This window comes from Fistularia commersonii, chromosome 2 (assembly GCF_037954325.1).
Source record: "Fistularia commersonii isolate RoL2024-O1a breed Wild chromosome 2, RoL_Fcom_v1.0, whole genome shotgun sequence".
In the NCBI taxonomy this organism is placed as follows: Eukaryota; Metazoa; Chordata; class Actinopteri; order Syngnathiformes; family Fistulariidae; genus Fistularia; species Fistularia commersonii.
Window position 1 is genome coordinate 23,794,618 of NC_141285.1, and position 103,690 is coordinate 23,898,307.

Genomic DNA, 103,690 nt, shown 5'->3' on the forward strand with positions numbered 1-103,690 from the left:
ACCATGGCAACATAAACAAGAGGGTTCAAACACAGATTAAGATTATGTAAGGTGTGTGTGTGTGTGTGTGTGTGTGTGTGGACGCAAAGGGTTTCTCATGTTTCTTCTTTAAAGTCTGCGTGAGTGTCTGCAGCTCATTGAAGAACCATTGCGACGCCCACTACTCACTTCTGGCAATCAGCGCTCCAGCAGGCGTGTGTTTTATTAGCGTCGGAGTGTGTTATACAGCGTCTCAGCGGTGTAAAATTAGGACCGTGTTTGTGTGCATCCGTGTGTGTTTGAGCGTGGGTGTGTGATTACCGCGGTGGAGGTTAAATTGTAACTCATCTGTTCTTGGCCTCACCTGATTTTTTCCACTCGTTCTCACACTGAAGGAGTTGTCCCCCACTCAGCCCAAGTATATATAAACATTATATAAACACACACACACACACACACACACAAAGTTCACAAGTGTTCCTGTTCCATCAAGGGCCGTTTTTGTGCGCGCAGCTGGTGCCACATTGAAGTGATGCCGTTCGTTGCACATGTGGGAACGATTAGCTCTCTGGAGGAGAAGGTCCTTTCATGAGTTTTGAAGGTCTTCTGTCTCCCGGCGGCCGTGAAACTCGCTTCGTGTTGTTTTTACAGTTGTCGTTTTTTTTTTTTTTTTTTGAAACTTTTTCTCTTCCGGCCTGCGATTGGCCGCGTCATCGGCGCCCGGCGTCGGAGCCAGAGGTTGATTGATGGCCTTAAAATGTTGTCGGTGAAGCCGTTTCAAAACGCAGGTACCAAATCCCTCCTGTCACATTAGGGCTACTTTATGTGTATTTATTTACCACACTGAAGAACAACAGGGGTGCTTTTCAAATCAGCACGGATTAATGTGTCAGAACCTTGAAACATGGTTCAAAAATGGAAAGAAAATAGCCACTTTTATTCTTTTTTAAATATATGAATTGTATCGCGGAACAGGATTTTTTTTTCTTTTTTTTCCTGGTTCTTTTATATTTCTGATAGCAGTTTTAACTTGCTGTACGGGGAATTAAATAAGATAAGATAAGATAAGATAAGATAAGATAAGATAAGATAAGATAAGATAAGATAAGATAAGATAAGATAAGATAAGAACAACTTTATTTATCCCGAAGGAAATTGTTGTGCCAGTTACAGGAAAAATATAACAATAATAAATAATAGGAGAAAAATGTATAAACAGTCAAAAATAAGAGAAAAGGCAGAATGAGAGATAAAAATAAACTATAAAGTGTCTTAAGTGACAAGTGAAAGATAAGGAGTGCACAAGAGTATGAAAAAATATTGCACGTGTAGCTGTTATGAAATATGAAAATATTAATATGATATGAAATATTGCACAGTTGTGAACATATATACAAATAAATTGTTACAATTTAAATTATTGCAATTTACAATAAGTGGGTGAGATTTTTTTTTCTTTTTTTTTTTCCATATATCCCTGAGTCTGAATTTGGGTAAATATCACACAAATTAGCTGAGAAATCAACCAACGTGGGAAGAGAAAAATCCGCTGCTGACATAAATCAAGTTGATTGTTTGAAATTCTCTTTGAAATAGTTGAGGAGACGGGACCCGAGCAGCAGAGAAAGTTCATGGACCTCCTCCTCGCGGAGAGGACGACCCCGAGGCTGGAATCAGCATGTGCATGTGTCAAAGGAAGACGCCAAGTTTTTGAGAAATTTGTCTGCTCGCCATGATCTCCGCGGTAAGACGAGAAGACGGATGCCCTTCTCCGTGTGCGCCGCGACGTGCTGCACTAGTTAGCTTAGCACAGTGAATGCGGTCTGTGGATTAAGCTAGCTACCGCTCTCAAAGGTCAACAACACATACCTAGTCTGACCTTCTTCTTCTTTTCCTTTTCCTTTGGGCTTTTCCCTTCAGAGGTCGCCGCAGTGAATCAACCTTCTCCATTTAACCCTGTTCTCTGTTTCCTTCTCTCTCACACCAACTACCTTCATATCCTCTCTCACGACGTCCATAAATCTTCTCTTTGGTCTTCCTCTAGACCTCCCGCCTGGCAGCTCCATTTCCAGCATCCATCTACCAATGTATTCACTATCCCTTCTCTGTACATGACCCAACCATCTCTGGCTTCTCTGACCTTCTCTCCAAAACATCTGACATGTGCTGTTCCTCTGATAGACTTATTCCTGATCCTCTCCATCCTGGTCACTCCCAAAGAGAACCTCAACATCTTCATCTCTGCAACCTCTAGTTCTGCCTGCTGTCTTTTGGTCATTGTAACAGTTTCTAGTCCAAACATCATCGCTGGTCTCACCACTGTCTTGTACACCTTTCCTTTTTATTCTGTCCGATAGTCTTCTATCTCTTCGTACCCCTGACGCTTTTCTCCAGCCATTCCAACCTGCTTGGACCCGTCTCTTCACCTCTTTTCCACACTCTCCGTTGCTCTGGACTGTTGACCCCAAGTACCTGAAATCCTCCAGCTTCTTGATCTCCACTCCCTGTAGCCTCACCGTTCCATCCGAGTTCCTCTCATTCACACACACATATTCTGTCTTGCTGTGACTAACTTTCATTCTTCTCCTTTCCAGAGCATACCTCCACCTCTAAAGATTTTCCTCAACCTGTTCCCTGCTTTCACAACAGATCACAATGTCATCCGCAAACATCACGGTCCATGGAGATTCCTGTCTAACCTCATCTGTCAGCCTGTCCATCACCACTGCGAACAAGAAGGGGGTCAGAACTGATCCCTGATGAAGCCCCACCGCCGCCTTGAATTGCTCTATTGCACCTACGGCACACCTCACCACTGTCTCACAACTAGCATACATGTCTTGCACCGGACTAACATACAATACCAGAGTTCCTCTCGGCACCCTGACGTACAATTTTTACATACTTATTCCGACCACTCGCACCAAAAAACTTTATCCTGTGCGTGTGTGTTTATAATAGGACCAAAAACAATCGCCTCGTTTTATTTTGCGTTCAGATGCGTCAAACCGGGCCTTCATAGACGGAAAGTTTGCTGTCATGATGTGACTTTGGCATTGCTGTGAGTTATTGCGACTAAATGTTTCCTCAGAGGCCTGCATGCAGTCCACCAGCAGCCTCTCCATGTATCGCTTGGAGAAAACGAAATTAAAAAAAATGATCATATAAATGTACAACAAGCACAAGAGCAATTTGGTGTTTTTAGGTGTATTCGGCAACTTTCGCTGCAGGTCAGCGAACGGTATCCAGCCCCCGGTGTGCCGTGCTTCGAGTCTGGCCCGGAGAAGAGGCGGGGAAACCGTCGTCTGGATCGCAACTCGGAAGATGGCGATGAGGCGAAATTCCCTAAACCTCGGTACGTCCCCTCCACATCTGAGCACTAAAATACTGGACTGCTCTCTTGTTTTTCTGCACCGTGCACGGGCAACCAAACAGTTTCCCCTCCGGGATTTAATTAGGTTATGTAATCTAATCCAGCTAGATTTGGGCTTCAAAAAAGCAGCCCTGAAACATTAGATAGCAAACCCGGGCTAATGCTTGGCAATGTCACATGTGATTTCAGTCACTTTAGTGGAGGATTGATCTCTTTAAAACAACAACATGAAAAAATTGTTTTCTAACAGGCGATACTGCTGTTTGGCCTTTATGCACGGAGACACGGCGGAATCTGAGCTGGAATCGAACGCGGGGATGTGGCGCTTTCGCGGGAACGGCCTTTTGTTCCATATTTTTAAAATGTTTTGCATGCCAGTTTGTGAGTTCCTGTTCTGTTTAAGATCCGACTGTGTGATTATACAGTAATGATAGCGTTTCAAGGAAGCTCAAGGTTTTTTTTTTGCTCTTGAGAAAATGTCCCGCACGTCCATAACTCCCTAATACTATATTTAATCTTGATTACGATTGCATTCCTGTAACACCCATGCATTATTCTTTAATCAAAACCAAACACAGTGGGAATGACAAAACACACAAAAAAATCCCTGCATACTTTCACACACACTATATCCTCAACCTGTTCCCTGCTTTCACAACAGATCACAATGTCATCTGCAAACATCATGGTCCATGGAGATTCCTGTCTAACCTCATCTGTCAGCCTGTTTATCACCACTGGGAACAAGAAGGGGCTCAGAGCTGATCCCCACCGCCGCCTTGAACTGCTCTGTTGCACCTATGACACACCTCACCACTGACTCACAACAAGCATACATGTCTTGCACCGGTCTAACATACAATACTGGAGTTCCTCTCTCGGCACCCTGTCGTATAATTTTTAGATACTTATACCGGGACAGACGGGACGGCCGAGCGGCGACGCTTCGAAGGCCGGCTCCGTTTCATTCCTCGCTCAAAATTTCAATTGCGGTACGCGAGGTGTTTGGAATAAAAGGTAGCCGGGAAAGGTCATGAGAAAAGGCGGCGTGTAGGGCATGTGTTGTGTGTGTGAAGCCAGACACACACGGATTCTCACCAGTTGGAGCGTGATGCATAACGTGGCGAGCCCCCGAGGATTTAACGATTGCTCAAGGTGTCAAGATGAGGCCAAGTACGCCGGATCCAGCGCAACAAAATACGATAAAACGTCACATAATCGCTTTAGCATACAGTTTTTAAGCGTCTTAAGTGAAACTTTATACTGCAAATGAACTCTTTTTCTCAATGTCATGGGAGGAGATTTTATTTCCCTGTCATCGAAACGCAGATGACTTCAGCACACTTCACGTTGGGCTTATGTAACAGGTGTGTCGTGCGCGCAAAAGCTGCGGCGGAAAAGGGTCCCGCTCGATATGGCACATCTGCTCGGTCACTTTCAGATTCGTGAGGTCAGGACATCACGTGTAAAACTCATAAGGACCAGACATTTATGACACACGCTGGTCATTCATTTACTTTTAAAAAAAAAAAAATGTTTTAAACATCATTTTCCTTGTGTTATGTTCGTTTGCTTAACTGTTCAAACACCCATCTTCAATGAACCCGTCTCTCAATTGCACCTCTTCGATTAGTTTTCAAGTTAATTCATTTTTTCCTTATAAAATTATTTTCTAAATCGAATCAAAATTCATAATGATTATGATTATCAGTATTGTAGCAAGTCACGAATGTTGGGGTTTATGTTGATGCTTGTTTTATGTGTGATTCTCGGGGTTACTGGGAATTTTGTGGGTGTGGTTTGAGGTGCAATGAATTATGTTTTTGTTTTTACCTGGAATTGTGCGGAAACAGTTTATTGTATTGCAGGATTGTGTGGCGTGGTTGTAGCCAACAACAGCTATTGCTCATTAAACAGACGCTTTACCGTCCTGCGGGTGTTGACCAAAACACTACAGTATTATTATTATGCATAGATGTTGCGCCTAAATGAAATTCTAGCCTCCCGCAATTTCATCTGTAATTTCAAATACAAATTTAATTGCATCTTATGCAAAAAAACAAAAAAAAAAAACAACAACAATACATTAAATTGATTTCCTTTATTCTATTATACCAGAATTACACATTTTTCACAAACAGCCCGTATTGCTTTTTTATCCGGCGCGCCAAACTATTTTCTTTTAACATTTTCAATCAATATTGAATTAGAAACTCCTTATTTATTCCTTTTGTTTAATTTTGTATGGATGCTTACATACAAAGTAATGTCAATGTCGGTTTTTAAAGTTGAAATAAAATGGCAAAAAATGTAAATATTCAAATTGCAATTTTCATTTTGTTCAATTTACATGATACCTCGTTGGCCAGTGCACAAAAATTAAATGTGGCCCGCTAGCCAAAATAATTGCCCACCCCTGTATTGTACATTTATAATATGAGTGTCAATGGGCTGAAAATGAAAATCAATTTTAAACTCTTTGTAGCGTGTATCAGCAGTTACCGTGCTTGCAGAATAATCGATCATCAGTCACGAGTAAAAAAAAATTATTTCATTCGAGATTTTTTTGTTGTTGTAGTTTTGTAGTTCAAAAGCGGCTTTAAAACTACAAGCCCCAGAGTTCCTTACTTCTACGTCACAGTCTTTTTCCCCGCCCCTGCTCCTGGCCCCGCCCACATCGTGCTCTCCACAGCCTCCGTGTTTACGTTGAGTCGCTCACAACAAAGGACGGCCGGGCGCCGCGGAGAGCCCGTCACTTCAAATAAAGCACAGTGGATACCTGCCTGTTTACATTTACTACACGTAGCTGCACAGAGGAGGAAAACAATCCCTCTCATCATTATCATCCGTGCATTATTATTCGCGTGACAAGGTTTTGATTTGGTTTTTTTTTGTTGTTTTTTTTTTATATACATTTTTTTATTTGTGTATGTGTATGTACCGGTTAAGCGTTAAGCTAGCCCGCTAGCCTCAGCAAGTTGGCGAGGGGGCTGTTAACAGCCGCAGCTGGAGGGGAGAGAAGCTAGCAGCCCCGGTCAGCTTCACCGGAGCCGTGGGAGGATAACCATCTCTCTCCATTGTGAGTACCGTCTTTCTATACACACACACACACCTTCTTATTCAGCAACAATAACAAATCACACTGAAGCGCAAACATTTTAAGCTAGTTGGTCCGCTAGCTTGTGCCCCCCTCCCCGCGCGCTAAAGCTTCTTTACAACCATCTCTGTCGCCAAGAACACTTGTTTTCCTCAAGCTTTATTTCCCTTCTTTTATTTTAATGAACATCACGACACCGTTGCCGCCGGTCACCCCACCCACGGCCGTGCGGTTGTAAAGTGTTGGTGTATAAGGGAGAGCGGGCGTTGCGGTGCACCTGTTTGGGAGGCTCTTTATCTCCCCTGGAAATCGGAGGCTCCGAGAGCGAGATAGGGTTTCCAGTCGGGCAAGGCGGGCGATGTGCGCCTGCGCGGGGGAGGAGGGGGGGGGGGATTCGCACCAGTGCGCATGCGTGCGTCGTCCACCGAGATGCGGGTATTAGTTTACATCACCTCAGGGTTGACCTGTCACTCCAGCTGGAGGAGGTGCAGGTGGAGGCAAAATTGCCTGAAAAGGAGTCAAGCAAATGCACAAATTAAGAGCTCCATTCCCCGTTAATTTGTATCAGTATCTTCTCGTCGTGGCAACGGGACTTTCTTCACTTGGAGATGTTTTGCCCCTCATCCAGAGAGGTTTCTTCAGTTCTGAATTGACAAAGTTGAAGACGTTTGGCCCCCTCTTTTGAACTGAGGAAGCGTCTTCAAGTCCACTTGCCACGACAAGAATTCACCATGGATGACTGAGAACCTCCGTAGACATTCCCCGTTAATGACTCCCTCCCATCTTGTTTTTTCCTCTCACGATCTCATCGTGGCCCTTCGTCCCCCCCCGTCTTTCTCGCCCCCTCCTTCTTCACCCTGTCACGTACGGTAAGCGATGATGTGATAAGTTGCTGCTGCTGTTGATAAAGATCCCCCACATCCCCCGTGTGCGGGAAAATTCCTATCTGCTGCATCCCTCTGGGGTTTTGACCAGGAAGTTGTTGTTGTTGTTGTTGTCGGTGGCGTATCTTACCCAGCGTGTTTGCTATGAAAGACGGCCAAAGCCTGCAGGCTGAAAGTAAGGTGGAATTATTTTCTGAGACGTAATGGCCAGGTGAAAGCAGCGATCTTTGGAGGAGAGGCGGACGAGTCAGGAGGCACTTTGACAGGAAACTCGCCGTGCATTTCACGGAAAAGACGCTTCAGTAAGCGAAGAGCTCGCCTTTTCATGGTTTCCTTTTATAAACAGCCTCCCCAAAACAACCCCGTAACTTTTGTGATTCTTTTTATTCTTACTTTTCACACTTTTCCCGTCATCAGATCCTGGGTAAAAGGAGGTTGAAAACTCTGTCTGGGTCTTATTCAGTGAAAACATAGCACAACGCTTGCAAAGTATATGGGCACTCACAGAAAAGTCCAGGTCATTTCTTGCAGATTTTGAAATGGCTTTCCTGCACATTAACGCAGGATTCCTGCTATTTCTAAAGCGTGCAATTGTTGATTTTGAGTTAATTATCCACAGATGTTTGCAGATTTCTTGCTGGTAATTACATAATTTGACAGTAATTATTTTTCGGGAATGTGTTATGGATTGATGTGTCATTTGAAAGAGGTTTTTAACCCAATGTTTCCCTTATTTTATAGTTTATCTCTAGTTTTTTTTTGATTTTCTTTTTTTCTCACATCACATTGCTGTCATTTCTCACTGATTTTAGCTTTCTTTTCCTCTCCTTCTTACTTTAGGGTAGAGATATGCTGATTTATTTATTTCACATTTCCAAGTTGAAGATAGCTGCAGTGTATTGTCCTTGAATAATCAGATGAAAGAACTGATCCGTCAAATACTGACATTTACCATTTACTGACTTAAAATCCATGTCCGGTTAAATTATGTTTCATCATTTTCTCCATGAACAAACCCACAGTGCAGAGTCTGTAGTGTGTGAAATGTACCAAAGTCACCCAGCCCTGTGGAAGTACAACAGATGCATAGTTGGTGAACAGTAGAGATGTATGGAAAGTACTTTGCTCTCAGTAAACACACCCAGTGTAACATAATACAGTGAAATGTTATGAAACACACGCTAGTCCTGCAGGCCGTTGATATCAACAACGTGGATTTTCATTTATATTTGCGTGTCAGGTTCCGCCGCCGCAGCACCAGTGTATATCACACATCGTGGCAGCCACATGGTGTTTTGATTTCACTCTATACAATGACTGCATTGTTTTATTTACTTTGGCCTTTTCGGCTGCCGGCCTGTTTTTATTCAACATCAAAAAAAAAAAAAAAAAAAAAAAAGGAGAAGAAGAAGAAGAAGAAATCGGACTGTTCTCTCCACGGCTGTTTACGTTGTCGGGCTCACTGGGCCATCAGACGCTTTGCAGTGGAGACGGGAAAAAGTTTCTTTTGTTTTCTCTCAGCTTAGATCACGTGTCTCTTGAGTAGCTGGAACAGGTTGGAGGAAGGAAACCTGCAAGAAGTGACCGGGAAAAAAAGACTAATATTCCACAAGTAAATAAAAATGAACAAGTGTATAGGTTCTTGGTGTGTAGCAGCTAAAGGGATGCATTTTTTTTTTTTTTTTTTGCTTCGCTGAAAACCGGGCTCTGGATTCTCCAGCTCTTTCCATGTTACCCCACTCTGCTTCAAGTACACTGTCAGCCTTTTATGAGGAAGTAAAACGGTGAAATACAGCAGAGCCGACTGTCAGCTTTCGGCTCTCCAACCCTGCAAAGGAGCCAGTGTGGGAATTTTTTTTTTTTTTTTCATATCATTATCGCATTGCTCATCTGCAGCCCGCACCGTCACCGCTCCCAAGATTCACGATAACCCCCCGGCCGGAAATCTCCTGTTTTCTCCAGCCTTTTTGTGTTGCTTTTCAGCAAGGGAAGAGGCTAAATAGAGAGCGAGAGCGAGACAGCGCTCTGATGTCTTAATGAAAGCTCAGCGCCGGCAGTATCCGTAGAAACCGTCTCCGTGGGGACAAAGACAGCCGGAGCGATCTCCCGGGTGGATCGCCGTCCAAGAACGACCAATAAAAACCCAGATTTCATCCGTGGCTCGTGAAAGGGGCTGCTTCTCTAACCCCCCGGTGGCCTAGAGGGCGCGAGGAACCCTTGAGGAACGTCTCAGAAGACGGATTTCAATGTTTGGCTTTTTCAGAGCAGGAACATTTCGAAAGACATTGATTAGCAGCTTCACGTTTGACTTGGTCGTCTGCCGGGATGCCGAAAAGGAAAACTCGTCTCTGGAGTGTTTTTTTTTTTTTTTTTTTCTTGTGATTCTCGGTGAACTCCCTCGCATCTTTTAAAGCCCCCCGATATTTATTAAAGGAAATCGCCGCTCTGAACCCTAAAACCCACAGCCATTTTCTTTCTTTTTTTTTTTTTTTTTTTTTTTTTTCTTTTCTAAAAGCTTGTTTTCTTTAAATAATTTCCACACAAATAGATCAATCAATCGGAGCCAGAAGCTGTAAAAACACAGTTCGGATGTTCGACTTTCAGACGTTCCTTAAACAAACCACACGTGACGTCTGCTCCGGTTCAGGACGGATCATCAGAATCCCATACCTCGGGCTGCTCCAGTTCAATTTCTGCCAAAAACAAAGATTCTGTGCACCTCAGCACAACGACAACGCCACCATTAACTCACATGGCAAGAATTCTGGGAAATATTCACTGTACTGCAGGAAGCGAGAACCTTCGAATCGTTGGAAATTCCTGCTTTACAGAGAAAATGTAAATCGACCAAGTGTGTGTCAGTATGAATTCTTCTGACGACGGCTGGACTTGCGGGCAGTTGGGGAAAAAAAATACCCCCCCAAAAAAAACCTATATTCACATTTCATGTTTTGATAAATGGATCACAATGGAAACGCCATTCTCAGAATGCCGGCGAAAAAACAAAATGTTCCCAGAGGGAAAAGTGTGAGTCTTAAAGAAAAACAGGAAATAGAATTCCCATCACTTTTAACTTCCCTTCTCAGTGCAACGAAAAGCAAACACGTTATAGATAAAGAATCGGTGCTTAAAGAACACGATGGAACAAATCACACCTTGTGCTCCACTTAAAACCACGTCCGCGGAAGAGCAGGGATGAAGATGTTGGAAAAGATCGGGAATGAGTCCATCAGAGGGACAGCTCGTGCTAGATGTTTTGGCCAGAGAGGCCACTTTTCGGACACTTTTTGGACCTTTTAGAGAAGAGGGATGGTGAATACGTTGGTAGAAGGAGGCTGGACTGAAAGAGAGAAGGGTCAGAAGGAGGAGGCGGATCCGCTGTGGTCCCTGACGGGCGCAGAGGTCGGTTGCTTGGGTGCGCTAAGCGTAAGGGTTGAGATATGTGTAGAGCTGACGTCAGCCGGTTCAAAGCAGTCAACATCTGCGGTTGTTGTGTACCTCCGCTAGCTTCTCCCCCGCTTCCCTCCAATTTGTCGCACATCTGTCGACAATCGGCGGACTCTCCGCATCTCCACGAAACAAGCCCCGTGGCGTCCGGGCGAGTTCGGACGGAGAAGCGCTCGCGTTCGTCTCGGAGCGGCGTGCCCAGCGGGGGGCCGAGGGGGCGTCCGCGGGCGTAATCGTCGGAACGGCTAAGCAACAGCTTTCCCCGAGCAGCGCGTGAGGAGCTTGGCAGCCTCCTCCCGGCCCGGCTTATGCTCTGCTGGGCCGGTAAACAGGCTGAAGTTTGCAGGGAGATTACGCCTGTCATGGAAAATGGGTCAGACAGTGGGCACATTTTTATGGGCTTGTTCCTACGAGGCAGGGGAGTAAAAACCGGAGGGGGGCTGGCATTAATCCACCGGTTCTTTCCATCGTGCCTCGGTTGTGATTGATGCAGTTTTTTTCTCAACTCTTTTCCCGTTGTCAGTATCATGATCGGACAATTTTCCGACGCCGCTCGCTCGTGGTGCGCTCACACTGTGGCTGACCTCTTTGAAACAGCTCCGCCGTGGGGACCTTCCCTTCTCGCCGGCGTGTTGCTTACTTTGACTCAGAAGGCCCGACTGATCAAGCACGGGCGTCGCGGTCTAAACGGGCCGGGGTTTTTTCCTAACGGCACTGTCACCGCCGCCGTGTGGCTCTATATCACGACTCAAAGCTCAAATTCTATCGTGAAAAATAATTTTGACTGCTCTTTTTGGGGCTCTCGCCGTCAGGGAGAGGACGACAAAGATGCTTCTGGAGCAAGCGGACCCTCAACAGTGCCGGATGTCCAAAAAAAAAACGTCCTTAAGGGACGACTGGAACCCGGCGGGGGTGAAACAAGGACTCAGTTGAGGCCCCTCAGCATTCTATGGGGGGTCACGGGACCCACGAGAGCACAAAGTCAAGGCCCCAAAGAATGAATTATCTCTGGCCCCTGGGATGAAATTGATTATTATCAGAAACGACCCGCAAGCCGCAGCCGCCCGCTGGTGTTTCGAACGCAAATATACTACATTCCCGCCAATGCAACGGTAGCATGCGGCATCGCCGCAGCACAGCTAGCGGGTTTTAGCTTCATTCTTCATCAGCAGATGTCGAATTTCAGCTCCCCCCTCCCCGAAAACGGCACCTTCACTCGATCCTGAGGATTTGGTCAGCTCAGAGCCTGACCCCGAAAGTTGGTGAACTCGGACAAAAGGTGCGACGCCACCAAGTATCAGGCTCAGCCTCAAACAAGTGAGCATCACGGAGCGGGAACTTATTTTTAGTTTTTAATTCAGTTCAATTTTTTTACATTTGTTTCTACGAGACCTGTGATTTTTCTTTGAAGAAAGTATTGTTTTGTCTGTGTGCCATAGATTTTTTTTTATTTTATTTTATTGAATTATATTTATTTTTCAGTTAATGGAATTACAGATCGGAACCATGAGAAAGAATACAACTGATTTTCTATTTTCTCATTTTACTATTTGAAAGCGGTAATTGATATGATCGTAGAGCAGCACGATATTGCATTTTCAGTTTATAATGCATGCAATTTCATTTATGCATTAGGTCTTGGTTCAATAGGCTATGCTCAGTCAGTTCAATGTGTTTTAATAAACACTGAACAAGTCCGGCCCTCGGCTTGTAACAAATTTGCTTTTTCGACCCTCCGCGTATTTGATTTTGACATCCCCGCCCTAGAGTCTTCAACTGGACGTGCGCGTACGGATCCAAGCGAGAAACGTGCAAATTCCTATCGCTACAACCATCTGCTAGTGCGGTGGTGTCTCCGCGGCATAAACAACTTCTTCCGACAGACTCTGTGGTTTGTCAGACAGCATGGAAAAGATTGAAACCGTCCTCCTAACTGAAATGTTCTGGCAGAGGTTTTACTCGGAGCGAAGGCGGGAAAACCGGGGTTTGACCATTTTACTCCTACAGGAGTTACACCTGAAGATACTTACCTAAAATACTACCAGTGGACAAAGGTCCGGATCGAGATTCATGTTTTGGCACGACGGATGCCGTAGTTACGTAACCCGGCGGGAGGAGTGCTTCACAGAAACACATATCCGTGTCCCTTGTCTGCGCCGCTCGACGAGTAGTCACTTGTTACTCGCCAAAAAGGAAATAACGTACTTTGCCGGATCTTACCGCGACCGGCCTCCCCGGTAATCCGTCAGCAGACGCTGACGTAACGCCGGCGGGCCCCCGGTCTGAGCCGGTACCTGAGACAGAACCGGCCAAAGGGGCGGGGTGGGCAGCATAGAGGAGCCCTTCAGCTCTTTTTGGCAAAAGCCGCCAGGACGTTCGCAGATCCGTTTGGCCAGGTTCGGAATTTTAACGGAAATCTGAAATCGTGAATGGAAAGCCCTTTATGCGTACGCGGTCGAGCGTCGACGTAGCTCGGTGCCGGTCGGGCTACAACCGGCGCGACCCGGTCGAACGGTTCCATCTCGTAAAAGTAATGGCTGATTTTAAAAGGCGGAGAGGAAATGAAGTAATTCAACAAGGGGTTTATTCTTTAACATCAAGGATAAACTGACGGTGAATCACTTTTTAGAAAAATCTAAAATTGTTCAAGAAATTTGGTCAAAATCAGCAAGAAATTGCCGTTTATTTACTCGTGACGACTAATGCGTCGGGCAATCAGGAGCGGCGTCTTTATATTGGAGGTCAGATGGATGAGGTTGTGTCCTGGACAGTGGCGGAAAGTGGAAAAGTGTTTTCCATCCAAAATGGTGAACGGAGCCAAAAACCTACTGGATGAAAACTCTCACATGATAGCTTCATTTCCTGCGTTCTAAATGGAAAACTGCCTCCGTCCCTACCTTTCTGTTTTGGGTGTGTCCTGCACTGCGTCCAGTACCTCTTTTTTTTTTTTTTTTTTTTTTTTTTATTTGGTTATGAGCTCATTATTTTCCCCTTGGTTGTCAACAAAGCCTTAGACTTTTACAAGAAACCCTGTAAATCTTAATAAGTACAAAAAGGATCGTATGTTTTCAAGATATCATCTGGTTCCATTGCTGAGGACTTTGTTCGCGCAGCTGAATTTCTTTTGGTATGATTAAACACACGCTTCCTACGCACAGAAATGACCAGATGTAAATCCATATGCACTTAAAACCTCTGATGATACATGATTGGCATTTCCTACTGCACCCTTGGAGGTTCCTGTGTGTGCATCCTCACTTACGGAAATTGTCTTCTGCCCTTGGTTGTCTCTGAATGCTGGACACCGCGAGACAGCATTTGCGATCCAGTCGAAATAATAACATCGCAAACGAAACCGTAATTCTTGTTACCGAGCGAAAGACGCCTTCACAGGAGTATCTTTTTAGCTAAGAAATACGAACAAAACCCGCCGCGCGTTTCAAAAAAACATCGCGGCAAGACAACCCGAACAGAACCGGGTAATCAGCGCCTAGCGTTCGCGGCATTAAAGCGCTAACTCATCTCGTCTGGCTCAACGAGAAGCTAATGATCGCAAACTACGACCAGGTGCGGAACAATTAGGCAGACATCGAACGCTCGTATTCCCCCCGGAGAGAAAGAAAGAAAGAAAAGGAAAGAGAGGCCGAGCTTGATCAGCGCTCCCGCAGCCCAGACGGTTAATAGAGGGTGAACAGAAAGTGGAATCAGCCTGGAGGGTGTAACTGCAGAACGCTGAAACTTGGCTTATTGCGACCCAGTTTACCGGGTTTGTTTTGCCAGTATTCCATAGGAGCCGCCATGTTTACTGTACATTCACAGGTTTGCTTTTGTTCTCCGCTCCCTACCGTTTATTTGTCCGTCGACGCAAGGTATCATTATCGGGAAAAGCAGAAGCATCGATTTAAAAAAAAAAAAAAAAAGCATGTTATCTGCATTAATCTTTAAATATTCACTTTTGTTACCTGCAGAAGATTTCGAGAAACTGCATTGTTTTATCTTGTACGTCCAAATCGCTGTCTTTTTCTCTCTGGGTAAAATAGCGTCAAGTGTTTTTTTGTCTCATCCAGCAATCAGAGCGTCGTCCAATCAGATTAGGTCGCTCAAAACCGCCGATCTGTGTGGCATGCGATAGGGTGAGATAAGTTCACCGGTGCACCGCATGGGATTCTTACGGCGCCTCAGCTCCGAGGTTGAACTTTAGCATTCCCAAAAAACGCAAACGGATTTGAACGGCAAAACTCCTGTATCTGCAAACCCTGTCATTTGTCGTGCTTTTACTAGGAAAGGCACGGCTGCACAGGAGCTGAAGACGCACCAACTTCCATTTCACGCTACCTTTTTCTCGGCGGTAAACAGGCCGGCCTGTGTTTTCCGATGTATCGCGAGGAAATAATATGTCAAACAGTACGATAACTAAATGCGTCACAGAAGAGGAAAACAATCATCCGTGAAGGCGAAATTATTCATGGAAACGCTGGAGTCGGGCTCTGTTTATTCCCCGAATCGTAAAGGGCTTTCAGTTCGGCGAGAACCGCACCGACAAGTTAGATGAAACAGCGCGTACGAGGTTTTCATAACACGGCAACGCGTGTCATCGTTCATTTGTCGAACACGCGTAAACTGGAAAACGGCTTACGTGACAGACTGCAGACCAGGGATGACCTGGAGAGGAACCGGCCCCCACCTCTGAAATTACGGCAAATAAAAGCAATTTCAATTAAAATGCATTCAGTGCACATAAAATGATCACAGTAAACTGGTTCAAACTCCACCCACCTACCATGGACTGACCTATATCTTGACAAATGGGCACCCATTAAAAAATATTTGGAGAGTTGAAGATATTATCTCTATTTGACTGAGCTAGATTTTTTTTTTTTGTTTGTTTTGTTTTTTGCTTGCTAGTGAGGAAATAAATGACCTGTAAAGAATATTGTATAATGTGTATCTTGTCATGAGGTTTTGTAAGAATGTGTGTGACTCTGTCAAGGAACCTGTTCTAATAAATGTTCAAAAAAAAAAAAAAAAAAAACACATTCGGTAATTTTGCCCTCCGGCGATTAAAACAGTTTGCACACATAATCGTCATTGCGCGGAAAGGTCGCGTTGTCTGCCGTTTGCGTCCACGCGGTGGTTAAAGAGGCCCTTGCTGGGTGTGCGCAGCCTCTTACATGTCTGCTGCTCATTGTTCGCACATGTATGTGCATGTGTTGGTGTGCACACACTTTTTGTGCGCTTGGTTTGGATCTTGTTGCGCGGGGGCGGCCCGCTAGCGTTCGCTGCCACGGTGTCCTTCCCACTGAATCATTGATGAGACTGTAATTCGAACAGCGGCCCTCCTATCTCTTACCCCTGAACTCCTGTCACCAGTTAGCCTCCTCCTAGCGGAGCCCTGCTAAGAGCAACCCCGCCCGGGGTTGAGAAAAAAAAAAAACAAAAAAAAAACGTGAAGAGTGAGCTGTCGGTAAGTCTGGAGTGACAAATGCATACGATAAAAGCTGGAGTGGAAAAAGTTAGACGGCTGTGGTGAATTGGTAAAAATGCATCGCCACGTCAGTCGACCTCGATGTATGAGATGATAACGCTGTCGGCAGCTCCGCTTCCTCCGCACGCAGCAGCATTTTGGGGAGATCTTAGATCGAGTCGAGCATAAAAGGCTTTACGCAAAGCGCGCCGTGATGAAATGTCGTCCCGTCGCGAAGCACGACGCTCAAGTCGGGAACCGTAGCATTCGAACCGTTGGTCGATTTCTTCCAGAGGTGTTAGACTCCCGAGCGGGGCTGCAGTCAAACAAAGTTCGACTTACTTCCCTTTCCTCTTTATCTCGATGTCAGGCCGATTGCCAGCGGCTCAACTTTCTGACATGCGGTTTTTAAGATTTGAGAGTCCTGCCGTCGCGGCACACGGTGACAGTTCAGCCGCAAAGCAGGTCGGAAGGAAATTGATGGGTATCTTTGCAGATGTGGGTCAGGAGTGGATGGCTTTTCTTCTGGGGCAACAGGCAGCGGGACTCGATGTGGCTGATGTGATTGACGGCGGGGGAGCGAGCGGCCCGGGGGCGGACGCTCAGCTCGGCTACGCTCAAAATTCACCGTTTGAAACGCAGCTGCCGACGAATGTGGTGAAAGGTGGCTTTTTTTCAGGAGAGCTTAAACTTCACAAATTTACAGTCGTGGCAGACGGATATCCAGGAGGTCCCTTGACAGTTCAGCTTTTAGAAGCTACGCAGGTTAAAAGTACTGGAAACAGTTTACTTGAAAACTAATGTTTTGTTCACTAGCGTGGTTGCGGACACTTCAAACTTAAATAGAAGCACGGGAGGGCAAATTCTCGATAAATTATTCTACGGTCTTCTCCGGCTCACGCAGCACCTCGGCAAGCAGTCGAAAGGTGCGCATTATGGGAATGCGAGGGGTGGGAAAACCACTTTCCACCTGGTTTGCGTGGATGTACGCCCCTGGGTCCCCAAAGTTCAGAAAGCTTTTGAAAGGGGGCCCTTTCTCCCTCCGACGTAAATCCGAGACAACGGCGAAGACGAGAGTAAAAGCTTAACCTCATTGCTTGTATTTAAAGACGGCAAAAGCGAGCGGATCCCGGTCCGGGACTCCCAGGTCAGGGCAGGATTATGTAACCAGCTGTGAGGGAACGTCACATTTGGCAAGCGAGTTTGCCAAGTTAGTCCATTCAGATATAGTTTATTGAAACTCGTGAAGCATCCCGTCAGTTCTGTGGACTCGCATCTTATGTGCGACTCCCTGCACATGTTGTATCGGCTGCTCGAGGCGGCTTAGGATCACCGGTATCCTTGAATTTGTCGCTTTTTGAGAACGCAAGCTTAGTTCCTTTCTAATGTCAACATGCATTTCAAATACTTATTCTAACTAAAGACGCGGACCGTCTTTCGTAATTATTTTCAAACGATATATTCAAAGTTAAAAGCTGGTAGCTGTACGGTGGAAGAGAGGGTCGTGGAGCCGAGCCCACGGCGAGCGATCCTGACCCCGGGCTGAAACTGACGCTCGTCCGCCTGAGCTGCAGGTAGCTTGTTTTGACAACTTAATTTAATTCTCTGTAGGAATTTGGTGCCGAGGGGTCTGAACGGGGGCGGTGTTGTCGCGCACTGAAAGGTCAAATGTGTTTTGGTGTACATTTGAAGCATATGCACCTGTGGAAAACTGATGAGATGGTTTAAATCAGTGCACTTTTTAAGACGCCTTTCAAACCCCCAGGATACATTCGCTGACAGGCGGATGTTGTTTCGGGAGCGGCGCCTCCACTGAGCGTCAGCGGCGGTACATCAGATCTTGACGATCCGTTCCTCTCCTGGACTGCATACCTTGTCGTGGTGGAGAGGCTTGCGTTCTCCGACGACCCCGAGAGCTAAGCCGGAGGGGGGGTCCGTTCCCCTGGCAGGTGCAACCAAACCGGACAGGTCAAGGGGTAGGAGGCAGACCAAGCAGTCCAACGGGGTTAACTTCCCCGTCTCCGAACAAAGCACAAGCTAAACTAAAACTACCGACCGAGACGCGGACCAAACGGAGGAGCTGAAGGTTTTAGTTGAAGTCACCGTAAAGATCCCACGCTTTTGTTTTCGCGTACGGTTCGGGAACGTTACTGTAACGATCCCCGTAATTTTCCTTTTCCTCCGTTGGAAACGTTTGTCGCAGGTTAGCATGAAGAGGGTAAGCTCTTACTGTAGTGATCCCCGAAATTTTGTGGCGGCACTGATTTTGACTGCTGGTGTAGTTTATAGTTTTATTTTGCAACCATTGAAAAACAAAACGTAAAAACGACAACCACCGTAAGAGCTTGCGTCCTATTACGGGTTTGTATCAAAAGTAGAAAAATAAAACTTCACATAGAGGATGACGTGACTTTCTCGAGTAAGCGCTCTCGCAATACAACCGTTTTTCCGGCGGAAGTAAGAAAATAAAATCCTCTTACCAAAATAAAATATCAAATTCGGAAAACACAATCAAACAACTTACAGGTGGTTATTTACAGTTACGCTTTCTCCTCTTTGTCGTCAGTGAAAGGTAAGCCGTGCGCGGTCCTTGCTATCACTTTTGTAGTTTGCAGAAAAGCACAAGCTGAAATCCAAGCTGCGGGAGGAGAAGGAGGAGGAGGACGGCTCCTGTAATCTAATCAATGTCGTTACCAACAAATCCTTTTTTTTTTCTGTTATAATCACAGCTTTGGAAGATCCTCTTAAATCTTACTCAACAGGGAATATTATTGGCTAGTTTACTGTAAACCTTGGTGGAGGTAATAGTATCGGGGAAGTGGTGGACTACTCTACACAATTTTATAATCTGTTTGAGGCTAATGGTTAATCCAGAACCAGGGTGTGGACATCTCATAAAACATGAAGGGATCTAATTTACTACATAGAGCTTGGCTGGAGCTAATGTATTTTTTTTTTAATGCGCGTGTTATAGAGCACGGCTGGATTGTGCCGAGCGAGAGGTGTATTCATCACAATCAACACAAGACCGCTGTTTGTCCCTAATTGTATTCTTGGCACTGACAGATCCTCTTACCCAGAACAAGCTACAGAGTAGCCGAACCTCAGAGTAAGCCAGTGAAAACAAAATTAGATGTGAAGACAGATCGCATATATTACCTAGGCTCCCGACGCGTATTAAACGAAATGTGAGATTTCAATCTCCCAAATCAGTAGGACCGCGCAATAAATGATGTCCCGAAACAAAGTCGGTTCAGGAGAACTCCCAGCAGCTCCCTCGCTGCACGACGCCGTAATTGGGAGGATTTGAAACTGGAAAACGCAACGAGATCGGACACTTTAAGGCGTGATTTGGTCTGACGGGTTTTCCAAAGTTTTCCCCAACTCGGGGTCACTGAGCCCCAACCCGGAAACCCCGACTTTGGCCAGATGTGCCAAAAGAACATGTGATCTTGCTAATAGAAGGCTCTCGGTTTAGTACACCTTTATCAATGTCAAAGTATATATCTGCGATATATATCAACAGATTATTAGTGCTGGCCGTGGGTAACGTCCTGTCGGGAATAGGAGCGAATGACTTGTTTTGGAGCACCAGTAAGTACGATCTGATACGTCCATCTTCTGGGATGTCTCTTGTTTTTGCTACACGTAAATTGCATTGAAAATGATTGGTTATTTTATCACGCATCATCTCCGTCATCTCAGGTTCGTGCCTCATCTCTCTTTTTTCATATCAAATTATCGTTTTTTTTTTTCCACATCCACTATCTTGTCGATGACTGACCTGACCATCAGGACCAGGAGTGTTTGGTCCAAATCTTCCTTCCACCTTATCGTAGCACGTTAGATCCCGAATCCTCACTGAACTACCGCCGTTCCCTGACCTGGATGCAGATGTCTGCGCACTCGTGGGACGCACACACATGTTTCCGTCCATCGTGATGTAAATATTGGACCGAACTCCCGTGTAAACCTCTACGCCCAGAGACCAGCACACACACCGAGGTCGGCCTCCAGGGGCTGTTGAACATGAGAAGTGTGTGTCCGACCGTGAGTGGGCAGGGAATTGGGACTTCCTGTGCGCACTGACATGCCGACTCCATATATCACTGCCGGGATAAAGGCACGTCCATGTTTGTACAGATGTGTCCCTCGAAGAACCGGTATTTATTTTGATTTTTTTACTTAAATAATAACGCGTAGCTGAATGATTGTTTCCAAAAGAAGGAAACTACAGTGGGACAGATCGGGATTTTAAAACCAGGTAATTGTAGCTGAATTTTACTACTGGCTGATGGGATCAGTAACTATCAGTGCATCTGGTTATATTTCTATAAGACGGAGGCATAAATGAACATCTGTGGACTCTAAGAACTTCTATATATGTTTTCCTGACACCCCCCCCCCCCCCGGTGCGTACAGCGGTAGTTTTCCAAATTAGCGCTGAGCCCAAAACAAAACGCGGAATAATGAATGGTTCACAGCGCGCGAATGTTGAAATGTGATGATTAAAATATTAGCGGTGTAAACCCCCCCCCCCCCCCTCCCCTCCCGGAAAGCTCCGGTGACGACTGACATGTTTGTAGGCTAGATTATTGTTCCGCCTCGACTGTAGCCTACATATTTGCTCACTGACAAACACACTCCGACACATTTGCGTTTTTTTTTTTTTTTTTTTTTTTTTTTCCCCCTCCGTCGCCCCACTTTTTTTTTTTTTTTTTAAAGTATTTTTCATTACCGTGCAGTCAAGGGAGTTCAACTGAAGGGGTGAAGTTCTACTTAACCATCTATAAAATATTGAAATGAAGGAAAATGAAGAAGAATGGGGTCCATTCACATACCCCGGCATAAATCACATCATAATTATTTTACATTTCTTTGTCTGAGCCTTAGCTCGGTAACACTTTCCCGGATTTCACACCCTGCTTTCAATTGATAATGCAGCCTTATCTGTCAGGAGAAAACCAGCCGGGGCTTCTGGGGGATGTAATTCTCGCTACATTAATTTTCTGTAATGTTGCATCAGCAGTGAATTTTCCCTGTCATAAGGCTCTCTGTTGCTCTTCTAGTTCCTGTGGATGGAAATGGCTGATGTGCCAGTACCAGTGTGGGTTTTTTTTTTTTTGTTTTGTGTGTGTGTGTGTGTGTGTGTGTGATCTGGATGAAAATTTGTCTGGAGGAAACAAGTACCGAGTGAGTTGCAATCATTTCATTTTTCTGTTTTTTTTTTTTTTTTTTTTATTCCTATTTTGAAAACCACAAATCAAATCATAAAGTTTCACGTTTGGGGAAATTTGAATTTTTTTTCAAAGCGGAAAACGTGTCGGAGACGTCGCCGAAGTCCAAGTCACGCCGCCGGGACGGAGTGTGTGAGCGGGCACACGGAGCGCGAGCATTAGCTCTCGCTGAGACCAAACACTGGCAGATTTGCCTCAATGTGTTTGCAGACATTCATCGGGTTTGGCGTGTCAACAAAAATGCGCTGGAAAGTCTCCCCGTTATCTTTTGGCTCCGGCCGTGATGAATCCAAATGCGCAGTTCCTGCACATCTTGACGGGAAAACGCGACACACATTAATCCTCCCTCTTTGGATCGTGCGATTTCCTGCCGCGCCTTCGGTCAGCGGAGGCTCCCAGAGGTGTAAAGGTAACGCTCGCGCTTCAAGCCCGGCCGTGGACGTTTCCTCTTCATAACTAATGTAGATAATGAAAGATTTAGGGCATCTGGAGAAGTGCATCGAGGGTCCAGCGTAGATAACCAGATGATTCCTCGCTCTGAAGGGTTGGGGGTTCCTAGATGTCAAACGGCTTGACTCACAATGGACGTGGTCAAGCGGCGTAAACAGATATTTTCGCGAGACGGTAAATTCGGTTATTTACGACACCCGTCATGATCCGCGTGTTTCAGCGGTGTTTTGCAAGCAGTGCTATGTAAATATAGTTACCGGGAATTATGTTGGGTTTGAGTTCGGGGCCAGAAAAATGTTGACATGTCTGGCAGCGTAGTCTACAATTAAGGGGGTGAACAAACTGCAAACCTGGATGAAAAGACGTTTAAAATAAAAGGCAAATAAAAGCTTGTTTAAAAAATGAGTACCAATGAGTAAAACTGATCCGTAGCATTCACAGTCTACTCACAGTGAGCTTTTTTTTTCTCCCGGATTGAATACTTTACCGGCGAGTTATTGCGACGAATTGCATAGATATGACAGTTGCCCTTTGGAGACTATAAATCTGATGTTATTATTTTTTAATTTACACTTGAAAAATGATATTAACCTCAAAGAACTGAAGCACAGCGCGAGTAAGACAACGGCTCATACGTCACTCGGCGGATCCATCAAGGGCCGTCGTGAGTCATTTCTTGGAAACACGATGAGATAAGAAGTGTGTGGAATGACGGGGGGGGTTTGTAAGGTAGCAATGGGAGGGGCTACGTTTTAAAAATTAAAGAAATGTCGCAGAAGTCCCGATCAGGACCGTAATCACGGCCCAAAGCCAAATGGAGAACCCCTCTCTTGCGGATAAACACATATGTGCTTACCCACTTCAGTGCGTTATGCAAAAATACATTGGTAAACACACATGCAATTAGGGAGGAAAAATCCCGCCGTGCCCCAGATGACTCCGGTTCCTCCCGTCCGTCCTCCTGTTTTTTTTTTTTTTTTTGTTTGTTTCATGTTCTGCAATGCTGATGCCATCTGTTCTCGCTCATCGATTGGGCAAATCTAACGGGGATGGGGGGGGGGGGGGGCGGGGGACAGAATGGAAATTAGAGCAGAAAGGAGAATCTGGCATCGGGTTTGCCAAATTGCCCCTACGGTCCGCGGATCGGTTTCCAAGTCGTCGGGCGTCTTATCTTCGCTGTATGCAAACCAATCCTTGCAGCGCTGACCCCGAACGTGCAACTCAATGCACCGGAGACCAGACCCACGGCGTCGGGGAAGCGAAGCCGACGCCGCATAAATCCACTTCACCGCACACAAGTTAAATTAGCATTTGCACTCGCATCTCCCGTACGCCGTGAACGCTGGAAAGTCTCTTCGCTGTGATTTGTCGAGTTAACTCGACCTGTTATTGAGTGCTCTTGAGATTAAACTGTTTTTAAGATTAGCACCACTTCCAAGGATGAGGTTTATGGTTAGACTCAGCAGTCATCCCTTTTCCTTTAACCATAAAACCTCCAGCTAGAAGGGCTGGATAATACTCCACACAAGTCGCCGTTAGGGAAAAGTAGTCCAAGAAACTGTAGGAAGCCATTCATCTCATCTCGTGCTTTTTTTTTTTTTCCTGATTTCCAGCCCATGAGGGGAAATCTGACGTTCAGATCAGCAAGACTTCCTGATTACTTTTTCCCCCTGCCATCAGCACCAGAGTGGTTCGAACACAGAGGTCTCAGCTTTTTATTTATTCGTTTATTTTCCCCGATTAACGTCGCTCGGAAGTGGTATCGCCGTTAAAATGCTTGACCTACTTAATAGGCGGATAATCCGGCCGTTCGGCCACCTGCTGCCTCGGCTGGCATTGTTCAAGTCTGTAAATCTGAAGCGTGAAAATTTGCGAAGCACAGTTCATTTAAGCTTTGCGCTCCATTTCAGATACCGTTATTGAAAGCGCCACAGATACTGCAGGATACGAGTCTGCGTGTGCTCGATACCGCGGCGTATATTAGCTGCAAAGTGCTACTTCCCAATAACTGGGCGTATCTGGGACAAAAGTTTCATGTAGGATCTCAACTGTTCTTGGGCCTCCCAACTTACCAGCGGGGCTACGGAGGACGTGTTCCCGAGCTGCCGATAGCGCGCCCTTCAACAAGGCATACCGAGATACTCGACTATTTTCCTCTACTGCCGTTTTACGTCATTGCTTTCTTTATTTGTTTCACGAGTTATCATTCCACACATTTTTGATCACTAGACAATTTGTTTTATCTCCAAACTTAGTCACAAGTCATAAGGATTGGTGCTGGGAAAAGAATCTGGTTCGCCTACTTCTTGTGAGAAGTCGGTGTACTGCGGAAAGTTCGCTAATCTCTGGGTTCACCAGTGGGGATTCTCTGAGCCAGTATCCCAAAAGGTTTGGCACGGGCGCTTCGGCCTCCGCCTGAACTTGCGCAAACGCCTCCGAATTTCAAGAATTTCACGTTCAAATTCACCGAATGGTACTTGGGAGTTTTTAAATTGTATGCCAATGTGACGAGTAGGGTTACCTCAAGATAAAGGTGCAAAAAAAACAATTAAATCCCGTATCAATGAATGTTTAACACTTAAAAAGGGAGCGGTCCGACCTCCCAAGAAGCCCTTTCACGAAGGGCTCGCTCCCCGGAGGCAGTAATCTCAAGCACAAGGATACGCGTTTTCTTCTCCTCAGCGGAGTGACGGGCCTGCCCCGACTCTTTTCCAAACAGGACATGGCCTAAGTGGTTCGGACTTCCTCCCCGGAGTGGGAATTTGGACAAAGAGAGCTTTTGTTATGAGAGTTCAGGTCACCTTTGATTCCTAGCTGCGAAAAGCGAAACGGGCTAACCGCGCGGACCGCCCGCCCACCCCGCCAGCTCCGTTTTTTTTACGCCGTCGCCATGGTGACTCCGGTTGAGGTGCAGGATCCCTGTTTTAAATTAAACAGCGCTTTCACTACAAGTAGCATTATATACGATGTGACTCATTGTTTTCCCCCCGTCTTTATTCAGAAGCTTAATTTCAGATGATGAATTTCTGGAGTTTTATGCTCAGATTTAGTCATGTTTTCCCTGAAAGCCTTCCTAAAACAGGCCCCCGGGCTGCGCCGAGAGCCGCTCCGCCTGGTGACCGTCAAAGTCGAGAGCTTTATTGAATCTCTGCGGTAACACAAGACACGGACAGGGTTTAGCTTTTTGCCATTCGTATCGAAGAGTCGGGTTCACGATGCTTGAGTGTGAGCCGGATCGTAATTTGATTCATTCCCCTTGATTAGAATTCACGTTTTCACATTATCTGCGCGCCCTGACCAGGCCTGACATAAAACAGAAAATTCCTTTAGCGTGTGTGGTCCGTGTACCTCTGAGGGACAGTTGAGGCTAACCTAGATAGCGACCCAAGTCCAAGAAGCACCGCACATCTGCAGATAAAGGACAGAAAAAAACAAACAAAAAAAAACAAAAAAACTTGAAATGCATCTGCGATGGAAACATATCGCGTAACAGTTCTGGTTCATCTCAGTTTCATTTTAATCTCCAGATCCACCGCCCCCAGCAGTCTCAGATTAAATTTGTCGGTAAAAAAAAAATCTAATAAAAATAGGCCAATCGCAGCCGGTTATCTCGGGTTCGGGGGGCTAATGACTAATGCGGGGAGTGGCTCGTTGCCATAGAGGAGCCTAATCGCGTCGGGCGACACCCCAAAAGTTGACCGGGGCTAAATTTGCAGAAGAGGGCGTCTCTCCAGTCGGGAGGTCGGCGGTTCAATCCCCAGCTCCTCCATATTGTATGATTCGGTGAATGTGATCCGATGTCGGGCGCTTTTCTTCGCTCTTACTCGCGGTAGGATTCCACAGTCGGCACCGTCTGCCCAGGCGGGTTTATCCTGGTGATGCTGGAGAACATCAGTGATGATCCATCTCACAGGACTCGGGCTCCGACTCACAAAATGGACCCGTCAATAAGAGATCATTACTTTCAGGGAGACGGGCTTGATTTGTGGTCATGAAGAAGGATATTAATAGTCCAAGTCGGAGGGGCCTGTCCTGTGAGGTATTTATAAGCGCCGAGGCGTGGATGGAGAAACCAGTCTTTCATCAGACGTTCAGGAGGAGACTGATGGAAATAGTCTCTCCAAAAGGAACAAGGGAGTTTTTGGAAAAGCGCAAACCTTCGCTCAGTCGTCCTCTCTTCTTGTGCGAGCGCAGATATCGTCCCATCACGGCCGTCGTGAAGGCGTTATTTCGCCATGCAGGGGCTGTGCCGGACATGTATGCTCGCGCAGGGGCGAGACTGGAGATCGGCCTCTGCGGGTCCAAAAAAAAAAATTGATTTTGCTGCAGATTCCTGCAACCCGAAGCCACGGCGCAATCCGAGGCCGGACGGAAAGAAATATCGAACAAATATTCCAATATGAAGTTCTTGAGCGCAGGTTCGCGCCGCGCGTCGGAGCACCTGCGAGGAATGTGAAGATGCGAAGGGGAAGGAAGGGACCGGGCGGACGAAGGCTTTTTATGCGTTGGAAAATCGTCCGTCTGTGCAGAAGCGGTGTGTGTGCAGCGGCGAGGCGTGCAGAGACACTCGCTTGCAGGACATGAAAGCAGCTCCGAGCTTCTGAGGATGTGGTGAGAGGCGGTGACACCAGGAGGATCTGCTATCTGATGACCTTCTCCGAGACAAGCAGCTGCAGAGATCACACACACACACACACACTTTGGCACCTACCCTGAACTGATGGCTTGTTGTAACAAAGCACGCCATCCCTGCTGGTGTCTTAGCAAAACACACACACACACACACACACTCAAGTTTCCAGCCAGAAACGACGCGTGATGTTGTTCCTTCAGAAGACGAGCAGAAACGAGTGAAAGCTTGAGATTTTTAAAAGTAACCGTCCCGACGAACCTCCAGCGGTGTGTGTCAGCTGATGCCCCTGCTCAGGTCCACGTCACGTCCATGTCTGAGAATTATTTATTGATCCAATGACCCACTTTGGTGTGTGTGAGTGTGTGTGTGCATGTGTGTTATTCTACAGTGAACACAATCTCCCTACTGTTTTTCTAGTCTTATCAAGCTTGCTCTGACCTCTGACCTGCAGTCTGATGTGGACATTCTTCTGTTGTGCATTGATTTTGGTTTGTGTGTGTGTGTGTGTGTGTGTGTGTGTGTGTGTTTCCTGTCACAAATACAGTGCTGTTTTGGCAACCATTGTTTAATCACACTTTTTTTTTTTTTCTGGACCACTCCAGCTGAACTGATGACTTTGGTTAAGTGCAAAGAGTCCTTTTTAAAGAGAAATCTCAAATATTCCTTCTAAAAATTGACATTTTCTGATTTTCATGCGCACATGATTGTTATTTTGTGATTCATCGCAGGGAGACCTTTGAAATTTTGTGTCTAATAGAGTTCCAGGATGGCTTTGTAAAACAGAAGTCTTGTCTGTTTTTGTGATGTACCTCACCGCGTCCATGTCCCGCAGGAGAACCGTCTCCGGGGGCAACCGGTGGTTACCGGTGACTTCCGCCTCAGGAGCGGCGCCGCAGACGGCGGCTTTTTTTTTAAATTTCCTCTTTTACCAGTGTCCTGTTTTTCTGACCCATTTTAGGCTGCTGACCCCGCAGCCAAAAAACCCCCGCCTCCGGTCGGGATGCGTGTTTCCACAGCGCCGGGCCTTGTGACCCCGTTCGTGCGTCACCCCCTGATTTACCTAAAAAAAAAAAAAACAACAAAAACTTTTGAACGGCTGGAAGCGACATTTACGGCTCGGGGTCGTCTCACTTTTTTTTTTTTTTTTTTTATTCCTGCGCGCTAAACGGGACAGGTTGACAATGCTTTTCCTGTGGGTTCGAAACCAAAAGCTGCAGCTGTCACCCTGCTTCCGTGCTAACATCAAGATGTGTGTGTGTGTGTCGCCTCATTTATATGTCACGGCGAGGACGGCAGGTGTTGCTTGATTTAACTTTCGTAAGGGGCGTCTGGGAGTGTGAAGTCGCCGTTCCTGCCGTCACGGGCGTCTCGGTCTGGACGCGGCCCTATTGTTGTAGGTCTGTGTGTGTCTGTAGCTTAGCAGCCGCTGGCGGCGCGCCATGCCGAGCTCTGTCATTTGGAGCCGCCGTAGCCAGGAGCTTAGTCAGGAGCGCACACTCACTCTGACACATGACACGCATTAAGCGCACCAACGTATTTTTGTCGCCATAGTTGGGGGACTGTGTTTTTTTTTTTTTTTTTTTTTTTTTTTTTTTTTTTTAGCAAAATGGTCGTAACTTATATAAGCGATGGCGTGTTACAGTTACAGTCGAATCCCACCGGAGAGGAGTAGCAGGAAGCTAATGCTAAATAACAACAAAGCGTCCATCTCCGGCTTTAGATTCATTCATCGAGGCTTCCGCTTCATTTTCAGAAGTTTGTTTCTTCGGTGAAAAATCTATTCATCCATTAGGAAAATCTCCAGAATGTTCAATTTACCAAAGGTGATTTTGGTAACACAATCAATACAATTGCTTTACCACAGTGACGTCCATATATGAACCAAGTACTGGAGTACTTTGTCTGCTCCCATTATATGCTTTTATTTCATTTACCTTGTTCAAATTAACTGTTTTTATAGGTTCGTGCGAAAGTCTGGAGAGGCGGCCTCTGTTTCGAGCTGTCGACGGAAACATTTTGGGCGCTTTCGGACGCAAAACTCCCGATCGTTTGGTTTGTGCTCGCGAACGTCAGGACGCATCAAACATCTGACTCACATCACGACATGGAAGCTGCTTGGAGACTTAAATCTTTAAAGATTTCCTGAAGCCAAACCAGAGCCGGGAATTCGAAGGCGACATGACGAAGGGTTTTCGACCTGTTCACAACTGCTGGACGTACAAGGAAAACGTCAAACCGGCGATGGCGTGTCTGAATTCCCTCGCTTCAGATTCTCGTGAGAGCAATTACGCGAAATCGGTTTTTAAGGTTTTCACATGTGAGTGTGAGGATATTGTGAAATGCGTGCATCTGAGTGCGGTCGTACATCGCGGAGTCCCGGGTGTCAAAATCGATTCCTTTCCAGTCAGCTGCCCTGAAATACCAGACCGAGCGCGTGTGCGAACGTGAAGGGGTTATTTCGCCATGCAGGGGCTGTGCCGGACTTGTATGCTCGCGCAGGGGCGAGACTGGAGATCAGCCTTATATTCACTTTGAACAGTTCGAACGTCTTCCTGAAGCATTTCTGGACAGATTTACGTACAGAGTCGCTTCAGACTCCCATCCAGATCACCCAAATATCCAAAGAGGTCCAAGATGGACCTGCCGGCATCGAGGTTTCCTCCTCACCCCTGTCGGCAGCATGAAGGTCACGCCATCAGCAGGGACGTAAGCACGGAGTAAAATAGCAGGGGGAAAAGTTATTGACTCAGAGAAAGCGGTACAAGGAGGTTGTGAAGGTACCGCTCGTTGCTGCGACGGGGTTGTGTTTCAATGATAAATGGGCTCAGTTGAAAACCTGCCGTAATTCCACTCGAAGCACTCGGCGTCGATGCCGGCGTGCCGAGCCGAAGCCGAGGCCGGTTTCCACCCCTGTTCATTAGAAGCACTCCGGCGGTCTCCGGAGACGGGGATCCGGCCACCTCGCTCCAACTATTAGACCGGTCCTCCGCTGCCCCATGCAGGAAGCCTCACCTTCTTTGGGTATATTTTTTGGGAGGAGAGTCAAAGACCCATGTTATTAGACCAGATTCAACTTTATTCTCATTACCCATGCACAAGTACAGGACAAGAAATGCAGTTAAATGCAGTTGCTGTAGAGGGTTGCTAAACTAGCATAGCAATGTGTGCTAGCAGCATTTTATTGTCGACTCAAGACTCTGTATTCCTGCCCTCACATTTTTACTGAAAACCTCTATTATCCGATCACCGTTACAGTTACAGTTCTAAAAAAAGAAAATGCAATCACGTCGACAACAAGCGCCGAGTCTAGGAAAAGTCGGAGGCGTAAATTGGACCTGCGGGAGCAGAAATAACCCGCTACCGTAGCCGCTATTTCTGACAGCGCAGGTGCGATTTTCTGCCTCCGCCATTATTATTTGGCACAGTTTCACCTCCTCGCGCTCCCCTCCTCCTCCTCCTCCTCCTCCTCACTCTGTGACGACTCTATTTATAGTTCACAACCGTCCTGCTGTTGCGGGGCGATGCTCCAAATATAGATCTCTTGTTTAACACGATGCTAACACGTCGTACGCGAGACGCCGGGAGGCGAATTACAACGACGGAGCTAGCGTTCTTGGTGCCTTCCGGGTGTGTGATCGTCGCTCGTTCGTCATTCCGGGAAACGCCTCGTAACTTCGAAAACCCCGAAATGTTTGTCTTAAAGTGCGCAGGGGTGCCACCTTCGCACGGAACAATGGAGTTTGGTGGCGAATCGCCCGTGGAGTTGCTCTAGGAACGCATGCCATCATTGCGCGTTCGGGCCCCTCGAACGTCGGCTCCCCGTCCGGGGATCGGATGGCACGGGCAATATTTTGTTAGATTTCCATCCCGGGCGGCGGGCAAATGGTAACCAGATTTTCAGGGGGGTTTCCGACCGCTCGCCGTTCGGCAAACGTTTGGAGTGAAGACAAACAGCCGCTCGTGCTAATTTTCCAGTCGGGGGCCTTTAATTCTCCGCAGACGAGGCCGCCGCGGCCAGATGAAGCCGGCGGAGCTTCGAACGACAACAGAAATAAAATAAGAAAAGAAGATGGCGAGCGTGTTTGGACCAGCAGCAGCAGCAGCAGCAGCTCAGGTCAAACCCAAACACCATCTTGAAGGCAAATGTGCATCGGATTAAATATCAAATATCAAAACGTATGGGACTGTTAAGGGTGGGTACATGCGCACTGTCATCACTGTCATGACTTTTTAATTCCTCTTCCTTCAGCCGAAGGGAATATTCAAATCTTTGTACTTTTTAAGACCTTAAAACACTTTATAGCCTTGACTTTGACACTTTATATTTTATTGTATTTCTTATCCTCCCTCCTTCCTACTATTATCTATTATTGTTATGTTTTGCTTGAAACTCTGGCACAACAATTTCCTTCGGGGTAAATAAAGTTCTTATCTTATCTTATCTTATCTTATCTTATCTTATCTTATCTTATCTTATCTCCATGGCAACAGTCAAGATCCCGGATGCTGATGCCTCCTTTACACAATAGAAGGCCTCATTTCTTAATCCTCTGCTTTACATCGCTGTTATTTTGTGTTTCAAGTCGTTGCGTGAACACACACACACACACACAAATTCACACACAATTTGTGTTCATTATTTTACTTGCAGTCGTGATAAGGACAAGAGCAATTGATTATTTAGTAATTTCCTTTCATTGTTAATGCTTCTCATTACAGGTGTGTGTGTGTGTGTTTGTGTGTGTTAGAGTACATCTGACCCCATTAGCTTGGGGAAAAGAAAAAAAGACTCATCTGGTTCCCGTCACTCCACTTGCATTCTGCTTTTTTTTTTTATCAACCAAGCAAATGTGGAGGTTAAGGACTTCTCCCTGGACGTTCTGCAAGGATACCTGGCCTTTTCACACGTGCGTGAAAATGTACTTTCATAAAACGCTGCTCGTTTTCACAAGCGACGAGGTTGCAGTATGATTTCCCACTCGTTCTGAAGAGAGCGGCGTTCAAAGCCCGCCGAGCGCCGAGGAACCGAACGTCCCATCTTCTCATCAAAAAAAACCTCTCCACGGCTGCATGAAAGGGGCACCCTGGGAATTATAGGAGAAATAATCTTCATCATAGGAGGGTTTGCGGCGTGGAAGCAACAATGTTTTCGCTTCTGTTACCCTTGTTTTGAAAGATGTCTCGGTGTGTTTATACTCAGCGCGGCGAGCGGGGAGGAAGGTCACGAGTCAAACCCGTGCCGAGCGGACGAGAGCGTCCTCGGGCCGACAGTCGCGTCTTTCTTTTCTCACACGCGTTTGCTTTGGCCGGGAGTTCCTGTGTACTTAGACCAGAAAAAAAGCCAGGCTTGTTTGTGATTAAGGTTCTGAAGTCAATATTTAGAAATACCCCCGCTGACTCCACCAGCAGAAATGACCACAAATCCCCCCCTCCAGACCGTCCACCAGGAGTTTCCTTTTCAGAGAACACAGAAATATACGCGATATCTCGGCCGAACAGCAATTCCTCCCGTCGGCGGGAAATGCGCCACGAGATCGGTTTTGATTGTGCAAGTCCGGAAAGTTCATGCTAGCGTCGGTGTTGTCTTTGTTGGTGACAGTTACCGGGTAAACACTGTTACACAGTCACGGGCAGGGAATGTGTTCCTGCAAGCGCGGCGACGGGGAAGTTCGAAGCGGGCGTGCAAACGTGCATTTTCATTGCCGCGTTTGCAATTCTTCTTATTCGGCGCCGTGTGTTTTATAGGATTTGAAAAAAAAAAAAAAAAGACGAGCACTGGGCTCAACCAGGCTTGTAAACAGAAGAGAGCCGGAGAGTTCACACTGCACTTCCTCCTCTGTGTGTGTGTGTGTGTGTGTGTGTGTGTGCGCAGGGTTATGCATTGTCAGAGCACATCCTCCCACAGCCGTCCGGCCTGCGCATCGATGGGAGCTCTCTGGAATATGCCCCCCTGAGGTCGAAGCGTAAGCGTGATGGCGCGCTTTTGCAGGTCCAGAACCCGGCGGCGTCTGACTTCGGCTGTTTTCCAATCACAATCCAGTCGTCCCGCTGAAGACCGGAACCGCCGCTGTTCAAATTGAATGTATTCTAGAACTTCATATGTTTCCCCCGGCGGGCCGGGAGCGTTGTCATCCTGGCCGCGTGCCTTTAGATTGTGCCAACTTAAAGCCGATAGAGTTTATTGGATCAAACTGAGAATGCGTGACCTCTCCGCTGTCCACTTGAGCAAAGTCACTAATCTGGGTGTTAATCCTGGCTTTGTCACTCCGCAGGGCAGGATCGGCGCTGCTGCAAGAGGCCGACGCATGAAGCATGAGAGGGTGGAGCTGAGGATCAGCTGACCCTTCCCCTTCCTCCTTCTCCTCTCCCCCCGTCGGACCAGCGCCCCCCCACCCCGGACCCCCTTCCCTCCCCCATCCTGCCTCCCACCTCCAGATCGCTCGCCCGTCTCGCCTCCTCCTCCTCCCGCAAACCTCGCTCCGCCGAGCCCGATGTACTCCCCCGAGCAGGAAAACATCTCCACCACCGCCTCCACCAAAGTGCCAGTGAAGTACGGGGAGCTCATTGTGCTGGGGTGAGCAGCGGCTTCCTTCCCTCCGCGAAGACCGGCTCGTGTCTCACGCGGTAGACGTCATATAGGTGGAAATCATAAAAACCCTCTTTGCGATTTAAATGAGCGCACAAAAGGCCGGGAATGGGAATTTCTCGGCAATTTAACTGGACTTTGGAAATAATGAAAGCATTCGTTTTGCAGGGATATTTTGCAGCTAAACAAATTTCTTACCGTTTTGAATAAGAGGCTGACTCAGGAAGACATGGGTGTTTATATTATACACACATATATATATATATATATATATATATACTGCTCAAAAAAATAAAGGGAACACTTGAACAACACAATGTAACTCCAAGTCAATCGCACTTGTGTGAAATCATAGTGTCCACTCAGGAAGCAACACAGATTCATTTTGACTTGTTTTAAGGACATTACATCAAAGTTGGATCAGCCTGGAGTTTGTTTTTACACTTTAATTTTGAGTGTGATTCCTAATCCAGACCTCCATGGTTGGTTGATACAATTGATTTCCATTGATCATTTTTGTGTGATTTTGTTGTCAGCACATTCAACTGTGTAAAGAGCAAAGTATTTCATAAGAATATTTCATTCATTTAGATCTAGGGTGTGTTTTTTAAGTGTTCCCTTTATTTTTTTGAGCAGTGTATATATATATACATATATATATATATATCTAACTAAGTTCAAAGCATGTGTTCCCACTTAGCTTTACCTCTGCTAAGTGCATTAGCATCTGACTGGAAGACTACCTGTGGAAACTGGTTGTTTGTTTTGGCGTTATCGCGTGAGTTCACACCTGACTTGTTGATGCGCCCTGGGTTGATGAACCCTGGGATCATTCCCTCGGAAACAATGGCGAGCGGGCGGGTCGGCCCGGGCGTGTGCGAACACGGCCGGCGCCATCGGATTCGGGACGTGGCGAGCGGGCCTTTACCCAAACCCTGCAGACCATTATTCTGGATGAAGTAATGTTCACTGTGAGGAAATAATTACCTTTTTTTTTTTTTTTTAGTTTTATTTTTATATATATATATATATATATATATATAAAATACCACCAATGCAACTAGTGTTTATTATTATTATTATTATTATTATAGTTGTTGTTGTTATCGTATACATTTTATCTATTTTTTTTTTCTTCAAACCATCCAGACATCCACCGGCCAGTGTGGTTATTATGGGTATAAAAGTTCAGAAAGTGACCCAGTCATGATTTTTAATTTAGACTAAAAATCCCTGCTCTACACGGTGAGTGTGAAGCTGGAAAGGAGGTGTTACCCCTGCTAGGTGCTGCGTGGACAAGCAACCAGATTACACTCGGGAACAACCTTTATACCGACATGTTTGGGGTCAAGCTGCTCCTACACTAAGTGTGTGTGTGTGTGTGTGTGTGTGTGTGACTTGGCTACATGCTATCAGTGTTTCCAGTGGTTCCCAGGCAGGGTCTCAGGCTGTGACCCGACATGTGGATCCTCCGGTTTGGTTTCACACTTTTAGTCTTATTTTGTTGGTCATGGTTTAATTGTTGAATTTCAAAAGTAACCAAAAACACACACACACACACATAATGTTTCATCCCATGCAGTTGTTGCTGTGCATCCAGAATCACTTCCATTGGTTTGTTGTCCTGATCGATAACATGTTCGAATCCCTGCAAACTATTCAGCCGTGTTCTTTTGACCCTTCGCATTCTAAAATGACTCAAAATAATTCGAAATAATGAGACGTAGCAGCCGCTCAGAGCGGTTTCAGAAAGTGTGTTGGAGGGAGCGGCTGATACCCCAGCAGACCTCAGCGGAGGTGTTTCACTTCAGATTTTGATTTGGATGATGTGAGTAAGTGTGGAAATGAAAGAGTGAGTCACCTTTCTGTTCTGGGCGGACAGAAACACACCCAGCATAGGATCTTGTTTTGTTTATGTTAGGAAAAGATTCACTGGAATTTTAACACATCTGGTTGAGACGCCATAAAATGTAGAATTGCTCAGGACAAGACGGGACAGTCATTTTTTGTTTCAGATCTATTATAGATTTAGAGCTTTTTGAATGCATCTCTGTCTGATCTTTTCTCATGTGATCTGAATTTTAGGAATATTTAACAATTCTTTTATTTTTCATCCCCAATTTTTTTTTTTTTCTTGTTTTTGCTGATTGTAGAAGGTAGATTTTAGGATTGACTCTGGGACTAAATGGAAAATTACTATGGCCTTTGGTGGAAATTCTCCATTTAAGTGCCAAAATCAGTGACGATTTCTTATTTCAACATCCAAAATAATCACAGATACCACAGATTGGATACATCCGAATCAGAAATTCTTTATTCGCCAGGAATATTCGCTTTATTCACGCACTGGTAATTCCGACGGCGCCTAATGGACGAACACGGAATATAATAAAAATAAAGTTGAAGTTAAAAACACTAGAATTCAAAATATAGAGAAATAGCCGGTGTTCGAACAAGGATGTTCTGATCTCAACATCCAGGCTGATTCTCAGGAACACACACACACACACACACACCCTTTCTCCAATAACAACTCCATTATCTGCAGGCTTTTCGCGGCCGATACGTTCACGCGCATACTTCCAGGCCTCGGATGCACCCAGATGGCTGAGCAGCTGACTCACAGTTTGTTGGTCTGGAGCAGCATCGTCAGGGAGATGACCGTGGAAAATTTCCCTAGTGGAAAAAAAGCTTGAGCACCGAACGCAACCCTTTGCTTTTTTTTTTTTTTTTTTTTTCTTACAAAGGAGAACCGTGGTTTTCCGCTTTGCTCTGCTTTTTCCGCTCCCGCTTTTTTCTGATTCTGGGTCATGCCAGCATTTTTTTTTTTTTTTTTTTTAAAAAAAAAAGGTCAGTAGGAACAGGGAGGAAAGAGATGTTTTTTTTTTTGTTTTTTTTTACCCGTCAAATTTACTTCACTCAGGTGAGGCACATTTTCACCGCTAGTCAAGTCATGCTAAAAATCCGTCCCTACATGGACGGCTGGACTGCGCGAACATATATTACACGAGTTCTTCACCATGGCGAGCGGACTTTTGGCGTGGAGGCAGTGACACGGGCGTGCCAAACACGTGGAATGCCTGGAATTCAAGCCGGCTCTTCAGCCGTCGCCCGCTTTGAAAGAGGATGCTAATGTCCTCCGACGCTCTTATTCTCGCGTTCGATAAATCATTTCTTTTTTTTTTTTTATTTTGAATCGTAGCATTTCAGAACAGCCCAGGTGTTTGCAGCGCAGATGCGGTTTGACAACGCTTTTTTTTTTTTTTTGCAAACGTGCCGGAGGTCCCTGGCTTTCAAGGTGACCGGTCTCTTCCTCCTTCGTACGAGAGATTCCTCAAGCCGTCTTATCATGGTTGAGTCACTGCGTGCAGCGGCCGTCCGGAGGGGGGGGGTTTCTGTGCAGTAAAACACACACAATAGGTGTTTCTATTGTTGGGACGTCTGGGGTGAATTACTTGGAAACATTTTACACGGCTCAGCTGCGGTGAACTCCCGCTTTCCGGTATTCCTAGCAGTCAGAAACAATGGTTCGGGAGTGTTTCTGTTTCCCGCGTTACCAGGAAGAGACCCATGCTAATGTTAATTAGCATCTTAGATCATGTTTATCATGTTGTTGTTTTTTTTTTCCCCCCAGGCCTGGGTTCTCAGACTCGCGGAACAGTATTTTGTGGGCCCCTGTCTGAAATCAAATGCTTGTGTTAGTGCGGCCTGTGCGTTTTTTCTCACATGGGATTTATACAGTGGGTTTAAAAAAAAAAAAAAAAAAAACATGCAAGGAAAAAAAAAAAAAAACTAATTTTTGATGGTGACATTGTTAAAATTATCTTGTCTTTTCTTATTACTACAAAAACCACAAAAATAATCGCGAAAAAAAAAAAAAAAGATTGATTTAATATCCAGAATAGCCACCATTAGCCTTGTAAACATTATACTTTCTCTTATACATGCTACCAAAAATTCTGGTGGCAAATTTTTCCCAGACAAGATTTTCTCTTTTAACTCAACAATATTTTTAAGGTGTAAGTCATCGATTCTTTTTTTAAATACTCATTTTTAATATTAATTCATCATGCATTTTTTTTTAGAGGAACAGTTCATTACATGTAGAGATTTTTATTATTTACCTGTTTTCCTCCTCTACAAAAATTTGGATTTAGTGTTGGACTTAGCCTTTAGTGCTAAAGGCTAAAGGCCGGGGGTTTACATGCAAAGTGGACGTCCTTTGGGTTTTTAGAAACAAAAAAACACGCCCGTGCAAATTCCGTGGCGGCAAACCGGTTTGTTTCTCCGCCTTCAAGTGCACGCTTGCGACGCGTTTATATTATCGTTTAGATAATATATATACACACACGAGTGATCGACACACAAACTTAAGAAACGACTGAAGGAGTCCCATGTTGTTTCATCAGCAAAAAAACCCAAATAAATAAAACTTGATTTGAAAAAAAGAAGCATCCGCCGTCCACAGGGAACATGTGTGTTTAGTTTACAATTCATCCACCAAATGCAAAGATACCAAAATTCCTTATTTTTGTTATTTAACATGATGCACAGTGTGTTTTTAAAGTACCTCTAATAGTAACGTATCCTGAGATGTGCTCCGTGCCTTGGTTTAGGGCTGTTATTACACACACACACACACACACACACAAACACACACACACACGCAGCAAGTATTCTTTATGTTTTTAGAGATGTATAGATTTAAGTAGCGACTCATTCCTCGACTTTACAAGTGTTTGGAGGGAGCGCTCGCACACATACGAGCTCATTGCTAATTATGGGAGCTGAAGTGTGAAGTATGCGTAAACACACACACACACACACACACACACACACACACATACACGCACACACAGACACACACAAGTACTGTAAACTTTCCCAGAAGTCCTGGTCCTGCTTTGTGAATGACCTTCATATTCACACACACACACTGACTTTTTGAACCCCGCTCATGTTATTTTGATAATATTTGGATGCCGGCACATACGAACACACACACACACACACACACATTCACACACACCAGCCACCCATGGGAACCCTGAGCTTTCACTGCCAGCAACACACTTTCTGCCGCCGCCGGCTCCGCCCTCTCGCTGGATACGGGCTAAACTTCACCATGGTTACGCACTTGCCATGGTTACCCTCCCCAAACGTTGCGGCGACTGTGTTCCCTCACCATGGTTACTCATAAACCCTCCCAGCGGTGTGTGTGATCCCGCTATCTGTTCCCTCGGCGGGTCGAAAAAAGAAACAGCCGGCCTCCTTGTGGCGAAATGTTTGTCGCTACCAAACGTTCGACGTTTTTAAGTTTTCATTCGGTGATATCGCGAAGCGTTAGCCGCGGCGCAGCAGCTGACATGTCATTCGCAGCTGGGTGTAGTTAGGGAGCGTCGGGAAGGTCACGGCGGTCTACGGCTCTCCTGGCCGCTGGATGTCATAATAACGCTGTTCCGGGATGTTTATGATCCCGAAGCAGAAACGACACCTCGCTAAGGCAACAGATTTCTAAAAAAAAAACAGTGTGCGCTCAAAAGACAGAAAGCCTTTGTCGGGCTCAAGCCGTGTAATGTGGACTGATTTTATTGGCCTTTAATACAGACACATGGCACCGGTGTGTGTCTGTGTGTGTGTGTGTGTGAGATCATTTTGTTGCAGGCGGGCAGGTCGTCTGGAGACCTGAGCTCTTCTGATCCATGCGCTGCTTATGTTGTTTCTGTTCTACGGCGTGTTTTTTTTTTTTTTTTTTTTTTTTTTTTAAATCTTAAAAAGGTGAACATCAACATAGTGAGTCTTTAATATCATTTCAAACCACCGCTTCTCCTTCTTCCAACTCAAAAGTGAGCCGGAGGTCAGAAGAATCATTTCGCGTCCGTTGTCGTACTGCGACGTCTAGTAAAAATAATTGTTATGGACTTTTCCATTTCCCACAGCATCATCAGCTGAAGTCAGTTTTGGGTTTGAGAAGCTTTAAATGCTGCTTCAGTGTCCTTCAACTTCAATTAAACACTTATTTCCTTAACTTTTACTGGAGTTTTGCTCATCTCAACTCCAAAAGTCTGTCCATGTAAAATACGTTTGAGGCGAGATCTCTGAGAAAACGCTCGGACTCGCTTCTTCTGGATCCGTCGGAGTCCCGTCCGGGAAAACAACGCGCACCTTTCACACGGGCTCGATAGAGACGACGAGTGTATTCCGGGTGTTTTCTTATATTTAAACCGGACACACACACTCATTCAGCGGGACACAAAAGCGCAGTCACGGCGTTGTCGGGAGTCACAGAGACTCCAGTCTGTCAGCGGGAACGCCTCTGTTTATTCTCCTCTCCCCGGCCTCGGATCGGCCCTAAATGAGTTTCTCTGTCTGCTTATTTTCTCAGCCTTTCTGGGGTTGTGCACGAAAAAAAAGTGCACGAGGCGACTCCTCTGCGTTTACTTTCTTTGTTCGGACCCGTTTGAGCGGAGCGAAAGTGGCCAGATGCGAGCTTCCGGGCCTCTTATCGAGAAACCGCTTCCGCCGTTTAAAGTTTATTTTTTCACTCCGGTTCGATGTTAAAGGTTACGAATCGTTCCCGCTTTTTGACCAATAGAGGGGCGGCGCATCGCCTAAAAATTAACAAACTGTCCTTTTCCATCACAAAGAGAAGGAAAATGCGAATCGTCGAGTGCTCTTTACATTTTCACGCGTTTCAAACTGAATTTAATCGTGTTTGACGGTTCATTGTATTGCCATTAAGTGAGTGTGAAGGCTTCTAATTGGTATATTTCTGAATCAACATTAACAACATGACGACGCTTAAAATGCACATAAGCTTTTGTTCTGGCCGTTGTTAAATATGTACAACTTGATTTTTTCACACATTGTGCTCAGGTGGCTTCCTATTTTGAAAGTACTGGACTGTGCATCTATGAGTGTGTCGCTCCGAGACAGAGCCGATTTATATCCACGTATTGAACACAATTAACCATAAATAATCCCGCGAAGGGTCTTTTTGTCACAGTCCTCGCGCACGTCAGCGCACGTGTGCCTCTGTGATAGCGTTAAAAATCCGAGCGACGACGGGGGCGGAAATAAAGGGACGCTAATGCTAACGCTTGTAGCGCTGCTGCAGGTTTCTCTTTAGCTTCAGCGCTGAATTAGCGCTGGTTGTTCGGGATCCGTGCACATCGTGCACATCGTGCTTTTAAAGGTTGAATGGAGGTGAGGGGAGATGGAAAGTGGTAATTATGTACAATCATGTGCGAGAGCGTGGACGTGGCCTCGGGGCACGGAAGGAGAGCTCCCGAACGCCGGGAGCACTTTTCCACCATCGCTGTTTTCCAGCATATTATACAGCTGCTTAGACGATAATGGCCTATTGTTTTGTCTTTGCGTGTGTGTGTGTGTGTGTGTGTGTGTGTGCAGGTACAATGGCTCTCTGCCCAACGGAGACCGCGGCCGACGCAAAAGTCGCTTTGCACTTTGTAAGAGACCGAAGGCGAACGGGGTGAAACCCAGCACAGTTCATGTCGCCTGCTCCCCGCAGGCAGCCAAGGTAAGGCGTCCACACACACACACACACACACACACACACACACACATACACACACATGCATAAAAATCCGCAGACAGCGATGCAATTATTCGCGAAAACAACGAAACACAACCCCAACTTCGAACCTGAGAGCGCTTTGATTTGCCTCCGTCCGATGATATCAGGTAAAACGCACCCACTTGTGTGTCCACACGTTCATCCTCTCCTTTTGTTGTCGTAAAAGTCTCGCATGCACGTACCAGACACGCGCACGCGCGCGCGCCATCGTCATGGTGGTCAAATAACACAGGAAATAAACGCAGGCCTCAGAAAGACCTCAAAGGAGCGCCCGGGTCGGGTTGGAAGGGGCGTCTGGAACAATGGATTTCACGCGGCGTTTCACCGGAACACGGCGAACGTTCACAAGAGCGACAAATGTGAGCGGTTCAGTGAAAGGGGAACGCAGCCGCTTCCAGCGGGGAAGCGCACGTGTGATTCCACCGTCGGCCGTAAAGGACGCCCAGAAAAAAAAAACTCTGAATTCTCTTAAATGAACAAGAGGATTGTAAGGTGCGCGTGTGCCTGTGTGTGTGTGTGTGTGTGTGATTTAACATCTGTATTTAATATATTTCCACTTTTGTTCTCCCTTACACACCCGCGCACACACACACACACACTCACACACACACGGCGGGCCAGGTTTTAGGTAGTTTAAGCGTCTGGAAGAGCGATTGTCCTCCCCTGTCCGGTGGGTGGTCCCGACCCAGGAGACGTTGAGGTTTTTTCGGGTCCCGAAAGTCACCCGGTAACCGAACTTCGTGAGAACGGGAGAAGTTCCGGTCCAGGTCCCGTCCTCCCTCCTCCTCCGCTCTGACCCGTCCCGGTCTTCTCTGTCCCCCCACCAGGCCATAAGCAACAAAGACCAGCACAGCATCTCGTACACCCTGTCCCGAGCCCAGACGGTGGTGGTGGAGTACACCCACGACAGCAATACCGACATGTTCCAGGTAACGCCCTCGGAAGGAAAACCCAGAATTGAATCGTTGGATATTCCGAGGCCCGGTATCTCCGCAAAGCGCCCTTTTTATTTTATTTTCCGTCGGATTCATTCGCGGCCCCTCAAGAGCCACTCGGAGATCCGCGTCGGAGCTTCGCTATCACCTCTTGACCGTTTCTTTTCGCGCAACCCGCTCTCCGACGGCGTTTGGCGCTCTATTCATAAACGCTGCGTATTAGCAAAATGCAAAATCTTTGCCGGCGACAAAGAAACACGCTTGGTCACCTTGGTCTCGGCTGTGATTACAGCGTCGGCGCTCCGGGCGCCGTTCCCGCGCGTGAATTACCCTACATTTGCCGTGAAGGCCAGCGGCGTGCCCGTCAAGCGCCGGACGGAATATTTCTTTACGTTCTCCGTGCATTAGTTGTTATTTTTAAAGCACATTTTTCACATTTCAAGACACGTAACAAAACCAGCGGCCGGAACGGATTCACAGCGTTTCAATTCATTTTAATGTGATTTGAGAACCAACCTTTGTTTATATTCCCGTCCAGGAAGCCGCGAGTTTCCCGATCCGGAGCCGTGATTTTAAAAAACCGTCGCGGTCGGTTATCGGTAATCGTCCGAATCACGCGTTCTCTTTCGCCCCTCCAGATCGGCCGATCGACGGAGAGCCCCATCGACTTCGTGGTGACGGACACGGTGGCGGGAAGCCAGAGCAACGCCGACACCCAGTCGGTCCAGAGCACCATCTCGCGCTTCGCCTGCCGCATCATGTGCCAGCGCACGCCGCCCTACACCGCACGCATCTACGCCGCGGGCTTCGACTCCTCCAAGAACATCTTCCTCGGGGTGAGCGAGGAGGCGGGAGCAGAAGGCCGAATAATAAAAAGAAATAACGTAGGCAAAGGGATACATCTTTTTTTTTTTCGGTTCGATGCAACAGATGTGAGTTCGGATGTGGTTTTTTGGAGCTTAAAAATGCGTAGCAGCTGTTTATTTTTTTTCTCGGGTTGTTGTCGTGGATACCCCTTCCCCCCCCCCCCCCAACCCACTGGACATTTTATGAGTAATTTCCTTCGGCGCAGATGGCGTCTCTTCCTTCTTTTGTACTCGCCGCGCCGGCTGCTTTGTCGTCAGACGAGAGTTATTAGCAATTAAGCGTCGGCGTTTCCAGAAAGCTCTCTAGAAAGCGTCCGCGGCTGCTCGGCGAATCAGCAACAAGCCGCGTTTCCAGTTCGGGTCGCGACGACCGCGGTTTCCTCGATGAATCTTCATTACGGGCGAGAGTGTTTTGACAGGCGCCGACCGCCGGGTTCGATCTTCGTCCGAGATTCGTCGCCGTCGTCCGGCGCTGATGGTGCTCTTCCGTTTCCAGGAGAAGGCGGCCAAGTGGAAGACGTCGGACGGCCAGATGGACGGGCTGACCACCAACGGCGTGCTGGTCATGCACCCGCGCAACGGCTTCACCCAGGACTCCAAGCCGGGCGTGTGGAGGGAGATCTCGGTGTGCGGGAACGTCTTCACCCTGCGGGAAACCCGCTCGGCTCAGCAGCGAGGCAAGATGGTGAGGGGAGACGCCGGAACGACCGACGGGTCGAGCGCGGTTCCGGCGCCGCTCGGTAACCGTGGCTACGAGGTCACCCGCGCCGTCGTCCTCGGGGGCCAATCGGCGTAGATGGGCCGTGCGGAGGTTCTCTGTCGACATCTTCCTCGCCGCTCGTCCCGAGAGGCGTCTTCGGTTTATCGGCCGCAGACGAGACGGGAAGCGAGAGGATGAAGTTTGACGGCGAGGACGGAGAATCTGATCCGGATTGGTTCCCGACACCTGTCAATCATCAGCTGAGGTCAGGCTGTCGGGAACCTCTGATGCTCCTCCTCTTCCTCCGGCACAGCGGCGCCCGCTTTCACACGGCTCCCCTTCCCCGCCCGGGGAGGTTATTGGGATGCCGTCTCCATGGCAACAGGTCGGGCTCTCAACACAGTGTGAAACAGGAGCCGGTAAGGGGATCCTCCGGCCGACGTCAGAGCGTCGCGGCCAATCACGGCCGGCGTGGCCCCCACCGGCCGATTGGATTCAGGGGATTTGTTTGCTTATATTTCACTTTTGTGTCTCAACCGACACACACGCACTCACACACACGCACACACACATGCACACACACACACACACACACAGCGAGCAGATCCGCAACTCCGTCCGCTCCTTTTCTGGATCCCGGCGAAGCACAACAGCAGCACTTTCATTTCGGCCCTTTCACTAGTCTGAGGTGTGTTTCTGTGTGTGTGTGTGTGTGTGTGTGTGTGTGTGTGTGTGTGTGTGTGTGCGCGTTACGCCGAGCCAAAGAAACCCGTCATTATCTCACACATGATTGACAGCTTAAATGAGCGCCTGCAGGAAAGCGCCTCCGGTCGCCGCGCTGAACGCCAGAGCCTGATTGGCTGATGAGACGGCGTTCTTCGGGGTCAGTTTCATTGTGCTGCCCCTGTTTGACATCTCACACACACACACACACACATGCACACACACACGTCTGGGTTTAAAAATAATACATTTCATTTAAGGTAACCTCATTCAACCCTTAAAATCCTAGTGCAGACATGTACACATACAAAGTATAGCTCCAAAAGAAACGGTGAAAATAAATGAAACAATTAATATGAAACGCGTCTTGAAACGAGAATTCTGGAGCGTCTCCTCCGTCCACCCGGCCTTCTGGTGTCCAGCTGTTTTCTCCTCCACATCTGTCGGACGCATGAATCCCGTGCTGACACTGACGCCTGCTGCTCAGACGGGGGAAGTACAAGTATAACCTCCTGACCCCCGACCATCCTCCAGATTTCACTTTTCTTTACTGTCATAACATTTAAGATAAGATAAGATGAGAGCAACTTTATTTATCCCGAAGGAAATTGTTGTGCCAGAGTTTCAAGTAAAACATAGCAATAATAGTAGGAAGGAGGGAGAATAAGAATTACAATGAAATATAAAGTGTCAAAGTTAAGGCTATCAAGTGTTTCAAGGTCTTATTTAGGACCAAAGTATCTCCTTTCTGTTTTAATTCAGGTGAATTTCGGGTCTTGCGAGTTCTCTCACCTTTATGTTTTTTTTTGTTTTTTTTTTTTTTAATTTTGCACAAATTTGCTGAGAATTTTTATTCTTATTTGCCAAAAAATAAAAAAATAAAATAAAAATAAAAATCAACGTAGCGTATTTTCTGGATTATAGAGCACACCTGTAAATAAGCCGCATCCACTCTATTTAAAAAGAAATATATATACAAGCCACACCAGGCTATAAGCCGCGGATATTTATGTTGACAAAAAATGATATTACTGCATGTACAGAACGATTTTGTACTGTAAATGTACATTTATGTACCTGAACAGATTCTTTCCGAACTTCGCTGATTAAAACATAACAGATAACCAGTATTTATTTACCCTCATTTCTCCTGTGTTTGAAACCACAAGTCACTTAAATCATCTTGGCTGAAACCCATGAAGTATCTTCTTGTGAACAGACTCAGAAGCGTTTTGTCACATCTGTCTCGCTCTCCGTGTCACTATTAATCTCCGATGAAGTTGGTTTCTGCTATTCTTCTTCGCATCGATTTAAACGTCTTATCTTATTTTGGATTCTACTTCCGCCCCCGAGCGGTGGAAGAAAAATCTTTTGTATACGCCGCACGGTTCAAAACCGAGGGAAAAAGGAGCAGCTTATAGTCCAGAAAATACGGTACTTTTCTTGAATCGCGTTTGCAAAACGGCTGGACTTGAATTTCCTCACTTTCTTTCTTTTAATGTGAGCTTTTTTTTTTTTTTATTACATTACATTACATTGCATTTGGCAGACGCTTTTATCCAAAGCGACTTACAATAGAGGACACAAATACACTTGCAAATACAAGATGCAGAGGAAATATACAGAACAGTAAGCTTGGGTTAGTGAGGGTTTTTTTTTGTTTTTTTTTTTTTTGAGAGAGACACACACACACACACACACACACTGCATAGCCTAACTTGCTGCCAACCTGATCTGGGGCATCAGCGCAGTAAAAAGTCCTGAAAGAGAAACGTTTTTACCGTTTTTTTACTCTTAAAAATAGAAGTCCGGTCGCCGATTTCGGTCCGGTCGTCTGGCGACCCGGTTCCCGTTTGACGTCTCCTCCCGTCCGCTGTGCGCAGGTGGAGATGGAGAGCCAGGAGCTGGTCGACGGCTCCCTGGTGGACCTGTGCGGCGCCACCCTGCTGTGGCGAACCGCCGAGGGCCTGTCGCGCACGCCGACCATCAAGCACCTGGAGGCGCTGCGGCTGGAGATCAACGCGGCGCGGCCGCAGTGCCCGGTGGGCTTCAACACGCTGGCCTTCCCCTCCATGCGCCGCAAGGACACGCCGGACGAGAAGCAGCCCTGGGTCTACCTCCAGTGCGGCCACGTGCACGGCTACCACAACTGGGGGAACCACCGCGAGGAGCGGGAGGGCCGCGAGGGCCGCCACCGCGAGTGCCCCATGTGCCGGGCCAAAGGCCCCTACGTGCCGCTGTGGCTGGGCTGCGAGGCGGGTTTCTACGTGGACGCGGCGCCGCCCACCCACGCCTTCAACCCCTGCGGCCACGTGTGCTCGGAGAAGACGGCGGCCTTCTGGAGCCAGATCCCGCTGCCTCACGGCACGCACACCTTCCACGCCGCCTGCCCCTTCTGCGCGCAGCAGCTGAGCGGCGAGCAGGGATTCGTCAGACTCATCTTCCAGGGGCCGCTCGACTAACCGGCGGGGGGAAGGCGCCGCTTCCCCGACCCGATTCCCCCCCCGACCCCCCGACCCCCGCGCGGATTTGTTTTTCGTTCCTCTCGAGGTTTTAAAAGAAAAACTCCCGGACTTCTTTTGTCTCTCTGATTTTTAAGTGACCTTTGTATTGCTTTTTCATGAATGACAAAGATTTCTATATTTTCACGTGAAACCAGAGACACCGACCGAACACAGAACTGCTGGCTAAACTCTAGTGATTGTTCCTCAGAAAAAGATCCGTCAGTATTTATCTAAACGACTAACATACGGTTTTTATCCCCTGTTTGTTCTTGCGATACCCGCCCTTGTACGTCCACCCCCCTCGCGGCTTATTTAAACAAAGACGTTATTTATGTCCCACAAAGCATCGCTTCATCCCCCTCAGCGTCGGATATCCCGTCCTATTTAGCATTTTAATTTGAGAATCCAGTATACGGTTAACCAGATATAAGGTTCTAGGTGTGTCCTCCCCTCATCTTCCACCTGTTTGTCCTATTTATAGCCCCCGTCGCCCCCCTTCCCGCCCCGTCGCCCCGCGTCTTCACCCTCGCCAGGCGTCGCCACGGCCTTTTATCCACGTTCAGAGCAATAGATTTGGAACAGAAACCTCCTGCAGCATTATGGGATACCCAGGCTTTTGAGGCGTCTGGGAGACCAGACAACCTCAACTGCTGTCTGCTCCCTCCCTTTAAACGTGTGACTGCGGCTGCGAGTGTGTGTGTGTGCGCGCATGTGTGTGTGTGTGTGTGAATCAGCGGGTGGATCTGGTCGATAACACAACGATGTAGCATCACATTTTACACACACACACAAACACGGTGCAGGTCAAGTAACAGCGGCAGCACAGAAAGCCGCAGTGGAGAAACAAGTGACAGAAGTAATGCGATTACTTTCAGTTTCTGGTCAGAAATGATACTTGAATCCATCAGACATCCCATAATGCCCCCCTTTGCAAATCCCGCAGGTTCAGTCCGATAAAAACGTCCGCACATTTTTTTTTTACTTTCTGTTGCTTTAAAGTGAGATGACGTTTTTTGAGTTTTAACCAAGAAAATCCACCAAAAAAAAGGCAACAGTCGTAATAATATTAAAAAACTTTATGGTTTATGGGTCGAGGCGGTTGAAGAGACATTTAAAGCAGATAATCTGAAACTAATTCATGATGCAAAGATAATTAGACACTATCAAATATAACATGAGATTTATTTAAAAGCGGGCGCATCTGTTTTCTTATTTATGCATATATAGATACATCTATAATGAAGAAACATTTTAAAGATGAATTATTTGATTTTTTTTTTTTCATTTACATTTTTGGAAATGAATCTGCTGATAATTCCAGGTAATTCACTCATATGTTCAGAAGAAAAGATGAATAAGCGTCCAAATTTCAGCAGAAAATCTGAATTTTATTGAAGACAAATATCTTTAAATGTTGTCATAATAATAATAATAATAATAATATTTAACCGTCGAATGAGGACTTTCTGGGTTTCTGGCGCAAACAGGTGTGTTTCTCGTGAAATGCACGACTATAAAATACTCCTTTAAAGTCCTTCACAAGATGAGAAATTTAAAGTGGATTAAAGAAAAAATACTGCAAGATTCCCTAAAATATTAAATATAAATATTAATTGTTAAATATTTACAAATAAACTGGATAATGTACTTTTACCAGTTAAATTGTGATGTTTTTAGAAAGTTGATAGTTGGAAAGAAAAGAAAATGAACAACAAACAACCAGGAGTAAAAACATTCACCGAGAATAAATTAATAAATACCTAAAATTACAATCTTCAAATCAGTGTGTATGCATGTGCGTGCGTGTGTGTGTGTGTGTGTGTGTGTGTGCGTGTTTGTGTGTGTGTGTGTCTCTATCCTATGCATTCATGACGATTGTTTGTGCACAGTATATTTATGTGTGTGTGTGTATGTGTTCACCTGTATTAGAAATTGTTGACATCGGACTGCAACACACCGACTCACCTCAGGGAGAACAAATCACCTGTGTCACACACACACACACACACACACACACAAACACACACACACACACGCAAACAAACTGCTAAGGTCTTTCTGAAGATACCTCATCAAATGTGTCCATCGTGGATTCGACTCAGCCTCGTTGGGTTTTCGTTGCGTCTCTGTGGACAAAAGTGTGTCAGAAAGGGCTTCCCCTCCATCTTCACACAGAAACATCCGTCTGTACGCCCTCCTCCTCCTCCTCCTCCTCCTCCTCCTGCTTGTAAAGATGAAAAGCAAAGAATGTTTCCAGCAAACACTTTTTTGTAACGACTTTAAACAATAAAGTGTAAAAAGTTCTGTTTTTGATGCTGTGACTTTTTCTGTGGGCTCCGACAAACTCCCAGCCTCCTGCTGGTAGGATGGTTGAATAGGAGCATCTTAATGGTTTTCCATGGTTTCACATGAATAGATAAAATAATTTTATTCAAAGTTGAGGAAATTTGAAAAAATCTTTTTATTCACTGTTGAGAGATGAGATGAGATGAGAACAACTTTATTTATCCCGAAGGAAATTGTTGTGCCAGAGTTTCAAGCAAAAACAACAGTAATAGATAATAGTAGGAAGGAGGGAGAATAAGAAATACAATGAAATATAAATTAATATATAAAATATAAAGTGGCAGTTGAATTCAATCTTTTCCTTGAATTCAACCTAATCATGTGGTTGTTAATTCATTTATCAGTCGTTAAGTACGATCATATAGCCATATTAATTTGCTTTTATAAAATAGCCATTTTAAGTTGCTTCTTAAAAGTAGCCATTTTAATTTGCTTTTTTGAAAAAGGCATTTAAATTAAAATGCTTTTTAAATCTATCTCATTCTTTTCGATCAATCTTATACTTTTCAAACATCATTAAATCAGTTTATTAAAGATGGATGTATAGATAGATAGATAGATAGATAGTATACATATTATATTGGGTCACACACACACACACACACACACACACACATATATATAATTTAAAAAAGCATTTCAATGAATTTCTGTTAAATGAGAAAATAGTGTTAATTCACATTTCAACATATTCTATTATTTATTCGATTTCTTTCGTGAAAGGATTAAAATGCAGGCTTGCAGCTGAACTGATTTCCATTATCTATCTGTTTTGATAACCTTCTGCCACTTCTTCCAATGCTCCAGCCCGGAGCACCCAATTTATGTCAAACCAAGTCGTAAAGTTGTAAAGTTATAAAAAATTATATAAATATATTTTTCTTTTAATTTAGAAAATAAATCAAGCATGGTTGAGTGAACAGTGAACGTCTCTATTTGTGGCCTGGTAAATGATTGGCAACAAGTCGCCCAATAACAACTAGAAAAGCAAAAAGAAAAAAAAAGAATATATATTGAAATAAATTATGGATTTGAAGTTTTTTTGATTATATACGCCGATTATTTTATTGCATTAAACGATGTATCCGAATACTCTTTCTTTATTTCATACCTTCTCTTTGGCTGCACTGCTTCCGGCAATGTGTTAATAGCAGAGCTTTTATCCAATCAGAATTCAGCGGTCATCTGTTACCAGGGTAAAAAGCCTTCACCATCAACAGTGCGGGCGTCTTTGATTGAAAATAAATTGGAAAGGAGCTTCTATTTTAACCAATCAGATTTCGACTTCGCTCACACGCGCACGTATACGGCAGAACTTTCGCTTTTTTTGATTGGTTAGTCAGAGAGCGGGCTAAGTCGGAGCCAGCAAAGTGCATCGCTATCAACCTACCAAATGTTTTTGTCTCGGTTTGGTTGCTTTTGATAACAAAGAATAGTGTCTTCGTTGAACTTGGTCGCTCAAATTCTCTCAAAGACATTTTCAATAAGGACATTAGAAGAAAAGCCGGACATTGCGAGGAAATCCCGGACAATCACGAAGCTAGCTAGTCCGGGAAAATGTTTGGCCGCCATTTTCCCAATTTCACTTAGCGGTAGCCTTAGCCTCCAGCGGCAGGGGGATTCCTGTGGTTTTCAGCCGATCCTCTTGGTGAGTAAAACTGATTTTATTTAAATTTCTTTATACATTTATGCCATTCAACTGGGTTTGTGATGCTTCTGCCGATGCGACGCACGTCGCATAGCTGTGGCTGCAGTGAAGGAGACTTGATACTGTGGTCATTGGGTTTCCTAAGCTGTGCCGTTCATTTTCCATACATTTATGTATATATGTTCACTTTGAATACATATACGATTAGGAAAAGACAGAAAGGATGAAATTTTGAATTTTACTTGACATTTCTTTAGTTGTTGTGTAGAAACTGTAAATCCATGATTTAATCCCCTCACCACCAACAAAAACGCTGAAGTGTTTATGTACATCCCCTGAGCTTCTTTAAATTTTTCATGAGTTGAGCTTAAAGCCCAAACCATAGCCATTCAATGGGATTTCTTTAAGTTGTCAAAGTTACAAAAACACAATTTTTTAAAATTCCTAATGCAGACATAAGGTCAGCATCACAGTATTTGTTCAGTCCGTGAATGAGAACATGGATTTAAGTCCTCCATGTTTTAAGGCAGCAACAATAAACACGCAGCAGGACATGCAGAATCTGTATCATATTGCACTTTATTCAGCTCTGAGGCAGAACTGGAGGGTCTGAGCCTCGTCACTCCATCAACACTTATTGCTTTCACGCCGGCGGTCCGAAGGCCTCGGACCCCCCCTCGAGTATTCTCACACCGGGACTTTGTGTCTGTCAGTCTGAGTGTAAAACTGACACGGCTGCAGGAAAATATTGCACCGCCTGCTTTTTTGGCGAGAGAGGGGGAGGGGGAGGAGGAGGAGGAGGAGGAGGAGGAGGAGGTCTGACAGGGTGATGGAGGCGAGAGGTTTCATAGGAGGTGGAGAACAACATGTGAGCGAACGCACAAAAGATAATGCACGACGATGATCGTCACACCGGGAACACACAAACAGAAGGCCTTCACTCGGAGCGCCGATCGCTTCTGGCATTTTCTGTTTTAGGGCTGGGCAATCTATCAATAATCAATAATCTGATTTCACTATTTATCTGTTCATAAAATCTCCGTTTTAAGTGAGTGTTTGTTTGGAGTTTTTATTTATTTATTTATTTATTTATTTTTTTTTTCCTATCTGAAATTTCTTCAATAAATTCTTAGATTTCAAAATCTTGACAATAACGTTACTTTTTAATTTGGAACAAACTGATTTTTTTTTTTTTTTTAAGCCAGAAAGAAGTGATCAGGAAACCATCAATAAACAACTAGCAAAATTTGAATCTTATCAGCAAAGAACTCAACAAAGGAAAATACAACCAAAAAATGATCACCTGAAATGGCGCTCTATGAGACTTTGCAAGAAACTACCTTAAACTAACTCGAAACTCAAGAAACTACCTGAGCACTTGAAATAAAAATGAGGAATAACATGTGAATCAAAATGCATTGAAATGACTATAATCTATAATCTTTTGAAATGAAATAATCAATGATTCACTGTCAGATATCTTCCACTGAAGCTGTTCTAACTATTTTAAAAGGCAATGGTTTTGATATTTCCATTATCGCCCAGCCCTAAATCATTTCAAAAGACCATTGTCGTCACACAGCCCGAGACTGTCAGAAAAAAAGTAGGAAATAAAACAAAAATCAAGTTATGGCACAACCTCCAGAGAGCTCCTCATTCAAAGTCAGAGAAGGTGTTAATAAATATCAAGTAGAACAGAAAATAATCTAGATAATAATCACAGCTGTCACTGGGGCTCGTCTGCTGGCCGACTTTACTCCGAATCCAGACGGCTCCCACCCTGTTATTGAAATGCTGCTGGTTTGTACTGAAATCAGCTCCAATGAAGAGAGGCTAAATTTTGCCGTCTCTCTGAGCCGTGCAGGATTTCCTCTCCCAGAAAAACCTCCCTGGCACCATCACTTAATCAGCCAAGAAAATTCACAGCAGCGTGATGTTCCAGATGTCGGCGGCACAAAAAACCATTCATGAATATTGATTCACTTAAAGACCCCTTCAAGGACGCTCCTCCAGTCCCAGTCAGCTTCAACTCACGTTAGAGGTTTTTTTTTTCAGCTACAAACTAAATAATTCTGGAATAAAAACATCCATCACAATCTTATGATAAGTAAGGTTTTCTTTCAAATGCAATAAAATCTGTATTTCTGGATTTGAAAACCTGAAATTCAACCTTGAGATGCCCAAAGCCGAGCCAATACTTCAGCCCTGTCACCGATGGATTAACATCGGTGTGTGTTCCCAGATGAATGTGTGAATATACGTAAACTACCCCAACAGTATTTTAGTTCCCGGCTGAACGTCTCTCTAACATGACGTTCCTGTCTGCACTGCTGGTTGTGAAAGATATTGGACCCCCAAATATTCTTTGTTGGACTGTGTTTTGCTGCCGGTACCGGCTGAGCTCTGGCCCTCCGCTGCGACGGAACCCCGTAGACTCGTTTGAAATGGGCGCTCGCGGTTGTCACCCGGGTGTAAGAACACCGTGAGTGTCGACGTCTATGCCGTCAGGCTTTAAAATCTGTCAAAGAAAGCGCCATGGCCGTTAAAATCTAAAAATAAAATCTGCAGTTTAGCTTATATTACAGGTGCATCAGAGGATCCCGCCCCACCATGAGTGATATTGTTATGTCATGACCGGCCTGTAGAGAGCGGTGTTTCCCGCCTCCCGTAGCGTTTGGGAACAGCAGAGCAGCACCGCGCATGCAATCACACACCCTCGGACGATCTGTCGGTGTCGGGAAGCTATGACAAACGGGTCACATGACTGGGGCGAAGCCAACGGGGTCGTATGATGATGAGGGCGGCGGCGGGCGGATGGAGAAGAAGGCCTCAGTGGTCCAGGATCCGGAGGTTCCCGGAGACGATCTTGTTCTCCAGCATGGAGCCGGCGGGGATGTCGATCCGGTCTCCGTGGTTGGCGATGATGATGACGGTGCCCTGTGAGGTGGAAGAGCAGCGGGTTTTAGCGGGCGATCAGATGCTGATGTCGAGGAACCGCAGCTTAATTAATGCGATATATTGGTGGTGGCGGGTCACGTCTCAGCGGCTTCCGGGATCTGAAACGGACCAGAACGTCCCACGACCCGTCAGACCTCATCTGAATTATTTCACCGATGAATCTTATTCCCTCCCCGAATTTAGAATAAAAAAAGTAACAGAGCCGAAATAATTAACCATCTGACAACCCTCCAACTGTACGACTACTGCTGATCTCTTCGATATAGTTCACTTTCAGGGAAAAACAGGCCTGTCTGATAACACAAGGACGGAGTTTTAGCAGCTCCAAACATCCTGGCAATAAAATGTAAATACATGAAGAATAAATGTGCAGCTGGAGATTAGTAGGAAATACCAAGGACTGAAAAGCTCCCAGGGAAGAGCAACTCCTGCCTCCTTCACCATCCTGGAAGTCCTGAGAGGAGTCCAGCATGGATTTGTTAGAAAACTCCTCGTGATTTGAGGTTAGTGGCTTATAAAATCTCTTATGAATAAATTGGAATCATCCATCTTTTTCTTCTTCTTTTTTTTTTTTTTTACATTTGCTTATTGAGTTTGATTTGTTTCCTGGATCCAGACCTGTTTAATCTTTTCCTCTAAATTGTAAAATTATCCCTTTTAAAAAAGTGTGTTTCTAATCTCATAAATCAGTGACAGTCTAGTCCTGAATTTTGAACTTTAATTCTATAAATGTCAGTCTTGTGTCTCCCGGTCTACGTACGTAATCTTGGAAAATTAGTTTTCCCTTCATAGACCGGGAGGCTGGGATTCTTTTCAAAATAATTGGTTCCTGCAGTGTCCGTAATGCGCTGTCCCAGGTTCAAGGTCAGTGATTACATGCTAATTTTCCTCTTTGTTCTTTCTCTGGTCTGATTTCAGGAGACAGGATTACAAACGGGATTTGAGGACTGGCGAATCTTTTTCTTCAGAACCTGTGAACTTGAAGCTTCCGGGTCACAAACGCGGAGGACGTGCCAGATATGAAAGCGGGAGTGTATTGAAGGAGAAGCAGGAGGCTTAAAGGACTCGCTGATGAGTAAACGTGCAGCCTGGTGAACGTCGGCATTCCTATGACTGCGGAACTTTGCCGTTCTGGAACGTTTACCTTGAGAGAAACGTTTTTCCCGAAGGTGACGTCCCCGGACACAGTCAGGTGGTCCAGCTCCAGCATGTCAGGGATGCTCTCAAAGCGGGTCAGATACTCCTGAACCTGAACCCGGACAGACAACAGAAGTTAGACCACACAACACTAAACCCGCTGCTTGTTTCTGAAGCGCCTGTTTGACCCTTCGACATCTTGGAGGTAGAAACACTCATGTCCTGCTTCACATCATGAATAGAGACCAAATGTCACATGTTTCTCACTTGAGTGTTCCTCAAGTGAGAAACTAGAACATATGCAGGAGAGACAACTGAGGCATCACGGTAAAAACAAGAATTTAAATGAAGGTCTTGCTTCTTTTAATGGTTTTAGCCTCTGAGATTTTAAATGTTTTTACCAGAACCATTTAGTACAGGAAAATGTCCCTTCTGATAAAACAGTGGTTGGATAAAAACCTACTCCTGAAAGATCCTATAAGTTTCCTCCTCGCCAAAGTAAGAGTAGCATCTATGACCATGTTACCTTCCACAGCTGTTCCTTTACATCCTCACTGTGATTACTCTGGGCTGATTTGCCTTTTCAACGCAGGCGTTCAACATTAGTTGCACCTCACTTTTCTAAAGTGCTAAACAGACCAGCTTGTCGTTTTGCTCATTTCCCATGTTTTCAGATGAAATCAAAGTTTTCCATGCAACCCCCCCGTCGTCTTCCTCGTCGCTGTCGTCATGTTTCTAACATCACCCTGAGGAGCAGCACCTTGGTGAAGGAGCTGCCCAGCTTGACGTGCGGCGTGGTGGGGAACTCTCTCTTGGGGCTCATGGTGAGTGATCCGGCGTCCAGGCTGTACAGGTTGGACATGACCAGCAGCAGGTCCGAGGTGGTCTTGACGGGCAGGAAGCGGCTGCGAGGCACGTTGATGCCCATGGCGTTGTCGAAGCACTTGATGGCTGCGCCGACTGCCGTCTCCAGCTGTATGACGTTCTGTCCGCCGTCAAGCGTCTGGGGGGAAATGAGGAGGTACCAGTGGTGAGTGTTATTGCAAGTGAGTCGCAGCGTAAAGAGGAAACTCAGCTTTCCTCCTGCTGCTCACAGACTCATGAACCCGCTTGCCAAGATCTGAATGCAATTATGAACTGCGAGGAACCAGAAACACGTCAAAGAAACCACCGGTGTCCAAGACAAAGTCTCTGAGTCTTTGTGACCAGTATAACATTCTCACAGATTTATGCAGACTGAGGTTAACGCTGCCTGCAAGCACAACCTTGCCGATGAAAAGAAGTACCTCCATCGGGGATATTACCATTGTCTCCTGGCACGATGGTGTGAACACTCACACGCAGAAGGTCCTTCACCAAATGATAAAGGCTATTTTCAAGAGTTCGGACTGAGCAGAGGTGTATTGGAGGAAAAGCCTGACAGACTTAAAGCCACAAGTTTCAAAACACAAACAATTTGCTTGGGGGGGGGAAACGTGGGCTAAAGTGAATAGTTTTCGTTGTACGTGATTGACAGGCTGTGGTTTTTGAAGACTGAATCTCCGAGTCTGAGTCTCAGCCACAAAAACACAGTAAACAGCCAACTGGAGCCGTTGGCCTCCTCCTCTCCTCACCAGTGCCCACAACCCATCTGTGTGACACCAGCTCAAAGCCCTGAACCACCTCCAAAGTTTTAAGGGAGGGATTCAGTGCTCCAGTCCCCAGAAGACTGACAGAAGAAAAAAATTTAAATTAAAAATAAACCATTCAGAAATAGACAAATGGAGACATGAAAAAAAAACATCCAAAAACTATGTGAGGGATATATATATGTCCGCTCAGGAAGCAACACAGATTCATTTTGACTTGCTTTAAGGACATTACATCAAAGTTGGATCAGCCTGGAGTTTGTTTTTACACTTTAATTTTGAGTGTGATTCCTAATCCAGACCTCCATGGTTGATACAATTGATTTCCATTGATCATTTTTGTGTGATTTTGTTGTCAGCACATTCAACTGTGTAAAGAGCAAAGTATTTCATAAGAATATTTCATTCATTTAGATCTAGGGTGTATTTTTTAAGTGTTCCCTTTATTTTTTTGAGCAGTGTGTGTGTATATATATATATATATATATATGAATGAGATTTTAAATGTCTCATTTTTTGTTTTTCAAAATTGTTTTTCTGAGCATTTCGAGTTTTTTTTTTTCTTAAATCATAGACCATTTCAACACCATTTCATCATCATGTATACATGTTTACATGTTACAGAGAGTTAGCTGAAAAAAGTACATTACCAGTTTCATAGAAAATGATCAGACTTTTGTTAACATCTGGGTGTAGAGAGTCAAATTTGTATTAAAATGTGTGGATGTGAGCAGTGCTCCACACCAGCCTGCCCGTCAGCTTTCAGCTCGGCTGCAGACGTCCGGTCACGTCTGTCAGACCCCCTCAAAACACTCCCATCTAAAATTAGACCCTGAAATGTTTCATGTGATGATGGTGACATAACGACATGTAATCACACGGTGACCAGTAACAATCAGTTACCGGACACAACTATCAACTACATTTATCCCCAGTGCCTCTCAGCCGCTGAAAGTGCACATATTTGAAGTAATAACTGTCGAAGTGGAACTCATTTTTTCTTTGGCCGGGCTGAGGTTATCAGCTGTTTCGTAATGGTCTGTACATATCGGCGAGATGTGCCGTGCCTTAGAAGGACAGACTTTACTTCTTTGAACTGAGGTATCACCAGAGATCCTGACACGGGATCACACTGGCCTTGCCTTTCAAATGTATACCTCATTTTCCTGCTGATCCTTATGACCATCAAAAATGTGCAAATTTATTTCTTGGCAAGTTCATGTTGTTGTTGTAGATTAGACTTTGGACTGATTCCCAGTCAGTTATTTTGTGAACCTTTGGTTTACTTTATGCTCATTTGTTTCCTTTGCAATTTCTAGACATTTAGCACTGTCAGAGCTAGTATATAGCAAGAGAATATATGGTAACTGTTTAATATTGGTTATAATATGAATAGACTACAATATTGTGGTCACTGATTTTCAGGTTGATTCAGCACTAAACATTGTAAGAGAACTTTTAGAATTTCAAGAAATGTCTTTCTTATCTGTTGAAATTCCTGCATTATTCTTCTGGTTGTAGAGTTGTGCTCCAGAGGCTATGGGAATGTGCCAACTTAATCAGGAGTCGGCAGACAGGCCTGATCTGTCACCTGGTTTGTTTGGGGCGACGGGATCGACAGTGGCGGAGACGATCTTGAGCAATTACACTGCTTTTAAATGAGTCAGGGAAAACCTCATCAGGATAAATATTTAAAAACACACCTATTATTCATTGGACCATGACAGAGAAAGCTGGTGCAGCACGAATTTGAACTTGTCTCACAGCTAAATGAGAAAAGCAGTATGCAAACACAGCAGGGCTGGGAGAAAATACTCACTGTAACGTCTGGATTCAAAAAACATACCAGGGTCAGATCAGGCATAGAGAATCTGCACCATCATCACTTATCACTTGCTTGTCTCATGTCAATTACATTTAAAGAATAGTTGGCACGGCGTCACCTCAAGATTCTAAGACAAGAATTGCATTTGAAATGTTCTCATTGTGGGACGATTACAGGCACATACTATTCAAGTCTTCACGGTATCGTATGAAGTTTCCAGGAGGAAAGAGAACCTTCAGCTCAAGCGATGCCCTCTCAAACATTCCACTGTCAGCCATCTTTGACATCCCGCACCCCCAAAGGCTTGGGGCTCTGCATGGACTGACCACACAGCTACTGTTCCAAAGACATAAATGAGGCTGAAGCCTGGAGAGAAACCAGAGCCTCCAGACTGGGGAGAGCTTGTGATGAAGCGTGAACAAGAAAGAATTCCAGTGGAGCAATTGAAGGTTTCTGGTATTCGTGTTGGACAAGGGCTGGCTCATGGAAAACATGAGGAGAAGGCAGCTAGAACTGCGGGCGTATGTATCTACGTTCATCAGCGACTCCCTGACCGAAGGAAGAAGCACCTACCTTGGGGTTGACGATGATCTCCAGGTCCATGGCCTTCTGCTCCTGAAGCCTCTTGATGGCGGCCAGGGAGATCCACAGGTTGTTGGTGTTAAAGATCTTGAACTTGGAAACCGATTTGAACTCGTCCACATGGGCCTTGGGCACCTGGGCAATCTCGAGCAGGCGCAGCTTCCCTTCGTACTGGATCAGCGTGCCTCCCTGAAAACCACAGCCGCCGAGTTAGGTTTCCAAACTGCTCGTGTTTGCCAGACATAATATACCCGATCACGAGAAGGCGAAGGCGACCAGGTGCGTCCAGCAGGTAGTATTCACTCCAAGCACACAAGAAAGACTGCAGTTATACCTTGTTAACCTCAGTCAGAATAAAAATGGTGTGATTTTATGATTATAAGAAGGGCTGATATTTATCACGTGAACCGACTTTACCGGCATGACTTTATTTGATGATAAAGTTTATAAGGGCTAAAATGACCACAGTTTCACTGTCGTTTTAGAGAGGGGATTTACTGAGCTATCACATGGTGGCTTTGGACATGGACTGTAGAAACACAGGCCACTCCTTGCAAAAGTATACCTTTTGTCTGTTTGTTTTCGACAAACCGTTTCTTCACTAATTTAATTCCCGAGATCAAATAGTGCAGTATTAATTTGGAGTGTGTTCAAAGTCAGTCATCTGAAATGCAATAAAAAAACAGCCAAAAACTAATCCCAGAGGAGGACAATTACCTGTTGAAGAGGCCATTTTTCAATTGATCTGACTTTATTGTAGATATATTATAAAGAGTTATTCCGATCTGCGGGACTATTTTTCACGTCTTTTTTGTTGTTACAGAATTGCAAAAGAACTATGGAACAAGAGAACACGGTTGTCAGTGGACAGCGACCCATCTCAGCATTTAGAGACCACAGTCAGGGTTCCCTCTTTTTCTTCTTCAGCTGCTGTGGTTTGGCAAACAAGTTCTCACCTCACAAGTGTTCTTATGTCCAGTTGTACTGTGAGTTTTTTACATTTACACCCATTATATCCATGGTCATTGCTGTTCCGCCCAGGGAAGTCTGATTCAAAGATACGCAATCAATTCCTATAATTTATCTTTGAAACCATCTCTTGCGTTCCCAGAAATGATGAGGAAATGATCACTTGTTGAGTGTTTCACAATGCTGACGGTCTTCATCTGAAAGTTACTGATTTTGTCCCGAGATACTTCCTTGCAAAAGAAGAGGTCCTCACTCGGGTGTGAAAAGTAGCTAATGTAGCAACACAGTCTCACTGTGTAGGAGGACTTCTCCGAGGTGACGCGCAAACGTGGTTGCTTGCTAGCCGCATGTTGCCCGCTGACGACTGCAGGACAACAGACATGCACAGGCAGAACTTTGAACCTGTTTGTGTTCACTCACAAGGCAGAGGGGGGAGAAATCGTTTGAGGAAAATGTGAGGTTTTCAAGGCAATTTAGTTTCTTTTTCTCTCACTCTCCAGGTTTTATATGAAAATCATTTTCCTGGGTGTGTGGGAGCTCTTTAAAAATGTATTACCTTGACGTCAGCGCGCGTCTTGTCCGTCACCTCCATGATGAACTCACTCCGCTTCCCATTGGGCTGGCTGACCAGCTGGTGCAGGATGTGCAAGTCCACCGTGGCGCCCAGGTTGTCGATGTTGGAGACGAAGATGTACTCCTTGCCTTGAGCAATCAGCTGGTCCAGCAGGCCCGAGTTGTAGAAGCTGGCATAGATGTCGCCGTGGCCCGGCGGATACCAGCCCTCCGAGTTCTGCCCCGCCATGCTCAGATTGGTGGACACGGGAAGGAGGGACTCCTTGTTGATGCGAGGATACCTGAGGAAAAGTAGCAGGGACTTAACCGAGTTCTTTATTTTCATCACCTGCAGCTGGAAGACCTGAAATATCAGAGACGCTGCTCGGAAGACTGACCGTCTGATTTGACATTGGAAAAAAATAAGCAGATTGATCAGATAAATGAAGGGAGTACTGCCAGAATATTCTGTAATAGCTGGAATTCAATGTTTTTATGATATCTAATTGCTTTTGCATTTCTCTCAATTTCTGATATTTTGGAGGGGGGTTATGTTTGTATTATGTAGGACATGTCTAGATTTTTACACTATTGATTTTAAACCAACCCGAAGGACAAAATGTTTTTTGTTTTTTTTTTAGTTTAAAGTCTGAGAGGTTTGTTTAATAGAAATTTTGCAGATGTAAAAAGTCTGGCACACTAAGAAAAAGTAATGTGTTAGATATGGAATCTACAGAGAAGCTATGCTGCTCAGAATTCACATGGAAAAACAAAACAAAGTCTTGAATCTCTTCTTCCAGGTAGGAAACCCACAGCGTGACACCACACGACTTCACCCCACCACACTTCAAACAAGGCCGTCTGAAGTCCAACCTTTCCATGACGGCGTCGCCTCAACGTGCATTATGGTGATCAAAGGGGCTCCTAAGCAGGATCTGTGTCGGGGTGAGTTAAGGGCCGGGGGGGAGAGCCGCGCTGCCCGGGAGGTGAAGGATGTTTGACGGCAGATGAGCCGATCAGGTGAGCGGCTGCGAGAGCTTTTTAATGGAGGATTACTTCCAGCGGAGATGGTCCGATGGGCTATTTTGATTCGAGCTCAGAAACTTGAAAGGGTTCGGTGTCACCGCCGACCAACAGTTTTAGATCACGACCTCATGAGAAAATGATGCAGTTCGGCGGGGAGGGTCATCTCAGGGGGAAGCCGGGATGAAAACAAAGAGCATCTTAGAAGATGTGACCTGGAGATTTTGATATCAGTTTCATCATCATTACAAAAGAAGAGCACGTACTTTGGAAAAAAGGCTGAAATAGTAAAGTTAAGGAGCTAAGAGAACAAAAGGACTCTTTGAAGGTGCAGTTCTTTTTGTTCCGAGCGGTGATATTTTGTGCTGCCATATGTTCAATGATAGGCATCAGGGTATTTTGGATTCAAAAGAAAGCGAGGGCTCCGATTACATTTGATGGATCATTACCAAAGTGAGAGAGAAGTGAAATTAAACTGAATCAAACTCAAGTCCAATCTCCGTCATTCCCACTATGAATCAACACAGTTGCATCACCCATTTGGAGCCTCCCTTCCTGGTGGAGTCAGAACTACTCAGAACCCAGCTGATGGGAAACATCCATGACATTACCGCCGCTTCCTCCAAAACCATGAACTCCTTCCAGGACAGACATGACGGCAGGTTGACGGCAGGAAAAGTTCCCGTGATGAGTCAATATTTCTTTTGTCATTGGCATGGCACTGGAATGAGTTGACTATGTCAACCTAAATATGAAGCTCTATGTCAGTTTGGTTCTTCAGAGAAGAACCGAAACAACAAACAAAGGCCCATCCAGTCAGGTCAGTCTCCTTTCTGCAGCCAAATATTTGGGTTCCGCATCAAGAAACAGCCTGAACGGGTCATTGTTTGACATGTTAGCTATTTAAACACCCGCTGGTTCGGTTCAGCATTCCTGTTGAGCCACAGACCACTGTCTACGCTGAACAAATAATTCCAGGGAAATAGTAAAAGCATGATCTATTTGCCTAGAAACCAAGAAGAACAGGCTATTTAATACTTAAATACGATTGATAATGGATGATATAATGTCACCAAACATGACACACTTCCTGTCTGACCTCAGCTTCTCTTGGCATTGGAGGCTCTGCTGGCTCTTCCCACACTGCACACAGAAACACTTTCCTTGTAACGGATGAAAGCCTATTTACCATCTTTGCTCTAAAACTAACCAAACAACTCAACCATCTTAATATCATCCATCCTAATAACTTTAAAGATTTTTTTTTTCTATTAAAAAAAACAGTGTCTCAGGTTGCTGCAACTTACCTCAAACTCCCTGAAATCAATCTTTGTTGGCAAGTCAACAGTCTTTTCCATTGCCTTGGTTATTGAATGAAAAGTCCTGAATTCATAACTGCAACAGTTAAGATTACAGAAGGGACTGTAACAACCTTATATGTTGTTGCCTAAATCAGCGTTTTGACCTTTACCTTGCATTGACGAGTAGTAGTTGTTGTGGAAAAACATTTAGCTGTTAGATCTATCTTGTTTCAGTTGTCTGATATGTCAAAATATATATGAACTCAAAATAATTTAAGGCGCATGTAAAACAGCTCACCTGCTCTGGTTGAAGGTATGTATCTTGACACGATGGTGTGTGTACTTCTGCAGTATCTTCTTTGTGTCTTCATCTGTGTTGAAGGAGTTCATGAGTACCAGGGGCACATTTGTGTTGTAGGTCTTGTTCAGGTGCTGAGAGGGACAAAGGAAAGATAAAGTGCAGGAAATGTCAGATACCTGTCGTTTGGTTATGAGATGGCGATCCACGGCATTGAGAGACAATAGTCATACATGTCTGCTGTTCTTTTTAAGAACTTTGACCCCCTTAACATTTGGAAATGGAGAAAAGCCCCTTCCTGTTAAGAAAAAGCTGACCATTATTGGATGAAAAATGTATGAAATGTGCATCTGCAAAAGAAATAGAAAAGGGGGCTCAGAGCGTCTATTCCTTAAGACATTAAAAGAAAATTTGACGTTTGTTGTGACACTTCTGCTTTGTTTCCTGTTTTACAGACAGATACAATCTGAACACTGGTCATGTTCACAGCACGAATCATGTGAAGCTCATCTAGGACACGACACAAAGTCTAAGTAGCCGAGGAGCAAAAATTCCAGAAACAAGCAGTGAAACATTAGACATACATATACAGATACCATGGATAAGGTGGATGGACTCTTTTAAAACCTCAACTGTTTTAAAATATCAATATTTGGCTGTGTTGCAGGACCAACCGTCACCAATAAATCAATATTTTCTCCTCACGTCTACCTGAAATAAGCTGACGGTGGAATAACTGAAAGTGAGGAGAGTAATGAAACACATCTGAGCTGCTGGATCCACAGAATATAGAACTAATCACAGCCAGGGACGCAATGTCCCCACCATCCCCCTGTACCCTGATGGTGCCATTATAGCGAATCTGAAAAGGGGAAATGAAGACTAAAGTAGACGCAGAAGGATTTTTTTTAACTCAGATGTGACCATGTGAATAATAAGGTGAGTCATCTAGGCAAAGTTTGTCAGGAGAAAGTTAACTTCTGACTTGGTGTTGCAAACTGTGACATACTGTAAGGGAATGGTTTTCGTGGCCCGTGCTATTCATTAACCAAGAGGGGCTTTTGCCAACCCATCCAGTTTCCTGTTATGCCACATAATAGCACTGATCTCTTATTTGTAAAGGTGGTTGACCTGCGTAACACCACCGCACCTTCTCTGGAAGTGTCCCAACCCCTTAATGTTAAACAACAGTGGGCCATCCGGCGTCACATTCTCTAATTTATGGCAAACATCCTAGAGGACTCACCAGTGTGTTGACACTGGCATGAAAACAGGCCGTTAAACATCTCAAGGTGACTTTGCCTTTGTGATCACTGACAGCCAAGCCTTTCCACAGGCTTTCTCTGTCTATTTTGTCTATTCTATATTTCTCTTGTGTAGCTTGTATATGCACTCTAGCAATTATACGCTGCATGTAGTCTTTCAATATCTATGTGAACATTCTTTATACTTACATGTAAATAACTGAAGTAGTTTAGTTGGAGTTATTGTAGTTTCTATATCTGTTTTAAAAATGTTTTCCATAATAGCTTTCTATATCTGAAAGTAGTCTTTCCATATCTATGAGGCTTTTCTATATTTGTAGAAAGGTTTTCTCGATGTAGTGTATACCCATACCTATGTAGGTTTCATCCTTGTGGTTTGACCAGAAGTGTGTTTTCGACATTTCTATTCAACAACATCTTTTTGAAAATGTTGGCTATTGCTTTCTTTTTGCAGGTGTTCTCTAAGTAGAGTCCAGATGCTTGGACATCACATTTCGGGTTGACTTTGTGTTCCCTGTACGTGGACACTTTTCATAAACTTTCTGTTTTTTCTTTTTTCTTATTATTTACTACACAGCAGGAATGAGGTAGGACTGTAAGTGGTCCAATGTGATGTGCTTTCGATCTGACTTGGGGTTTAATCATTGCTATGACACACTACATGAAACCAAAAACTGAGTAAAATTAAACTTCCATCCCCCTGTTCTCCTGAGGACAAAGGTTTTATGCAAACAAAAACTCGAGTCCTTAGAGTGAACTGAGAAAAAACGTGTTGTAAGACGTTCTTGTTTAGACTACCCGTTTCTTAGTTCATTATCTTGCCAAACATCACCTACAGTATATGGTCATTAGTTTGTGCGCACGCAGGAAAGCAGCAGATTTTCTGCAGCCAGGTGGCGCCGTTCCAGCTCCTCAGTAAAGGCGTCCAAAACAAACGTCTCTACCTGAGAGCGAGCGGCGGCTTAAGGAGCGCTCGCTCTGCGGAGCTGGTTTTCAGGGCACAAGTGTGCCTGAATGGAAGCCATTTTCTCTGGTTCTTGACAGGCCGTTTGAGCCGGCAGGTAACCTGACCAGACCGTGGGGGGAAAAAATGGAGAGCAGAGGCACGGACAGAGAGAGCAGTGTGCTGATGAGGAGCTGGGTGTCCTTCGGGACTGTTATGAAACTCAATTACACAACTCAACTCACTCCACTCCGGCTCTGACTTCATCGCCTCTTTCTCGTAACACTATTGAAAGTTTTACTCAACCTTGATGTCAGCCGGGGTTTGTACTTTTTCATGTAAATGACATGAAACACAAGACCCACTATTCTTCCGTTGTTTTTAGGTCATGAGATTGTTGAGGATAAAATAAAAAAAAAAGTGTAATTTGAGCCACAAGGAGAAAAGATGTAATTAATGGAACAGCTAAATGGGACATTTTGTCCATGTTGACGTAAGAAGGGCCTCAAGTGCTTATTCTTATACTGGAGCTTTGCTGGGATGTGTGTGTCTGCAGACTTACATTAACGATGAAAGAAATCATGATAAAGAAGGTGCCTTGTGACCCGGTTCATTTGAAGTGAACTTTCTACTTAAAAATAAAACAAAGGCAGATGGTTCAGATGCTGGTAAACAGAGTTAAATTCAGATTGTGTCATTTTTAGACATTAATGAATGCACAGCCCTTCCAGCCCCTCCCAACACACACACACACACACACACACACACTGTGCCTGTAGCACATAGCCTCCTCTGTTTGGCAGCCAGTCCCCTACAGACCTGCCTGCCTGCACACCAACAGATCCCCTTTCATGGCTGCTCCCCCAGATGTCACAGAGAGCCCCTTTCAAACTCCCCCCAGCTCATGGAAGCCTGGCTCTCTTCAGCCTCTCACATACTTGACTGTAAAAGAGTCTGGTCTCCAGGAAAAGCACCTAATGTCTGAGGCATCATGGTCACGGTCGAGATATTGGAATACGGTAGAGGAAAGCAATCAAATGACTGGTCAGGGCTCATTAAGTGTAATTAGATTTATTTAAAAAAGCCTGTGAAGAGTTATCACCCCTCTTTCCATTAAATGCATTTTTTTTTTTTTTTTTACGTAATGTCCCCTGCACTGCTTGCTGAACCTGAGACGATGTCGAATTGTACCTCTGTATTTTCAGGTATCTCCCTGCTGGTTGTTTTGAAAAATTACCCACCTTTCCCTCTTCTTTTTGGTAATTTCTTGCAAATGTTACGGAAATAAATATTCAGTAATAATTTCTAATGGGCTCCTCCCAAAACCAATTTAACACGAACATACTGTTGATTGTCTCCCGTTAGATTAAATAAGAATAAGAATAAGAATAAGAACAACTTTATTAATCCCGAAGGAAATTGCAGTGCCAGAGTTACAGAAAATATAACAGTAATAAATAATAAAAGAAAGGCAGAATTAGAAATAAAAATAAACTATAAACTATAAAGTGTTTCAGTGAAACTATAAAGTGTCTTAGTAAGCAGTGATAAAACTATAAGTGTCTTAGTAACAAGTGAGGTAAGGAGTGCACAATAGTATGATAAAATGATAAGATGATAAGATGATAAACATCCCATTCTGTCTGCTTCTCTGCTATGAAACATACCCAACCGGCAAACCTCTGGATTAGGAAATACCTAACTGTCCTGCCTGTTTCTCAATCTGGGCAAAACACAGAATGTGATCTGCAAAGGAATGCTGCTGATGGTTCTTGGGAGAGAAGCGGGGAGGAGGGGGGGCAGGAAAAATTAAAGTTGTTCTCCACTGATGGGTTTGTGGTCTGAGGTTAGGGGTTGAATGACAACCTACTAAAAAAAACAACAATCAACAACCTTATAAAAGTGCCACAGGGCAGTAGGGTAAAACCTGCATTGTTGTTCAACAGCTCATGTTTGGTGACAGGACAGGGAACACAGAAATGCAGAAAATGCTGAATATTTATTTCTTTTTGTAAACATTTTTCTGCATCACCCATGATTGTCTTTCCATGTAATTTTTATTTGTATGTACATTCAGTACACAGAATCTATAACCCTGTTTTTCGCATGGGCAAATACTTGTTATTCAACTACCGATAAATACAACTGGAAAAAAAATCAAGGTGACCTGTTTGAGTTTTAATTTAATATTTTACTTTTTATCATACATACTTTTTGACCACAGCAATTTTCAAACATTACACTTGTTTTTTTTTTTCCTCTAGCGTAACAAAACTGTGTACATATTTGTTTTAAATGCAGCAAAATGAGCAACGATCCCATGGTTTAGTGTGTGTGTCAAGAATGACTTGCCTGTTCTGTAAACCTGTCAACTGAAAGTTAAATTATCAGATAGTAAAACCGACGTGGGAAGAAGCCATATGTCTCTTAAAAGTTATATACAGACCAACCCTTCCCTGTTGAAACCAGCTTTCATACAGATGAACCAAGTTGCCGGTGGCGACATGTGTGTTTACCTCTATCTGCTGCACCGTCAGGTCCAGGAAGGTGTTTTCATTGCGGACACTGATCAGGCTCTTGGGGCCTTTGCATCCCATGCTGGTCCCCAGGCCGCCATTCAGCTTCACCACCACCAGCTTGTTGAGGCTGTCGGCGACGCTGTCGGGCAATCCTCGAGCGGCGATCCTGTCGTACGGCTGGATCTGGACTCACAGAGAGGTGGGATCGTCAGATATGACCGCGCCTGTATACGGCTCTTTGTTCAACATTTTACTACAACAGTTTTTACAATAGCTGTCTGTTCCTTATCCTCTTTCAATATGTATGCAAGAAAACGGCTGTATATTCCAAAAAAGTCTACACATTTATATATTGTTGCTCTTACGGAGTCAAGTTTTTATATATATATATATATATATATACTGCTCAAAAAAATAAAGGGAACACTTGAACAACACAATGTAACTCCAAGTCAATCACACTTCTGTAAAATCATAGTGTCCACTCAGGAAGCAACACAGATTCATTTTGACTTGTTTTAAGGACATTACATCAAAGTTGGATCAGCCTGGAGTTTGTTTTTACACTTTAATTTTGAGTGTGATTCTTATCCAGACCTCCATGGGTTGATACAATTGATTTCCATTGATCATTTTTGTGTGATTTTGTTGTCAGCACATTCAACTGTGTAAAAGCAAAGTATTTCATAAGAATATTTCATTCATGTAGATCTATGATGTGTTTTTTAAATGTTTCCTTTATTTTTTTGAGCAGTGTATATATATACATATATATATATATATATATATATGTGTGTGTGTGTGTGTGTGTGAGTGCGTGCTTAGAAACTGGATTTCTCTAAAATATAATTATTATCTCTACTACTTAATCTGTACAAGGGGGTGTGAAGGGTGCTCTGGGGTTTCACTTGGATCTATCAATCACAAAGAAATCCAACCATTCAGTCTCACATTCATATCTTTTCAATTTAGAGACAATTAACCTACTGGCTTTTTTTGGTGCAAAGTAGAAAGCACACACCCATACGGAGAAAGAACCCCCTGCAACCACCAAAATCTCAGAAAAATAAGATTGTCAAGTGATGTAAGCAGAATTGGAGTGACTGCTCCTCTGCAGGCCTGAGGGAGTCTGGCCAGATTAAAAGCGAGCTTCTAAAAACAGCCTAAGATTGGATAATAATGTGAAATCAAGCTGAAACTTGTAAATGACTGTTTACCACCGGCAATAGGGTGGAAACAACCCCAAAGAGCTTTCGGTACCATCGCAATAACAACGGGCCCTTTTCCTTTTGGAATGACCAACCTATCAGGCATTTTGAAGCTGATTGAACTGCTCTTTGGCCGCCTGACAAGAGGAGTTACAGGATTATTTCCCAGGTTGGCAGGACTAAAGTGGTACTATTTTTTGGAAGTTGTTTTGTTTGGTCATGATAAATCTTTTGTGTGAACTTGTCCTTGGCGGATGGCCTTAGAAGTAGATGTACCGAGGAGTTGCAGAAAATGCCAACGCAACTAAGCTTCCCTTTTTTTTTCCCCTCCTGAACTGTGAACCAGACAAATGTTCTCTTTTGTTGTACTGGAATGATAATTAAAATTGGAGCTGGAAAGGTGACTCATAAGCCCTGGTCAATTAGAAACACTTTTTTAAATGATGAAAAGAGACTTGTTTTTTTTACTGATAAAAAAGAACCTTCGCTGCAAGGCTTCTGCACTTCTGTTGGCTGGGGAATAATAATCAGCGGAGTATATTGAGTGTGAGTGTGTGTGTTGACGGCACTGGATTAGTCCTCCGCCTCTCACATCGATGAATTTACACGTCACGATGTATCAGCTGTCTTCATTACTCCCACGGAGCAGGAAGGGGAGAGAACAGCCGATAAGAGCATTACTTAGCTTCTCCCTGTTTCGATGTATTTCCAGCATATGAATTCATCTTTTTTTTTTTTTCTTTTTTTTTTTAGAGCCACATGCAGGAATTGTGAGTAATGTGGATAAGGACAAAGTATTTTCAGATGTTACTGCAGCTTTTCGTCATCGGGGCGGGAGACCAGTCGGTGTACATAGTTAATCAGCGCGTCATAACTGACAGTATTTGTAGGACGGCGTTTGTTTGAAAGAGGTTGCGTGATCGGGTGTGTGTGAAACGTTAAAAAGGAAACGGAGAGGTTTCTGGTCATGGGGTAAGACCTGGTGATTCACAGATGAAAAACCAGGAGGATATCCAAACCCCCTCTGCTTCCCTCCTACCGGGAGGATGAGGTTACAAACACAACAGGCTACATCTGCTGCTCCTTCGCTTCCCCCACTGCCAGAGGAAATGTTTGTCAATGGGGAGAGAAAAGAAATCAAAGTTTCACAGTTCAAAACTTGTGAGGTGTGATAAGTGAATTGCATTCAAAGAAGGTTATTTTAAAGAACACTTCTTGTTTGATGTATGAGATCAGCCACCCTCCCAATCCAAGCCAGGATCCCTTTCCCCTGAGATGTTAGCTTCAGCCCGCTCGGACACGCAGCTGCCACTTTTATTGATCTGGTATGTCTTCTAGCTAACTCATGACCTGGGTGGCCGGGGGAGGAGGGGAACGGGCAGAAGGTGAAAAGAAGCCCAGCTGGTGTCCGACGTTCACCGACAATGTTGATAAAACACATTGATGGGACACATGTTTTGATACAAACACCTCGACAACTAGTCAACAAGACATGTTTATCGACTTCTAAACAGACAGCAGGATGTCAGTCTGATGATAGTGCAGGGACACGGGCTGCACGGGGAAACTCGGAACTGACTTTGCTAGCCACGTCGAACAGGACGTTTATCTTTGCGCCATACTGCTTCCTGCCTCTGACACAGCAGGCTGGTAAAACCATGACAGAGGACTTGCACTTTCAAAAAGTGCGCATGTACTTCCCTATCTGGGAACTCAGACGGACTTGCACTTCCTCAACCAGATATTTGCACCATCTACACTTTTGACGACTCATGCCTTTTCTCGTTTTACTTTCGGGGAGCCATAACAATGCATCACCTGCTGGGCTTATCAGAAGGAAGTACTGTTTAACAAGGGGTGTCATGGGAACCAGGAAAGGTCATGTGTGAATAGATATGTTGGTTGAATAAGGTAAAGTGTTGAGAAAAAAAAAGAATCCAGCTGGGTTAGGACCAGAGCTCTTTGGGATAGGCTGCTGGGTCTCTGCATCCGTTAAAGCAAAAATTGTCGAATGGATTTGGATCCAAATTTAAGATGAATCCAGCTGAGCAGTAGAAGAATTCAATAGTCTTGATATTCATATCAGAAAACATGGCAAAATCCTAAAACGCACAAGCACATTTAAGCCCTGGCAATCTGGTTTAGGGGGAAACTATGGCGATTAAAAACCTTGACAAAGAATTTCTAATGCCACCACACTGTTGTCACTGCATTGTTGAATTTAAAGTGATTCCCAATATTTACAATTTGGGGGTCATTATGCTGCAGTGGTTAGCGCTTCAGCCCCACTATTAAAAGGTTCCTGGTTTGATTTTGACAAGGGCCCTTTCTGTGTGGAGATTGCATGTTTGTGTGGGATTCCTCTGGGCTCATTGGAGACCCTAAGTTGTCCAGATGTGTGAATGAGAGGCTGAATCGTCGTATCTGTCTGTTATATGTACCTCAAGTAATCTGTTAAGACCGTTACGTAATCACTCACTGCTGCATCTTACATTCATCTTACATAGTCATTTTCTCTCATCCCCACCCCAAACCTCAGGGCACCAACATTTCCCATTGTACTAATTCTTATTTGCCTTTTATAAAACTCTCCTGAATTGGCCTGAACTTTACAAACAAAATTCATATTTTACACTCGGTCCTCAGATGGTCCCCTGTAGGACATGAACTTTGTTTTTTGTAGACGCTGATGTTAAATGCAGGTTGTTGCCTCCCATACTTCTCACAGCAGTGTCTAATGTTGATGCAGTGTCATTTGCAAGTGATGCTATTAATTATCAATAATTTCAAAAGTCCAAATCTTGGGATTCTCATGCCTGTTGACATTGATAAATCTTACGCTGGGAATTAAATGTCTTTCCAGTTTTCCACACGAAGATGAAATCTGCTTAAACTGACAAAGCTTGATTCAAATCCTGGTTATCACAGGCTCTTTCGTCCACATCGTTTGAAAGGCTCCAACTTTTAAACGCTGCCATTCGACTGATTCTCGTTTATTTATGAGGTTCACAATGCTGATTGTCCGATGACTGGAATGAAATGTTGGAAATGGGGATCCTTGCCTAGCTAGAACCTGAAAGTCTCCAACTTGTCACTTGTTGACACTTTTGGTACAATTTGCCTGATGCACAGCGCTGTTATCGTTTGAGCATGCGTTAAACCTACAAAGCACCCTATATGACTTTACCATCTACCTTTAACCTGTTATTGTTGGAAAAGGTTTCTTCAAGATTGCACTCCTCACCTCTGGTGGACACCCCCGCCCAACTCAGCTATATTCTCAACATGCTTTAGGTTTCATCATTGGGGTTTTCAAGCTGATTCAAATTGTTTCTAAACTTCACCAGGGGGCTTTTTTTCCCATCCGACACCAGTATTCAGGTGATGATCTATATTCCATGTGGAACAAAATGGGACACGAGAGACAATGAACACGCTGTTCCGTCTAACGTACGACTGACCCATTCAAAACCCCAGAGAGTGTGTGTGTGTGTGTGTGTGTGTGTGTGTGTGTGTGTGTGTGTGTGTGTGTGTGTGTGTGTGTGTGTGTGTGTGTGTGTGTGTGTGTGTGTGTGTGTGTGTGTGTGTGTGTGTGTGTGTGTGTGTGTGTGTGTGTGTGTGTGTGTGTGTGTGTGTGTGTGTGTGTGTGTGAGAGACAGAGAGAAAGAGAGAGGACTGGAACAGTCCAGGTGTGTGTGTGTTTGTGTACATCTGTGTGTTTATTTGTGGTGCGTATAAAAGCTAGGCTTCCCAAAGTGGTGCAGGGAGTGAGTTATTATTCTCAGATGAGGAATTGAATTCATTTGTAAATTGACAGGGAACAGACTATCATTCAGGTCATCATTTGAAGTTGTCCGAGGGGCTTGTTAACATTTGACAACTAAATTCCGATTCATTGAGATCTAGTTGAATTGTAAACCATCATATTATTTGATTTATTATGATTATATTAACTTATTTGTACCTTCAGGCATAGTGGGGTGATTTAGGAAATCAGTAGCTGACACAAGACTGAGGAACTGGGAGAACAGGTGAATGATCTTTCCCATAATATAGGGAAGATGTTCCAAACCTGAATAAATGATGTCATTGGTAAGGAAATGTTGAGTAAAGCTAAAGGTAACATGGCGGAAGATTAAATGTACTGCTACTAAGTGTGCTTTTTGTCTTTTAAATACCAGCTTTCTAGAATTGATGGGAACAGCGCCTCTTGCAAAAATACGGGACGGAGAGCTGCAGTACTTGGATAAAGATGATCTTCCTTTGAATCTAGCACGCCACGATGGCCACAGACCTCCCTACACCTGTTTGGAGCCAAAGACCCAAATGACTCAACAGGATCCAAAGTGTAATTCAAGTTTTATTGCTAAAACCGCTGAATGATTGACAGAGATTACCAGGTCCAAGCCAAACGCTACACCTTGTGATCAACACAATGAGATTCAGGTTTACTGGGGAATGAAAAAAAAAAAACTTGACTCTGCATTTGGAGAAAAACAAGTTTGTGTTTCATCGGTGGCCCCATCAATGACATGATTATGAACCCGATGACACAAAACAGGCTTTTTTAGATGCCATAAAATTGTGGCCAAAGACCAGCTCCATTATGGGGACAAACTTCCTTATGTAGATTTAAAGGCCTTGTCTTTGAGAAAAAGTGGGCCTGGCCTCCAGGTATGACCCGCTTCAGTCATTACAGTTACACAATACAATACAAGCCGATGACATATTGAGTCCAGTGTGTCTGCATAACACGTAACCAAGCTATTTTAGCAACAGTGATATAATTTCACTCCGCACCTACTACACGTCTCTGCTGTCAGTCATCCGCTATCAGCTTTAAAAAAAACTTAACAGAGCTGTTTTCTTAGAGGGGAAAGGTTAACTACATTCCCTGACACAAATTGTCATTTAGTTAATATTAATTGGTCCTTTGGTTACGTTTTGTTCGTACGAGCCAAAATGAATTTTGATCTCAACACAGGATATTTTATCCATTCATGTCTCCTAAGCTTTAAGTGTGATGTTGGATTTTCCCTTCTGAGCAAAATGGAATGTTGATTATTCTTAGAACCTGTTCAACAGTTTCATATTATGAAATGACCCAACCCAGTTTGACAACATTTCACTCAAGTTCAACATCCTGTTTTGAGATCCCAGAATTCTAGACCAAAGTACATGTATCAGCCCCCAAACTTAACAGTAATAAAACATTATTCTGCTCTCAGGTCGTAATGCATTTGCTACCTTTCCTTATTTGCATTTGCCTCTTTGCTTTTAGCCTCTGCAAAGCTCTGTCAATATTTAAAGAACATCAAATGGTATCTACAACGCTGTGAGAGTGAAACTGAACAGATTGGGCTTGGCCTGATGTTCTCTGATGCCCGTGGCATCTTTGACTGGGATGCCGTTCAATGGCAGACACACACTGCTGTGATTGACAGGAATTCACTGATCTGAAGCTCAGACCCATGACTGACTTTTACCCCCAGATGGGAGCTTACATTTGTAATTTGACCTGTGTGGGCCATCAAGAGCCAAAAATTGTGTGAATGTGAATTTACTGATTTAAAAAAAAAAAAAAACAAGGGGAAAAAATCTTGGAAAGAAGGAATTTGGGTACCCCATCTGAAAATTAGCAATAAATTACCAAAAAAATCTCAGACTTTTGTGAAATTTCTAAATAACAGTCTTCTTAAACTGCTCATTAAGCTCTTCGTGCCCGGGATGAGATTTGTTTGGTCCTCTGTGCAGCATGGTTTCCCACGGGGCCATCCCGAGTTTCTTTCCCACAGACTATTTTCCCTTGATTCTGGCTTTCTGTCTTGGAAAAGACCGTAAATTGCTTTTGCCTGTTCAAATTCGTGACACTGAAGTAGTTTCCAAAATGGTTTTGCAGCAGACAAAACGACTTTGTTCTGGTTTCGGGTCTGCAGTTATCACATCTGTGCAGTGTTTGTCGGGTGTTTCATTTTGAGAAGCCACCACAGACTGAGCTGTCATTGGCCAAAGCTTCCACTGGGGTTGTGAAATTCAGGTGTGGTCCTGGTGGAAGCATATTAATCGCCTTGCACAGCTCATTGGTACTTTCACTTGTCTTTCGCAGCTTTATTGAAATGTTTCCACTGTGGGGCGATTAACGAAATATTGTATTCTATTCTAATTTGTGCGCCGCAAACAGAACCGCGTGAAACAGACTTACCGAGTCCTCCGGAGGTCTTTGTATCTTGGCCCATTCCACTGAGGGACCCTTCACTTGCAGAAAACGGTGGAAAAGGTTCTTGAAGCCCTCGAAGTCTTTTCTGCAAGCCTGAAAAATGCAAAAACTTAAGTCACACACACATATACATATATACATACATATATGTGTATACATATGTATATATAAACGGTATGAACTACAGGACCTCAATCAATCTATCCATATCCTACAGATATTTCATTCTATGCATCTGCGGTTCTGGTTAATTTTCACCGCATCCCTCATGAGACTGTCGAATCAATCGTGGCTTCCTATTAATGGAGAGGAAAGAAGAATTTGACATTTTTCAAAAGTAACCAGTTCCTATTAAGGCTTTAATTGTGGTGGAATTTTCAATTTGACATTTTAAGTTTAGATTTCCTTGTAGTTGTACGAATTCTGACTGAAATCTATTGTGTCATTTTGCCAAAGAAAACATCCTTCAAATCCCTTGTGTGGTTTTGTGATCCCAAGGGTTTAGTCAGTAACACAGCCCTGAGCAAACAAAATCCTCATTCACCTTTTATGTTTGTTCGGCTTCGTGTCGGGATTAAATGCTGTAATTCCCCCCTCCCTCCCCAAAAAAGAAAACGTGCCTTTAAAATCCCCAAATGTCGTTTGTGTTCTCCAGAAACACAATCCTCATTCACCTGTCAAGATTAATAATGGAATTGGTTTTTGAAGAGTGGCATCATGTTATGAGGATCTCAGGCAGAGAGCGCAGAGAGAGTGGACAACCTGTTGTGGCTTTTGCTAATAAAACTTGTCCTGCTTGGATTTTATTTCCACTCTTATTACTCCTCACCTTTGTTTGCTTACACTGCAGTTTGATCTGGCACTCTTAATGTTTTTTTTTTTTACAGGCCAAAAGGTTTCATATATCAGGGTCAGACCAGAAATTTTCTGATGGGTTGACACTGTGATCTGGCAAAGGTCCTCTGTGTTTTATTGCAGGCAATTGATGTTACCTGTTCAAACAAGTGTATGTGTGGATGACAGTCTGTAGCTACCAGAGCAAAAAGCTAGATTTTCACTGGTTGCCATCAGGGACACATCTTTTTGTAAAATTTACTGCCTTGCCATGAACCTTTCCTGGAAAGGACTATCCCTTTTTCCCAAGCTATCCCTTTTCTTCTATTCAAATAATAGGCCTTCTTCAAAAGTAGTTTGATCGTGGTTTTGCATTTTGACACTCACATTTTGCAAGAGGCCGCATCATTGATTCAGCATGAAGTTTCTTCTCTCGTTAAAGTGAAAACCCCTGCTGAGCTGATGTTCCCCACGACTGAGCCCATTACTCGACTTGCAGCTGCGTATTAATGTGTCAGACATTTAACAAATCCCTTAATTTCACATCATTATTTCATGGCAGCGAGACTGAGGGGGACACATGGGTAGAAGAATATTGCAATTAGAATTTACATCATTATAGTTTTTTATAAACATTTGTTTTGAAATGTCCAATGATGGAAGATTAGAAGTACGATTTGTTGGATCCCATCGGCTAATGAAAGAGGTAGGCTACCGGTACTGTTGACTAGCCTTTATCGTACCAGGCTAACCAGCAGAGTACATTTTAACTGTGCAATAACAATTGTGTCATTATTTTTGATTCTTTAGGAGATATAACATGGAACATCGCTAAATGACTGAAAAAGACGAACAGTTCCGGGAGGGAAAGCCAACTAACACAAATGTAAGCCGCCTTTCCGTGGTTCGCTTTACATCTGCTGTGCTGGAAGCCTGCCTAGATCAACAATGAAAGTGTTTGTTTCCTTTGTCTCTAAGTTTGTGTAAAATGAATGTGAAGGCCACGCCTATGCACCCTTGTGTGTAAGTGCTGGTCACATTATCTAATCAATGCCGACAGTACACACATTTTACGGACCAGTCTAAATGGGGAAATACTAGAATGTTGATAATTACAATAGATAACTGATTATTATGTATGTTTGTCTCATCAAGCTATTTAAATGAGATCTTCATCTGAAAGTCACTGTCCAATACTGCACTCAAATATCCCAGTGATATCTAAGATGATCCTAATATTTGACGCAAAGTTTTTCCATAATTATCTTCTCATTTTTTTGGCTCTTTGTTGCCATAGTTCCTCAAAAACAAACCAAAAGATATTTTTGCCAACTATCCTTTCGTATAAACATCATACACACCCACACACATATATATGGCTGTGGTTTGGGTACAGCCATGGGACAAGTCAGCTGGAACTGACTTTTAGAATAATGTGTGCCAGGTCTGCAAACAGTAAAATGAAGGTAAGTCTATGAGCTGCTATTTTGGACAGTATTGCACCAAGAACCCCAAAGAACGGCCCCAGAATTACTTGTTCACGTTTGTTTAAAAACTTCATGCCCCATAATTCCATCACACATATTTTTTGAAGCTGTGTCTGGGGGAATGTGGGCGGGACTCTCATTAGCGCCATGACGCAGTATGTGTCACGTCTGCGTTTCCTGTATTGTTCATCTGTGACCCCTCCAGATTGGAAATCACAACCAGATGGTTTGTTGGGGTAGAAAAGGCGGGGTAAGGAGGCTGGGGAGGGTGGGGAGTCTGAGCGCACCTCCTCCTCCATCCCCACAGCGGTGTCCAGCAGCTTCTCCATCTCGCCGTGCATGGAGCTCTCCAGCTGCTGCCGCATCGTTTCCTGGAACTGAGCCATGCCGTCTATCGCGCCTTTACTCAGACCTGGACAAGTGACATTGCAGAAAAGGAGAGGACAGAGGGTTTTTTTTTCAAACACTGCAGCACAAAAAACCTGCTTATTCCAGCCTATAACTCTCCTGGGCTGGGATATAGAGTATTTATCTTCCAATTTAGATATCCAATCATGGATCATATCAGATGGAGAAACAAACTTTTCTGCATCCAAACATTTTGTCATTGACCCATGAGAATTTGTGCTTTCAACATTGTGACAATTGATTTTGCAAGGATTTACCTAAAAACAAACAGCAAGAAACTACATGAAAATCACTGAGAAAAAGTACAGAAAACGCAGCAAGACAGCACATTGAAATTAGCAATGAAATTCATTGAAAATTAATTGAAAGACCTTGAAAAAAAAATCTTTAAAATACCCTGAAATAAATATTAATATCTGAAGCTGCATCAGGTAGAGGAAAAACAGGAGGCAAATGACCATAATTTCCAGACTGTAAGGCACTGCCTTTTTCACACACTGCGGCCTAAACAATGTTGCGGCTAATTTATTGATTTTTCAGGGGCTAATGAGCTTCATGACACAAAAACATTTAGCCTCTTCACATGAGACCAATGAAATTACCGCGGAATTCTGAGGCCGTTCAATCCTGACACCCAAAAAGACGACTAATGGTTTTCGTGTGCAGAAGGAAGACGAAGACAGTGATCAGGTGGAGAAGGACAAGCGCTGATAGAAAATGGATGGCTGAATGGACTTTTCCTTGTGTTATTTATTATTAATCTTTTTCAGCAGCCATGTTAGAGGCTCTTAGGATGTTACCGTTGTGTATTTAATTAACACTTAAAGTTGTTTCTATGTAAATATCTCATGTTACGACGTGGACACCTGCGGCTTATAGACAAGTGCAGCCGATATATGTACACATATCTTTATTTAGCTATTTTTAGCCAGGTGCGGCTTATATTCAGGTGCGCTCAGTAGGCTGGAAATTACGGTACATAGAAACAACTTGAAAATTAGCAAGAAATTGCATGTCTATGTGCCTGAAACTACATAAAAATCAAGATAGAAATGAAAGATTTTCATAAAAATCTCGGTAGAATAATAGATAAAATACCCCTAACATTGATCACTTCCGTGAAAAATCACGGGGCATCACCTATGAATTTGTTGGAGAATTAAATTTGTGGAAATAGGATGGGTGACTTCCGACTGAATGAACTGGTATTATTGTGACACAACAGGTTTGAGGAAACAACTAAAATGTGAGGAGCATCTCTGATCTGCTTGTAACAAAGATCTGCTCTTGATTTTTTCATGGACAAGTCAAACCTCAACAAGTGAGGAATTAATATAATATTTGATGCTACTTGAAAAATGTTAACTCACCCTCCATAAACAGGGTAATATCAGAAAATTTGAAGAATTTATTGGAAAGTTTCATAAAAAGTATCTATAACATTTGGAGGGGGGGGGCAAGAAGTAATTGGCTAGAAATTAAATGTTATGTCATTACATATGAATAAACCCTAAATTTATCAATACTTCAACAAAATAAACCCAGCAATCAATGGTTATAGTCTGACGCTACTCTACTACTATACTAGCTATAGCTAAGATTTTCTTACTATACCTTTGGAATACATCCCAACATAGTTGGATTATGATATCGTGAGGGTGTTGATAAAGTCTACGGATTTATAACGTCTTAAAATCCATAAATAGATGTTGAATGCCCCCAAAATAAATGAATGACTAAAACCTACCAGTTCACAATGATGTAAATAGACAAAGTGCTTTTTCAACCTGGGGGGCACACCTGTATCTTTACAGAAGTGTGGGACGGAGGGAAACCCTCTTCAGAACATCAGCCCTTCTGGCTGTTTCAAATGTTCACACTGAAGAGTAACTTGATAATTAAAGTAAGCTAACCAGCTAAGCTTATGGCCAACAAATGCTCTGCCCCTGTCAAACACGACAGCAGGATACAGATCATTGAAAGTGAGAGGCCAAAAACAATTTGTGACATTGGCAGACAGAAGAAATGCACGTGATGGGCTCTGTCAAAATATAGATTTGGCAGACTCTGATTGACTTTTTAAGTAATCTGGGCTGTCGGGAGTATCGGCACTATGATTCTTGTTCAACATCCAAATAGCGAGGTGACAATGAAAACATCTGTAATCCATCTCAAAACAAAGACACAGGGTGAAATGCCATAAGAGGCATTACTGATCCTAAGCTAGTGAATGCAGGCACCACAAGTCAGGGGAGCGACTCAACAGACCTGCTAACGTGTCACCATTTTGGCGCTGATGTGAAATCCTCAAGTCCACAAAGCCTATCAAGTGCTGCCAGGAAATGTTTCTAAACCTTTTCAGACAGCGACTGTAGCTTCTTCCTCTTCTTCGATACAAATTAGAACAGCTTTCTCCTGGTGGATTTATCCTCCCGAGCTTTTCATTATCACACATTCATTAAGATGTTAATATGAATGAGTGAAACCATCAGCGGACTGTTGTTACTTTAAGAGGATAACCTATTTGAGGACCGTTCTTTCAACCAGCACCTCATTTTTTTTTTTTTTTTTTTTTTAACACGCCAGGTCCCCCATTTGACTGCTCTGTCATTGCAAGGTCCTGTTTCCTTTCAAAAGAACAACTATTTTAACAGACTAGACAGCGGAACGCTGTGATGAAGGTTATAAATGAGCTCTGGCAGGCTGGACACAAGGACAGACGTGCAGCGTGACATCTTTACAGACAAACACACTGATGTATCACAAGTTTCAAGCAAAGTAGAAAAAAATAACAGGAAGTCAACTGGGAAGTATGTGGTGGCAACTTGAATCATCTTGTTTTAATCAAAAAAGGTGCTGTTTGTCATGGAGCAGGATCCAGTCTGTTCTTCGCTGTACAGTAAACCCTCGCTATAACGCAGGTCATCTTTTGCGGCTTCACTGTTTCGAAGATATTTTAGTGCAGTTTTTTATTGCTTTTTTTTTAACAGTACAGTATGTTGTGTTCTGCATCCTAATTGGCTAGAGGACAGAAGACCAGTGTCAACAATCTCCGTGCCATGTCTCTGTACCGTTGTCTCAGTTTGCCAAATTTACATTTGCAAATTTTCTCTATGACAAAACCTAAGATGCCACGAAACGTTCTGCACCGGCAAATGCACCTGACGGCACGTCCAAAAGGAAACATCGGAGAAAAAGTTAAAATTCTGGGCATGCTGAATGAAGGTAGAAAACAGGTTTTGATCTTTGGTTCCATTCTATAGCACAGCATTGTACTCTATAATAATTGTACAAAATACAAGAACGTAACCCCACAATAAACGAGGGTTTACTGTAATACCAAAGTCTTCCTCAGCAATTCCCGGCTCCCGAATGGTCAAAGTAGAAGTGGAATGCAGTGCCGTGGTTGTAAAATGACTACATCCCGGCCATAAAACCCCTCTCTCCTTGAACCCGTGATTTAAAATAAAACCCAGTTCAAAATGTAAAAGTCAATCTAATAAATATTTCCATATGCATCTTTTAAGACATTCAGGGCACTTGAAGGCAGACCTTACACAACAAGGAAAACATAAAACAACAATTTTACAGCCATGCTACATCTACATAATTGTTATAAAGTCTGCTAGAGGTGACTGAACGAGTCATTTTACAGGGATTGTGACCCATTATACAATATACTGTATATCACCTTGTTTAACATCAGATTCCTTCTCAGGGAAAGTCTCGCACTCTGCGATATGACATGCTAATAAGATATTCCGTTATCATCTCTAAAACAGGTTCTGTGGACAAAAAAAGGCTGACAGATTTAATCTTATTCAAAGAGAAGAATGCAGAAATGTTAACAGGATTTGGAAGTTGCCATAGTAACTATTCATATGTTATAGAAATGTATGGTATAGTCAGTCACTAATAATTTGCACAGAATTACTCATTGTTTGTCAGTGTCACACAGCCCCTGAGCAGAGGTCATATTTGATTTAATCGCTCAAAACACTCAATGTTGTTTTTGCATCCAGTTCACCTTTTACACTCGCAATAGCTGCTGCCTTTTGAATTGAAGTGGGAAGTGTGAGGTGCTGGCTTGTTTTCAGAGGCAACACACTGTCGAGTCAATTTTTATCTATACAGCCCATAAATCAAAAGGCTGTTTTTTTCCCCTCTTGGAGTTTACAACCTTTGCAATCTGCACACCCGCTGCCCCGACTCTAGTGGTGGCGACAAATCCAGCAGGGACTGACGGTGGATGCAGTAACTTCGACACCTACCACGGACTTTTAGAAGCTCTGTGTAATTTGGTTTCAAAAGCTGTTGTAATATGGGTGGATTTAAATCAATCAGATGTTTTTTTCAAATTCATTCATTGAGCCGTTTGTAGTGATGTTCCCTACAGCTGTGAGCCTCTACCGGTTCAGTTCTGTAAAAACAAAGAATATTTGAAAACTGCCTCTTATTTCCTCTCTTATTCAGTTGTGGGGAAAAAGATCCATGTGAACTCAGTGACTCCAACAAACTTAATCAATAATGAAAACAGTTGGTAATTGATTAAGAAGATGAAATGCAATCCATTACCCCTCAGTTTGATTTTAGTTTTGTAACAGAGAGGACAGAAAGTTGCAGAAAAGAAACCCCTCAGATGAATTTCAGTGTGTGCTGCTGTTGATCAAAATGACGGCGCTAAAAGGGTGCAGAACTGAAGGAAATTACAAATGAAATAGCCAAGAGGGTCAGTTCTTAAGATTTGATTTCCTTTTCAAGTAACACTGAGAAGGTCGGAGGAGAAATTATACTCACTTCCTAATAAAAGCATCGTGTCTCAGCCGTCAGTTCAGATCTCGTGGCTCATTAACAGGATAAATCCCAAACAAATAGGGCACCTTTCAAAAAATATACAAGTGTATATACACACAGTCCAAACAGGTTTCACGACAGCAGGAAACAAAAAAAAGAATCAAAAATGAGATAATCCGAGTGTGAATTCATTGAGAGGAGCAGGTATCCTGTCACCTTATGGAGTCACTGAAGGAAAGGAGGCAGGGCAAGGACACCTCCCCTCCTCTCCCTCATTATCTCATACGACAAGAGGACAACCCCAACTAAAACTCACTGGCTGATTCTTTTCGCCTCCTCTCTCCAAAATTGTCAGCCTCTCCTCTTCCTTTCCAAAACATAAAATGCAAATCAGAAATCCAGGCTCTGCAACCTCTGCTCCTCTTCCCCGCTCACCTCCTCCAACCCCCCGCTCCGCCTCGCCTCTTTGGGTTTCATCCCAAATAACCGGTCATTCTCGTGCAACTTACCGTCAATTCCCCTCGTGTGTGTGTGTGTGAGAGAGAGAGTGTGTGTGTGTGTTTATTTGTGTGTGTGTGGAGGGGGGGGTCAGAGGAGATAGCCGCCGGAACCGACGGGCAGACGGATGGATACGAGAGCGGTGTTTCGGTCATGACTGCCTGCGCGTACCGGTTTTAAGCTAGAGCAACTCGTTCTTTTTTATTTTCTTTTAAATAGTGTTATTAAAACTGACATCTCGTTGGCGCTATGGTAAGGCAGAGAGGTAAAATTTAACATTTTACACGCCATTTTTTTTGCCGTCCCGGCCTGTCCTTACCGTTCGGCGGTAGGATGATGCTAAGTCGACGGGGTCGGCCTGCCTGGTCCAGCGGGTCGAATGGGGAAAAAATAGGACCACGGCGAACCCGCAGAGGCGGCGGCCGGGGAACCGCGGGGTGGGTGTACCAAAAAAAAAAAAACAACAAAAAACGGGTTTCTGTCTCAGAGCAACGGGCGGTCGTCACCCTTCGACATAGCTGAGTAACAACCCCCCAAAAATCCCCGCCAGTTTAAAAATAAACTGTATAAGTTGACAGAAAATTGTGATTACTTTTACACCGCTGTCGCGTCCGGAGCGAATGGGACAACGTTGGTGGGGATGAGAGCCAATGAGAAACCGGCTACACGGTGACGTAGGTTTGAGGGACCAATAGAATTCTGCGACGTGAACGTCGGCAATTCCAGGTTTTAAAAAAATGCATGGAAAAGGCACTAAAACATTGCGATGTTGAATAAATTCACGTTTATTTATTTCTTTTTTTTTACCCCAGTCAGTATTTTACCCGCCTGTACGGCAAATAATTCACATTATTGTTTCCCTTTCTCTAAATTAAATAATTATGGATGTTACATAATATTCCTCTTGCGATTCGCTGGTGCTGAAAATTTGAGAATAGCGACCTCGTCTGGTACAAATGGTGTATTGCACTCTTAACGCTCCACATCAACTGTGCTTGGATGGTGTTGAGACGTTATTTATCATGATTGATATTTTGCCTAATTATTCTGATTAGTATAACTTTTGTTAGATTAAATGCCTGTTTTTTGCTCTCATATTGACATTCAAAATAATTACAAATAAATATTTCTATTAGTACAAACATCAAGCCCTCAATTTCCTGAGCCTAGTAATGAATCTCAATATTTTGGCGTTAAATTTCCATTCTTTTTTTAGTGAAAACTATGGAATAAAAACGTTTTGGTCTGCCAAGTGTAGTAGAATTAACATTTTCTTTTTATTTGTTAAATCACTTCATCACATTTGAATTGATGAGCCTATTAACCTATTTAATTTTATTTCTTAATTAACTCTAGGAAATGCTTTTTTTCATGGACACCGGAGTTTTTGTTTGCTATTCAGGATTTAATTTTTATCCACTTTAGATTTAGACTTACATTTTGGATCGGATGCTGCAGTTGAACTTCTCAAGGACGTCTCTTTTCGTTGCGACCAGGTTACACTATCAAGAAAATATTGGAAGACAGATTAATTTTTTTTCTTCTAGTAGCAAAGACATTATAAGCAAATTTGAAATAATCAACAAAAACAATTAAATTACTTTTTTTTATTGTTAGAACCTTTAAAAGATACCCTTTCCAGTGTTGATAACTTACATATTACTATGTGTATCTACCATCTCCGGAGAGAAATGATCAGAGATTAGCTGCTAAACAAATTCTTTGACTGTACAACTAAGCAGATGTTGACTGGCTACATTAATTTGTTACAGATGTGTTTTCAACATCGTGAAATACAGCAGAGATAGGAGCGAGTTAGCATCACACACACACACACACACACACACCACACGCCTGGTGTTCACGAAGAGGAGGACATGATGGAGTCTTTCAACCGTCCATCCGACAACCAGGTCCCTTTCTTTTACATCAGCGTGTTTCAGGTTTAATGACGAACAATCTCCGCTGACGCCGGAGACTTGTGGAGGGAAAGGCGGAGATCCCTTGTCCTCTCGGTGTCTCTGGAGCTGCTGCACAGATCGGAAGAAGGGGGTGCAGGCTCTGTTGGTTTCCCCCGTGGGGTGACGTTTCAGGGTACAAGTATAAATCCCACTCATAAACACTGACTCACTAACTCTCTGTGTCACAAGCACATAGTAACAAGGGGGGGTTGGTGGAGTGAGTTGTTAGAGGCGTGCTCCTGGAGTTTCGGCGTGTTCTAGGTGGCGATCGGTCGGGTTTTGGGAGTCTAGTCATAGGCCCAGGGACGCCACGGCTGTCTCTCTCTCCTCCATAAGCTCCTTGGCAGTGGCGTCCATCTTGGACCGGGAAAACTCGTTGATGGCGAGGCCGTCCACGATCTTCCAGGACTTGTCCTGAGGAAAGAGCAGACGTGCTGCGTGAGCGTCTCAGACGGGTGTTTCATGGCATCTGACTCCAGCCGTATCTGGGGATCTTGGAGACACGCTAACATGCTAACATGTCTGCTTCAACCGAGAGACATTTATGTTCACCGATCTCCTGACCACAGAAGCTAGATATGTTTTCAGCAAACTGCTAAAAGGTGATTATTGATCGTATCCATCCTCACCGCCTCACTATGGCGACATGTGCTGGCTGTTTTCACCTAAGGATACAATGAATCTTGACTGAATCCAATTTAAAAATTTTATCCTGAATCATTTCAATCTTGAGAAAAACTCCCAATACTCTGCTAGCAACCATTATTTATTTACATTTGTACTGGAACATGGAGACAAAATATTTTGTATTCTTTGTCACGGAAGTTGTCACACCTAACTGCTTAGTTTTCCCGTCATACTTTTTAAGAAAAAAAAAATGATAAACGGCTTTAGAGGACAAGCTATTGGTTACATGAACTGTAATTTGTGAGAACCAACACTGCATTTAAATAGACAAGATACAGTATATTCGTTTTACTCTTGAGATTAATCTAATTTTCCATTTTTTACTTCCTCTGCTCTCCCGCCACCTGATGCAGACAAAAGAGGTTTTTTGCATCTGCAGTGAACCAGAGGCTTGTGAGCAACTGGAGGACCGTGACCGCACGGCGAGGATGACCTCACCTTGCTGATCTCCACTGGGAAGGAGTAGATGAGGTCTCCTGGGACTCCATAGCTGTTGCCCGAGGAGTAAACCCCCATGGAGGTGAACTCACCCTGAGCAGAAAAGGAGAAATGCGTTAACTCCGACACGGTCTGATGTTCGCCGAGGGGGAACCGTTGAAAGGTTTCAGAAATCAGAGCTGCGAGATGAATCTCACTCTTCCGTCTGGAGGGAACCTTCAAAAACATCTGGTACTACACAATCGGGATACGGTTTCCCGGGATCACATACACAAGTAAACGGTCTCTGCTTTTAGGGCGCTTTCTGCACCTTGCAGTTCCAAAGAGCTTTACGTTAATCAATCCGGCGAGTAGTTTTAATGGCTAGAAACCCCCCCCCATTTACACATCTAGAAAAAAAAAAAAATTGAAACGTCCGTTTTCTCCTGTAAATATACTCCAGGTGACGTTTGTGTCCATCAACAAATGAGCTGACTTTTGGACCAGCGGGCAGGAGCAGGTGGACAACTACGTGTGGGGAATTGTGTGGCGTCACCGGCTTTACCTCCGGGGTGCCGGACCAGAGGTCCCTCATGTGGTCGCAGATGGCCTTGGCTGCAGACATGGCGCTCGACAGCTTCCGGGCCTTAATGACGGCGGCGCCTCTCTGCTGCACCATCTGTGACAGGAGATGGTGGGAAGAGGAATTGATATGAGAGGGTCTCGGGTTTTATTGCTCAAAGTTTTGTCGGCGGCGCTGTCCAGATGTCTGTCACTCACGGAGATAAAGTCCCCTTTCAGCCAGGCGTCGTCCTTCACCGCGTCGAAGCAGGCAAGGTCGCCGCCCGACATGTTGACGAGGCAGTGGTGCACATCTGGGTACTGGGTGGACGAGTGGTTGCCCCAGATGATCACGTTCTTTACTTGGCTGGCAGGAACGCCGCAACGCATCGCCACCTGCGGGCCAACAGACAAAAGGAAGTCAGTCTGAGGGACAGGAACAGAGGATACCTGTGTGAGTGCACACACACACACACACACACACACACCTGTGAGCGGGCCCTGTTGTGGTCCAGGCGGGTGAGGCATGAGAAGTTCTCTTTGGGGATGGAAGGAGCACACTTAGCTGCAATCAGACAGTTGGTGTTGGCAGGGTTTCCCACAACAAGCACCTGAAAACACACACACGCACACACATACGCACACACACAAACACAGAATGGCCGCTTATTCTAACAAACCTTGTTACTGTAACAGCTTAGTAATTGCCTACTTGTACATTTTCCCATGTCCTTGAGTGAGGTTAGCTCTGAATGTCTATTCAAGAGTCAAAGCATTTATTTTCGCATGTACAGTGTAGAAACAAGTTTCCCCGTAAAGTGAAATTCCTACTTTGCTGTGCTGGTAGAAGAGTGTAAACATGGTTATAAATATGATTATCGATATAACTGTGAACATTGCAATAGAACACTGGGTAGAATACAGTGCAGTAAGATGTGCGAGTGCATCTTGGTGTGCAACTCACAAAGTGCAGGTGCACGGACAAGTGCAATATGAGTGCTAATATATTCATCATAAATGCTGTCGCCCCGGTGATATTCGAACCCGTACTGGATGTCAACATCAACAGGCGTAGCTTTAACTGTTCTTGAGTTTGTGGATTAGAGAAGAAAAATCTCTAAAAGGGATGTTGTTGCTGTGTTTTTAACCACAGCGAGAGTAAGAATTATGGTAATATCGGGGTGTGATGGTTGCCGTGGTGTTGCAGGAGCCGGATAATTGCGCAAAGATTTTGACAGAGTGGAGGAAACGGGTGCCTCTCAGCGCTGCTACCTTGACGGTCTTCTTGGCGTACTTATCCAGGGCGGATCCCTGGCTCTTGAAGATGGACACGTTGGCTTTCAGCAGGTCCTTCCTCTCCATTCCCTCCTTCCGCGGCATAGAGCCCACCAAGATGGCAGCGTCCAGGTCCTTGAAGGCCACCTCCTCTTTGTCCGTAGGGATAACATCTGTGTGAGGACGAGAAACAATCGGCTACAGTCACTGAAATCACGTTTCACCCACTTCTCAATTGAGGCAACACTCATCGGACTCACATAACGTCTTCAGTTAAGTTTCTCCTTCACATATTTAACGTTAGCTTGACGGCAGAGTCCGACAACATTGTTTTGAAGTAATACAAGTTTTTTAAAAAAGCCAAAACCTTCACAATTGTTGGTATTTTTTCCATTTGAACGTAACAAATTAAGTTGTGTCATTTCTTGGAGATGGGAAGTAGAACTTGTCGCTGGTCATCTTCACACACACTCCATGAGAGGGATTCCAAAACTGCATACACACATGCAATTCTGAGGAAAGCCATTTGCTGGAGTCTCCATGTGCAAGCAGTAATTGTACTATATGGTTGGGCCCATCTCCATGCACGCCGCGTTGTCTTTGCGGCTCAGTCTGTTAAAACAGGGGCCTCTCACAGCCCCTGGCCAAACAAAGCAAAGGACAGCACCATTTAGAAAGGAAAAATTCCAGGTCACAATGGAGATGGCACACAATGGCGCCTCACGAATGATGTCATGACAACGGTTGCACTGACGCGGCCAAAATAAGCATATTCCAAACCGAGCTCCCTTATTTATCGGTTGTCTCAAGGAGGGATATTTTAATTCGCAAAGTAAATCCCTTCTGCATTTGCGAGGATTAGAGCGGGTTTCTGGTCCGAGCCGCTCGCCGCAGGTGTCCGGTCTCCCTTCTGTCAGACCAGGAAAGGAAAAGGCTTCATCGGAGTTATTGATCCATTCTTACATGTTGTGACTCGATCGTGTCGGGTTAAGTCTTCAAATGGTACTGATTGAAAAGGAGGAAAGCAGCAGAAACTGTAACGCTCCAGTCGTTTCCTCCAAAACATTTTTAAAACCGTGCTTTATAATGTGGCTTTATCGTCATTGAAGACCACGCGTGGATGCATTGCGTCGGAATTTACTGCGAATGTATTATTTTAGGACAGAACGGCCGACCGAACCATTCGGCTGCACTATGCGAGCTTTTAAAAACAGACGAGCGAAACTCTTCTCTCACAGGTAGCGTCTCTCAACCGTGGCTCGTGATAAGCAGAGAAAAAAAAAAATGCCCAAAACATCACAATGTGAGTTTTCACTCCGCGGCTTTGACAGCTCAGCGTGCACGTGCTCGTTTCCAGGATGTTGACAATGTGTCAGGAAGACGCAGTATTAGGCCTGGTTGACCTCTGGCCCAGGGTCCCAGAGGCACGTCTTGTGGACAATAGGCCAGCTGGAGAGCGAACCAACAACACCGAGCCCCCACTCAGCAACTGCGTACGTCTGCACACCCTAGTTCAAGTTTTACAATATTCAAGCATGGTGATTTAGACAGATATATATGCTATTAATCAGCCTGGGTGTGTTGAGTGTTAGAATCTTTAACAGAAATGCTCTCCTACCGTCTCCACTGATGGGTCAGGAGTCCCAGATTAGAAGCACTAAGGCTCAAAATTTAAACTCTTTTCAGGAGGAAAGGGAAGTTAAGGGAGATTCAGAAAAAAGGCCTTTAAATTATTCCTACAACAAAAAAATGTGATCATATTTCCAAGTGGTACATGCAGATGTTTAGCCCACATTAGATTATAAATTAAAATATAAATAATAATAGACTAATATAAATGATGTATATGAATATAACTTAGTTGTTACAGTGCCAGTCTGCTTTATAATAGGACTATGGAGTTTCTGTTGACAAATGACGAGGTCAATGACTGCTGCTCAATACAGGAGCGTACACAAAATAATTTTGCAAAATTGTTTTAGACACGCTGCTGTATTTGTCTTGTTTGCAAAGCCTTCTTTTTTAAAACACACGTGTGACATCAAATCTTCAACACGTGTGTTCTTTCATAGACTTTAAATGGACCAATGGACTCAATGTGATAGTATCCTTCGATACTGTGATTTAAAAAAAAAAGAAAAAAAAATAGAGACACCAAAATATATGTATTTGGTGTCTAGGAGCAGTATGTCGGTCCAGGTTCGTGATTAATGTCTGTCTTCATCCAGCCTGGTGTGTTACCTCTGAGAAGTGGAAGAGCGCAGTCCTGCAGCTCCATGACGACGCCTTCCAGCACCGGCAGCATGGGTGTGATGTCCAGAAGGAGCAGAGTGATGGGCTGGCGTACAGCGGGAGAAGGTGGACAGCATGAAACCAATAGCAAATCGAAATAGAAAACAAGTTGACGTGATCATAACGGTCATGCAAAGGGAGATGGCGGCAGAGGACTTTGTCTCCGGGAGGCCTAAGCCAAATGTGGCGTGTACCGGATGGATCGCCCGGTCTTACGGTTGGCCTAATACTCTTGGCATTAGAAAGGGGACGCTAAACTCGAAGAGGCTCCTCCACTGCAGATCTGATCAATCCCAACACACCTGGCGTACGCTCAATGACACCGGGAAAAGTGTGACCTCTGTTTTCTCCGGGGTGTCAGGTTCCGCCAAATGTCCCGTGACACAGTCTAATGAGATGAGCGCACCGAGTGTGTTAAGGCCACAAGATGAGCCCGTCTTTACCTGATCTTTGCCGAAGACATCCCCCTTGGCGATGCTGAACAACAGCGAATAGGCGATCTGTCCGGCAGCGCCGGTGACCAGGACTCGGATAGGCTCGGACTGCAAGGAAAAGACGGGGAGAGAAAATGAACTGGAGGTGATATGCACATGGAAAAGCAAGAAAGGGATAATTCACTGCCAAATCCTGTCTGGACGTTAAGTCCATAACTTGTCTACAGGATTACCTAAACAGGGGGGGGGGGGGGCAGTTTAAAAATAGACTTAGTGCCTCCCAAACGCTTCTCTCTATTACATAACTGAAAGAATCCGTGCTGAACGTTCATTCAAACCCACGGAGTTCCCAGTGATCACGTCACAAACCTGACCATATTTACGGTTACATTCCTGCGCTTGATTACGTCATCCAAACTACGCGAATGGTTGGATACATTCTGCAAAAAAAATAAAACCCTAACTTTAAAGACTATTTACCTAGAGGCGTAATATCCACGATACTTGCAGTAGGTGTTTGAAAAATATGTCATTAATGTAAGAAAGAGACTCACCATGTTTTCAGAAGAGCTAGAGCCGCTTTCCTCCACACTTCTCACCCGCCCAGTTCGAGGTCCCTCGTATTTAAAGTCTCCGTTCATTACGACACTTGAAGCCGCCGTACGGCACCAAGGGGCCGTTGGGAGTTGTAGTTTTTCCTCGGTAACTTCTTTTTGTCGAAGACAGACTTTATCACGCCGTCAGAAGGAGGACGCCGGTGTTGGGTTCGCTCAAAAAGGAGAAACACGAACTAGCCTTCAATGGGCTTCCGTGGGCTAAGCTTAAATGGCGCAAGCAGCTATTAGCAGCTAACTAGCAGTGGAGCATTAGCCCGCTCGGAGCGGCTTGTTGCCTAGCGACCTGTAGTAGCAAGCTACTAGCATTGCTAGCTTTAGCTTCGTTTGGATAGCCAGATGTTCGAATTAACTTTTTCTATCCGGATATATGCTGACCTGTCCGTGAAAAGTTGGACAGAAGGATACATGTATTTGTTTTCTACTTATATAGACAACCAGGTTGCTAATGTTTCCCCTGGGAAGAGTGTGGGAAGTGTGTTCCTACCCAAGGAAGTTCTGACGCCGGACACCGAAGGCTGCCCACGACTTCAGATCCACCCGTGACACCAAGATAATAATACTAATAATTACTAACACAGGTTAGTGATTCATTTAATTCTTTTCAGACTTTTCTCCCCCCCCCCCCCCCCCAGTATTACTCATCTAGTCAAGGGTTGTGGAGGAGATCCTGGATTAGTAGCTGCTTTGATTTCCCTGACTGAAGTGTCTCTAACTTTCCAAGATTAGCTTCAGAATTGGTAACTTTATAATTTTTGTTATTATTGTTGTGGTTGTTGTTTGCCTGGTGCTCAGGCTATTCATTCATTCATTCATTCATTCATTCATCCATACGCTCCTGTTGCTGATGTAACTAAATGCTGTCTGCTATTTTCCATTCTTTGGAAAGGAAAACTCTTTTTTTTTTGCTATATTTTTGGATACTTTTTGTGTATGCTTCTGTTTTGTTTTTTTTTGTTTTGTTTTGTTTTACCTGTCCTGCACTGTCCACTTTCTGTTGTTTAAACTGAAATGTCCCCGCAGAAGGCCTCTTGGATTCTATTTATGAATGCATCATCAGCAGTTGAAAATTTATCATTTATGAGGCATTTTTTCTTAATTTTTAATTCATCTTAGCTCCGTCGATAAGCGCTTGTTGTTATCGCCATCGGCCCAGGTCTGCTCAGGTAGCTTCAGGTGACCAGTGCGTCCTCCTGCATGAGTGTCAGCTCAGGCATCTATATTTCAGAACCTCCTTCCACGTCACAGCAGGTTGTGTTACACCTGTCGCTTTGCAGGCTGTCTGAGGAGCATGTGTCTATGTCAGGTGGTTCTATACGTGCATATTGGACAATTCGTAATTATTTTTTGTTATTTTATAAAGGTAAAACCCTATGTGTTGATGTTTTTCTGGTGCATTTCCCCAGCATTAAGCAGAAACAGTATTAAACCACTACATAAACTGGGGACATAATCAGTTTATTGTATTTGTGACGTGTATCTGACATGTGTTTCTTGTGATATAAATTAGATTGTGTTTATTGTAGTAATCACATCAACTCCCATCAATAAGACTGTTATCAGTGTGACGATCCAGTGTGTTTCTAATGATATCTTCTAAGTTATTCACCATTATTTCAATAACCAAACAAGCACTCCTTGTTGGGATTATTTTGTGCTCAGATTATGACATCTTCTAAATGGGTTGTTTGAAGGTGTCAAAATAGATGTGGATAAATACTGTGGAGAAATGTCACCTGAAAGCAAAGAAATAGATGCCAGACGTCTGCAGGAAATGCTTATTTTTCTGGTCCTAAATATAAGAATATGAAGGTACAGCAATAGGTGTACAGCAAATTACTATGTGTTTGAATTTGGCAAGGTGGTGAGGGGGTACTTTGAAATTTATTAATGTTATTTGTTAATTTTCTTCATTGTAAGAGCAATAAAATTACGCCCCACAGCTTCTCCGGAAAAGTAGTTATGGGATATTAATGACAAGTTTTTAGTCATAATCTTAAATATGGAGACAAATGGTTATTTTGACAATAGGTTCATCTGCAGATCCATTTTTGTTGGAATGGTTGGTTGATTGTTTTAGAATGTGTCAGAAAAATATCAGCCAGGGCTTCGACTATTGCAAGACAACATCTTCAGATGTCCACCACCCAAACACACCATTGCAGATGTGGAAGTAAAAATATTCACTTTGCAACTAGAGAAGTTGAAGTTTCCCCATTTTTAGATTATAAGGCAAACTTAGTCCTTGATTATGAAACTATTGGGTGATTCAATCAGAAATCCAGGAATTAAACCAGGAATCCAATTGACGATGGAAACTCAGTTTTTGAGCTCAGCATGTAATAAATAATCATCGAGTCCCTTTAATATTATGGCGTTTATATCCTCTTTTATCAAAATAAATCAATAAAAAATAAAAGGACAGCATTGCATCACTGATCTGACCTTAAAATATATATGCATTTATTACATATACCACTTGTCTGGCAAAAATAGCTTGCTCTTTTTTTGGGAAACGTTTCTTTTAACAACCAACAATATTTTTTAGTTAATGCCTTGCAGTTAATTGTTAAAATGTTATTCTGTATTTATATACCGTATTTTTCGGACAATAAGCCGCTACTTTTTTCACACTTTTTGAACCCTGCGGCTTAAACAATGACACGGCTAGTTTAAGAATTTCGCCCGCCTCACATCCGATCAATGAAATTACAGAAACTTTGAAGCTGTTCAATTCTGACACTGAAAAAGACGACTTTAATGGTTTTAGTGCGAAGGAAGAAGACAAACTTAGCAATCAGCTAACAGCTGAAAAATGTTTCTGTGTAACAGTGTATCTTTCTAAGATAGGATAAGATAAACTTTATTGATCCCCAAATGGGAAATTCCCTTGTCACAGCAGCGTAACAGTTATAATGTCAAAAAATTAAAATAAATATGAATATAAATATAAATAAAGGGACAGACGATAGAAAGACATCCACAAATAAACAGCCGCAACAACAACAACAAGGATCATAATGGACAACATAAAGGAACATTGAGGGTAAAAAAGACACAGACAATAGCAATGAATAAAATAAATAAACAAAAATAGGCTGGATGAGTGTGGGCAGGGACAAACAAGGATAAGAAAGACAGCAGAGTTAGGGCATGAGGTGACTGCTTTTGTGCAGTCTGTTTAAATATCTCTGTTTAAATATATGTCTGTTTAAATGTATTCAGGTGCGCTCAATAGTCTGGAAATTACGGTAAGATAAAATAGTATTTAATTGATCCTCATAGGGGAAATTCATTGTCACAGCAGCGGAACAAAAACCATATCAATAATATTAGTATAAATATAAACTAGAAGAGACAAAATAGGTACAACAACAACAGCAAGGATAAAAGATAAATAACAAAATGAAGAAATAAAAAAACAAGGGAAAATTGGATAAAAAAATATCATTTTTAATGTTAAGGCAATCCTGCTATTTCTGAGAATTTGCCGAGGAAAAAAAAACCCATTGATAAATAGATTTTGTATCATAATTCTGGAAAGAGGCAGATGGTGAGGGGTCTCCATCTGCCGGTGACAGGGGCCTCCTCCAGGGTCCCATTCAGAGCTGTTTGAAGCAGCTGCCGGCCGCCGCTGCTCCTCAAGCTCCCATCTATTTGCACTCCTTCCTGTGTGGCGCTAGGGCTACTGGAAGAGAAACAGGTGCTTGCAGCTGCCTGCTTGCAGAAATGCAGTTTTACACTGTGGAGGTTTTTAAATTTCAGAAATTGCGTTGCCATGTGATTTTTTTTTTATGCTTCAGCAGATGGAGAAAAAGGCCTCTCCCTTTCTCTGGTAAATCAGAAACCACCTTCCACAATGTGTGAAGCATTTATCTAGTGTTTCATTTGTGTGTTTTTGTGATTCAGCAATGTAATATTCAAGTTTTGTTTTCCTTTTTTTTTTTCAAATTTAGATCCAAATGTAGATGACAGGTCACCATGAGGGGATTAAGTACATTCTTTGTCTTTGTAAAAGCCAAATCAGAACGAAACCAAAAAACCATCCGTGGGACAAACGTGAGATAATATCTGGTGCCAGGGCATTTCGAAAGGTTAACACATGCACAAATCTTAAGCTTAACACGTAACGCACATCCAGCTTACCTTTGAACTTAACAAGAGTAAAAAAAAAAATGCACAGGGAGAGGGATGGCAGCAGCTTTTTCAGCGCACAGCGTCCATCTCTTTCGATATCCCTCCCTGTCTTCTGCCCACTCTTTTTGCTGCTTCGTCATGTCACCTCCATCCACGCCGCCTTTGCCCCCTCCACCCCGAGTGCACCTTAGCGACCTTGTAACGCCGCAGGCAGGCAGGCAGACACCGAGCGCGCTCCCTGCCATCGGTATCGGCCTCTTATCTGCCTCCGTAGACAAAATAGCCCTGGCATCGCACCGACAGACATGGGGAGATAGCAGGTTGCATTCTCAGGAGATCACATGTAAACAGCAGACAAACACAGTGGCACACGATTGCATCGCTATCTCCTGTCATAATCAACCGCTGTATCCCTATTATTTACTCTGCATGTTCCCGTCTAAGATTAGTTGAAGAAGCTTTAGATCTGAAGGATTGTGTGGAATTCGGTGTGTTTGAGTTGTAATGCGGACAATAGTTGTGTTGTTCCAAAACATTTGGCCCTATTCTGGTGACAGGGAGGGGCAGGAACTTAATTCCCCCACTAGGGGTCAGTGTATGCCCGCCATAACCAGCAGCTCCACCGAGCACCTTGGAGCTGCTGCTGCTGTTGGAAACCCAGAGGACACTTTCCCAAAACACTTGTTGCTATGGCAGTAGCCTTTCCTGTAAACTGAACGATTTCTTTATTTTCTTTCAATTCAACAACATGCGGAAAAGCCCCCGGTGGTCATGATTACGCTTTTACGTAATTGCTATTTGCAATCCCAAACTGACCATTATCACTTTATCACACCTGTCTCTGCTTTACATATACTGCTTTATCTTCAGAGGACGTTACAAGTCTGAACGCATAAATGAACCCACTTACAGGCCAGTTGGTGGCGGGGAGCAATCTGCTCCGGTTATTTTTATATCACAGTGACCTTGTCATTCACAAAGTACCTCCATGCAAAAATAGGATCAAATCTAATAATCCAACTAAAGCGTTAGATTTCAAGCCCAATTTTTGTAATCCTGGAAATGGAAAGAGTGGTGTTGCGCAAACATATAAAGACCTCGAGAATGGTGATACTCTAGTCAAGCAAGAATAACCTGGAACATAATGCACTTAAGCACAGTCCTTCAGTAAATGCACTTTTTCCTGCACTGTTCTTTACCGAGGCAGCCCTATTTCTCTTCCGATCAGACACTGACCGTGACGTATCTGTGGATCAGCTGATTCGTCAGGCCGCCGAGCTTCTCGCGGAGAACGCGTGTGTGTTTTGAAACCCAAGAAGGCCCGGGTCTTTTTACTCTGTGTTGGCCGAGTGCACAAAAAAAAAAAAAAAAAAAAAGAAGGAAAAAGCACCTTAGCCTTCAGTCAGGAAGACCACAGACTTCTGCAAACACACCAGGTAACTTCTTGGCACTGATGCAGAACTATTCAATTAAATCCCATAATATACACACAGCCAACCATCATTGGAAGTGTGTTTCTTCTTGCGAGCGAGTCTCAACCACGCATCCCTCACTCCCTCTCTCCCCCGGGGTGTTTGCATAATGAAATGGTCCGTGAAATGGGTTTGATGGAATCAAACTATATTAAGACAAATACATATTCCAGAGCAGTTGATGGACTGATTGACGGAGCCGCGTCTTCATTTCCTCGGCGCGTCGCCTCCGCCGAAGATCGGAATCGCGAACATTAATGCGAGGGATCATGGCGCCGCCTGCTTTTTTTTTTTTTTTTTTTTTTTCCCTGTGGGGTGAAGAGTTCACGTGTTTGCCGGTCGTGTGAATGATCCTCGAACGCGGAGTTTTTCCACATCTCCTGCTTTATTTTTTTTCTGCGGCGCCGAACGACTCCGCCGCCCCTGCTTGGCGAAAGCAGCCCACCAGGGGGATCCAAACTACCACGCATTGACAATTTGCATCTGTCCTGACTGAACATATTTTCTCCATTCCCTCTGCTGTTGACAGCAACAAATGCACTTTTTTTTTTTTTTCAAACTCACTGAAGGATGACTGAAATGCCGCAGCAACAATGTCCCGGATCTGCAGGCGGCTGATGTGCTGAGCGTGGAAAATGGTTCACGTTTTGTTGTTTTGTTTTGTCCCCCCCCCCCCCCCCCCCCATCCCCTCCAATGCAACTGTTGTGTTAGCATACCGGGCCATCAAACACCCCCTGACCAACACCAACTAGCCCACTAGCGCGACCTTTCATTAACCTCAAAACCCAAATCCATCCAACTGGACCGGCGACGGCGACTCGCTGCAGAAGCTGGCGGTCACACCCTTCTGCACAGCCATAATGGGCCTCGGCACAATCGGGGGCCACGTAACGGACGACATTCCGGGTTCTTCCAAGAGGCTGGTTGCCTGCAGGTTACCAGCAACACCGCTTGTCCCTGTTTGTCTGCACTCACCAAAAGGAAAAGAATGTTTTCCCCCCAACAACATGGCTGTGTGGGGATTAAGGCCCATTCTGAGTGGCCCTGGGTCGTGCAGCAGATGTTAGCCAGGATAGTGCTTGTTGCCGTGCCGACGGCGAGCCAGCGGGATCGGCCCGCCCAGCCGATGTTAAGCCTATGTACACGTATGGGACTGGAGGGTGTTTGTGTGTGTGTGTGTGTCAGTAAGAGGTATGCCACACTTTAAAGAGAAAGGCGTGGGAAATTTATCACCTTGGTCGCGCTCAAATTCATTTGCACTGTCTCAAATCATCTTCACACACACACAGCAGAAGAGCTTTGGATCACTCGCGGACGGGATGGAGAAGACGGGACGTTGGAGATCCCCATGTCGGTCATCTTAAGACCTCCACCCCTCACAGGTCCAAAGAGTTAAAGTAGTAAAAATATCCTTGGTTTGCTGAATGGCTCGTGCCGGTTTATATTACAATCGAGCAACAGCAACACGTGCGTTCGCTGAGCCAACATTATAGCAGCACATCATTTGTCAGAAAACACTCCCACATGGAAGAAAAGGCTTTCACGCTCGGAAATGATGTTTTGATGGGATATGTTGTTCTTAGCCGCTAAGCTCTCAAGTGCTTGTCACACAGAGCCTTTAATGAAAATGAAAAAAAAAAAAAAAAGGTGCAGCTGGCATTATGAGCGAGGGAAAAAAAAAAAAAACACAGTTGGAAATTGCCAATATGGTCATTTCCTAGCGAATATTCACGCTGTATTTTAAATTCCATACAAACGGCAGACCCCAGTATCCAAAACCAGTGTTTCTTTGCTCTGACTAGAGAAACTTCTATTTCGGCAGTAAAAAAAAAAAAAAAACATTTTTGATATAGAATTTTTCTCTGAGACAGATTCGATTTTGATTGGTTGTCATCCGGCTCCTCCATCGACTCCTTCTGTGGCGGTAATTATGAACGCTGAGCGTTCAAGACTCTAAAATACCAGGTCACCAGCTGCAGCGCTGCAAGTTGCACTTTGTTTTTCTGCTTAGCATTTCGTGTTGGTAAGTCACCACCCGGCAAGCTTTCCTACCGCAGCGGCAGGAACGGAAATCCAGTTTTGGGGCACAATTGAGTTGCTTCATACTGTTCTGGCTGCCAAAGTCAAAGTAGCTGCACAGTGGAAACACAATCGTCCCTTCAAACTCGATACTAATGATGACTGACATCATCATTGTGGTGTGAATCTTGAATAGCTCTTCATAAAACAAATTTTTTATTTTCTCGTTGGTAACCATTCGTTTAACCCGTTGACCCTTAAAAGGTACGTTTGAATGGCAGTTTGATTTTAAATTTGCGTGCAGCGCTGCACCCGGAGCCGGCCCCTGTTATACATGCAACCGTCGGGCTCTTTGGAAAGAGGATACGGGGTCTGACAAGACACGACTTGACCCAGCGGTACATGCAGAGCCCTGCTATTGTCCTGAATAAATGCCAGATTTCACCATTGTAGGATTTCCCCTTTTTCTTCCATGGGTTTATATATATATGTGTGTGTGTGTGGGTAATGTAGAGTTCTGGTGTGCACAGCTGTCAAAGTGAAGTGAAGATGAAACTTCTCAGGGACGAGCAGCACAATGGCAAAAGTGATGTGTCACTACAAGTACAACAAGTCGACATTTTTGTTGAGTTTGGGTGTCAGTGGGTGTAAACCAAAACCGCCTTAGTTCCACAACGAATGCACTTTGCGAGGAGGACTGTCGGGCAGGGCTCGGCCGTTTTCACGCACTGCTGGTTATTTGGGCTTTTTGACAGATGGAGAATAGCTAGAAATATGCGTTTGTGGGACGCATGCATGCAACTGTCTCAGCCCGGGCTGCCGTTCTAAATTAGTCATTTCAAACTTCGACGAGGGTTTGACCGACGGTGACGAGCAAGCGGACCTCGACTCGAGTAGAACCGCATACCCACCAAGACGACAAACCCCGACCGCTATATCTCACCGCTTAGTACCGTAACACGATCTGATTTATCCTCAACAAACTCTTTATAAACCCAGTTTCTGTTAAGGCTGTTTTTTTTTTTAACACACAGTGTAAATAACTGCCGGAAATGTTCACATTCTCGTCTCAGGAGGAGATTTGTCTCATCGAAGATTTGTCCCAACAAACGACAATTGACAGTTAGTGCCACAAAGAAACGGTTACTTTTGACGGTTGTTTGATTATGAGGATAGTTAATCCCATCATTAGTAATAGTCACTGAGGTTTTGATACACCTTGAATTTTTTGGCAGCCCTGAATCTCCCGTGTTGAATGTGTTTCACACCTTCTTATGTATTTCTGCCAGCTCTGGTGTCATTGCTCTCTTCGATGGGCTTATTTTGCGCTTTCTAGTGGCAACAAAAGCAAACGTTTCCGTAAAGCCGACACGGAGTCCCTCTGCAGCAGCTGACGAAAATGAAAAAACCCAAAATGTGACGACTTTCCTACAGTGACTATTATTGAACCGCACTCCATTTTACCTGTTTGAGGACTGTGGTGATTATGGTTGATCTATGGATGTGGTTCAGCTATGGATCATCAGAATCCTAAGGTCCTCGTATGAGGACATGGTTAAAAAAAAAGCACCCGATACTCAAAAACAAAGCTCAGCGCTCTCTCTAAGACCGGTTTTAGAAGCCAAACAGCTTTGGAAGTGTAATTTCGAACTCAAACACATGTGAATTGTTTGATATTTGGATTCGTAGCCACGTTGACGATGGAGTTTGTTTTTTCCGGCGGCGTCAGTGTGCAGACGACCCGAGGCCAAAAAGAAATAACACGACCCTACGGAGAAGAAGTCTGATGGACAAGTGCCAGTTCAAAGCAGGAGCTGAGAGTAGACCGCAGAAAAGATTTCTCATTTCTCCTCGGAGACAGGGCCGAGGGGAGATAATAACCTCGCCGTCCGTCTCCGAGGTCACGGCGAAGAGAAGGAACCCTCTCGGACCAAGTGTCAGCGACGTCCGAGCGCTCAGCGCCGTGACAGCCTGTCAGAGAGGGCGGGGCGCTGCCCGCCGAGAGGCGTCCGAGATGTCACGGCCTCGTCTGGGAGGTGACAGACAGCGTGTGTGTGAGTGTGTGACGGGGGAATAAGGCTGCCCAGAAGTCCAGGGGACGCCGATGGTGACCTTTCCTTTTCTGCCGGTGTCCGTCTCTGCGTGCATCTGACAACAACTTTAAAAGACCTCATCTTCCTGAGCCCTTGACAGGCGCCTCCGTGCACGCGCAGGCGGCCGATGGCTTTTACTTACAGTACGCTTCACCCCGCGTCGAGGACATCGGGAGAAGCGATTTCTGCTTAATCCGTAATGAAGGCCACGCTAGTTTACGGTTGAGCTTTTTGGTAAAGTCAAGGAGGAAACACTGAGTAGCAACTAGGGGTGTAATTCAGAGCCATCGTGACGATTCGATTCGATTTTTTTTTCGATACTTTAAAATGCCCCACCATTAGATTCGATACGATTTTTTTTAACTACGATACGATGTTTTAATACGATATGTTTTTGGCCCTTTTCGAACTGCTCGGTAACTTTTGTGGGAAAAATGTACTCAGCTGGGCTTTTTCTGAACATTCGCCTTCAACAACACCATGCCGTCTTTTCAGGTGAGCCGACAAATTAGAAGTGTTGCCACAGTAGCTAACTTCAATTTGACGTTCTTTACATATCGCCACATCCTTTACCAATTCTTTCCCGTTTTTGCGGAAGGCGAAATACTTCCACACGAACGATTTTAAACCTACAGGAGTGTGTAAATCCGCGTCCTTCTCAGCCATATCCATGTCCGCCTTGTTGAGCCGCATTTTGTAATAACAGTGCATTTTGTAATAAACGCCCAAAATGTAATAACTCTTTCATTTCATTTTGTAATAAGGCCGCATTTAGTAATAAACTGCCGCATTTTGTAATAAACTGCCCCAACGCATTTTGTAATAAATTTTGCTGCATTATGTAATAAGCTACATATTGAGAAGATTATTACAAAATGCACTTGCAACTTTTTTATTTTCTAGGAAATGTAATAACATGGTGCATTATGTAATAACAAGCATAAGTTTGTTAATTGTATTTTATTTTACTTTAAAGTGTTTGTAAAAGCTAGGCCTATTATTAGTATCACTGTATTAGCCTAGTAGCAGTACTTAGCAATTGCTATCAGTACACTATTCAAAGATTGCATTAACAGAGAATATTCTATAAATTCCATTTTATTACATTTCCTAGAGAATAAAAAAGTTGCAAGTACATTTTGTAATAATCTTCTCAAAATGTAATAACTTATTACATAATGGGGCAAAATTTATTACAAAATGCGTTGGGGCAGTTTGTAACAAAATGCGGCAGTTTATTACAAAATGCAGCTTTATTACAAAATGAAATGAAAAAGTTATTACATTTTGGACGTTTATTACAAAATGCACCGTTATTACAGAATGCGACTAAAAATAGACAGGTAAAATGCATACGTGGATCGATACTCTTGCGGACGTGTCGATGCATCGGATCGTCAGCTGTCGGATCGATATATCGATACATATCGATTTTTTTTTTTTACACCGCTAGTAGCGACTCTTACTGCCAAACATCTCCAATGTTCTTGTCAAATGAAGGCACGGCGGATGCCGGATTTAACGACAGTCAGCGGCGTCGCCGTTAAAACCCCGAACGTACGAAGAAACAAAGACGTGAAGTAGCGGCGTGTGTTTTTATCCCCTGCAGGAAATGCTGACAGTTATCCTGATTCAAACCCTTGCCAATTAGCACGTGTTGGATTTAACGGGATAACCGTCGACGCATTTGTCGACCGATCCCCCCCCCCCCCCCCCTTTTTTTTTTTTTTTCTTCATATTTCATCGCTCCCTCAAACACACAGTTTGTGTGTTATGTGTGTGTGTTTTTTCTCGTCCCGGTCAGAAGGTGACGGGCGAACAACGGGGCACCAAACAGCTTTAAGAGAAGAAAATCCAACAACATAAACAAAAGCGTGGTTGGTGTGACACGCGTCACCTTGGCGGTGACAGGGAGACACACACCGGAGGGACACACTCCCCAGAAGCCCTTTGAAGTCAGGCAGCCATTGTGCAGCCGGTCTGGAAGTATTGCCTTTCCTGCCCTTGGGCGTTGCTGTAGGGCAGACGCGGTCGGCTTTTAGTGAAACGTTTGCCAGGATTAGGGCTATTAGCCGAACGGGAGGGGAAACACAAGCTCTGCCGGGTTCGTGCCATCCCTGTCTTCATTTGATGGGATTGTTAAACATTTGTGATGCGGCGGAATCAGAGGTCGGACACCTTCACAACAGGTTTTTTTTTTTTTCTCCTTCACGCTTTTCTCGGACCCGATGGCGCTCTCTCTCCACCAGACGTCTCTTTCTCCCCCTCTCCCGCCCCCCCCCCCCCGTCATTACCGTTGCCGTGTTTGTGTTTCTGCTCCAGGCGTTGGGTAAATACCTCGACTGGAGCACATTTTCCTCCCATTTCCCACCTTCTTCCCTCCATTACCTCCTCTAATGACGTTTACACATCTGCTTAGAAGAGCCTCCACTCATCCCTCCGTCTCCCCCTGTTCTCGTCTTCTTCCCTCCTCCTCCTCCTCTATGCTCGCACATTCTGGGAGATTGTTACACAACACCGTTTAAAAGTTCTGAAAATGGTATCGTAAAATCCTTCCCGGTGGGAAGAAGCTTAATATGGAGGTGGCTGGATCTCGAGCGGGTCGCTCTTTGAGAAAACGCTAAATAATTTCACGCAATGTTAAAAATCAAGTGCTTGTGAAGTGCGAATGCGTTCGTAGAAGAAGATATGATTAGCATTCAGGATAGGATAATACTTTGATTGATCCCAATAAGGGGAAATTTTTTTGCCACAGCAGTGCAACAATGACAATATCAATAAATATGGGAATAATTATAAATAAAAGGCCATT

General features: G+C 44.3%; 3 protein-coding genes and 1 long non-coding RNA gene across 7 annotated transcripts; 2 read left to right on the forward strand and 2 right to left on the reverse strand.

Moving 5' to 3' along the window:
* Nucleotides 1–457: 457 nt before the first annotated feature.
* On the forward strand, nt 458–5,645 carry LOC147236781 (uncharacterized). Of its 2 annotated transcripts, none has more exons than XR_015107323.1 (4): nt 458–767; nt 1,576–1,723; nt 3,185–3,334; nt 4,014–5,645. It is a non-coding gene; the product is annotated as an uncharacterized LOC147236781 (long non-coding RNA). The 2 variants fall into 2 exon arrangements; XR_015107329.1 differs by having other exon boundaries at nt 3,210–3,334.
* A 431-nt stretch (nt 5,646–6,076) lies between these two features.
* Nucleotides 6,077–48,180, forward strand: peli1b (pellino E3 ubiquitin protein ligase 1b). Of its 2 annotated transcripts, none has more exons than XM_086174006.1 (7): nt 6,077–6,431; nt 32,837–33,138; nt 40,561–40,690; nt 41,575–41,676; nt 42,321–42,518; nt 43,045–43,233; nt 45,855–48,180. In XM_086174006.1, the coding sequence occupies exons 2-7, from the start codon at nt 33,056–33,058 to the stop codon at nt 46,431–46,433; spliced, it is 1,281 nt and encodes a 426-aa protein (XP_086030132.1). In that variant the 5' UTR covers nt 6,077–6,431; nt 32,837–33,055; the 3' UTR covers nt 46,434–48,180. The 2 variants fall into 2 exon arrangements, with proteins under 2 accessions (XP_086030132.1, XP_086030141.1); XM_086174015.1 differs by having other exon boundaries at nt 32,842–33,138.
* A 2,849-nt stretch (nt 48,181–51,029) lies between these two features.
* On the reverse strand, nt 51,030–83,521 carry ugp2b (UDP-glucose pyrophosphorylase 2b). 2 transcript variants are annotated; one of them, XM_086174053.1, is made up of 11 exons: nt 83,235–83,521; nt 82,421–82,503; nt 77,503–77,627; nt 74,880–74,987; nt 67,467–67,652; nt 62,743–62,876; nt 60,125–60,422; nt 58,591–58,788; nt 55,325–55,567; nt 54,572–54,676; nt 51,030–53,406 (listed from the first exon to the last, which is right to left on the reverse strand). In XM_086174053.1, the coding sequence occupies exons 2-11, from the start codon at nt 82,434–82,436 to the stop codon at nt 53,299–53,301; spliced, it is 1,521 nt and encodes a 506-aa protein (XP_086030179.1). In that variant the 5' UTR covers nt 82,437–82,503; nt 83,235–83,521; the 3' UTR covers nt 51,030–53,298. The 2 variants fall into 2 exon arrangements, with proteins under 2 accessions (XP_086030179.1, XP_086030186.1); XM_086174060.1 differs by lacking the exon at nt 82,421–82,503.
* A 986-nt stretch (nt 83,522–84,507) lies between these two features.
* On the reverse strand, nt 84,508–91,171 carry mdh1ab (malate dehydrogenase 1Ab, NAD (soluble)). Its single transcript, XM_086174072.1, has 9 exons — nt 91,097–91,171; nt 90,552–90,650; nt 90,058–90,154; nt 87,814–87,989; nt 87,030–87,152; nt 86,761–86,937; nt 86,546–86,659; nt 86,002–86,094; nt 84,508–85,290 (listed from the first exon to the last, which is right to left on the reverse strand). Exons 1-9 carry the CDS (start codon nt 91,097–91,099, stop codon nt 85,168–85,170), a joined length of 1,005 nt encoding a protein of 334 aa, XP_086030198.1. The 5' UTR covers nt 91,100–91,171; the 3' UTR covers nt 84,508–85,167.
* Nucleotides 91,172–103,690: the final 12,519 nt, after the last annotated feature.

Bases quoted from the DNA above. Each gene is read 5' to 3' on its own strand.
- mdh1ab (XM_086174072.1), bottom strand. The intron at 87,990-90,057 runs GTAACACACCAG...GTCCTCACACAG, and splicing joins CGCTCTTCCACTTCTCAGAG to ATGTTATCCCTACGGACAAA. The intron at 85,291-86,001 runs GTGAGGTCATCC...CTCTTTCCTCAG, and splicing joins TCCCAGTGGAGATCAGCAAG to GACAAGTCCTGGAAGATCGT.
- peli1b (XM_086174006.1), top strand. From the start codon at position 33,056: ATGTACTCCCCCGAGCAGGAAAACATCTCCACCACCGCCTCCACCAAA. The intron at 33,139-40,560 runs GTGAGCAGCGGC...GTGTGTGTGCAG, and splicing joins GGGGAGCTCATTGTGCTGGG to GTACAATGGCTCTCTGCCCA. The intron at 40,691-41,574 runs GTAAGGCGTCCA...TCCCCCCACCAG, and splicing joins GCTCCCCGCAGGCAGCCAAG to GCCATAAGCAACAAAGACCA.
- ugp2b (XM_086174053.1), bottom strand. The intron at 55,568-58,590 runs GTAGGTGCTTCT...ATTTCCCCCCAG, and splicing joins AGATCATCGTCAACCCCAAG to ACGCTTGACGGCGGACAGAA. The intron at 53,407-54,571 runs GTAAACGTTCCA...TCCACCTCACAG, and splicing joins GGAAAAACGTTTCTCTCAAG to GGCACCGTCATCATCATCGC.